The sequence below is a fragment of the Pecten maximus genome, chromosome 9 (assembly GCF_902652985.1).
Source record: "Pecten maximus chromosome 9, xPecMax1.1, whole genome shotgun sequence".
NCBI classification, from domain to species: domain Eukaryota; kingdom Metazoa; phylum Mollusca; class Bivalvia; order Pectinida; family Pectinidae; genus Pecten; species Pecten maximus.
This window is the reverse complement of record NC_047023.1, coordinates 14,131,601-14,253,496: the sequence shown is the minus strand read 5'-3', so window position 1 is coordinate 14,253,496 and position 121,896 is coordinate 14,131,601. Positions and strand designations below refer to the sequence as shown.

Below are 121,896 nucleotides of genomic sequence, written 5' to 3'. Positions count from 1 at the left end.
ATATATAGAATATATATAACATGACTGTATATGGTACGTCACTGTACATCCCAATAGACCTGATCATTGTGTGTCAGAATGTACATAGCCCTTTAAAACCAACGCCATCTTGTCTTTCTATCTGTATATCTCGTTCACTGTCAATGGTAAGATAGAAAACAAACCGTTTCTAAATATTTTTAACTTAATAATAAAATGGTTCAGTGTGTATTTTAATACAATTTTTAAATAGAATTGTATCCCTTTTCCATATTGTTGTTACAGGTCTAAAATTGATCTCCCTAAAAAATGGCCATCACCAAAAAATATATTCTCATATCTAAATGTTATCGCGGTGCTGAATCTTATGAAATAGAAAAAAAATGTCGCAGAACGAAATAAAATTCTGCTTACAGTCGTTCCTTATTTCTGTAGCATTATATTTTTCAAATACAAAACTATTCTATAGGTCACATAAAACGATTGCTAACGGAAAAAATAAAACAGCGTTTCGAAATTTGCAGGTTGATGGAGATCTTGGGAAATGTTCGTGGTCGTCTTCATGATTTCAGAAGTCGGTATTTGTTGATATGCCTACATTGTATATAGTGGCTTCGTTACCAACATCCTAGTTTTCATTTAACCTAGATTTGATTGGCGGGTGTCGTCGATGGGGCATAAGATTATTTCTCCTCTGAAATAGAGTTCAAGAATTTATTTGACTTGTAGTTTTTCGATAGCCTGAATCCAAATATTTCGTTTCCGTGGCGCTATTAGCTTGGTTTTTAAAAGATATATTTTGCATAGTTTTTTTCGTTAACATTTGTTTTTTATTATTATCTATTAAAGTACAAAACGAATTTAATATTTTGAAAATTTTGTTGTTGCTTATCACGTTTTATGTGATAGTGACATATACCTTTAAACAATAGAGAGACGTAGAGAATTAGGGATAGAATACATTAATTATGATTGGAGCATTAAAATGATATTGTCTACAAAGGTTAGATTTAAATCAAATAAGGGATAGAATAATTTTTTTATGATTAGAGCATTAACACAATATTTTCTGCAAAGGTTAGATTTAAATCAAATAAGCAACTGTGAGTTATCAAACTGTACAAACAAACGAAACACTTCGTGTAAAATGTGTATCGTCAGTAAATTAAAATCAAATCCTGTCCTTTATCTGTACTTGGTTTTTTTTTCATGCGAAACAGTAACATATATACAATGTACAAGATTAGTTACCATTGTTTTACTATATTTTGGACCTCACCTAGCGTGGCGTTCGTCCATCAATGTTTTATCATTAAAACGCTACTTCTCTAGTACGCTTGAATATATTTTCCACTCTGCAATACAACACTTTTGGATTAAGGATACTAAACAGATTAAATGTAACCAGAGGGAGCGGACGGCGGGCCATGCTAGGGGTCATACAGATTAATCTTTAACATCCTTGTTGTTAGTTCGGACAAAGGGGTTTTAACCAAACCTCATCATGGTCATAACATTACTAGCTACGCCTCCTATGTATTTGAATATTCTTATGCCTGTGATAATTTCCAATTTTTTCGTTCCTTTAGCATCACTGACGAATCTTAAAAGGACGAATCAGCTGTATGATGTCCCTTACATCAGTGACGGGTCCAACACGGACGAAACAGCTGTGTGATGTTCATATCATCACGGACTAGCCCTAAAAGGACGAAATAGATGTATGATGTCCCTAGCATCACAGATGAGTCATAAAATGACGAAACAGATATATGCTGTCCCTATCATCACTGACAAGTCCTAGAGGGACGAAACAGCTGTATGATGTCCCTAGCATCACTCAAGAATGATAGGATGAACCATATTTATGAAGCATTATTATGTAGTTTATTTTCAGCATACATGCATTATTTAAGAAGTGCTATTCACACGTGTCTCTTTATATAATCCTTTCGCATGTGTTTAGTGGTTCGCACCTAATTTAATCTAGATCATCCTTTCTTGAATGAGACATAGTGTTATGTAAACATGGATTGTGAGTCCCCTGGAAAGAGACGAGCGGAAAGTAATCAATGGGGCACTGGATGTTAACCTTTATGAAATCGAGTAACCAAATGATATATTGAGGACGAGACTTGTGCTCTTGGTATGGTGTGGTAGAATCTGAAATTGAATAATATCTTTGTAAAATAACTTGTAAAGTTTTTCATTATTGCGAAAATGTTAAGTTGAGAGATGAAGGTACAATTGGCCTCTGGCTTTTAAACGCAAAGTTATATTATTAAATATTTAATTAAGAAACCTATTCGTTAAAAATACAGATTTCATTTATGAAGATACCCCTGAAAGGGATGTTGGTTAAATCATCATAACAGCTCGATATAATTTATCAATATAACGGAGTGAATTTCAGTTTGTATAATTATATTAACTTATAACTTAACTTTAAATGTTTATTGTGGTATTTTAAGTTAGTAAGTGTCATTTTCACGGAGCATGTAGTATACCTGTAAGTAATATTACACGACGAATGCCAATTTGAAATGATTGTCCTCTAATGTAGAATAGTCAGAATAAATTCTATAAACTTATAATAAAAATCATACCAATAATTAAAACAAGGTTGTATTAAGTTATGAAATCCGGTTATGTACAGCCCAGAAAAATCACGCTATTTCGATTGGGAAAGTAAGATGACCGCGTCGCGACGTGGCTACTGGACCAGTCTACGCGTGCCTTAAAGGTCGGGCATGCAGTCGCTATTTGGATGTTGTTCCTCTCTCGTATCTTACTATAGCGGACGCCACTTAGGGGTTACCGTACAATAGCGGTCGATACTCTGTGATTGTCACTCGTTTCAGGAGAGTTTTCAGTTTGCTGTGCTGTTTGAGAGCGGAATCTGTTTTGTGACAAGAGTGTTCGTTACTTGTACGTTTCTCAACATCCATCGAACCTATACATCACAACCACACTCTCCGACCGGCAAGGTTATGGAGTGAACGGTCAGACGGTAGCTTCTCTAGCCTAATCGGTGTGTTTATGTACGGTGGGCATTCACGGATCACGCAAAAAAAACCAACACAAGCCATTCTCAAAGAGAAGGGGGACCACAGCAATGGACGCACGGTCACAGCGGAGATAGTGAGTTAGACATACACGTTGTGAGGAAATAGTATTTGGCCAAACCAAGGTCATTCCTCCATTACAACAATGCCAGTGACGCTCTGTGTCTTTAGGATTTCATGAAAGATATCTGACTCTCTCTATGAAGCATGGTGGAAAGGCACAGCAAACGGCCGGATCTCAAAACATGTGGTTATTTTTGATGGTTCTAGTGCAAGGTATTAATACCACCCGTGGTAAGTATCGTGTTAAGTACATATTCTCGTGTGTCTAATTCAGGGATTGGTTTGGTGTTGGTAGTCGAGGGCTTCATCATCACCGCCCTAATGAAGCGCGTTGATCAATTTCCACACTAGAATTTGTATTCATTAGTTGTTTCACGTGGAGCTGTGTTGTGGTTTGCGAGGCCTTGATCGGCCTACCCCAGGGGCGGGCTGAGTACACAACCACTGGGTGTGCAGATTTAGGTTCCGATCGATAAGCCGGCCTCTGTACTCTACCGTCTCTTATGTAACAACCAATACAGTTACAATATAAGACGCCATCAGTACATGTCAGCCCTATTCGAACTGGATTACAATTTATTGGTTGGGCTACAAGTTCATTACCGAGTCTGAACCATTACGATGATAAATGTGTTGGCTAAGGTAGACTGTTTGATGATGATATGTAGACAGAGGTTGAATATACTTTGTGTTGTACATTGTTCTGAGTAAAGTAACACTATTTGTATTGGTGAAGACAAATTAGAGTAGCATTATCTCCCCTGATAGGTGACGTCACGAGGGCGATATTTCAATATCAAATGATGGCCTTACTCTCTCTCTCATAACAAAGACTAATGTTCATTAACACCCGGTAGTGTTGTAACAAATATCCCTATTCTACATTTATAGGAATATTTATTTAAAACGATATTGGGGTACATTATAACCGTTAATATCGGTATGTTGTATACCATAAGAGGTGATTTTTCTAAATCATTACGAGAAGCTTCGAGCAGGCATTGATATTCCGTATAGCAGATGTCGATGTTCTATGTACATTTGTAACAATGTGTTTTACATTGACAGTTGTTGTATTAACAGGTTGGTTTTTGTTACATGACAGGGTGTTGTGTTACATGACAGGTGTGTTTTTGTACATGACCAGGTTGTTGTGTTACATGACCAGGTTGTGTGTTACATTGACCGGTTGTGTTGTGTTACATTGACCAGGGTTTGCTGTGTGTACATTGACCAGTTGTTTGTGTTACATTGACAGGTTGTTTGTGTTACATGACCAGGTTTGTTTGTACATTGACCAGTTTTTGGTTATATGACCAGGTGTGTTTGTGTACATTGACCAGGTTTGTGTGTACATGACCGTTGTTTGTAGACATTGTGTTTAATTGACAGGTTGTGTGTTTTTGTTACATTGACCGTGTGTGTGTTACATTGACCAGGTGTTTGTACATTGACCAGTTGTTGTTTACATTGACCAGGTTTTGTGTTAATTGACCAGGTTTTTGTGTTAATTGACCAGTGTGTGTGTTACATTGACCAGGTTGTTACTGATTTGTTTACATTGACAGTTGTTGTGTTAATTGACAGGTTGTGTTTGTTACATGACAGTTTTTGGTACATTGACAGGTTGTGTTTGTTCATTGACCATGTTGTTTTGCAATTGACCAGGTTGGTTGTGTTACATTGACCAGTGTTTTGTACATTGACCGTTGTTTTGTGTTACATTGACCAGGTTGTTTGTGTACATTGACCAGGTTGTGTGTGTTACATTGACCAGGTTTTTGACTGGTTGTTTTGTTACCATTGACATGGTGTGTTGTGTTACATTGACCAGGTTGTTTTGTTCATTGACCAGGTTGTTTGTGTTACATTGACCAGGTTGTTTACATTGACCAGGTTGTGTTGTGTTACATGACCAGGTTGTGTTGTGTTCATTGACCAGGTGTGTTGTGTTACATTGACCAGTGTTTGTGTTCATTGACAGGTGTTTTGTACATTGACCAGGTTGTTTTGTGTACATTGACCAGGTTGTGTTGTGTTACATTGACCAGGTTGTGTTGTGTTACATGACCAGGTTGGTTGTGTTACTGTTTTGTACATTGACCAGGTTGTGTCTGACAGTTTGTACATTGACCAGGTTGTTTGTGTTCATTGACCAGGTTGTTTGTGTACATTGACGGTTGTGTTGTGTTACATTGACCAGGTTTTTTGTTAATTGACCAGGTTGTGTACATTGACCAGGTTGTGTTGTGTTACATTGACCAGTTGTGTTGTGTTACATGACCAGTTGTGTTGTGTTACATTGACCAGGTTGTGTTGTGTTACATTGACCAGTTGTTGTGTTACATGACCAGTGTGTTGTGTTATTGACCATTTGTTGTGTACATTGACCAGTTGTGTACATTGACCAGGTGTGTTGTGTTACATTGACCAGTTGTGTGTATTACAGTTGTGTTGTTTACATTGACCAGGTTGTGTTGTACATTGACCAGGTTTGTTTGTGTTACATTGACCAGGTTGTGTTGTGTTACATTGACCAGTTGTGTTGTTACATTGACCAGGTTGTGTTGTGTTACATTGACCATGTTTTGTGTAATTGACCTGTTGTGTTGTGTTACATTGACCAGGTTGTGTTACATTGACCAGGTTGTGTTGTGTTACATTGACCAGGTTGTGTTACATTGACCAGGTTGTGTTACATTGACCAGGTTGTGTTGTGTTACATTGACCAGGTTGTGTTGTGTTACATTGACCAGGTTGTGTTGTGTTACATTGACCAGGTTGTTGTGTTACATTGACCAGGTTGTGTTGTGTTACATTGACCAGGTTGTTTTGTGTTACATTGACCAGGTTGTTTGGTGCTACATTGACCAGGTTGTGTTATGTTACATTGACCAGGTTGTGTTGTGTTACATTGACCAGGTTGTTTGTTTCATGACAGGTTGTGTGTGTTACATTGACAGGTTGTGTTGTGTACATTGACCAGGTTTTGTTCATGACCAGTTTTGTGTGTTACATTGACCAGGTTGTTGTGTACATTGACCAGTTGTGTTGTGTTAATTGACCAGGTTGTGTTGTGTTACATTGACCAGGTTGTGTTACATTGACCAGGTGTTTGTGTACATTGACCAGTGTTGTGTTTGTGTTACATTGACCAGGTTGTGTTGTGTTACATTGACCAGGTTGTGTTGTGTTACATTGGCCAGGTTGTGTTGTGTTACATTGACTAGGTTGTGTTACATTGACCAAGGTGTGTTATGTTACATTGACCAGGTTGTGTTACATTGACCAGGTTGTTTTGTGTTACATTGACCAGGTTGTTTTGTGTTACATTGACCAGGTTGTTTTGTGTTACATTGACCAGGATGTTTTGTGTTACATTGACCAGGTTGTGATGTGTTACATTGACCAGGTTATGTTACATTGACCAGGTTGTGGTGTGTTACATTGACCAGGTTGTGGTGTGTTTACATTGACCAGGTTGTTTTGTGTTACATTGACCAGGTTGTGTTGTGTTACATTGACCAGTTTGTTGTGTGTTACATTGACCAAGTTGTTTTGTGCTACATTGACCAGGTTGTGTTGTGTTACATTGACCAGGTTGTTTGTGTTACATTGACCAAGTTGTGTTGAGTTACATTGACCAGGTTGTGATATGTTACATTGACCAGGTTGTGTTGTGTAACATTGACCAGGTTGTGATATGTTACATTGACCAGGTTGTGTTGTGTTACATTGACCAGGTTGTGTTGTGTTACATTGACCAGGTTGTGATATGTTACATTGACCAGGTTGTTTTGTGTTACATTGACCAGGTTGTTGTGGTTACATTGAACAAGGTTGTGTTGTGTTACATTGACCAGGTTGTTGTTGTGTAACATTGACCAGGTTGTGTTGTGTTACATTGACCAGGTTGTTTTGTGTTACATTGACCAGGTTGTGTTGTGTTACATTGACCAGGTTGTGTTGTGTTACATTGACCAGGTTGTTTTGTGTTACATTGACCAGGTTGTGTTGTGTTACATTGACCAGGTTGTTTTGTGTTACATTGACCAGGTTGTGTTGTGTACATTGACCAGGTTGTTTTGTGTTACATTGACCAGGTTGTGTTGTGTTACATTGACCAGGTTGTGTTTGTGTACAGTGACCAGGTTGTGTTGTGTTACATTGACCAGGTTGTGTTGGTTACATTGACCAGGTGTGTTGTGCTATATTGACCAGGTGGTTGTGTGTGTTACATTGACCAGGTTGTTGCTACATTGACCTGGTTGTGTTGGTGTACATTGACCATGTTGTATTGTGTATATTGACCAGGTTGTGTTGTGTTACATTGACCAGGTTGTGCTACATGGACCAGGTTGTGTTGTGTTACATTGACCAGGTTGTGTTGATGTTGTCATTGACCAGGTTTGTTTGTGTTTACATTGACCAGGTGTGTGTTGTGTTACATTGACCAGGTTGTGTTGTGTTACATTGACCAGGTTGTTTGTGTTACATTGACCAGGTTGTTTTGTGTTACATTGACCAGGTTGTGTTGTGTTACATTGACCAGGTTGTGTTGTGTTACATTGACCAGGTTGTGTTGTGTTACATTGACCAGGTTGTTTTGTGTTACATTGACCAGGTTGTGTTTGTGTTACATTGACCAGGTTGTTTGTGTTACATTGACCAGGTTGTGTTGTGTTACATTGACCAGGTTGTGTTGTGTTACATTGACCAGGTTGTGTTGTGTTACATTGACCCGGTTGTGTTATGTTACATTGACCAGGTTGTGTTGTGTTACATTGACCAGGTTGTGTTGTGTTACATTGACCAGGTTGTTTTGTGTTACATTGACCAGGTTGTTGTATGTAACATTGACCAGGTTGTGTTGTGTTACATTGACCAGGTTGTGTTGTGTAACATTGACCAGGTTGTGTTGTGTTACATTGACCAGGTTGTGTTACATTGACCAGGTTGTGTTATGTTACATTGACCAGGTTGTGGTGTGTTACATTGACCAGGTTGTGTTGTGTTACATTGACCAGGTTGTGTTGTTACATTGACCAGGTTGTTTGTGTTACATTGACCAGGTTGTTTTGTGTTACATTGACCCGGTTGTGTTATGTTACATTGACAAGGTTGTGTTACATTGACCAGGTAGTGTTGTGTTACATTGACCAAGTTGTTTTGTGTTACATTGACCCGGTTGTGTTATGTTACATTGACCAGGTTGTGTTGTGTTACATTGACCAGGTTGTGTTGTGTTACATTGACCAGGTAGTGTTGTGTTACATTGACCAGGTTGTGTTGTGTTACATTGACCCGGTTGTGTTATGTTACATTGACCAGGTTGTTTTGTGTTACATTGACCAAGTTGTGTTGTGTTACATTGACCAGGTTGTGTTGAGTTACATTGACCAGGTTGTTTTGTGCTACATTGACCAGGTTGTGTTGTGTTACATTGACCAGGTCGTGTAGTGTTGCATTGACCTGGTTGTGTTGTGTTACATTGACCAGGTTGTGATATGTTACATTGACCAGGTTGTGTTGTGTTACATTGACCATGTTGTGTTGTGCTATATTGACCAGGTTGTGTTGTGTTTCATTGACCAGGTTGTGTTGTGTTACATTGACCAGGTTGTGTTGTGTTACATTGACCAGGTTGTGTTGTGTTACAGTGACCAGGTTGTGTTGTGTTACATTGACCAGGTTGTGTTGTGTTACATTGACCAGAATGTTTTGTGTTTCATTGACCAGGTTGTTTTATGTAACATTGACCAGGTTGTGTTAGGTAACATTGACCAGGTTGTGTTGTGTTACATTGACCAGGTTGTGTTGTGTTACAGTGACCTGGTTGTGTTGTGTTACATTGACCAGGTTGTGTTACATTGACCAGGTTGTGTTACATTGACCAGGTTTTGTTACATTGACCAGGTTGTTTTGTGTTACATTGGCCAGGTTGTTTTGTGTTACATTGACCAGGTTGTTTTGTGTTACATTGACCAGGTTGTTTTGTGTTATATTGAACAGGTTGTGTTGTGTTACATTGACCAGGTTGTTTGTGTTACATTGACCAGGTTGTGTTGTGTTACATTGACCAGGTGGTGTTGTGTTACATTAACCAGGTTGTGTTGTGTTACATTGACCAGGTTGTGTTGAGTTACATTGACCAGGTGGTGTTGTGTTACATTGACCAGGTTGTGTTGTGTTACATTGACCAGGTTGTGTTGAGTTACATTGACAAGGTCGTGTTGTGTTACATTGACCAGGTTGTGTTGTATTGACATGGTTGTGTTGTGTTACATTGACCAGGTTGTGCTACATTGACCAGGTTGTTTTGTGTTACATTGACCAGGTTGTGTTGTGTTACATTGACCAGGATGTGTTATGTAACATTGACCAGGTTGTGTTGAGTTACATTGACCAGGTTGTTTTGTGTTACATTGACCTGGTTGTGTTGTGTTACATTGACCATGTTGTGTTGTGCTATATTGACCAGGTTGTGTTGTGTTACATTGACCAGGTTGTTTTGTGTTACATTGACCAGGTTGTGTTGTGTTACATTGACCAGGTGGTGTTGTGTTACATTGACCAGGTTGTGTTGTGTTACATTGACCAGGTTGTGTTATGTTACATTGACCAAGGTGTGTTGTGTTACATTGACCAGGTTGTGTTGTGTTACATTGACCAGGTTGTGTTGTGTTACATTGACAAGGTTGTGTTGTGTTACATTGACCAGGTTGTGTTGTATTGACCAGGTTGTGTTGTGTTACATTGACCAGGTTGTGCTACATTGACCAGGTTGTTTTGTGTTACATTGACCAGGTTGTGTTGTGTTACATTGACCAGGATGTGTTATGTAACATTGACCAGGTTGTGTTGAGTTACATTGACCAGGTTGTTTTGTGTTACATTGACCTGGTTGTGTTGTGTTACATTGACCATGTTGTGTTGTGCTATATTGACCAGGTTGTGTTGTGTTACATTGACCAGGTTGTGCTACATTGACCAGGTTGTGTTGTGTTACATTGACCAGGTTGTTGTGTTGTGTTACATTGACCAGGTTGTGTTGTGTTACATTGACCAGGTTGTGTTGTGTTACATTGACCAGGTTGTGTTGTGTTACATTGACCAGGTTGTGTTGTGTTACATTGACCAGGTTGTGGTTACATTGACCAGGTTGTGTTACATTGACCAGGTTGTTTTGTGTTACATTGACCAGGTTGTTTGTGTTACATTGACCAGGTTGTTTTGTGTTACATTGACCAGGTTGTGATGTGTTACATTGACCAGGTTATGTTACATTGACCAGGTTGTGGTGTGTTACATTGACCAGGTTGTGGTGTTTTACATTGACCAGGTTGTTTGTGTACATTGACCAGGTTGTTGTGTACTTACCATTTGACCCAGGTTGTTGTGTGTTACATTGACCAGGTTGTTTGTGTACATTGACCAGGTTGTTTGTTACTTGACGAGTAGTGTTGTGTTACATTGACCAAGGTTGTTGTTGTATTACATTGACCAGCTTGTTTTGTGTTCATTGACCAGGTTGTGTTGTGTTACATTGACCAGGTTGTGTTGTGTTACATTGACCAGGTTGTTTTGTGTTACATTGACCAGGTTGTGTTGTGTTACATTGATCAGGTTGTTTTGTGTTACATTGACCAGGTTGTGTTGTGTTACATTGAACAGGTTGTTTTGTGTTACATTGAACAGGTTGTGTTGTGTTACATTGACCAGGTTGTTTGTGTTACATTGACCAGGTTGTGTTGTGTTACATTGACCAGGATGTGTTATGTAACATTGACCAGGTTGTTTTGTGTTACATTGACCTGGTTGTGTTGTGTTACATTGACCATGTTGTGTTGTGTTACATTGACCTGGTTGTGTTGTGTTACATTGACCATGTTGTGTTGTGCTATATTGACCAGGTTGTGTTGTGTTACATTGACAAGGTTGTGCTACATTGACCAGGTTGTTTTGTGTTACATTGACCAGGTTGTGTTGTGTTACATTGACCAGGTTGTTTGAGTTTACATTGACCAGGTTGTGTTGTGTTACATTGACCAGGTTGTGTTGTGTTACATTGACCAGGTTGTGTTGTGTTACATTGACCAGGTTGTGTTACATTGACCAAGGTGTGTTGTGTTACATTGACCAGGTTGTGTTTTGTTACATTGACCAGGTTGTGTTGTGTTACATTGACCAGGTTGTGTTGTGTTGCATTGTCCAAGTTGCTTTGTATTACATTGACCAGGTTGTGTTGTGTTACATTGACCAGGTTGTGTTTTGTTACATTGACCAGGTTGTGTTGTGTTACATTGACCAGGTTGTGTTGTGTTACATTGACCAGGTTGGTGTAGTTACATTGACCAGGTTGTGTTGTGTTACATTGACCAGGTTGTATTGTGTTACATTGACCAGGTTGTGTTGTGTTACATTGACCAGGTTGTGGTGTGTTACATTGACCAGGTTGTGTTGTGTTACATTGACCAGGTTGTGGTGTTTTACATTGACCAGGTTGTTTTGTGTTACATTGACCAGGTTGTGTTGTGTTACATTGACCAGTTTGTTGTGTGTTACATTGACCAAGTTGTTTTGTGCTACATTGACCAAGTTGTTTTTGTTACTCTGACGAAGTAGTGTTGTATTACATTGACCAAGTTGTGTTGTATTACATTGACCAGCTTGTTTTGTGTTTCATTGACCAGGTTGTGTTGTGTTACATTGACCAGGTTGTTTTGTGTTACATTGACCAGGTTGTTTTGTGTTACATTGACCAGGTTGTGTTGTGTTACATTGATCAGGTTGTGTTTGTGTTACATTGACCAGGTTGTGTTTGTGTTACATTGACCAGGTTGTTTTGTGTTACATTGACCAGGTTGTGTTGTGTTACATTGACCAGGTTGTTTTGTGTTACATTGACCAGGTTGTGTTGTGTTACATTGACCAGGATGTGTTATGTAACATTGACAAGGCTGTGTTGTGTTACATTGACCAGGTTGTGTTGTGTTACATTGACCAGGTTGTGTTGTGTTACATTGACCAGGTTGTGTTGTGTTACATTGACCAGGTGTGTTGTGTTACATTGACCAGGTTGTGTTGTGTTACATTGACCAGGTTGTGTTGTGTTACATTGACCAGGTTGTGTTGTGTTACATTGACCAGGTTGTGTTGTGTTACATTGACCAGGTTGTGTTGTGTTACATTGACCAGGTTGTGTTGTGTTACATTGACCAGGTTGTGTTGTGTTACATTGACCAGGTTGTGTTGTGTTACATTGACCAGGTTGTGTTGTGTTACATTGACCAGGTTGTGTTGTGTTACATTGACCAGGTTGTTTGTGTTACATTGACCAGGGTGTGTTGTGTTACATTGACCAGGTTGTGTTGTGTTACATTGACCAGGTTGTGTTTGTGTTACATTGACCAGGTTGTGTTGTGTTACATTGACCAGGTTGTGTTGTGTTACATTGACCAGGTTGTGTTGTGTTACATTGACCAGGTTGTGTTGTGTTACATTGACCAGGTTGTGTTGTGTTACATTGACCAGGTTGTGTTACATTGACCAGGTTGTTTTGTGTTACATTGACCAGGTTGTGTTGTGTTACATTGACCAGGATGTGTTGTGTTACATTGACCAGGTTGTGTTGTGTTACATTGACCAGGTTGTGTTGTGTTACATTGACCAGGTTGTGTTGTGTTACATTGACAGGTTGTGTTGTGTTACATTGACCAGGTTGTGTTGTGTTACATTGACCAGGTTGTGTACATTGACCAGGTTGTGTTGTGTTACATTGACCAGGTTGTGTACATGACCAGGTGTTTGTGTTACATTGACCAGGTTGTGTTGTGTTACATTGACCAGGTTGTGTTGTACATTGACAGTTGTGTTACTGACCAGGTTGTGTTGTGTTACATTGACCAGGTTGTGTTGTGTTACATTGACCAGGTTGTGTTGTACATTGACCAGGTTGTGTTGTGTTACATTGACCAGGTTGTTTTGTGTTACATTGACCAGGTTGTTTTGTGTTACATTGACCAGGTTGTGTTGTGTTACATTGACCAGGTTGTGTTGTGTTACATTGACCAGGTTGTTTTGTGTTACATTGACCAGGTTGTGTTGTGTTACATTGACCAGGTTGTGTTGTGTTACATTGACCAGGTTGTGGTGTGTTACCAGTTGTGTTACATTGACCAGGTTGTTTGTGTTACATTGACCAGTTGTTTGTGTACATTGACCAGTTGTTTTGTGTTACATTGAACAGGTTGTTTTGTGTTTTATTGACCAGGTTATGTAATTGCAGGTTGTGTTACATTGACCAAGTTGTGTGTATTACATTGACCAGGTTGTTTGTGTACATTGACCAGGTTGTGTTGTGTTACATTGACCAGGTTGTGTGTGTGTTACATTGACCAGGTTGTGTTGTGTTGCATTGACCAGGTTGTTTTCTGTTACATTGACCAAGTTGCTTTGTATTACATTGACCAAGCTGTGTTATGTTACATTGACCAGGTTGTTTGGTGCTACATTGACCTGGTTGTGTTGTGTACATTGACCAGGTGTTTGTGTTACATGACAGGTTGTGTTGGTTACATTGACCAGGTGTGTTGTACATTGACCAGGTTGTGTTGTGTTACATTGACCAGTTTGTGTGTGTTACATTGACCAGGTGTGTTGTGTTACATTGACCAGGTTGTGTTGTGTTACATTGACCAGGGTTGTTTGTGTACATTGACCAGGTTTTTTTGTGTTTACATTGACCAGGTTGTTTTTTGTGTTACATTGACCTGGTGTGTGTGTTACATTGACCATGTTGTGTTGTGCTATATTGACCAGGTTGTGTTGTGTTACATTGGACAAGGTTGTGTTTGTGTTACATTGACCAGGTTGTGTTGTGTTACATTGACCAGGTTGTGTTGTGTTACATTGACCAGGTTGTTTTGTGTTATATTGACCAGGTTGTGTTGTGTTACATTGACCCGGATTGTGTTAGAACATTGACCAGGTTTGTAGGTATGGTGACATTGACCAGGTGTGTTGTGTTACAGTGACCAGGTTGTGTTGTGTTAAGTTACATTGACCAGGTGTGTTGTGTATGTACATTGAACCAGGTGTGTTGTGGTTACATTGACCAGGTTGTGTTGATGTTACATTGACCAGGTGGTGTTGTGTTACATTGACGCCAGGTTGTGTTGTGTTACATTGATCAGGTTGTGTTGGAGTTACAATTGACAAGGTTCGTGTTGTGTTAAAATTGACCAGGTTGTTTGTGTTGTCATTGACAGGTTTGGTTGTGGTTACATGGACCAGGTTGTTGTGCTACATTGACCAGGTTGTTGGTGTGTACATTGACCAGGTGGTGTATTGTGTTTACATTGACCAGGATTGTTGGTAGTTAACATTGACCAGGTTGTGGTTGAGTTACATTGACCAGGTTGTTGTATTGTGGTACTTGACCAGGGTGTGGTGTGTTTACATTGACCAGGTTGTGTTGTGCTAACATTGACCAGGTTGTGTTGTGTTTCATTGACCAGAATGTTTTGTGTTTCATTGACCAGGTTGTTTTATGTAACATTGACCAGGTTGTGTTAGGTAACATTGACCAGGTTGTGTTGTGTTACATTGGCTAGGTTGTGGTTTTGTAATGTTGATTAGTTTGTGTTTTGTTATATAAATCTTTTTCTGGTATTGTTATATTTTTCAGTTGTGATGTTATTCAATCTGTGTTGTTGTCGTGGTTTTATTGACCAGGATGTAATGTCCTTATATTAATCAAGTTGTGGTGTTGTTAGCTCACCTGCCATGGTGCGGCGTCCGTCGTCCGTCCGTCTGTCCGTCCGGCCGTCCGTCCGGCGTCAACTTTTTCATTTAAACGACTTCTTCTCAATAACCAAGAGACCCAGGGACTTGATATTTGGCCTTTAGCATGCTAGGGTAAAGGGCTACAAAGTTTGTTCAAATAAATTACCTTGACCTTCATTCAAGGTCACATGGGTCAAATGGGCTATATTCTTCAAACAACTTCTTCTCAATAAGCAAGAGGCCCAGGGACTTGATATTGGGCATGTAGCATGCTGGGGTGAAGGGCTACAAAGTTTGTTCAAATAAATGACCTTGACCTTCATTCAAGGTCACATTTGTCAAATAGGCTATAATCTTCAAACCACTTCTTCTCAATAACCAAGAGGCCCAGGGACTTGGTATTGGGTCTGTAGCATGCTTGGGTGAAGGGCTACCAAGTTTGTTCAAATGAATTGCCTTGACCTTCACTTAAGGTCACATTGGTCAAACAGGCTATATTCTTCAAATGACTTCTTCTTAATAACCAAGAGGCCCAGGGACTTGATATTGGGCCTGTAGCATGCTTGGGTGAAGGGCTACAAAGTTTGTTCAAATGAATGACCCTTGACCTACATTTAAGGTCACAGGGGTGAAATCGGCTTAAATCTGTAAAAAATAATTTTGCGATAGCCAAGAGCCTCCTAGACCAGATATTAGGCCAATAAAATGCTGGAATGAAGGACTAGAAAATGTATTAATATGAATAAACCTAGCTTACTATGATAATCAGCATAGTAGAAATGACCTCAATCAACTTCAAAGTTGCTGTAGAGCCAGGTGAGCGATACAGGCCCATTGGGCCTCTTGTTATATTTTAGAAGAAGCTGTGTTGTGGTATATTGATAAGGTATTTGTGTTGTTATGGAGATTAGATTGTGTTGTTATGTTGTTAAAGTTGTTTTGTTGTTAAATAGAAGAAAAAGATTTAATAATGTAATATTGTTCAAGCTGTGGTGTTGATCAAATCGTGGTGTCATTATATTGATCAAGTTCTCTTGTACATGTATTATATTGACCAGGTATTGGTGTTTTTATATCTATCAAGTTGTGGTCAAGTTATAGTATTGTTATATCGATCAAGTTGTGGTCAAGTTGTAGTGTTGTTAAATTGATCAAGCTGTGATATAATATTGTTCAAGTTGTGGTGTTGTTATATTGAAAAACCAGTGGTGTTGTTATATTGATAAAGTTGTGGTGTTGTTGTTATATTGATAAAGTTGTGTTGTTGTTATATTGATAAAGTTGTGTTGTTGTTATATTGATAAAGTTGTGTTGTTGTTGTTATATTGATAAAGTTGTGTTGTTGTTATATTGATAAAGTTGTGCTTTATATTGATACAATTTTTGTGTTGTTAAATCGATAAAGGTTTTGTGTTGTTATATTGATAAAGTTGTGTTGTTGTTATATTGATAAAGTTGTGTTGTATTGTTATATTGATAAAGTTTTTGTGTTGTTAAATTGATAAAGTTTATGTGTTGTTAAATTGATAAAGTTGTGTTGCTGTTATATTGATAAAGTTTTTGTGTTGTTATATTGATAACGTTTTTGTGCTGTTATATTGATAAAGTTTTTGTGTTGTTATATTGATAAAGTTTTTGTGTTGTTATATTGATAAAGTTGTGGTGTTGTTATATTGATCAAGTTTCAAATATGTTGTATTTATCAACATCAGAATATGATCATCTTGGAACAGCAACTTGTTATAACTTGATCGATGCCGTCACAATGACAGACACGTGATCAAATGGTATCATATAGTCCCACACAACACGGATTGATACTCTAAATTAATAATCCCCGGGAACAAACAATATTATCACATGACAATATGGTGTGTTATATTAAAAATAGTTCTAAATAAAAGAAACTTAAAATATGAATACGATTTATCCGGATAAATTGTTTCTATAACGAATTTTGATATTGTTCTATATACCAATGAATTGTGTTCTGTGTAACATGGCGTGGTAGCTCTCTTTATACCAGTGTAATTGTTGTTAAATCTTATTAACAGCAATATCAAAAATGGTAAATGACATATTTGTTTTAAATTATTGTCGACAATACATACGTCTTTTTTCGTGTACAACAAGAAGATGAATGATATTATCTTAGTCCTTTCAACAAGATACTGTTCTTGGCAAAAATGTGGTTCCGTGTTATAAGTAGGAACTTGTCCGTATGCCTGTCTAGTTACGCCCGTCAATTTTGGACTTTTTGAAAGTTTTACTCTTAAGAGGATAATGCAAATGTTTCGAACCTCATACTATTGACATAGTATTTAAGATGTTTGTCAATGACTGATGTTTGTCAATGGCTGATGTTTGTCAATGACTAAATTTACATGCTTTTTTATTCCCCAGAAAAATGTCAACGTTTCATTAATGACATAAACATTAATGCTTACATTTGTATTACTTACTATGATTTTAACTAACTTTTCAATTGATCACAAGACAATATTAACCCTCTTTAAAATACTGAAAAAAAGGATTTTTTTCGGGGTAAATAAAACTTCTTCTTAATTCATGCTGATAGTGCTCCATTATTGATGAAATTCAACATCACCAACTTAAATGAAGATGCCCCATAATTTTCTCCTTTTGATCGAATACGTCCTTCACAGAAATTTCTTTGAGATCCGTGACATCATCGCATAATACGTGACCCAGTTGGCATCTAATGTAAAAAGCTAATGTGTGAGAAATTTGTCGCGCAATCAGCACGTAGATGGACATATTTGTTCGAACAGTATTCCAATAGACTGTCCAGTTCTCCTGCGGCGAAATGACAGTCGGACTTTCATTCAAGTTTTATCCAATCTTATAACACATAATACAGAATATATATTTGTCTACCGTTCTTCAGCGTCGGTCGACAGGAGAGATGACGTAGCCAGATTTGTACGTATTGACCGATGGCTGCCTACTGGCTAGATTTATTGTCTGCTTTATACACCAAGTGTAGACTGTTCTATAGACATATATGAATGGCATTCGACAGATGGCCAACTGTCTCAACATCACACATAACGATATCCTGATTTCAGATTAAGATGCATTCAGTTTGGTTTGATGATAAGTTGCATATGTGATGAATGTTTAATTCATCAAATATGTTCACTACTAGAAGAATTTGTTTGATATGACACCGATACCGCGTTTAGATTTTAATCTGAACTTCATCGACAGCAAAGAGCATTTTAACAGATTAACAATCTTTGAAGAAGATTTATCTTGATAAGTCATGTCGTCCATATATCGTTATCAGGTAATATTCAACTAGTCGGACAGTTTGTTTAGTATTGTTTAAAGTCCTATCTGCATAATAAGGTCATCTAAGGACAGTGCCGACTTGATGGGGCCAACCCAAAGACTAATTTAGGGTGCAATTGCACTGCTGCCACATACACATTGCCATAATATGTGTTTATCTTCCAGCCTATTACACTTACATAGGAATGGACCAAATTGTTTCCCTGCTCATAAATTAAAGGTTAAACTTGGTTTGTCATAGGTTGGAATAGAAACCCACAGCCTTTTCGAAACGGTGAACCCCCAATTAAAGACCAATGGGAAAATGAAAATTTGGAAAACGGACTTGTTTACCAAAATCAGGAGATTACTTAGGACAGATGCCTTCAGGATAAAGCCTTGGAGAAAACAACGATACAAAAATATGTTGTCAACAAAACCGTTATTCGAACTAAAATAAAGTCACAGAAGTGTACAATATACAATAAATGCAGTATATGACATTGTATATAGAGCTGCATCTTACAAACGATTTACAGCGGCAACTTTGCAAAAGGTAAAAAAAATAGTAACAGTGTCCTTGACCTTGACGGCTTTTATCACTGTGTGAAGTTTGATTAAATTCCCTCAAGGAATGAAGCCGCTACAGCGCTGACAAACTGTGGACGGAGAGGAAACCTACATGTATGTAAAGTCTCCCCGGTTTTACCGGTAGGGACTAATACGACCAGGTATTCCACATGTGAAAGCGTCTTCTGCATTATTGATGATATTTGCATGTAAATACAGAAGAAAGAGGTCCGTGATTGTGCTAACGAAAGCATCAAATATAAATCAGGTAATCGCAAATGAGATCATAATGACAAATATTTAGTATCATATAGTCTTCATCATATACTACATGAGCTCAACCCCGATATTGTTTATCTGAATGTCAACAGCTAAATATTATAACAAAAATCGTTAAAAAGGAACACGTTTTCGCATTTACAGTTAACTAGGGGTTAATACCGAAGGTTAGAGGAGACGAAAACAAAAGTCACAAAGGACAGAAGGGGGGGGGGGGGGGGGGGAGACAAAATAAGGAATTATTTATAGAATGAAAGATATGGTTTCACTTGTGGTTTGTCTCCTCAGTGTCCACATAAACGAAGCCTTAAAGTAAAGTACAGATTCTGGCCCCAGATTAGTCGCCTTAACTTTGATATACATATTGAATCTACACAAATATCTTACGTATATAACAAAAGACTTCTTGGGCCACACCATAATTATGATTTTATTAACAATAGTACATATCCTATCTCAATATACATCATACAAGCGATTGTTGGTTAGATTTTAGTGTGTTGTACCACAATGTATACTAAGTAAGACATGGACGGTGAGGGACTGTTCTCGGTTATACCCTTACCTTCGTTAGCCGATCAGATGTTCGATTCTGTTTCATATTACCAGATATTAGCTACCGCAGTGCTCATTTGTGCCTCATTATTTTACTTTCTCTCGAACTATCGGGTCTACCACCACACCGTGTAACTGTGTTTTGTCTCGACAGTGTTCCCGATGTCATTAATTGAATGCCATTTTATCTGCCACCTTCAGATGTCTTCTTTGTCTCCCAACCAGCCATGTTTCTTCATTCCATTCCAATTTCAGGCAAGGGTCGTATGATTACACTGAGGTCTAACACAGGAGGCGAATTTATCTTAATAAAGTCTATTCTGGGGAGCATGCGTTTATTGTGTTTGTCTTAAAGACTATGGATTAGTCTTAATGTTGCTGGCACGTGATTATGGTATCTGTTTTAAGATTTGTTAACAGTCTTAATGTAAGGGTAGCATGTATTTGTCATGTTTGTTTTGAAGAATAGTGAGCCGTTTTCATGTTAATGGCACGTGTTCGCTGTGGGTTTTATTTCATTACTAGTATTACGTTGATAAGTGTAAACGTCGGGTCCAATAGGAGTAGTTCAGATAGGTTTCCGGACGAGAATATTCCTGTACATTTAACTGTGTGTAAGCTGTCTCGCTGAATACACATATTAGGGTTCCTACGTTCAAGGACTGCATTTCCGATATAACAAAATTACTCATTATGTCAGTTTGTGCTTTACTAATAAATCTGATTCCAGTTTGGTCTTGTCAATAACACGTGAGGTAGAAACACTGTAATATGAATGGTATGCTCTCTAGTATTGGTGCCGTCTACTTCACATATAATGTACAGTTCGTGTCGACAGCAGGTCTTTAGAGGCAAAACGCTTGAGTCGACAATGATGTTTAGAAATGCTTGCGAAGTACTCAAATTCGTATTGTATACTATATATTATAAGTGGTTATGAAGAGAATCGAATTTGCATAAAGTGATATTCTATAATCATTATCTCATCGCGACACAAAGACATGAATATAATAATGAACAGTATAAATTGTTTGGTGATCCAAAATGGAATGTCCTTGTTTGCTTGTTTGATATATTTTTAGTAATCTCACGCTACAATACAATGACAAAAACGTACAATAGAACTATTTTAATTATTAATTATTGCACCTGTAAATTCTATTAATCAATAGTATTTTTAATTATTTGTTAAGTAGATCGTATCGTTTCCGTCATTGAGGTGTCATATCACCATTTCCCTATCGAAGCTTCATTGGACTACTGAGCAGGACTCTTAACGGGAATTGGTAATGCGTCACAGGTAGGAATGGTACTTTTCTGCTATTATATCAGATAAGACTGACGGTATTAAGTGTCGTACTTATTTGAACTGTTGATGTTATAATGATGACTGTTATAAGATAAGGCTTTTGGGACTAAGTTGTGTGTTTGTACAACTTGAGAATTACTGTAGGTACTGATTTTGATTTGTTCTTTTGAGATTGAGTGTGTGAACAAATACAAGTGTCATCGCATAGTCTCCTCTTTAATGATAATTGGGAGTCATACAGAGTAAGAATCCAAAGTTTGTACCCAATCACATCACCCTATTATAATATGAATTTCTAATAAAACTGGTTAATACATAAGTTGCGCCAGATACCTGATATTTGATCATGAGGTGTAATGTCTTGATTAAAATATGAAATATGATTAATATAATCTTACATCATCAATGACTCACGAAATGTGAGGGGGGTGGATGAGTTGGTTGATTATTTGTCTCCTGTCATGCTGTTTTATCAATGCAGAGTTCAGTTGTTAAAATATTAAAAAAGATATATTGTAATGCAACACGATTTTGCCGTGACGTCAATGTATTGTTGTCAGCACATGCTACCTGTCACCCCATGGTGACAGCGAAATCACGCCAAAGGGGATGACAGAGACAAATCTGTAAATGATGGGAGAAATATTTTCCCATTCCTAGCAACCACGGATCACTCCGAGAAGCTTGCGTGAACTGAGGTTGCAATAGGAGCCCCTAATCTAAGATCTTCTGATGTATGCTGTGAACCTGAAGAGTATCCCTGCTTCTTATGCAATTCTGCAATACTGGTGCTTATGACCAACTTTTTTGTGTACGTCATTGACCTGTATATTGTTACCCATTAACGTGATGTTACGTACAAAGCTACTGTTGTATGTTAAGGTAGTTGTTCTTACTGTTCGTTCATTCAAAAATGTTGAGTATCTGTCATACGCTTGATTAGTTGTAGGGAATACTGCACGTGAATAAAGAGTTCATAAGACCCCGACGATATCAGATGACCTAGATGATGAAAAGTCTTTGAAAGCCCCTCATGGGACCGTTACATTAACTTGTGTATTGCTTAATCTGTGTGTTCGCCACTGATTGCTGACAAGAACATTGTTTATTCTGTCCACAGAGATATCGAAACGGTCATCAAATTGTAATCCTTCAGAAAATTGCCTCCGTCTTCCCTCTGTATGTTTTGATATTGAATATATTCGGGGGTGAATCACAGTGGTGATTGTGGTGTTTTGTTTGACCGATATCTTATGGACTGAGGCCATTGTATCAAGCAGTCGGGAGAAGCTCCATAAAACCACTTCCTAATCAGTGATCGGATTGCGAGCGGCGCGTTCGACTGGGAACATCTCAATAGGGAAACTATGGTGTGCATACTACACCAGACGGACCTAGTGATTTCTTCTCTAGCTTCCGATGCCAGACTGGTCTCGACTGAATTTACATATTATCTAGAAAACAAAAAGCTCATCATTCTACAAACCCTTCTTGCACCATGCATTGATCTTTTACGTGTTCACTACTTTGAATACGAGAACAGTAGCTTTGTTCCTGAGTCTGTTTTTTTTCAAAACATACTACATGTATGTTTGTTTGTGAATCATGAATGATTTGCCATATCGTTAAGACATGGGATTTTTCGTGTTTTGACTACGGAAAACGCTTCAGGTAATGATGTACGATGACAGAATTAACACTTCCATCACAAGTTTAGAACATGATGTCTATTTGAATCAACTTACATCGCAGAAAAGTTTAGAGGATGTCAGTTCCTATATCCAAAATTGACTATTGGGAACCAATTAAAATACATTTAGCAACAGTACTGCCGTAAAGGTACGGTGTAGCAATTTTACCTGTTGTTCCCATTACATGATCGTAAGGGGCGACTTACTTAGGGATATTATATTCTCTCTTCTTTCAAAGCAACTTTCTTCTACCTAATGTCTCTCTTTACACTGACTCACTTTTGGCCTTAGTTAAGCGTTCGTCCCCTCGAGGAAGGCTTTGGGTTATGTCCCTTAACCGAGGCATGACAGGATCTATCATTTGGTAGCTGCTACCCCTGCTTAGCGCTCAGCATTTTGGGAGTGGAATGAATATTTCGACAAATATGACTGGGTGAGATGTTCGGTTGGGTGTCTTCAGCAGTATATGCTTCCGTTATGTAACTCAGATTCGGTTTCGCGCTATCACAAAAAGACGAACACGAACATGCCGGTGCCTCCCAACACAAACCCATACACAGGGCCATGCATATCGCACACTGGGGAGGTGGTTCTTAAACAATGCGAAGAAAGCCATCCAAATCTTCAGAAACAATAAATAGAATGAAGATGATAAAGCGGTCCTCAGTTTTTATGTATATGGGAGTATTAGTTTGACATCACGACATACGAGAAATAATTATTGTATGATATATAATAAACCCTTTGACATTATGCGTGGGGCAAATGTGTGTTCCTTGCAGACAACTGTTCTGCACGAAGGGTGTAGGAATTGCACTCGATGCTCCCTTAGTATGAATTGTGTGAAGTGGCTTAGCCCGTGTCCTCATCTTTTATACACGTGTGTTAAGGATCCGGCTAATAACAAATGACACACTGGCAATACTTTCGTTTTTTTGGGGTTTTTTTTCTTTGCAAACTTTAATGGTTCCTTCAGGGGAAAAGACTGTTATCTTATTTTAACTTTTATGGTTCTTTAAGGTCAAAAGGCAATAACAAACTAGTTATAAAGCACCGCTGTTAAGAAGTAACTGATTAATGTAAAATACAAAGATGTAACATACAGACCTTGTTTATTAAACAACTAAATATAACACCAATTTATCGCTGACTCAGATAATGGGAGGAGGGTCCCTATGTTTTTCTGTCTGAGAAACGACATATACCTCACTATTTACAAAATGTTTGGATTGCGATTACGCGATCTTTGAACTTGCGGTCTATTCTGATCAAAGAACCCTGATACGGATAACCTGCTAACAGGTTAACAAAATCAACTTAGATATATACATTGTTATTGTATTTTAGCTTTTATAATGTGTAAATGTAGAAAACGATTGTAGATCTTCAATATGAAAACGCCACAAACTTGGGCAAAAATGATCACCATATCACTTGTTCAAATGCCCGCAGCCGTGGTAATCTTTTCTCTCCTTACTAAACAGCGTTTTCTTGTTTAATGTCCATTGTGACTGTTTCACGTTAGGCGTTTAATTGATAGTTCGTCCATATTAGGAAGGCTGCTGTTTTCTGTCCTCTGGCCGAGACACACGAATATCTATAAACCAGGTATTTGATGACATCTGTTTGACATTCAGCTTTAAAGTTACCGATAAGAACTGGCTCACCAAAGCACAAAATATGACCGTGTGTAATGTGGTATTGGCACTGTGTGATGGCATTAAAGTGCCCTCAGTTGCCCCATATTTCATGGACAACATCCGTAGATTACCCATTGTTTTAAAAGAATGAAGACAAAACTGAAAAAAATCTTTCAGGCTTGGAATTTCCACATAGATATAAAAGGCAAATATTGCTCAGCATTCCTTACTTATTACTGGTGGATTTCCGTCTTCTTTTCGTATGGTTCCATCCCTAAACATCCCTTGTTCTTTATATCAATATGTCCAGTCATTACCCCGTGACAAACCGCTGCTATTAAAGCCGGATGACACTATGAAGTAGACCATGAATGGCCCATTCCTTGTGGATACCGTTATGTATGACATTAGATATGGTAACCAACAAAGTTCTAAACAGAGTCATGAAAAACCGAGTCATGAAAAACCGAGTCATGAAAAATCGGTCAAACGTATAAAATGCCCGAAGCCTTATGTTATAAGTAATGAATTAAAACCTAAAAGTAGATAACGTGATATAGATAATATGATTTACATATGTAATATCGGTTTTTATCCGAGTTTAAACTAGCTCCGCAAAATCAGGCTTTGAGGACAGACCGTTTCTATTTCTTATTTCTCAGCTATTGGCCTTATTTACTACTGAACTCGTGATAAGTTCACTTTTAGATTCTATCACAATAGGTGGTGATCATGTAGTGACCTCTCAGCCCCTGCCCGCCCCTAAGAGGGACCAGAAAGAAAATCGTGTCTCCGGTACAGTGAACGTGTGTAACACGGGTCCAAACATCATGTTTGTTTCCGTTATCAGGAACTGGACATTGGCGGTGAACACGATGGCTCCTTCAGATCAATAATTACAGCACGCGTGTGAGGTCCATCCTGAATGGTGTCTCACCTTAATATAGGTTTTGTTCAGGAGGTGCTATGTTCCCTTGTCCAGTCTGTGTAAAATAACCCGCTGAAGATAGAGTTCCTTAACAACAGATCAGAATCATCTTACTAGTGGCTTAAGTGGTACTTAGAATGTACTAGATTGCCGTACGTCACAACAAAGCGCTGCTATCGTGTAAATCACGTGCGTTTGCCCCGGAAACAAGCGCAATGTTTTCTTCCGAGTATTAACTATGACATTACTTACAACTAAAGCCCAGATTCATTGATCACCAGAAATACGTCTTCATGTCTTGCTGCCGTTACTTTTAATAAATCTCTCATCTTTACTAGTTATAATTTTGGAAGACTGGTATAAAACCGTTCATAGCTTGGTGTCAAATAGCCTTTTTTTTACACCCACGTGAAGATATAATCACGTGACGGGTATGAAGGAAATAGCTTTCCAGCTCGGTGATACCCATATGTAAGCAATGTGTGGTGCGCACGTTCCAGGACCAGTTCTGAATTGCTAGCTAATACCAGTTTATGTCGACGGAAGTCAGAACGGGTGACCTTGACTTAATGACCTGACTAGCTTATTAATAAAATCTTAAATTAAATGATGACGTCAGTATCCTTAAATACTCATTATCCGTAAAAGTGACTAATGAGGTATTAAGTATGCTTAATAAAAGCGTTGATGGTATGTTGTGATACAAGGTTAGTTGACGTCATATATGAAAGGAAAATACCAGCCTATTAGGTCACGTGCTAAAGCTCTTTTACCCCGTTAATTGCCTCCATAGGTGTTCATAATGTATAATTAAATCAAACATATTTCTGGAACATCAGGTACCAACTGTTAAATGGGGAGGCAAAAAGAAACAGTTAGTAGGAAACTCGACAACATCGCAGGTTGTTTTCTTACTTTGAGAAGAGATGTGTTGTCGTTAAGGGAAATATTTATAACGGAGTAATAATAAGTTATGGATCAGTTATTGACCAGATAGCAAGACTGGACTTTCGTTTACTCAAACATGTTAACGGCACAAACCTTAACGACTCCACGAGGCTTAGACGGGATGTGGACAACAGAAACATTTGCCAAAGCGCACGTGTTTTTGTGCTGTCGAGTGCATGCATTCGCGAACACGAGCCCTTCACTGAATGCATGACTGATTTGGGTAATTAGTATAGTAATTTGTTTAGCAGATTGGTGTGTAACACAAAACTTGCAATTGTAATTGTTACGTGAACCGTCAGAGAGGATGAAAAAGAACGTTTACTAATACACGTTATATTCTTGTTTTGAGTTGCGTCCCTCCAGATGTGATGAATGAAAACCCGATTATAAATTTTAATTTCAGTATCCACAATCTAATGTGTGGGTTACGAATTCACCAGGCATGCACCGCATGCTCCTCCGCTTCCTCTAACACGTGGTGTACTCGTCTGATAGTGTTAAACCCTCCATCACACTAAATAGGTGTCGAACTGACAGATTCTAAACTTTAAACTGGCCGTGTAATTCTATTGTGGAATAGAAGTACTCGGTTAATGCATTGTAGAATGTTTTCTTTTAAAACGTGCAATTACCCAATGTGCACTTAACGTATAACTACCCGATAGATGATGTGTTGTGTTTATAACTGGCTTTAAAGAATATTGTTTGTGACAAACACATCCATAATTGTAGCTTAATGCATCGCATAACGACACGTAGAAACACAATATGGTAATGTCATTGAACCAAAACATTGTAAATGGCATCACAAAGATATTACATATACCAGCAATGCGTCCTATTGGACAGATGTATGGCCATGTCCTACATTTACATCACAAATATTTCTGCAAATAAATCGTGGCATGTTTAGTACTTTCCGCCGACAGATAGAAGAGAACACGAGTACAGCGTTGTTCTCATGAATGATTGGCGTGTCAGGCTGAGCATACGGTGGAAATGTTTTATGTTTTCCGTGGCTGATTATAATTGCCTTCATATTCTACTCACTATTCCAGCTGAGGTTTACAAATAAATAATGCTTGTTAAATTATTATTGAGCGCGTGTCTTGGCATTATTTAACGCTCTAGTACAGTGAACAAATAATTGTGGGTGACAATTATAGCTCCGGTATGTCTATGTACTACTATTGCACTCCTGTACAATAGTTACGTTATGGGGTGTGGCAACAGTACATAGTAATTAGGATGGGTCTCTCCCATTCATGTCTTTTTTTATCCGATCAGGTCCGCCAGTTCATTTTCCGAGATAACCCTGCAATAATGATAAAATGGCTCCAATATGTAAAGGGGGGGGGAACGTCCCATGAGACCAAAGACAACGAAGAATACCTGCATTATAACGAAACCGTAATTCTTACTCAAAACCGACAAAACGAGGGCAAGTATGACTAAAATCTAGATTTTTATGTAGACTTTTTGAGTGAGAAAAAGAACAAGCGGTTCCGGAATGACAAGCGTCTTCTGCTTCACCGCTGAGACCCCCAAACTAATCTAGGTCAAATTATAGTAATGTTATATCATTACACTTATTCCAGGAATAGGCGAACCTTTGTACCTGATATATTTAAAACATTACTGTTTGATTTGTCAGTCTGTTTGTTGTAAAGTTGGTACATGTATGTCCTAGAACTACCGCCTAATAGGACTGCTACTACTATTTGTACGGTTGCATGTATATATCTTATACATCAGGACAAAAGATCAGCGATATATATATGAGAAATACTTGTTGAGACTTGCTATTGTGCTTATGCAGTATCTAAACTTCTTTCCTATCAGTATTTAGCCAATTCAAGCTTAAACTTCTTTGTGACCAAAATTAAATTGACAATATGTCATCCTTTCCCAATCCACCAAAGCAAGACTAATCGTTGTCGATCATATAGAAGTTTACTTGCATCAAGACAAGCCAGACCGAGGCTGCTGTCCGTCAATAGCAATCAGACCGAGGCTGATTATTGGTAGTTGTCCTGAAAGATAAGATCCCGGGTCCATCATCGCTCTACTGAAGAACCTTCGACCACAACTTATATCTTAGAAGTCGAAACAAACGTCAATTAACATATTGACTGACTGTTACGATGTGTTCCCCGATTGATTGTTCCCAATATCCGCGACCCTCCTACCATCTTGAGTACCCTTGTCCCCATACTGCCTGTGGCTGATAATGATCTTCCACCACAGTACATCATGTTGTCTGTACGCCATATTAACCTTAGATGATCCTACCCACGTAAATTTCGGACGGGCAGTTCCAATATGTTAGCAGACAACACTGCTGAAATGTTTTCCTTGATAATAACCTAGATTTACGATCAGACGCTATAGGTAATACCACAAGCGCTGACCGTTCACCGGACAGTCCGATAAACAAGTCTGACGTCACAACGGCCAGTCATATGATAATTCCTTGTTATGGCTTCGATATATGGAAAGTGACGACGCTTTGATGTTGTTTCTCTTTTTAGTTCTGTGTATTCGTATTATCAGACTCCAAATAATGAATGATATTTACATTTTACATCCCTAGCTTTAAATTTTCCATTAGAAAGCATTACAGAATCTAAGAAATCTTCCTTAATTAAGATTTTTCTTTAAATCCAATATTGCTTTCCGATGGAAAATTTCTAATGACTTTTCTTATGTTCAGGAAGTTGATTATTTCAGGCCTGGATTGGTAGTGACGCCAAAGAGTACATTGATTTAGTAACACGCCCGTTGGTCAGGTACGAATTGGTTCAATTTGTACACGATTCTAAAGTTCTTTTGCGGTTGTTACCACAAGCTAACATAGCATCAACTGAACAACAAGGTGTGATAATTAAGACGGGGAAATTAGGAAATAGATATATGACCACATTTGCGTGTAAAGCTTGCCATACCAATGCTCCTATGTCTTGTTAAATTGGAAATATTGTCTGGATCCTTGATGTCGATCAAACGCCTAACCACACTGCAATTAAAATTGGTTTTCTCTGCGGATGTCAGTTTTATTCCCATACTGAGTGCAGATTTGAAAATACTTTGATAAATCTCCATTAATCTTCATTAATTTATTATTTGCAATGTCGGTAAACGTGTGTATGATTACATATAGATATTTATACCGATGTTATTGATGAAAATAACATTTTTCTCATGATAAAATGACTTCATTCTGATACATACAATCGTCCTCAGGAAGTTATACACTGACGCAGTGCGACGATGATTGGTAATGTATTAATTCGAAATGTGCTCCTCGTATAACATGGGTCTGTGCTATTTGACTGTTGTTTATCTAATTTGGAATGTTCACGTTTAAAGGTTGCTGGTGATTAACGCCTCCCCCAAATCACCCGCAATAGAAATCCATTGGCTTATTAGAATTTACAAGAGCATCTTGTTCCCAACTTATTTGAATGCGCAATTAGGTTTTACATGGACCTTATTTATTTTGTATTGGAATAAAGGATATCTCGGTTGTTTACTGTACAATACTAAATGTCTGAATACGTATACCGTTTTACTTGCATTGAGCTAAACGTACAATCGCCAAACGTTAAAAAATAGTTTTGCTTTCAGTTGTACAAGTCTTACTTTGTTTTGTGGAAGATTACGAACATTCTCCCTATTCGTCTTGTATATGGCAAAAGAAGCAATATAAAACTGTTTTATAGGAAGCTTACCACGGAAGAAGAAACGGTACATTCAGAGTACCATCCAAACATTGCCTTCTTCACTTATCATCTCACTGCCCTGAATGTAGTGCGAAAGAAGTTTACCTGCTATCCCCATTGCATGATCGTCAAAGGCAACTAAATTTGTGACATTATCTTTTTGTCCGTTTTCTCAACAATTGTTTTCTTCCTCGTGACAATGCCTTAATTTTGGCATTTAAGTGGAGTGTTTGTCCCTAAACGAGACATACAAGAGTCTATAAAAAGGAAGTTGCTACTCTCGCTTAACGCTAAGCATTTTGGGAGTGGGTTGCCCGTTGTTAATATAATGTGACCTGGTGAGAAGCTTTAGTTGGCGCTGAGCCTTGTAGGCCGTCCATAAATGACAATAGCTGTTGGTAGGACGTTAAACAATACAACCCCCCCCCCCCCCCCCCCCCCCCTTAAAAAAATCATGCACTTATCATCTCAAATGACCAAAACAATATCAGTGGTATACTTCGGAGCACTGTCGCCAGTTGCTGTTTTACATGAAGTACAAATATTTCCCACAGTTAACTGTACCCTTTTCATTGTAAACTAACGTTTAAAATTGAATAAGGGCTATAAATATTTCTCCCAGTCTTGGAATCGACAAGTTTCTCTATGAAAGGGAGGACAAACCTCCCGGTGGACACCCGCGTTTAGTAATCCGCACCTTGATCAGTAACGTGTTATTTATACCCAGAGCAGTTTAAGAGTGTTAATGGATTTGTATTATGACGTACCCAGACTAGTCTAAGAGTGCTACTGGATTTGTATTATGACGTACCCAGACTAGACTAAGAGTGCTAATGGATTTGTATTATGACGTACCCAGACTTGTCTAAGAGTGCAACTGGATTTGTATTATGACGTACCCAGACTTGTCTAAGAGTGCATCTGGATTTGTATTATGACGTCCCAAGACTTGTCTAAGAGTGCAACTGGATTTGTATTATGACGTACCCAGACTATTCTAAGATTGCTACTGGATTTGTATTATGACGTACCCAGAGTAGTCCAAGAGTGCTTCTGGATTTGTATTATGACGTAACAAGACTAGTCTAAGAGTGCTAATGGATTTATATTATGACGTACCCAGAGTAGTCCAAGAGTGCTACTGGATTTGTATTATGACGTAACAAGACTAGTCTAAGAGTGTTAATGGATTTATATTATGACGTACCCAGACTTGTCTAAGATTGCTACTGGATTTGTATTATGACGTAACAAGACTAGACTAAGAGTGCTTCTGGATTTGTATTATGACGTTCCCAGACTTGTTTAAGAGTGCTAATGGATTTGTATTATGACGTACCCAGACTATTCTAAGATTGCTACTGGATTTGTATTATGACGTACCCAGACTTGTCTAAGAGTGCAACTTGATTTGTATTATGATGTACCCAGACTAGTCTAAGAGTGCAACTGGATTTGTATTATGACGTAACAAGACTAGTCTAAGAGTGCTACTGGATTAATCAACCACTAAATATCCCGCAATTATTCTTTTAACTTATAATTGGTATTAAAGTTATCGTTATGGGAGGATTTAGTTTACAGAATTTTAATCCTTGAAAAACAAATCGCAAATATGTTTTAAACGTGAGATCACTACCATCGTGGCCACGCTCTTGGAGATTTCATCCCATGATAGAATAAATTTATGTAAAAATTGTTTTCACTTTTTCTGATTAGTTTTTCTGATGGCCTTTTTTTTTTTACAAAAATTGCCAATATTTACGATACGTTACCAGCAACTATGTTTATGAATGATTCTGATATGAAGGAAGTAGACGCTGTTAAGAAATGTTAGGCAAACAAGTTTTTCAGTCAAGATTATGGCATTTGTTGCCTCAGATTTGTGAGATAATTATGATTTTATCTCGAGCGTTAAACGTCAAGCTGTATCTTATCGAAGTAACATATAATCAAGTTACTTTTATGTCGAACAACCATCATGTTAATTTCAAAATTCGACAAGGCCGCATTCAAATTGGCATGATGCATGTACTTCTGAAGAAATATTTATCACCTGCTGTGAAAACCAAACGTCATTGGATAATGTTTGTAATACTTACACAATGTATTTGGCCTAAGTGCAGATCACTCTGGCATTTCTGCATTTTCATGTTACAACATGGTTAGTAAAGATATACAGTATATATATATATCCGAATACTAAATATTTCGTTTAATTCATGATATAGTTCGCATCACCAAATCTGTTGATTTGGAAATGATCAAATGATGTTCATCGTCGATACTAAATCAATTAAATTCATTCAAATACACAGTGCACTTAAATTTCGTCTTTCGAAGCGTTCATATTCTGTAATTGCATGTGATACCGATCGTGTAACCATAAATAGATGTTTCTACATTCTCAACATTTTCGTTTAATTACAGAAATAAGGATACAGAGTCGTTTATATTGGATATCTAAACTTATCGTGAATCCTCTTAAAACGTAATTGCTGTTTTTACTAGAAGTACAACCTTAAATATCTCCTGTTCAGTCTGTACATTTAAAACCAAAGGGATGGCTTAAAGAAAGGTGTTTTATACGTTTATGTTAGGAGAGTTTCAGACGAACGGCAATAAAATAAACTTTTGTGAACTATGCTAGAATAAGATCATTAGAATAATTGAAATTTGGTTGACAATCAATAAGCCAACTCGATTTGCACTCTTCTTCTTCTAGAACATAGCTTCCGGTCACTCGATTTGTAGCTCTGCTTCTGGAAGATCTACCTCTTCCGTCTCAAAGCTGGAATATTTATCTTCCAAGATGTTTGCGACCATATGTTAAAGTGTGCAACATGCGGAGTGAGGATTTTTACTAGAGAAGGATAAATGGCACATACATGCACAGGTTTGTGTAATAGTGTTAGAGAAAACTTTAAAAACTTGTTTGTTTTGGGTTATGTTCTTCCGGTTAACTCGATTTACATATAACGGATCTTTTGAGAAGGCTTCTCTTCCGAGAAGATTGCAAATCGAGTTGGCCTCCTGAGAAATTAACAACACAAGGTATCGATAGATGCAGTTTGATGAAGACCAAGAAAAAGTTCGATGGTAGATACCATGATCTCATTGGTAAATAATATAGTTCGACATGTGCTATATTTGTTGATATAAATGGTTGCTCAGTTGTTACCACCTTATTTCTCATTTTGAGATTGTGGCTAATACAGGATTTGACCTAGATTTGTATGACGGGTGTCGTCGATGACGAAGAAGACGCTTGCTCTTCTGTAGCATCTGGTCATATGGTATTAGAACTATGTCAGGGGACTCCATGCAATTCTTTATATTTTTCATATTCCATCTTGTTATGTTCATATCAAGCTGAATTTGCCAAAGAACTTAACATATAACAAAGACCTTGCCAAGATATACAACCGACATATAATTTGAAATCAAGGACATCAGCCACATATCTTATATTTTTACAACCTCCAGAACAGTCGTATGTCACATTCCAGATAATGCTGAATGTTGAATACTCTAGAGGAATGACATCGCCGCTATTCTGATCTCAGTATGATACACTCTCTTTACTTGTACGATATGAATTAAAAATTTCGATGCTTGATGATATGCCTCGCGGTTCCTTCTCAACTCTACCCCTGTTCAGCTATTGAAGAACGTGACATTAACTTGAATTAATGTTGATAAGCATGACTGGCGTCGGCAGAAGACGCTTATCTATCACATCATTGTCCCTACATAGCTCTATGGGGAATCTATCTTTTGTTAAAGTATGCCCCCGTTTGGTAGATTTTAGAATAGAACTACGGGTTTGATATCATGTCTGAAGTGTCCCTGTTTTTATTCGGCAACAATGTGAACACTAAAATTGTAGCTTTAAACTGAAGTAATGGTTTCATCAAAAGCCATTCGCAAACAGTTTTTATTATTTTCAGATAATTTTGCACTGATGACGCAAACTTTTGTCTCTGTATGTTTTTTTTTTATTGTTGTGGTCACGTTTGAGCTACTGCAAATAAAAATACTGTTTATGTTCTAGTATTCCCGGCGGCTCTGTGACACAAATGCGCCCACAACTCGCTAACACAGTGACATAGATACTTGTCGCACTCTGGGGTCCATCTCTGATCGATCTAGCCTCTAAAACCACACCATTATAATTAAGACCTCCTAACAGATTTATAAACACTGCGCTGTATTGATTGAAAGGATAGTCAATCTGTGATCTAATATAAAAGATATGTGACACACATGCGGAGTGGCGGGGAGGCGAAGTATGGAGAGGCAGCTGGAACGTTTGTATTTAACAGAATTCTTTACAGTGTCAAATTTCATTGACATTGCTTTTGCATATGATAGAAGTTATATGACACAACCAAATGATATTTTGGAGTTTGACGTTTCGATGACCACACTGTCACCTTCAGCAGACTATGATCATTGTGAAAAGTACGAAAATAAAACATCTCGAACACTATGTATGATGGTTCCTGTACGCTTTTTGTTGGTCATTAGTCTAATGAAGGTGACAGTGTAGTCATCGAAACGTCACACTCTTAAATATCATATTGAATGTGTCATATAACTTCTATCATATTTACTTTACCAAACGGGAGAAAAATGCTCCAAAATATTGTTTTTGCTTATGAAACAGAAATATATCGAATCGTATTTATAGACGATTTGAAATAATTATGTATAAGATCGTTATTTGCCCTCATTTCGAGATGTATTTTCATTGTACAAGATGTTTTTATAACGTAGGCCTACATTTTTTCTCTTGTTCCGGATTCTTGTGACCGATATTGGTTAATTCAATCTTTTTTATAACGTTTGGGCTTACAACCAATCAGTCAACAAAATCATGATACATACAATTTACAGAATGGCGAGAACGAGAAGTACACTATATAGTTTTCAATTGCTTTAGTTATGTCAGATATTTTATTAAAATTATAGCAACTGAGGTCGTCAGTGCGGAATCGTTACACAGAACAGGACGGCGGTTCGGCACATCTGTGTCTCTGTTTGTGGGTCCCAATGTGACCATACATACGGATATTGAGCTGTTTGCTTTACTGACATCTCAAAGGATTTTGTATGATCGGGAAAGGGAAACAAGTACAGCTGTTGGGGGTCCGTTGATAGGAGCTATCCCAGACAGGCGCAAACTATCGATAAAGCTGTACATCACGTGACAGATTGGCGCTACATCAACATATGTTCTACCTCCTTTCTTATTGCAGTAGGATTAGCTTCAGTGTTAAAATATACAATGATGGGGTTTAGATTTACATAGAAACACGAGTTAGATAAAAGAGGGGTTGTGATATGTGGCTGATTCAACAGCTGTCAAGCACATCCGGTTTGAGGAATGAAAGGGTGAATGATAAAAAATGGGAGTCAAAGCGATACACGGGAGTATGTAGGTGTGCACATCATAGCGTTTTAAGCTTTAAGGAATTACACAGCATGCTAGAAAAGAGTGTTCAATAGGTCTATCAGTTGTATATCAGTTCAATTGAGAGTATTATGAGAGAAATTACTGTCATTTTTATAACATCTTAGTGCGTAGAAAAGGAACGAAATTAAATGATAAAACTAATGTAGAACACATTCTGTGTATGAAACATATAGTCAGTCTGTAGAGTGTGGAGGAGCGATGACGACAGGGTTTGCTTGTTTATTAAGTATCGACCATGGGGGAAATATAAAGACTTCCTACATGTAGATGATACTTTGAGATCTCCAACAAATTCATGCATTTTGAGACTTTCATCTTGTGGGTACGGGGAGACAATCGCATACTGTATAACAATACATAGAGAATATTGACTACTGTGTCAAGTAATATCAGATATATTTCACGAATATGGTAGATCTTTTTTTATATATTACAGGAGTGTATTTTTTTGTTTTTGTTTTTGTTTGCTTTTTTAAAATTGCTATCCGAGAGAAATATATATGATATTAAACGGCACACCAGTGGAATTTCTTTTTATTATATTTCGAAGGAATTCATTTGTAAATTTTCTTCAGGTTTCAAAATTTAACCAAAGTCTAAATCATTTGGTCTGGAAAAGTACACATTTCAAAATTATTAATAATCTGAGAAATATAGCCCAACTTGTGAAAAAAAGCTTAAAAACAAACAAAACAAAAAAAATACAAAAATGTATTTATATTCAATTTCGTATTATAAATTTCTACCACTCGATATAATAATATTGATGCAAATGCTATGAATTGATACTTACATAATTATAATAAAAATCATACTGTAGTCCCGCGAATTACTGTGTGTGAACTGGGGCGACTGATGAAGTGAGAGGGTGGGATGGTAACGTTCGGCCTTGTTTCCAAAATCATAGTTTCTTCGGTGTTTCGTATGGAAAAGATGATAAAGAATATCAAGCTAAAGAAATTATAATAAATGAGGACGTTGTTTAGATAGTACATGTATATGATGGCATTTCTAAGTAGTGAGACTAGAATCGTACAGGTCCTCTTTCATCACGCCGACATTCCACTGTGAATTTGACCTGGTCCGTATTAGTTCACGTTGAGTATTCCCACTGAACAATGACATTACTTGCAGAGGAGAAGGCCAATATGACCCTTCAGTTTTATGTTTCTTTTTTTCAGATTGATTTTACGTTCTGAAGATGATATTTCTCTTGACTAATTTCAAAAATAAAGTAATTGCTTTATTTGAAATTCAAGCTTTTTGCATAACATGTTTCGCAGCCTTGTTGATGTTTTCGAAGAAAAAGCAGCCGTTATCATCAGTCAATTCAGATGGTCTTTTTGTACTGCTCATACAAATAAACAGGATTTTTGGATGTTTCCGAAATTGCGTATGTCCTGGGCTTTTTTTTTTATTGTATCCTGTGTGTTTTCACTTGTTCTTGTTTTAACCTATCGCTCTTGGGAACATTGTCATTGTTAATTCAGTGTCTCCCCACTTTAAGTCGTGGACTTCTTTTCCAGGTCGCATTGTCCTAACGCAATTTGTAATGACGACGAAGTTTGTAAAAAAAAAAATCAAAAAAATCAAGTTTTTTTTTTACAGACACCGCCACCAGATGGAACGATTATCTTTCCTTTGTACATGTTTAACCTATTTCTGTAAACAAAATACTTATTAATACCTGTAATGACATCTGAATAGTTATTACAAATTGCATAGAGCTGCATGATCAAATCAACGCAATTTGTAATATAGAAAATTCAAAGTCTGTGTTACAAATTGAGTGGTGACACCGAATACCAAAGTGATTGGTGCATATCCTAAGTATGGAATTCAACAAGACTGGAGGATTGGCACATCTTAGAACACCTTTTTCATACATTTGATTGATTTCAATGTCAGTGATATCATCAGCAACACATGCTCTATTCCCCTCCCCCAAACCCTTCTGCTGCTTGTGTTTCAATATTAGCATTGGCAGACACTGTTGTATGTCTGTGAAAACAGAAACTGGATTTTTTTTTGTTCAAGTTTCTTTCAATACTTGAACGACAATCTCTCAAAGATACTGTAAGATTAGTACATATTAATTAAAAGAGGTACTCCGTACAGAAATTTACCTAGTTCTAGCTCGTCTTTGTAATAACAAATTTCAGTTACCCGTAGTGAATGCATTGCTAAGAGTTTGTAAAATTATTTGCAAAAGTTCCAAGCTGATTACCGTGGTTCATAGTCGCATTACCTTGTTACGTATTATAGACGTACATTAGTTTGTATTTGTGTCGAAAATGCATAAGATTGTTAATCTTTTGAAGATATTTTCGCACCACCGATTTTTAGGCTGTTGCAAGTTTGTAGCTATAATTACTATAAAGTCGTCCATAATGATATGTTGTAAATAGTAACATAGACATACCTGAACGGAGCACGTTACTCATTATCTGAAAATTTTGATAATTGCATTATCTTGAGTGAATTGGTCATGTAATCACGAAGATACTTTAAAAACAGAAAAAGAGAAATAAGAATCAGTAACATTGTTTAAGTTAGCATGTCAAAGATGCCTTAAGATATGTATATATGTATATATATATTTATAAGTAATAGTAGAAGTAAATACCATATCATTTTCATGTTTTTTCTCTCTTTTTATTAACTAATATATTATTTAAGCAAATTTAAACTGATGTTTTGACATTAGACTCTATTGTCATTATGATACGATGTTGTGTTTTATCATGTCTAGGCTGTTATGTAACGTCAACCAATATTATATAGGTATCAGATTTATATAAGTGTCTTGACACTTGTTTCTGCTTCCTTTTTTGGCATAATTCACATGTTGTAAAATTAACACAGTTCAAACTAAATATCATATCAGTTAATCATCTTGATGTGATTTATTACGTATCATATTGTATACGAACACAATAGAAGAATTAAGTAAGGTAAAAATTGTAGGAGTTATCGTTCTTGTGCCACGGAGGTCTGGTACGTTACATCTCACAAGTTGCTAATGTTTCGATACTGGTAAATTTCCACGTGCATGTATGATTCGTAAGTGAATGACACGGGGTCACTTAGGTGTGGCACGTGTGTCCAGGTGTGGCCATCTGTAGCCAGGAACATTTATCTTTGACATGGAATCAATTGACCCGAACTGAATCACCGTTAGAGCATTTTATTTGAGCGGCTCAGTATATATATATACTTATCTAATGAGCCATGACACATTCCTGGAATAACATTCCAACATGCAAATGATGACCTGATGATTCAACACAAGTATAGGTGTTTGGCAGATACATAAGAAAAGCACACAAAAGAAATATCACGTTTTCAACGTCAGGTACTTAAATTAGTTTATGACGGATGTTTATTGACCGAGGTGATTAACTTAACGATTCGTCATGTTGAATTTAATTCTACAGAGCATCAGAAACAAAATCGGGACTTTATGTACCAGAGTAAAGAGAAAGTAAACAAAACAGAGTTCAAGAAAAACCCACTATGATAGAAAGCTGGCGGCCTGCTATATATCAGACCAGTCAGATGTGCTTCTCTACATTGTCAAATAAAATTTCTCCTTTTCTTAATGGAGATGGATTTAATATGGCTCTGATAAACTATCTGTGGTTTGTATTCGTACACACTAGACAAACAAGCTAAGTTTTGATCATGTTTAGGCGGCGATAGCTGAGAGAACACCGAGTCCGATTTTATTGTCTTTCCAATCCGGGATAGTCCCTCCAATTTGTTTCTCGGCCAATCTGCCATCATGCCTGTCAAACAAGATGGAGATGTCAATCTGAGCCCTATCAAAAAAACTCTCCCCAGAAGGATGGGATGAGGCGATAGTAGCAACGAAATTAAGCAGACGAACTGATGAAACGTTGATATTTGTTGAGTGGGATTGGGGGTATACGTTTTATCTTTAAAGCCTATAAGCAATCCAATTAAAACAAAAAACCTGAAGTTGAACATATGCTCTAATCAGGTGTATAAACAGACTTCATTCTCCGCGCCCCCTCACGGTCGGTCCTGGTGCCAATTGAATGCACAGTGATATCTTTACAAGGTTTTCAAATGCAGGAAAAATAATCTACAAGTAGGTTTTATTGTGTTTCGTGCAGATTATCGGTTATTTTCTTTAGCGTTTGTTATCCGCGGAATTATTATTCGTATTTTATCAGAACTTTGATCTGTATGATTAAGAGATTGGAGGTAATACAGAAATTACAAAAAAAGCCTATCTATTTCTATGTTATTTAACAGCTATTAGATCGGATAGTAATCTATCGCCCTCCGTACTGGAAAGGCGTTTACCTACAATAGCGGTTGTTCATCTTTCGTCGATACAAATATATGGTACAGTACGTCTATATAGCGTTCTGTACGCCCACCACGAGAAACTGAAGGTAGACACACGCATATATATAATATATATATATCAGAAAGAAACAATAAGACATGTTTTACACGCGAATTAATATAAATGGAAAATTGATGAAAATAAATTATTCTACTAAGTAAACAATCAATGTATGATCTACCTTAAATGAGGATATGTCCTCCCTCCTATTATCCTCCACAGCGTTTCAATTTCTGGACTAGTTAACTCGTCATAGCATAACAGTTCGTCTCTGTGGGTCGTACCGCCGAATTGGAAAATTAATGCGTTTTCATAATTTAGTATAAGTTTTATACGTAGCATCAAGCATTTCCTAATAAACATATATATTATACAACGTCCTGAGAGGCACTGATGAAACTTCCCATGTCTGTGCTGATTTTTTTTTTTTCTGTTCCGATTCTTTGAAGACAGAACATATTGACTGTTTGAATTATTTGCCGGTAAGTTTTTCGACATTTAATCTGTGTCCTCGCCGGACCGTTGATTGCTAGTGCGTTTTCCCGCCAGCAGCTCCGCGACTGTTCCGGTAATGGAATAAAGTGACATTATTGAAGTTATGCGGGGCCCCGCGGGCAAGTGCATACTCAAGGTCACCCAGAAGGTCAGACGCACTGGTGTGGCGGGGAAATGTTAGATACTTATTATAGTTTATAAAGAAGTTTTTCATATGTGGTGGAATGTCAGAGCAATGCTCCAGTGAGCCAGTTGCTATCGACGGCGTAGACAACAGCAGACACTTTGATGTATGGTCGCTTCCGGTCGGCACTCTACCTGGATTCAAACATTATATAACATTATCGTTCGGATTTATCCACCAGGGAAAGATAAATGTCATATTTCACTTCCGGTTTCTTTTATTAACAAAATCTCTTATATTTCTGGTTGTAAAAATTATATAGCATATTATGGTTCGGAATTATTCACCAGGGGGAGATACATGTCATATTTCACTTCCGGTTTCTTTTATTTACATAATCTCGTTTATTTTTGGAGGGCTGTGTGGGGATTAACTTCATTTTAATGGTACAGGCACAAAAAGCATCTTCGCACCAACTCGAGAAGGTTAAGCGAACAGTGATGAATATATAGGTCAACCGGAAGTAAATGTCCACGGGGTGCAGTGCAAATGGTAATTTGTGGAGTGTGGAATATGAGGCCAAGGGAGGTTTTCGGTAGGGCCGCTCAGGTTGTTTGAGGATTTCCAGAACATAGTTAGGATACTCTCTCATCATCTTCTGATGGAAGGCTGGACTGATTACTGGTGCAGTTTGTATACAAAGTGAACTACGTGTATGTCTTCAATATTGAAAAAGGGCGTGTGCTCTGGTGTATTAATTAACGACAGAGTTGTTTAAATTCCCTAAATATCTAAGATTGTGGTAGCCAAATACCTACATGTTGTCCAATTTCATGTTTGTCTAATGTGCAAATGGGGCAGATGTTTATTTATAAATGTATGCATATTTATCAATATTCACCTAAGATACACTTCGCTGCCCGGTACTTTGACTGTTGGTTATACTTGAAACACTTATCATTAGATCTGTTCTTTACGAAAATATGTTATTTTATAAAATATATGAAACAGTAACCATTTGAGTTATTACCAACAAGTATTCGGGGGTTTTTTTATATAGAAAATTGCGTAAAGGTAGGGACAGTTTTTGCTGGGTTTTTTTTCAGCAAGGCCGTACCGGATACAAACCAATGGGTGTACGTAATGTACCTAAGTCGTCCGGCTATAGTTAGGAGGTCCCTGTTCAAATCAATCAGTATTTGATATATCAATACATCTTCATCATCTTTTTGTTTCTTGTCTACGCTATAGTTTTGATAGTTGAAAATTCGTGATTACAAGAAAATGTTGGAACAGTGTGTAAAATACTCTTTGCAGCATGATTATTTCGATACCTGAATACAGATTGTGTGGCGAAGTAAAAATTAATTCAATTTTATCCGGCCTATAAATATGTAGCATGACAACTCACCTGGTTAAATATCTAGGTTTTGGTTTGTTTTTTGTTTAACGTCCTATTAACAGCCAGGGTCATTAAAGGACGTGCCTGGTTTTGGAGGTGGAGGAAAGCCGGAGTACCCGGAGAAAAACCACCGGCCTACGGTCAGTACCTGGCAACTGCCCCACGTAGATTTCGAACTCGCAACCCAGTGGTGGAGGGCTAGTGTTAAAGTGTCGGTACACCTTAACCACTTGGCCACCGCGGCCCCCTTTATATCTAGGTTAACAAAACATTTTACGGACGGATTAACATATCTCGTTATACCAGAACACACCCATGATTCAGGTCTGGTCATCAGTAGACCTTTACTTCCGGTCCAGTGGTTCCGGAAATAATAATCACGAAACATACGCGCACGTATACAAATGATCAGGACAGCTGGTTTACTCATTTGACCGTAGCTGATATCCTTCCGACGAAATCATCAGAAAGGTGTTACCACCGGTTACGTAAGTGTCGGATTAAGACCTAAGTCTCTGTTCGCCATGTTTACAATAATAGCCTAGCTTACTGAGTACACTTTTGTCAGAAACTAAGATCTCGCCATTCTGTCAAATCTCGTGAACCATAATACGATTAGAGGAGTACGGTTACCTAGTGTCCGAGTAGTTCACCGGATGTTGGTTCCGAACAGCTGGTAAAGTACTACCCGAAATGGCCCTGAAAACCTAGCAAATATTTCGTTTAACCCCTATTCTCTGGTATTTGTAATGAGGGTATAAAAAGTGACCAAGCTCCTGTAGTTCCAAGGGACTGTTTTGCTTGCTCTTTAAATGTGCAAAACTATAATAAATATAACTTTACGATATAAGTTTGACTTTTTAATATTGTTCACAAATGTAGAATGAAAAGAAACAATTAGACAGTCCGAAATTTTTCCCAGTTTTGAGTGAGATGGTATTATACATTTTTTTATCGTAAATAATTACCTGATAGTACGTCTGAGGAGGTATATTCGTCATATCCGTGTAAACGTTAATATACGTTTAGGTCAGTTGATGTGATTCTGATCGTTAGAATAAAATGTAACAATGCATAAAATTCTAGGACTAATAAATTAAAAAATCTTTTTATTTGAATTATAGTGTGCTACAGTGATAAACCCTCACCAAGTAGAATTCCGGTTCTGGTTATGGTTGTATGAACTGAAACTAGCATGAAGACGGTCGTGAGGTCATTGTAATGTGAACGCAATTCAGTTCATTTTTTTCTGTAATATAACAGACTTTCACGCTGCTTATATATCGAATCTTAAAACGTAATACTTATAAGTATATAGGTTGTACAATCTGGTTTAAAATGCATTGAACTTAGAGGCTACATTGTATTATGGACTTACTTTTAGAACATAACTTGAATAGCGACCTTTAAGACATTTAAAATTTGGTTTTATTTAATTAAAACAGCATGCAGACACAAAATATAATGATATCAAGCCCTTTGTTGAACATGAATTTTATTCTTTAATGCAAACGACCTTTCCTGATAAACCTTTGCTCCGTTTTTCCCGTCTTAATATTTGATTTTCACTACACCATCCCTTAAAAAGGATAAGTAATTATTGTAGATGTTTTGGATAGCCAGTAAATAAACTGCTATTGTCTTCAGACGATAAGAGAATGTTTGCCATCTCTACAGAATTTCTCTCTCAGTTCATTACGGACACTTTGCATCATTAGAGGCCGTAAAATTCCGAACATTTTTATATAGTGTTATAGATAGGCGGGGCTCCTTTTGCCGTGGCTCAAACTGTAATCGAGTGCAAAATTAATTAAAACTCATTATACAAGGAATGTCTTTATACACGATACATAATGAAATTATTGAAATTCCATTCTGCCAATACATTTGATTTCGCATTTTTTTTCAAAATATTTTACCAGCACAGCATATTCCTTTTCGGCGTATCAACGTACATGTATTTCAAAATATAATAATGATAAAAAGAATAAATAAATGAATAAACAGATGAAAAAAAACGAAAATAGATATATATGTATATAAGCATTTTGAATTCAAATTGTTCTATTCTGAGTGTCAGAAAAACAGCGAACAAGGGAGGTGAAACGGTTAATAGTTTTGTGGGTACAAAGCTATAAAGACGACACCTTATCCTGAGCGATGGTACGATTGAGTCACTAAGACAGATTTCTGGGCATTTTCCAGTGCTAACAACATCACGAAATATTTTTATATCAACTTCAATAAGTCGTACAAAAAAATGTTATGTACAGAACAAAATGTATTTTCCAAAGTTAATTCGTCGCTAATTTTGGAGTGTCAGTTAACTTGCCATAAGCCATGAGTGTTAATCTTAAAAACTGTTCCGTATTTCCAGACATGACCTTAATGTGTGTTTCTGAAACTATGAATACAACCTTTGAAGAGTTACCATCGTGTTGGGATCTGACACTAAGCCTGTGGTGCTGGAATGTTAATTGAAGCATAATCAGAGATGCTTAGTAAGATAAACACATCGAGAGAAATGAAATATACCCGTAATTATTGTTGGCGGGCTTGTGAAACAGACCACCTGTTTTATGTGTAAAGTGTCACACCTTTGGACCATTCCGTCTTCTCCAGCCTGCACGTGCTGTAACAATAAGTAGGTACCTGTATCGCCTTGTCCTCGTTTGTTGGTCGTTATATAACTAAATACTGTATTTAACGAGGAGGAGATAATTGAAAAATAACTACACTTATTAAATATTTACCACGTCCATTGTTTTTGCCAACAAGGCAAAACACAGACACGAGAGAGAATTAACCAATGGTATATAAATCAGACGAATATTTACAATGGTAGTCTCACTTTTGGCGACGACTTGTCTATGTGGATGAAGAATTGACATTACTTTTTCTGTAATCCAAACACAGAAGCCGAATGAATAATTTTATCCCAACCGGTAACGTTTATGTGATTTATTACACCACAAGTGAAATCATCTGAATTTGATTGCCTAAGATGCATTTTTCGCAAAGCGACGAATGGTCGAATGGCGGAGTGGTGTATCACAATCGCATTTTCCTGTGCGACCGAAGTTCGAACGTTAAAACTCCAGTTTCCACCAAGAGGCGTTCCGCGCGTTAATATAACTTGTTTATCAATTGTTGTAAGATAATATATATTATCGTTTTATTAGTAAATAACAAAATATAATAAAAACGTTAATGATCCATCATTTGGTATATTGTTAACAGTTTAAACATACATACTCTTCATCATTAACATACATGTAATACTTTCAGGAGACCTATAAGGGAGCTTGATGATTATTTTAAGGGAGTTTTGCCTAAAATAAGGGAGATTTGTGCGCGACATGAATATCGACATTTTTACTCAATTTTAAAGCAATAAACTAATTTTGAAAGTGATAAAGAATATTTATATTTATTTTGGATATCAATCATATTGTATATGCAAACGACAAAAAGTTGTATAAGGTAAAAAATGCAATAAGTATACATTCAGATTCTGATGATATGATAATGATTACGCGAATGAAACCACCCAAATAACATGAAATTGATACTTTTTTGTTTTTAAACGTGGATATCACTTATTCCGTGTATCAACTATCTTCTTCTCCTAAAAGATGTCCTATCGCACGTCATGAACTATGTACATGTAATATGTACAATGTCCATACAGTCATGAATTAAAATTGATGAATTTCAATCCATGGGTGTACAGTACAATTGGTGTGCCCACTGCACGCACGCGTGTGATGGTGTGCTACACGTGTGCAAAGCCTGTATCAGAAAAAAACTCGTCTAAAATAACGTACACACCAGACTAACACACATATTTTCTCATTAAAAACAGACTACGGTAAAACCAGAACCTGCAATGCACGCGTACACACGCAAAGCTCGTGCATGAGGAAAAGAGATTGTGTCAGATTATGATTGGCAAAACAAATGTGTTTAACAGAAAGAAAATGGCCGACCGTTATATTCGCTTGTAGATGTACCTGTACAATGGTACAAAGATTCTTAGAGCCTTGTCACGGCGATATAGTATCTTCAGCGCCAAGAAAGTGTTTGGTATGCCGAGGATAGTTTATATAATGTTATCCAATACTATGAATGTGTTACAAATCTGGAGTATAGAGATGATGTATAATGTCATTAATGATTTTTTAAGTATACATTCACATATTTTCTTGTTAATGTTTGGAGAAGTCTTTAGTGTGTCCCTAACATTATCTTATGTTACACCTATTACACTTATGTATGGAAATAATTCCAATCGACACTTGTGATTATCATTAACGAAGAATCGTTATCGTTAAACCTTTATAAAGCCACTTGAAATAGAAACTTTTTGTAAAACGTGCTCACTAGAGAAAAGTAGATATGATGGGCCTGTCTGAGACTGTTTTGTCCATGTAGTGCAATATTTATATCAATGTATATTTTTTTGTTTTGTTTGTTTAAAAAAAAAAAAAAATCTGTTGGATTCGATTCTCATCAATAATGGATGTTTTTTTGTACAATTTTACAAATTGAGGTGTTCGGAGGTGAAATGTACACTTTGAAATGATACATATATACATGTACGTATATCCGATTCCGTGAGATTGAAACGTAATTATCTAGAAGTATCGCTTTAACTTTTGTACGATTCTCTATATTGTATGTATGTAACGCGATAAAATATGAAGGAAGATTCATCAAATAAAAACTAGAGAATCTCAACTTCTCATAACTTATACAGCTTCACTTCCGAAATGTAAACCACACAACTGTTTGTTAACATTCTACGTAAGTATCTGGTGTCGGAAGACTATGGTCCTGATACTACAATAGTCCTCACCCGACTACGGTGGTCCTCGTCTGATACTACAGTAGTCCTCGTCTGATACTACAGTAGTCCTCACCTGATACTACAGTAGTCCTCGTCTGATACTACAGTAGTCCTCGTCTGATACTACAGTAGTCCTCACCTGATACTACAGTAGTCCTCGTCTGATACTACAGTAGTCCTTGCCCAATACTACAGTAGTCCTCGCCTGATACTACAGTAGTCCTCGCCTGATACTACAGTAGTCCTCGCCCGATACTACAGTAGTCCTTGTCTGATACTACAGTAGTCCTCGTCTGATACTACAGTAGTCCTCACCCGTTACTACAGTGGTCCTCACCTGATACTACAGTAGTCCTCACCCGATACTACAGTAGTCCTCGCCCGATACTACAGTAGTCCTCGCCCGATACTACAGTAGTCCTCACCTGATACTACAGTAGTCCTTGTCTGATACTACAGTAGTCCTCGTCTGATACTACAGTAGTCCTCACCCGATACTACAGTGGTCCTCACCTGATACTACAGTAGTCCTCACCCGATACTAAAGTAGTCCTCGCCCGATACTACAGTAGTCCTCACCTGATACTACAGTAGTCCTCACCTGATACTACAGTAGTCCTCGCCTGATACTACAGTAGTCCTCGCCCGATACTACAGTAGTCCTCGCCTGATACTACAGTAGTCCTCGCCCGATACTACAGTAGTCCTTGTCTGATACTACAGTAGTCCTCGTCTGATACTACAGTAGTCCTCACCCGATACTACAGTAGTCCTCGCCCGATACTACAGTAGTCCTCGCCCGATACTACAGTAGTCCTCACCTGATACTACAGTAGTCCTTGTCTGATACTAAAGTAGTCCTCGTCTGATACTACAGTAGTCCTCACCCGATACTACAGTGGTCCTCACCTGATACTACAGTAGTCCTCACCCGATACTACAGTAGTCCTCGCCCGATACTACAGTAGTCCTCGCCCGATACTACAGTAGTCCTCGCCCGATACTACAGTAGTCCTCGCCTGATACTACAGTAGTCCTCGCCCGATACTACAGTAGTCCTCGTCTGATACTACAGTAGTCCTCGCCTGATACTACAGTAGTCCTCACCTGATACTACAGTAGTCCTCACCTGATACTACAGTAGTCCTCGCCCGATACTACAGCAGTCCTCGCCCGATACTACAGTAGTCCTCACCTGATACTACAGTAGTCCTCACCTGATACTACAGTAGTCCTCGCCTGATACTACAGTAGTCCTCGCCCGATACTACAGTAGTCCTCGTCTGATACTACAGTAGTCCTCGCCTGATACTACAGTAGTCCTCACCTGATACTACAGTAGTCCTCACCTGATACTACAGTAGTCCTCGCCCGATACTACAGTAGTCCTCACCCGATACTACAGTAGTCCTCGCCTGATACTACAGTAGTCCTCGCCTGATACTACAGTAGTCCTCACCTGATACTACAGTAGTCCTCACCTGATACTACAGTAGTCCTCGCCTGATACTACAGTAGTCCTCACCTGATACTACAGTAGTCCTCACCCGATACTACATTAGTCCTCGCCTGATACTACAGTAGTCCTCGCCTGATACTACAGTAGTCCTCGCCCGATACTACAGTAGTCCTCGCCTGATACTACATTAGTCCTCGCCTGATACTACAGTAGTCCTCGCCCGATACTAAAGTAGTCCTCGCCCGATACTACAGTAGTCCTCACCTGATACTACAGTAGTCCTCACCTGATACTACAGTAGTCCTCGCCTGATACTACAGTAGTCCTCGCCCGATACTACAGTAGTCCTCGCCTGATACTACAGTAGTCCTCGCCCGATACTACAGTAGTCCTCGCCTGATACTACAGTAGTCCTCGTCTGATACTACAGTAGTCCTCACCCGATACTACAGTAGTCCTCGCCCGATACTACAGTAGTCCTCGCCCGATACTACAGTAGTCCTCACCTGATACTACAGTAGTCCTTGTCTGATACTAAAGTAGTCCTCGTCTGATACTACAGTAGTCCTCACCCGATACTACAGTGGTCCTCACCTGATACTACAGTAGTCCTCACCCGATACTACAGTAGTCCTCGCCCGATACTACAGTAGTCCTCGCCCGATACTACAGTAGTCCTCGCCCGATACTACAGTAGTCCTCGCCTGATACTACAGTAGTCCTCGCCCGATACTACAGTAGTCCTCGTCTGATACTACAGTAGTCCTCGCCTGATACTACAGTAGTCCTCACCTGATACTACAGTAGTCCTCACCTGATACTAAAGTAGTCCTCGCCCGATACTACAGCAGTCCTCGCCCGATACTACAGTAGTCCTCACCTGATACTACAGTAGTCCTCACCTGATACTACAGTAGTCCTCGCCTGATACTACAGTAGTCCTCGCCCGATACTACAGTAGTCCTCGTCTGATACTACAGTAGTCCTCGCCTGATACTACAGTAGTCCTCACCTGATACTACAGTAGTCCTCACCTGATACTACAGTAGTCCTCGCCCGATACTACAGTAGTCCTCACCCGATACTACAGTAGTCCTCGCCTGATACTACAGTAGTCCTCGCCTGATACTACAGTAGTCCTCACCTGATACTACAGTAGTCCTCACCTGATACTACAGTAGTCCTCCCCTGATACTACAGTAGTCCTCACCTGATACTACAGTAGTCCTCACCCGATACTACATTAGTCCTCGCCTGATACTACAGTAGTCCTCGCCTGATACTACAGTAGTCCTCGCCCGATACTACAGTAGTCCTCGCCTGATACTACATTAGTCCTCGCCTGATACTACAGTAGTCCTCGCCCGATACTACAGTAGTCCTCTCCTGATACTACAGTAGTCCTCGCCTGATACTACAGTAGTCCTCACCTGATACTACAGTAGTCCTCGCCCGATACTACAGTAGTCCTCGCCTGATACTACAGTAGTCCTCACCCGATACTACAGTAGTCCTCGTCTGATACTACAGTAGTCCTCGCCCGATACTACAGTAGTCCTCGCCCGATACAACAGTAGTCCTCGCCCGATACTACAGTAGTCCTCACCTGATACTACAGTAGTCCTCGTCTGATACTACAGTAGTCCTCGCCTGATACTACAGTAGTCCTCACCTGATACTACAGTAGTCCTCGCCCGATACTACAGTAGTCCTCGCCCGATACTACAGTAGTCCTCGCCTGATACTACAGTAGTCCTCGCCCGATACTACAGTAGTCCTCGCCCGATACTACAGTAGTCCTCACCTGATACTACAGTAGTCCTCACCTGATATTACAGTAGTCATCGCCTGATACTACAGTAGTCCTCGCCCGATACTACAGTAGTCATCACCTGATTCTACAGTAGTCCTCGCCAGATACTACAGTAGTCCTCGCCTGATACTACAGTAGTCCTCGCCTGATAGTACAGTAGTCCTCGTCTGATACTACAGTAGTCCTCGTCTGATACTACAGTAGTCCTCGCCCGATAATACAGCAGTCCTCGCCCGATACTACAGTAGTCCTCTCCTGATACTACAGTAGTCCTCGCCCGATACTACAGTAGTCCTCGCCTGATACTACAGTAGTCCTCGCCCGATACTACAGTATTCCTCGCCTGATACTACAGTAGTCCTCTCCTGATACTACAGTAGTCCTCACCTGATACTACAGTAGTCCTCGCCTGATACTACAGTAGTCCTCGCCTGAAACTACAGTAGTCCTCGCCCGAACCTACAGTAGTCCTCGCCCGATACTACAGCAGTCCTCGCCCGATACTACAGTAGTCCTCGCCTGATACTACAGTAGTCCTCGCCCGATACTACAGTAGTCCTCGCCCGATACTACAGTAGTCCTCGCCCGATACTACAGTAGTCCTCACCTGATACTACAGCAGTCCTCGCCCGATACTACAGTAGTCCTCGCCTGATACTACAGTAGTCCTCGCCTGATACTACAGTAGTCCTCGCCCGATACTACAGTAGTCCTCGCCTGATACTACAATAGTCCTCGCCCGATACTACAGAAGTCCTCGCCCGATACTACAGCAGTCCTCGCCCGATACTACAGTAGTCCTCACCTGATACTACAGCAGTCCTCGCCCGATACTACAGTAGTCCTCGCCTGATACTACAGTAGTCCTCTCCTGATACTACAGTAGTCCTCACCTGATACTACAGTAGTCCTCGTCTGATACTACAGTAGTCCTCGCCCGATACTACAGTAGTCCTCGTCTGATACTACATTAGTCCTCGCCTGATACTACAGTAGTCCTCGCCCGATACTACAGTGGTCCTCGTCTGATACTACAGTAGTCCTCGTCTGATACTACAGTAGTCCTCACCCGATACTACAGTAGTCCTCGCCTGATACTACAGTAGTCCTCGCCCGATACTACAGTAGTCCTCGCCCGATACTACAGTAGTCCTCGTCTGATACTACACTAGTCCTCGCCTGATACTACAGTAGTCCTCACCTGATACTACAGTAGTCCTCACCCGATACTACAGTAGTCCTCACCTGATACTACAGTAGTCCTCACCTGATACTACAGTAGTCCACGCCTGATACTACAGTAGTCCTCACCTGATACTACAGTAGTCCTCACCTGATACTACAGTAGTCCTCACCCGATACTACAGTAGTCCTCACCTGATACTACAGTAGTCCTCACCTGATACTACAGTAGTCCACGCCTGATACTACAGTAGTCCTCACCTGATACTACAGTAGTCCTCACCTGATACTACAGTAGTCCTCGCCCGATACTACAGTAGTCCTCGCCCGATACTACAGTAGTCCTCTCCTGATACTACAGTAGTCCTCGCCTTATACTACAGTAGTCCTCGCCCGATACTACAGTAGTCCTCACCTGATACTACAGTAGTCCTCACCCGATACTACAGTAGTCCTCACCCGATACTACAGTAGTCCTCGCCCGATACTACAGTAGTCCTCGTCTGATACTACAGTAGTCCTCGTCTGATACTACAGTAGTCCTCGCCTGATACTACAGTAGTCCTCGTCTGATACTACAGTAGTCCTCGTCTGATACTACAGTAGTCCTCGCCCGATACTACAGTAGTCCACGCCTGATACTACAGTAGTCCACGCCTGATACTACAGTAGTCCTCGTCTGATACTACAGTAGTCCTCGTCTGATACTACAGTAGTCCTCGCCCGATACTACAGTAGTCCTCGCCTGATACTACAGTAGTCCTCGTCTGATACTACAGTAGTCCTCGCCTGATACTACAGTAGTCCTCGCCTGATACTACAGTAGTCCTCACCTGATACTACAGTAGTCCTCGCCTGATACTACAGTAGTCCTCGCCCGATACTACAGTAGTCCTCGCCTGATACTACAGTAGTCCTCGCCCGATACTACAGTAGTCCTCGTCTGATACTACAGTAGTCCTCGTCTGATACTACAGTAGTCCTCGCCTGATACTACAGTAGTCCTCACCCGATACTACAGTAGTCCTCGCCCGATACTACAGTAGTCCTCGTCTGATACTACAGTAGTCCTCACCTGATACTACAGTAGTCCTCGCCTGATACTACAGTAGTCCTCACCCGATACTACAGTAGTCCTCGTCTGATACTACATTAGTCCTCACCCGATACTACAGTAGTCCTCGTCTGATACTACAGTAGTCCTCACCCGATACTACAGTAGTCCTCGTCTGATACTACAGTAGTCCTCACCTGATACTACAGTAGTCCTCGCCTGATACTACAGTAGTCCTCACCCGATACTACAGTAGTCCTCGCCTGATACTACAGTAGTCCTCACCCGATACTACAGTAGTCCTCGTCTGATACTACAGTAGTCCTCGCCTGATACTACAGTAGTCCTCGCCCGATACTACAGTAGTCCTCTCCTGATACTACAGTAGTCCTCACCTGATACTACAGTAGTCCTCACCTGATACTACAGTAATCCTTGTCTGAATAAATATCATCAAGTTTCTTGTTTTCAAGAAGAACCAGTTTTTTCCACGATCGAAAAGACAAAACATATGCTGATCACGACTTTTTATTAGTACCTTCCAGAAAAGCAGTTAATAAGGAAACTCCTGATTAGTTGTGTTGGACGTCTAAACTTAATATATAGAAGCCTTGACAATTTGGCGGTAGCTTGGCGAGTATACCACGATTTTACCGCCATAGCCTTTCACCACGCTTATTTGCATAACATTTTCAAATTGTCATTTGATACCGAAAAAGCAAGGTGAATGAGCTAACAATTGTCTACAAGAGAATGGAATTTCAAGAAAATGCATTGAAAAACGAAGTCATAAAAATTCATTGAAAATGCATGAAATATAAAGTAGAAATATTACGTGACCGAAGGCTTTTGGCACACCACTGTATATTCCAAAGCTACATATACATATATTCGAACGGGCCTTTGGTACAATATATATCACCGTCTCTTTGTCTTATTGAAAGCTGTGAGCGCTCAGTTAAGCATCAAAGTGAGTAATTCTAAAGCTACATATACATGTACATGAACATAAAGCATGTATCACCGTCTCATTGTCTTATTCAAAGCGGTGAATGCTCAGTTAAGCGCCAACGTGAGTATGTTTTAAAGCTACATATACATATACTCGAATAGGTCTTTCGTATATCACGGACTCCTTGTCTTTTTTAAAGTGATGAATGCCAGCAGAGAGTCAGTGTTAGTAGATTCATTAGGTAGAAAGTGCGTTAACGAAATGATAAGAAATACACAAATCTTTCATATGATGACAGAAGGTAAAATTCGTACGCCCTACTTTCAGGGACGTTTTCTATGTTGTTCTCTAAATTATCAGAGCATTTACCAATATCTGAAAACATCGTAGCTAGTTTATGTTTACTATATTTTTTGTAAAGTCATCTCAGTTCCGCGTCCAAGGTCGTTTAAAGTGTATCAGATCCCTTCCTTCATGGTCGCTGGCTGAAGTATGATGGATGAATATTTCAATCCATTATGACAAGTGATGTGTCTCGTTTTACACGTTCCTACACACTTCCTAACAAGAAATCGTCAATGTTGTTATGCAACATTTCAATATAATCTCATTATTTATATCTTCGAACATATCATACTCTGTTACTTGACAAATATCATTGAAAGGATGTTTTATATTATGTCAAATGTCAAGTAAATCTATATGCATCGCATTCATAGTTCTGTGTTTAGAAATATTTTGTTCAAATTAAATCAATAAATACCAATACGATTGTCACTGCCGCCGCGTTATCAATTTTTTTTAAGATATATATTATCATTATGATGTTATTTAACTTTTGATACACATTCCCATGACGTTTCCTCATTGCTCAAAATACTTGGTAATTTCTAGTATTTAATTTCGAATTCGCACGTTCATTACCTGCCACGAAGAAGTCACTTTAGTCATTAATTAACCGCATCATCAAGACTCTGCGGATGTGCTTGTTTCGTTGTTGCCACTTCCCGCTAGTCGACACACGTGTTTGTGATCGACACGTGTCAGCGCGTGCTTTGCTTGTCTATGTCATTATAAATCTATTTGTTCCCATACCTTGTTTTCCTTTCACAAAATGTTTATAGATTTTAAAACATATTTACAGTCTCCTGTCGCTGGCATGGCGAATCTGTAAAAACCTTTAACTCGTGCGGTAGACATACTTTGTTTTGCAATCTGTTGGATGCATGAACGAGTCGGTAGCTATTAGTGTGTTTAAGAAAGGAAATATGTAATCAAAAATAAAAAAGAGAAATTTTAAGCCAGGTTCGTTATTGAGTTACCTGGCATTAGGTTTGGACGTGATGCGCGAAGATAAAGTACGTACCACACGTGCCCGAACCGCATCTGGTGCTAGCAATAAAATAAGTTCATCTAATATATACCGAATTAAGGTCATGAATAGGTAATTCAAAGCTACCTCCACGAAGGAGAGGGGCAGAGACGGATGTTGAAATTTGGCAGAGAGCTTGTGTAACATGCTTTTACAATTAATTACGCCAGGAGTTGGTTTTCTTTCCTTAGAAATGTAGCCACATAGTGTATGATTAAATGATTATTTTATCGCTTGAATCCACCTTTCCTCGTAAAGTGTTTAGGAGTAACGCTTTGGTGCCATTTGTTCGGCCATATACTAAATTGCTATATAAACTCCAGTTATTGTTTCTAAGTAGAAGTTTATACAGGTAATGATTGGTTAACACCCTCTAGCTGTCTTGTTAACGTGTACAGACTTCATATAATACCCCGTACCCACCACAACTGGGACTACATGCGGACATTCCCGCGTCACAGTGACGTAGGGTCGGCAGATTAGTTTAGTTCCAGTTGTACGGGTGTCCATACCGATGTAAACGCAGACATGATCAGGAAGATCAGGAAGTTGGGCTAATCGTGAAGGAAGCTTTGCTCGGAGTTCATGGCTGATTCCACGACTTAAAGCAAAGTCATCGGTTGTGTTTTAGACCAAAGAAATCAAGACCCGTGACTTTTAGACGTCTTGTGAAGTCTAACTTGCACGTGAAACCAGATGGTTGTAGACTTAGACATGAAATCAAAATAACGGCTTGAAATTACCTGAAAAGATATCACGAAAATTGTCATTCGTCCCCGAGAATGATATTGCGACCTCACGACATACTTTGGTACAAGTCTTCGAATACTATTTAAATTTTAAATGATTCACTTTTCCTACTACAGACAAGCACCACACGGTAATATCATGACACTGGAATACATGTTCTGAGCGATCAGGACATAATTGCACCGCAAACCCCCTCTTTCATCTTGCAAAAAGCAGTTGCATGGCATCCATATTCCTCCTGACAGGCGTGCGCTATTCTGAAAGTCATCCGATGACTCGCAACACACAAACGTCGATGACTAGTCTAGGAAAAATTTGCGTAGGTTGTAAATTGCAATTAGATTACTCATCGTGGGGGTTTTTGACCACAGTAGCAACATATTTTGAGACGCAAATGAACACATTTGGTGTGATATTTTTGAAATTGTTCCAGAACACAAACAACACAAAGATACATATATTTAAGTACTTTTGACTGGAGTTATTGTGGCCGCTGTTACTTTGTTACCAATGATAGCCTTATAACGTTTAATTTTAAAGGTCTGCGCGGTCTTCGTAAATAGAGAATTTTGAGGACCCTAGAAGAAGAATCAATTTCAAGACCGGAAATTAACTTTGCATATCACTTCTTTGAATTAAATTGTTCATTATGTACTGTATTTTGTGTTCTTACCCCAATATACAAGTAGAAGATATAACTAAAAATTGCCATGATAGAACATCTTTTTTTACACCAACATACACAATGTTCCTTTGTTCATGAAACGCGACAATAAAACCTAAACGCAAATCTAGCCGATATGACATACGTACAGCAACCTTTACATTCATTTTATTACGGTCTATTAATAGAAACACTATTACTACGGGAATGAAACTTTTAAGTGGATAGTACTTTGTGTGAGTTTTTACAGACCTCCCAGTGAACCACGTGTGGAACACACAATGGCTGTTGTAGAGGTGGAGTGGTTCCCCTTGAGTAAAAAGACTTCCGCTGCTTAACACGATAGCATATTACAATATACAGAGGGACGGTGGGTGGTGTATTCACAAAACCTAACCTAACAAGTGCACGCTCGGCAAACATCCATACTCTTAAACTCGGCTAATTGGTTTCGAAAACCTTTGCAATAGATATTTACTCAATATTGTGTCAGAAACCTTAGAATTACATTGACGACCGCCCTTCCTTAATTACAGCGTAAACTTAGCCGGTAGTCGTGCATGCCTTGTTTGAATTGTCTGATTTGATGGCTCAGCCTTAACTTGTATTTCATCGAACAGAGAGGTTAAATGACCCAGCCACTTATCAGGTTTATACATACGAACATGGAGTTTGGAGACTGTTGGTGACATGAATATCTCTCATTCAAAGCGATAACCTTGGACTGGGAGCGTTTTGAACGACTTGCCAAATAAGCAATAATGTTTAAAGAATATTTCTAGTAGTTCGTTGGTCATGTTAGAGAGGAGGTGAACATGATATTTATCAAAAGGTTGCATGATTCTTGTCCAATATGTAGGTCAATGATGAAAAATAATGTTGAATGAAATGCGGACAGGTCGACTTGTAAGAATTTGTTTTTCATTCATAATTAAAAATGGGTATGTTGAAAAAAAAAAATGTTGTTCATAAATTGGCAAGTGGGATTAGTTGTTAGATGTGAAAAAGTTAACATGTAGGATATTAGATGTGGACAAGATATCCTGTAGGACATTAGTTGTTGACAAAATATCTTGTAGGATATTAGATGTTGACAAAATATCTTGTAGGCTATTAGTTGTCGACAAAATATCTCGTAGGATATTAGATATTGATAAAATATCTTGTAGGACATTAGCTGTTGACAAAATATCTTGTAGGCTATTAGTTGTTGACAAAATATCTTGTAGGATATTAGATATTGACAAAATATCTTTGTAGGATATTAGTTGATTGACAAAATATCTTGTAGGATATTAGTTGATGACAAAATATCTTGTAGGATATTAGTTGATGACAAAATATCTTGTAGGATATTAGATGTTGACAAAATATCTTGTAGGATATCAATGTCCATACTAGTTCCCTTCTCCATATACCAATGTATTGTTTTGAAGTCCAAACTTCCGAACACCACCAAAGTTATCTCGCATGTTTTACAGGAGGAACAAGTAAACTAAGCCGATTTGACACGAAAATATCGAGTTTTATTTTAATCAATATCAAATCTTTTATTTCATTCTTCTGAAGATCATTTCCATTTATGTCACTGTATTGTATATGGATAATATGACTGCGGATGAGAGCTTCAAAATTCATAATAGTCTTTTGTAAATATTGAGTATCTCATTTACTTTAAAAAGTGATATGTATAATGACCTCTTTAACAATCACACGAAAGTATAAGCTGAGAGTTTTATTGAAATCAAAATCCCTTGACTATCAATGAGGCAAATCATGGGTGTATATACATCGTGGGGTGTTAAATAAGCCTTTTTATTCATTCTTTTTGAAGCATTTTCTTCACCCTATCTAATGAAACGTTAGTGACAGAACACTATACTATATAGGTAAAAACATACATGTATATGTTAGTACACCCCGAAATTGTAATGCACACGAGTTCAAATTAAAAGAATAAAAAAATATTCATTGAAGACTAAGCTGATTTTTCTGAATGAATAGATATCAGGTCTCTACTGGACACCTAGCGATTGTAGGTGGCTAAATCAGAACATCAGGATGATAAATTGAGAAATCGGGTCGATATGCCAAAAACTAGAGCCTTAAAATCAGCTACCGTACAGCAATGTATACCCTGGTGTATCCAACTGTGACTGCTTTGTCTCTTGAGTACCTGGTACCAGAGATAATAGTCGATGCCACCATTGAATGAAAAGACTAGCTGGTTGAAAAAAAATGTTTGACTACCACCGATTCGACAAACAGCACGCTCAAATGCGAGAAATAAATAAATGACAGTCCTGGAAACGTTGATATTTCCGTGGAGGTTAATTTCGCGATTTGGAAAGGTACACTCTACGCGCGCGGTTTATTTCCGCTATCGATGTACTTTTTTTTACAATTGCAAATGTTCCATGACATAATATCGCATCCGAAACAAAACCCACGAGTAAATCATTCCATTGCATAATCCGTTGGTCAACTAGAAAGCGCACACAATAAGTATATTACCAATAATTTAACTTCATATGTTGTCATATCTTACCTCAGGTAAAGTGTCGAACGCCGTGGCACAATTGTCCCAGAACAACAGGACTATATTCAAAAATAAACTCGGACTTGACACTCGTTGTGCCTTTCAAAAAGTCTAAAGTAAAGAAACAATAATCGACCCATCAAATAAAAGAATAAAATGAGATGTCGAATTGTCATTTTTTAACGATGAGCTGAACCGATGATAAATTACGACCGAATCGCTTGGTGGTTTTGAAACGTCAAACGAAGGTCAAATGACGTCAAATGTTTACGATTCCTAGCGTCCAATTTTGGGTACGCTTCTTGTCAAATAAAACAAGTTTGGCAGGTGTTGAATAATATCTTAACAGATGAGGCAATATAGGTCTTACATATACTTACAGGTATCACGGACCAGTCGGAGGTCGAGCCCTTGCACGATCTATATAATCGTCGAGGTGATGGGGTTATCCGATACATTTTTGAGATAACTTACTCCTACATCTACCTAATATCCAAGATATCCATGATACCAACCGAGCATTCTTAAAATTTGGCGGCACCTTTTTACCTCATGTGGACGTACTTCTGTCCCTGGCAATATAATTACGTACTGAAACAGTGGGTAGATACTGGTTACTTGTACACGTGCTAAATAGGCCCGACAAAGTACGCCACATGACGTAAAGAACACATTTCCAGAGCACCGCCCGGCTTCTGTCTTACGTCTATATATATAATAACATTAATTCTCCCCCATCATCATAAAACATACTAACATGTTAAAAATACGTTATATATCGATGTGGTCTGAAGTACCTCCGGTGGAACAGATAGTAAATCAAATACCGGCTCTTACATCTACATTTGATTTTGGTTTTGAAATGATAGTTAAAGCCAATTGTAGTTGACGCGCCCGTACACCCGCCAGATAGACTCGCACACTTGTCGGGGGTATCTAAGTGTTATGCCGAGGCGCTATGCTGATCCGTGCCAGGCAGAGTAGCAAGCAATTTATGAATGAGTTTCTGAGAAAAACCAAAATGGTGAAATCAAATTCTGTTCCTGTTAAGATAAGGTATCGACTCAATCGGAGACAATGATTGAGCATCATGGTCCACCGATAATTTGTAAGGCTTCCTCGGATCAGCTTGAGGTCGAAGCAATTCACGATATGCAGTGTCCTTGACCTCGTTTTGTTTTTGTTTTTCGCACTGACTGTGAATAAAGATTCACATAAGGAGAGAGGAGTCACTATTTCGTCACTACTTCCGATTACTATAAACTTTCCATTTTCAGTCTTATAATTCAAAGGATCATAACATGAATTACGCATGCGTATAGACTGATAATTTTGCAATCCCGGTATAGTGCAGGCAGCATGGGGCCAGATTGAGAAAGACTTTACACGAAGGTCATGTTCGTTTTCTGAGCAAACCGGTTGGAACTTCTAAAGGGAAAACAGGACGAGTTTTTATAATGTTAAAAAGATTCAGAAAAATCCATTATTTAACGAAAAAAAATTCACGTATTCTAGGTATCCCAGACTTCCGGTTTGTGTTGTTTTGCTCGAAAAGTCACTACCTTTAACACAGAAACGATGTACTCGTTTTGTAGGAAATGGCGCCATTGATAGCATTTGTTTAGGCCACATTTTATCCCCGGAATTAATTTCCGTCACGAAAGAATATTTTGAATATTAGAGGAATTTGACATACATGCTTTCATAATATCCCCTGCTGTCAGTATAGCTGTATACTATCAGTATGGCGATAGAAGGGTGATAATCGACATTGCAGCCGTTAGATTATATCAAGCTTTCACTCGTTAATCGGACAATGATCCACGACTTTCAGCAGGCGCTGTGTTTGGCACCCTACTGGCCGTTTGTAATAGACGCGTCACTTTGAAAACCCAGGATAGTAAATTGTTTGGTTTGATTTTCTCTTTAACCCCAAAAAGTAAAGAGTACCGTATATTTCATAAAAAAATGCCTAATGATAATTTAGTGTCCATTAAATCGCACCTCAATCGGCTTGGTTGCACATAACTTACTAATATCATCAAAGATACAGGGTCTTTCAGGTATGTTGGAAATGATCGAGCAGTTTAGTACTTCATACTTTGTTCTTAAGGGTTAACCACATTAAAGATGTAATTTTTGATGGTCAATAGGGGGATGTGAAGCTGAAGCTATGGAAGATAGACAAAACAGGACAAAAATTATAAATTCTGCAAACAGAGATGCACCAATGCCGTTAAAATCCAATATTATAATATTGATTATTATTAAACATAATAAGTTCTTGGAGCCTCAAAATATTGAGATACATTATAGAGCTAGTTTTGATAAATTGGTGACATGACACTTTCTACCTTATGGTACCCATTGTCTGTAACATTACACATGACATGCCTAACACTCAAAGCGGTCAAAAGGAAAATGGCATTTCTTCAACTTTGGTAAATTTTTCGGAATCATCACACTTATTGTATGGGGTATGCCATTGTGTCACAGGAGAACGACAAATGTAAACTTGGGTTACAGGCGAGAGTAATTCTTCTGATTTGCGGCTTCCATGTTTTCCGAAAGATGAATATATATATATATATTATCAATTCATTTATAGTGAGCACGGCCTGTTAATATTCCCTATACATCATCGTTGACTTATGAAGACAAGATTTACTTCTATATAACATGCTCATATCCATCCTGTTTATATAATAGCTGCATTGTACTCGTTGTGATAATTGATGGCCAACATTTGGTACGGTATGAAAGAAGTTTTATTAATGAGGATGAAAATTTTATGACTGGAGTGAATTTCAGTTGCGTGTGGTGATAGACCATGCATTCTTTCTTTGGCTCCAGTGACCTGAGCACATACAGTGCGGTATCTTACTCCGCCTAGTGCTCGCGGATTGATACACTCGACGATCTGATGACAGACATGCACACCTTTATCTAAAACCTTCACATCCGCACCGCACTCTAATCTTATTGATGTTCGGATGTAACGAGCTACGTGATTGGTCGACAGGTTATGAAATATAAAGAAAATTATATTCGCCGTGAAGATACGTCGGTCCATATCACAGTGAACAGCTGTGTCCCCGGAGTGACAAACAACAAAAGAAACTGATTTAAGGTTACATGCTGTACATCCGCGCTTACCAATAACGACATATTATCTTTGTTTCCTCTTCATCTACAACATTAACACGTTAACACATCATCTTAATACTCAAGATAAGAAAATAATTAAGACAATTACATAATACAAAGCACTCTGTCAAGTATACATTCAGCCTTGTGCACACAGTACTGATCCAACTTCCAACCTTTTTGGTAGCGCTTAGAAACTTAGAAATGTACCTGTTGCCCGCAGCGACTAAATTTGGAAATTTATATTTAAAATGACCTTATTTTGTTAATAAGATGTTAAAGACATTCCAAGGATCGTTTCTTTGCCTGGTAGGGTAGTTGAGTACACAATAACTCGTGGTCAAATTTTGAAATAAAAATGTTATCGACTTGTATTTTTACAACTTTTGTAGTGGACAAAATTGTATAAAGAGAATTAAACGATATGAATATGTTGGACCTTACTGTGGAGCCACTTTTAGCGATATCAACCAACGAACCATCTCACTATATATTTAGATGTAATTCCAACAGTATTCATTTTCAAGATTATGATTCATTAAAAAATATTTCCGATAGAAGGGGAGAAATAGCCACTCGGGGTTTATAAGGCTGTTCCTATCCTTCATTAAACATGCTGTGTTATTCGCTCTATACCGGTCGTGGTATACTGAAGTAATTAATGAACCTAACACAAGAAGGTTTATAATGTTTGTCTGGTTCTGTACAGGTAAAATCTGTAGGATACATGTATATATACATTAAAACAGACTTCATTTTTGAATACATATTAGAATTAAGGTTGCACAGCCGGTGGTTGTATGCAATGTATGAATTTAATCACAGATGCAGTTAATGCTGAAAAATAACTAAAAAAACTGCATCCAATAGCTGTTACGTCATTTTAGAATTGGTGAATGACATATGAGGTCAGACGAGTGGAATCTACAGAGAACTTAAGAAAAGAAAATTTTGTGAAAATAAAATTTCACATAGGTGATTCATACAAAAATGCAATAGTATTGTGTTGCTGTCACGCCATTGTCAAAATAGGGCACGTGTTGTTCCGATCATACATATCGTAAAATCAGGATGTGTTGTTTCCTGGTCAAAAGTGGACGTGAAGCGTTTCGCATATTCCGATAATGTGGGGATCAATTTATTACGCCTAGGTCCACCAAAATGGTGTATAGCCATGTAGAATCAGGGTGTCACGTCTTCTTAGTGTTGTACACTTTCCAACTAACACGCGCAAATATTTAAGTTCGTCATTGCATTTTGATTTCTTTGACATGCGCGCTACATGTTTTAGAATATCCTTCCGGTGTGATTTCTAGACGAAATCTGAAGTGGAAATATTTAAACCAGTTGTTCTAGTCTTGTTTTACATCTGTCATGTAGCTGACATTCACAATGTGATGTTTTAGTCCAAACGTACACACAAGAGTACTAACTGATTCTTCTATCATCAGCGATTGATGTCTACGTATTTAAACCCGATGTAATTTTTTTCATGAAGTTTTCCTTGGAAATCTAAGAAATCATTACACGGTGGTCAAAACATGAATTTTCAAATCAGTCACTGTTCAGTATTACAAGGTATTAGTGTCGTCCAAGATAGTAAACATGGTCTTGTATTTACTTTGTCAGAAGAATCTTCTCGTCTTGACCACTGCATGGCTAGTGATTTTAAGTTGGTTTCTTCTCCGATGGCCTTTATGACGATACTAGTAGATACATGATGGTATGTTCAGATGGTCTTCACATACTTTCTGTACATACACTAATTAACAAATAGCATTTTAAGGATCAAAGCAAACGCATTATTTATCCTGTATTTACCCAGACACATTTTCGTACTTTCCACCCACACCGGTATTTGTAGCAGCGCGTGTTAGGCCTAGTGCTCCCCTCACGCTACACTGGCATCTCCTGTTCACCAGTGAACACACAACTCTCCGGGGATCGATCCCGGGGTGTCTCGTCCCGGGGCTACAGATCGGTGAGATCGAGTGACACTCGTGTAACAGCGTGTTGGCTGTACATATACCATGTGTCGATAGCATTTATTGATTTGGACAAGTTTTATTGTAAGAAACTTGGATTTAACTCAACACGTGAGACGTATACAACTAGTATTTAAAAGTTGTATTATTAGTTTAATTCTGTAGATCGATACTTTACCGGGCCAGGTGTGATTGTTACCTCGGCCTCAGGTTCAGACCCGTGCCGGTGTAGTCTGCTGTTAGCATTTTGGTGAACAAAATCATCCTTTAAATCAATATGTACACGCGCTATCTCGCGCCAAACATGTCGGTGATGTAAAGTGGCCAATATGTAACGGTTGGATAGAGGACGGATCTGTGAGAGCGCTCCTCTTGTATGTAAACACACCAGCGTTCCTCCTCCTCTTCTCACCACGTGGATACGTCGGGACCGGCCCTGACCCCCCTAACACATGTTCTCCTCGCGAGAGAACTTAGAAATGTTTGTGTATTGGATGTACGCATGCGCTGAGCGATGATGGCGACACACTGCAATGTTACGGAAGAAAAACACTAGCAACTGTGTACTTAACTGTAATTGAACAGTGGTGCTGGATTTAATGTCTAGTGACATCTCCTCCCCATGGACTATGCACTATGATGTTGAGATCTGGTGCTGGGTATCTATGGCTGAGCGCTTTTCTGTCGACGGTGAGCTTCTCGGAGCAGACATTGACTAGAGGTATAGTATATACACCCTTGTATCAGTGGGTCGAGGTCGCTTCTCCTCTCCTACCAGCTTATGGTGTCAATATATATCAAACCTTACACACCGCCATACCTACTCCATTGCATGACGTTTCCATTCAGACAGATTTATTAGATAAAGATTTTATTTCAGACATTGTTTGATGTATTTAAGATGGTCGTTTGACCTGACGGGTGCGGTGGGGTGGTTTTTTTGGTACGACAACTTGTGTTGCCTTTGTAACGCTTGGAATGCTGATTATTTCTCCTTTAACATGTATTAGCTACCCACGTGTATCAATAATGCCTCCCTGAGAATCAGACAGCATCTTCCTCATTTTAGGCGATCGTGGATGAAATTCCACAGAATTAGACTCCAGCTGTATCTAAAATATAAAAAAAATATCAGCGTTTCGTTTGCAGCATTTGAAGCACCTTGACATGGTGACATAAGACTTCGATCCAGTGTTACATATAAATCCGACGTGTTGCCTGCATGCTGTTGTAACACGTGTGTGAGTTTTGTGTCTGGTCTGTCGTGTGTGTGTACAGCAGACACTGACGGATTAAACATGACAAGAGGCTGGTACCCTCAATCATCCCTGTAATACACAATAACCGTGTGCCCACCTCTAACCGGAAGTGTCGTCAAAATCACAACGTGTCGGGGTATGGGTCCTGTGCTACTCTTTCATTTAGAGTGTTTGGCTGACCCCATAATCCGTCCAAAAAAATTAAGTGTCCAAAAATTACACTAATTTTTTGATTTCCTTCTTATATATATATCAAGTTTTTTGGCAAGTGCAATGTGTCAAAACATTACAACAGAACAAAAATGTATGCAGGATAGTACACAGACAGGTTAACATACATGTAGGTAATTGTTCTACTTAGTTATCGTTATTTGTCTTTGTGTAACAATAGCTTAGTACACGTGTACTTGAGGTTCGCCATTACGAGGTACTCTGGGGGTATATAACAATATTTACTGATTACTAATTAATCATAATCAGTATGTATTGTCAAGTTTCGATTTATTTATGCAATAGATCTCGAGTGTAATATATACATGGTTTCTGCCATTTTCCACAATAATTAAGAACTGGCCTATATTTAAGAAAATGTGGTTCGTTAAGAATATATTTTTTATGAGGAATAAGGGCGGGGGACGTCCCACACCAAGTACATTTCATTGTTTCCTTTAGAAAAGATTTATAAGACCCAAAGTGTTTGTGTTAAGAATTACACGTGTACCAGGCCAAATTCTAATACTAGATTATCTCCCCCTAGTTTGAAACCAAAATCATGAAGGTCAATTTTATTTATGATTTCAATATTCTAGAGACAAGGGTCCTGTCTAGAGATTTATATATACAAAACAGGGGGTTGTAAATTTGTGGCAAGTCATTGTGCTCTGTGCCAGCTACCATGGATTAAGTACCTATCCATTGGACTTCTATTTCTAAAGATATGTTTTTTAATATGTGGATATTTCTTTATTTTGTACCGACAATATTCCTTATTGTATGGGGGACGTGTCCACACTAAATACGACTCGTGTACAGTGTATATTGTATGGGGGACGTGTCCAAATTAAATACGACTCGTGTACAGTGTATATTGTATGGGGGACGTGTCCAAATTAAATACGACTCGTGTACAGTGTATATTGTATGGGGGACGTGTCCAAATTAAATACGACTCGTGTACAGTGTATATTGTATGGGGGACGTGTCCAAATTAAATACGACTTGTGTACAGTGTATATTGTATGGGGGACGTGTCCACACTAAATACGACTTGTGTACAGTGTATATTGTATGGGGGACGTGTCCACAATAAATACGACTTGTGTACAGTGTATATTGTATGGGGGACGTGTCCACACTAAATACGACTTGTATACAGTGTATATTGTATGGGGGACGTGTCCACACTAAATACGACTCGTGTACAGTGTATATTGTATGGGGGACGTGTCCCCACTAAATACGACTTTACTACAGTGTATATTGTATGGGGAACGTGTCCACACTAAATACGACTTGTGTACAGTGCATATTGTATGGGGGACGTGTCCACACTAAATACGACATGTGTACAGTGTATATTGTATCGGGGACGTGTCCACACTAAATACGACTTGTGTACAGTGTATATTGTATCGGGGACGTGTCCACACTGAATACGACTTGTGTACAGTGTATATTGTATGGGGGACGTGTCCACACTAAATACGACTCGTGTACAGTGTATATTGTATGGGGGACGTGTCCACACTAAATACGACTTGTGTACAGTGTATATTGTATGGGGGACGTGTCCACACTAAATACGACTCGTATACAGTGTATAGTGTCCACACTAAATACGACTCGTGTACAGTGTATATTGTATGGGGGACGTGTCCACACTAAATACGTCTTGTATACAGTGTATATTGTATGGGGGACGTGTCCACACTAAATACGACTTGTGTACAGTGTATATTGTATGGGGAACGTGTCGACACTAAATACGACCCGTGTACAGTGTATATTGTATGGGGGCGTGTCCACACTAAATACGACCCTTGTACATTGTATATTGTATGGGGGACGTGTCCACACTAAATACGACTCGTATACAGTGTATATTGTATGGGGGACGTGTCCACACTAAATACGACTCGTGTACAGTGTATATTGTATGGGGGACGTGTCCACACTAAATACGACTTGTATACAGTGTACATTGTATGGGGGACGTGTCCACACTAAATACGACTGGTGTACACTGTATATTGTATGCGGGACGTGTCCATACTAAATACGACTTGTGTACAGTGTATATTGTATGGGGGACGTGTCCACACTAAATACGACTTGTATACAGTGTATATTGTATGGGGGACGTGTCCACACTAAATACGACTTGTGTACAGTGTATATTGTATGGGGGACGTGTCGACACTAAATACGACCCGTGTACAGTGTATATTGTATGGGGGGCGTGTCCACACTAAATACGACCCTTGTACATTGTATATTGTATGGGGGACGTGTCCACACTAAATACGACTCGTATACAGTGTATATTGTATGGGGGACGTGTCCACACTAAATACGACTCGTGTACAGTGTATATTGTATGGGGGACGTGTCCACACTAAAAATACGACTTGTGTACAGTGTATATTGTATGGGAGACGTGTCCACACTAAATACGACTTGTATACAGTGTATATTGTATGGGGGACGTGTCCACACTAAATACGACTCGTGTACAGTGTATATTGTATGGGGGACGTGTCCACACTAAATACGACTTGTGTACAGTGTATATTGTATGGGGGACGTGTCCACACTAAATACGACTCGTATACAGTGTATATTGTATGGGGGACGTGTCCACACTAAATACGACTCGTGTACAGTGTATATTGTATGGGGGACGTGTCCACACTAAATACGACTTGTGTACAGTGTACATTGTATGGGGGACGTGTCCACACAAAATACGACTCGTGTACAGTGTATATTGTATGGGGGACGTGTCCACACTAAATACGACTCGTATACCGTGTATATTGTATTGGGGACGTGTCCACACTAAATACGACTTGTGTACAGTGTATATTGTATGGGGGACGTGTCCACACTAAATACGACCCGTGTACAGTATATATTGTATGGGGGACGTGTCTACACTAAATACGACTTGTGTACAGTGTATGTTGTATGGGGGACGTGTCCACAGTAAATACGACCCGTGTACAGTGTATATTGTATGGGGGACGTGTCCATACTAAATACGACCCGTGTACAGTGTATATTGTATGGGGGACGTGTCCACACTAAATACGACTCGTGTACAGTGTATATTGTAAGGGGGGCGTGTCCACCTTACATACGACTCGTGTTCAGTGTATATTGTTTGGGGGACGTGTCCACACTAAATATTAAAGCTGTACAGAGTACGGGGAAAGCTATCATGCGAAGTCTGAAAATCGTAGAATGTATATTTAAATGGAAGATGTGGTGTCCATGCTAAATATTGTAGTTGTACAGTATAGGTGATGTCTCCGTTTGATATTACATTTGTAAAATGTATTTATATGGGGACGTGTCTTCACTGAATATGACAGTGAGTTGAGTGTATATGTATAGGGGTCAAATCAACAATAAATGTGATAATTTAATGTATATACGAACTTGTAAGTATGGACGTAATCGTGCTTAATATAACCGTGATATAGTGTATATTTGTATGAGGGGACAAGATAAGTAAAACAGTTGTGTATACTTTAATTTGGGACAAGTTCATACAAAACAAATGACCATGTATATCAGTATTGAGACGCTTTTGCTACGACTTATTTCTATTGATATTTCGTGTTCAATGACGCATCCATTTTAAATAAAAGTATCAGATTGGAGAGATTATATTTCTGATATAAATGATGAAATTAAATAAAGTGTTTCTTTATTTTCACAATTCAAATAAATAAGCTTTATATCTCTATGTACGGCATGCCATGTTTTCCAAATCCATCGTGTAGCAGTCACAACTCCACATACAACTGTTCCATACAGAAGAAGTATGTCACAACAAAAAATATATATGAAGCAGTAAGAATTGATCATACATGTCACGATGTTGGCAAGCTCCACAGCATTTCTGTATACCTTACAGCATGGTTCTGAAGACAGTACGCTGGCGGCTTACTTAGGTATATTCTGTACACCTTACCGTGGTTCAGTAACTCTCTTCTGTACACCTTACCATGGTCTGTAACTCTCTTCTGTACACCTTACCATGGTCTGTAACTCTCGTCTGTACACCTTACCATGGTTTAGTAACTCCCTTCTGTACACCTTACCATGGTTCACTAACTCCCTTCTGTACACCTTACCATGGTTCTGTAACTTCCTTCTGTACACCTTAACATGGTTCAGTAACTCCCTTCTGTACACCTTACCATGGTCACTAACCCTCTTCTTCACACCTTACCATGGTTCAGTAACTCTCCTCTGTACAACCTACCATGGTTCTGTAACTCTCTTCTGTATACCTTACCATGGTTCACTAACTCTCTTCTTTACACTTTACCATGGTTCATTAACTCCCTTCTGTACACCTTACCATGGTTCAGTAACTCTCTTCTGTACACCTTACCATGGTCTGTAACTCTCGTCTGTACACCTTACCACGGTTCAGTAACTCTCTTCTGTACACCTTACCATGGTCTGTAACTCTCGTCTGTACACCTTACCATGGTTCAGTAACTCTCTTCTGTACACCTTACCATGGTCTGTAACTCTCGTCTGTACACCTTACCATGGTCTGTAACTCTCGTCTGTACACCTTACCACGGTTCAGTAACTCTCTTCTGTACACCTTACCATGGCCTGTAACTCTCGTCTGTACACCTTACCATGGTTCAGTAACTCTCTTCTGTACACCTTACCATGGTCTGTAACTCTCGTCTGTACACCTTACCATGGTCTGTAACTCTCTTCTGTACACCTTACCACGGTTCACTAACTCCCTTCTGTACACCTTACCATGGTTCACTAACTCCCTTCTGTACACCTTACCATGGTTCACTAACTCCCTTCTGTACACCTTACCATGGTTCACTAACTCCCTTCTGTACACATTACGATGGTTCTGTATCTCTCTTCTGTACACCTTACCATGGTTCACTAACTCTCTTCTTTACACCTTACCATGGTTCAGTAACTCTCCTCTGTACATTTTACCATGGTTCAGTAACTCCCTTCTGTAAACCTTACCATGGTTCAGTAACTCTCTTCTGTATACCTTACCATGGTTCTGTAACTCCCTTCTGTACACCTTACCATTGTTCAGTAACTATTCTGTACACCTTACCATGGTTCACTAACTCCGTTCTGTACACCTTACCATGGTTCACTAACTCCCTTCTGTACACCTTACCATGGTCTGTAACTCCCTTCTGTACACCTTACCATGGTTCAGTAACTCTATTCTGTACACCTTACCATGGTTCAATAACTCTTATGTACACCTTACCATGGTTCAGGAACTCCCTTCTGTACACCTTACCATGGTTCAGTAACTCTCGTCTGTACACCTTACCATGGTTCTGTATCTCTCTTCTGTACACCATACCATGTCTTCTGTACACCTTACCGTGGTTCTGTATCTCTCCTCTGTACACCTTACCATGGTTCTGTAAATCCCTTCTGTACACCTTACCATGTCTTCTGTACACCTTACCGTGGTTCTGTATCTCTCCTCTGTACACCTTACCATGGTTCTGTATCTCTCTTCTGTACACCTTATCATGGTTCTGTATCTCTCTTCTGTACACCTTACCATGGTTCAGTAACTCTATTCTGTACACCTTACCATGGTTCAATAACTCTTATGTACACCTTACCATGGTTCAGGAACTCCGTTCTGTACACCTTACCATGGTTCACTAACTCCCTTCTGTACACCTTACCATGGTCTGTAACTCCCTTCTGTACACCTTACCATGGTTCTGTAACTCCCTTCTGTACACCTTACCATGGTTCAGTAACTCTCCTCTGTACATTTACCATGGTTCAGTAACTCTCCTCTGTACACCTTACCATGGTTCAGTAACTCCCTTCTGTACACCTTACCATGGTTCTGTAACTCCCTTCTGTACACCTTACCATGGTTCAGTAACTCTCCTCTGTACATTTACCATGGTTCAGTAACTCCCTTCTGTACACCTTACCATGGTTCAGTAACTCTCTTCTGTACACCTTACCATGGTTCAGTAACTCCCTTCTGTACACCTTACTATGGTTCAGTAACTCTCCTCTGTATAATTTACCATGGCTCTGTTGACAGTACGCTGGCGTTCTCACCACTGGTATCTTGTGTATACCTTTGTAGGCTTCCGCAACGATTTTATGAACATCTTACTATGGTTCTTCACACAATTTTGTTGACTTGCTTCGCTCGAAAGTCGATGGCAGAAATATCCAAACGAAGGTTTAAAATCAAACGAGATTGTCCTTCTATCTACTGACGTTACATCCTTCTATAAAATAAAACCGAGAGAATTGATTTTTGAAATCTGTAGGAACGATAGGAATATAGATATCCAACATAACTTTGTATACGCATGATGTAGGAAGGCACATCAGTATATTACACTATATAAAACTAGCGAAATTAATAATGAAAAAAATTGGAACAGCAAGTTAATTAGACAATAGGATACTCCAGAATATGTTATAAATATCTATATGTTAGTAATACATATTGATTCTACTTACTTTCACAGCTGTATTATCAGTGCTTATGACATTTAAGCAACATATTCATCATAAAAATCTTTGCTTCGTACGGCGTTCTTGTGTTATGCCTGGTGAAAAGAGAAGCTTTAAAATGTCACTTATACATTTGAGTTCACGTTTCTATGAATGTCTTTTCTAATAATACATATATAAACAGATTTTCCTTTGAGAGTGTGGATAGTGTTTTTATCGGCAACATTTAGACGTTAATAAGGAATTTTTTGTGTTATTTTGAATTTGTGTGGTTTGAATTCATGTTTTGTGTTTTTTGCCGGGTGAAAGCCTACCAATTCATGGTTATATATCTGTATGAAGGTCGTTTTTCGTTAGCTTAGAAGAACGTTTGTATGGAAAACTACCATTGTCATGAAAGGGAAACATGTCAAACTTGACTACCTCGTACAGAGATATGTAAATAGGGGCACGTGGTCTCTATAAAGACTTTTGTCAGGAACATTTGTATGGGTTCTGTTTTTCGCACGCTGTGGGTATTGTAGACTTTGTATTCGTTTGCCAAACTAAATGTGACTTTCACAAATATCATCGGAAGTTTTTGTTTTTATTTTATTATTTTTTTTGTAATATGCATCTTTTTGATAAATGTTAATACATTCTACGTGATTTGTACATTGAAAATATGCTTAGTGTACACCTAAATTGACGTTAAAGTGTTTTTTTTTTTCAAATTTAAAACATTTCTGTCTGATGTTTCAGATACCAAGAATGTATTTCTTAACCAGTTTATAGAGCATTCCACACGCTATTTATAAATATCAAAGAAAACCGTTAAAGCGAAAGGAATGTATGTACAGGTAAATATAGGAACAATACCACAGGTAACACAATACCATGTCTATATACAAAGTACACACTCACAACTTTATCAAATAGGTGTGCTCCTTTATCATATTCTCGCTAGTTCTGTTAATGTTTGGACATTTCCTAATACCAGTAAATTATTTTGGGTGGCCGTCAATACTCATGCTATACCTGTGCGTGTCGGCTTGAGATAATTTTGCTTATAAACAACATCACAGACTAGTGTTAATTGAGACATAATTTATCGCCATGTATAGGACTAGGAATTAACAAACGTTTACAAAACTTTAATCTAGACTCTATATTAACTATAACGTTTACAAAAGGTGTGACCAATTAGTTCTATTCAATTATAAGAGATTAGAGATGTGAGAGAGCAATAAAGGGAACGATGCCTATGTTAAACGATTTGATTCCTTTACTTACCGTAGAACATATGCTAATATCAATATGCTGTTTGAAGAACACAAAATGAACCCATTTTGACCTTAGGGACTCGCTATTTTCAACCAATCATATAGTTACGTTATATAACAATGGAGACACTCTGTGAGGTCGTTATGTTGCATTCCTTACTTGGTATGTTCCCGGGTCAAGTTATTGGCGTGTTTTGTTATTCGCTCGCGTATTTAATGAAGTGAAGAGTCGTCAAGGGAGATAATTTGGGGGGGGGGGGGGGGGGGGGGGTACGAGAATTACAAGCAGGCTTGGTCTGTACGGAAAAGATGTATCCGGACGGACAAGGTGTACAGCATTTGATAAGTTGTGTTAACTGTTAAAGATGGCCAAGGTACACGAGAACGTCGTATGCACTCATATATTATCAAGTTAGAGAAATGCATCTCGATAAAATGAAATTATCAACATGTATGTCAAAAGATGAAAATCTTATTACCATTTTGTCAGCAAATGACTCTGAGATTATACGAAGAACTTTTCTATTCACAAAACTCATTAGAACTAAGGAGAGTCGGCTTGCATGCAGCATAATCCAATACTCTACTGATATTGTTGAACCATTATGTGTGTTTGTGTTTGTATTGTCATCAAATTACTTTTTTGATTAAGATTGTACAAATAAACATTTGACAGATGTATAAAAACCTCTTAAGTCGGGATGACTGGACGTCTATGGACAGACGATGCGTAATTGTCGTGCCTATCCCATTTTCTTCAGATCGATTACAATACGTAACGTTGAGAAGTGTAACACGTGTTCCACTACACGAACCTGTTCTCACGTGTCTACATACGGCTTCAAAGTCAATTTTCTTTAAATACTATTCCGGCTATCGGATCTGTTTGATTTATATATATAATACATCCACTTACTTACTTACTTACTTAGCTCTTGCAAACACTTGTATCGCTGATAATATTTCGTAGAACAGCTGGGAATACTATATCATAACTTTTTTAGCACGTGCGTTCTTTTATTGGGTAATGTAAATAATAAACAAAGTCTTAAGCAATGTCACTCGTGAAGTATCAGTTACATCCATGACGGTCTGTCAACATCACTACTGACCGTTTTACTAAAATAATACGACGACGTATCATTAACACCCATGGCGGTCTGTGGCCGTTTTACTATTTATGTCACATGTACAGTTTAGGTACGGTTACATAGATACCTACATACTTTATGACTCGTTTGTGTAAATCTATGGAAACTGAGTATTTACATTGACTTGTCAATAACATGTCACAACAGCAATACTCCATATAACGTTGTAAATGACATCTTCGTATCTTTGATAATACACACGCTGTGTTATAATCTGCTACTACCACATTTCTCATTTAAAGAACGTGGCATTATCTAGATTTTGACTTGGATTTAAAGGACGCTTACTATTCTGAAATATTTCGTCTTATCCTTGGTATATGATTTCAAAGGTCTCTCTGAAAGTGTGATTTTGTCCCCATTGTATCGATTTTGATTTAGGATTACGTTGCCATTTACGTTTCTGTGCTCTTCTTTTAGAGAAAACCAATGTGTAAAAAGAAAATATTATGTCAAAACCAATAAAACAATGATTTACTCAGAACCACTTGGTAAATGCCTAAGATGAAAAGATCAGGTGTTTCTGAAAGCCTAACTATTTTGCGTTATTGACAATATCCGCTATGCCAATCTACATCATACAATAATAAAAGATAATTTTAATTTTATATACCGCTTTGTCACATTAAATTATCTGCTTCAAAACAACTCATAAATTATTATCCGTAGTTATAGGACCTTTAGCAACCAGCCAATGTCTTTCTCAACTCCCTTGGGAGCATACAGCCGGAGCTGCCATTTCGGCGCTAACAGTATATACACGACATTTCTTGCACTGCCCTACCATGTACTCATTTACAGCAAAGTCGAATGGAACACGACAGAGTTAAGTATCTTGTTCAAGGATACAACAAAGCGCCCGTGTTGGGACTTGAACTAGTGACCCTTCAGTCACATAGCCCTGTGTTTTACCACTAGACCACAGTGCTTCCATGTCCCTGTAATGTCGTGTTAGAAAAATATGACCCATTGTTGTGTCAACCGATACTTTAGTCATGTAACGGCTTAAATATACTATTTCCCACTAAGGCTAGGAGGGTGACGATAAAACTCCATCAAGCTGAATCTTTCGAAATCGTGTGTCCTAAGTTTTTGCGTCGTCTCTGAGATTTTATACACCGACTTTTTAACTGCGAGTCGGCTGAAAAAAATGTCCATTATAGATTTGTTAAGCAATGATGTTTCTTTCAAAAAATAAAGTTACGCTTATCATAAAGATTTATGGTAAACCTATCCTGCCATTTACGTTTTAAGGTAAAATATAGACAAGTGAGTGATGTCGATGATCCTGTAGTTGATATTAAGCTCATGAGAATATATCCAGTCGACAAGATCAATAAAGTACTTATTTTGAGACAACACAGTATCGACAAATCTAAATTTGAACTTGAAGTACCGAAAATAGGTTCGTTACCTATTCAGATGAGCTCTTTGATTAAATCAGCCTCGCATGTAAATACAAACAAGTCGGCCAAGGCACAGATTGTTCCCATGGGTATGGCAGTAGTCTGTTGGAAGATCTTGCTATCAGACATATTATCAACCAGGAACCATTCAATTTCACGATATCAGTGTAAATATATTCCTCTTGGACTAGTTTCCGCCGTTGGCTTTTCCCGGAAAATATTTTTTATAACAGAAGTGAACGTTCTCCCCGTTTAAAATTGGACGTGGTTGTGTACAGTATAGAAATGTAAGATTTTCTTATAAATTTTGTCTACGGAGCTGATGCTTAAACTACGTTTTAGATTTCTTCAAAAAAAAATTCCATCCCTGGAATTTAAAAAGTCACATTCACCCTGATTAAAAAACAGTATAGATAAAGCATAGTTGCACATGTAGCCGCGCCAGTAATTAAACGTTGTTTACAAGGAATTCATGGTGTTTAGAAATCCAACATAAATTAGGCAGGTCCGTACCCTAATCAGCAGCTGGTGATAGGGTAGTTTATAACACGGGAGTATGATGCCACAGTATTTTGTCCTTGGAAAACAGGTTACAGTGTTGAAAGAGTTTCCTTGTAAATAATTTTGCATGTTGGAAATAAAATGTATATATTGTGTTTGCAGACTTGGACAAGTAACTACATGTAATACCTTTTCTGCAAATACAATAACATGCTTATCATGTATATTAGCGAATGTAGTTTTAACATCGAGATGAAGAGATAGAGACTGTATTTGTGTTTGTAGGTTTGGATTCAAGCTGATTTAGGATGATAGATCTAATGGATTTGACCCACTTTTAAAGTGAATCCAATTTTTTGTGTTCAATATTTTTGCTCAGCTGGCATTGCGTTCGCGCCATGTCTATATTAAGGTTGGGTACTTGGCAACGCATGCGTAATATCGTCTCGTTTAATAATTTATTTAGGTTCTCCACTTGTAGGTATAAATTGTTCTGTAATATTGATGATACAGGGACTGTTATAGGTTACATCCCCAAAACAGTCTGTTATTGTTATGCATAACAAGTATGTTAAATATTTTCTAGCGACATACTGGCGTTTTCTTTCAAATCGTTACGACATATTAGCGGAGTAGACTCATGAAGATATGTACAGTTACTTAAACTCGGAACTAGTTCACGGGTGTTAAATTTCCCACAACACCGACTTGTAAACAGTTGTGTTTGTTTTCGCGCTATATCTATTACATGGCCGGAAATATAGCGAGATTAAGTCCCTCGCGAATATTACGAACTATGCAGTACTGACACAATATCGATAAATAAGGCAAGCCCACGTATTTAATTATATATGTAATGATTGGATATATGTAATGATTGGATAATATTGTTCTATGTATTGGCTAACAGTAAGGATATACATTCTGGTGATTAGCTAATTACTTCATTCATACGTTCAGAAATACAAAGAATATGCATTGTAAAAGTTCTATTGTGCTTGCCAAGTCTTTTGTTCTAAGTTCTTTTGTATTATCTGTGCCTGTCTTTTGTGTTACTTAGTTACACTGTCAAAAGGGACTAGCGTTAACATCTGAAACAAAAATGCATTGTTGTATCACAATAGTATTTCAAAATAATTGCAATGTGATGATTAATAAAACAAACTTTTGTTAAATTATTATGACCATTTTATATAGTATTGCTCAAAATCATGATATTGCTAAATCACGTGGAGTCAGAGAAATGCTATTATACATACCCAATCACGTTAAAAACCCATACTACAATATTTCTGGTTAAATACACCATACATTGTAAGGAACGAAATGGTTACTGTGGTTATTAAAAATTTTAATGTTCCAAATATTGAAAGTATTACTGGCACGCGCAGGCAAGCCAAATTAAATATTTAATGGGTTGTTTTGTTTATAAAAAAAAATGGTAATAATAAAAAAATGTTTCACATAATAAAAAAAAAAATTTCAACTCCGACACCAATACGAAACTGATACAAGGCAATTGATTACAACACGTTAACTGGGTCAGCAGTAGGGATATAATTCCATAAAAAAAACTAGATTCTTCTCTATCTAATCGTAAGCATGTCTTCCGCACATGTGGCACTAGTGATATGTCGTCATATTCTGAAAACAAAATATGAAGGTCTTGTTTTTTATTAGGTCACCAGAGTGAATTTCATGACCCTGGCGTCTCACGTTTGCCCCTGGGGAGGGGTTAAACTTTACTATAGTTTTAGGGAAATCACATTTTTGACTTTCATTTGTTTGATTTCTTTTGGAATTAATTATAACTGGCTGCTTAAGAGTACACACATGTTTTCCCTGTCTAACCCCTTGGACTGATAGGTGGGGCCAAAAAGGGTTAATTAGATTAACTAAAATATTCACATCTCAGTTGACCGTTAAGCTCAATGGGCCTCTTGTTAGATCTGCAGTGATGAGGACTGTCGTACTGACGGTTACACCTTTGTTCATGTATATCGTAGACTCTCTGACAGAAATGATTAGATAAACGGTCAGCATAACGAATCCATATAGATACTATTGTACTTATGTTCAGCTGTGGAAACGAACCATTGACATATAGACCCCGTGGAAGGCGAGACTGGTGGTAAATTTGGATAGAACAACAAAAGTTTGACTTTTCATGACTCATGATAAGGTTTACTGTGAATTATACAATTGATTCCTGTAAATGAATTATTATCATATAATTGGATAATTTTTATCTGGGTAACTATTATGCGATCTACTCTTTGGTGCCATGTGACCTAGTGTCCTACGGTTATTTAGAGATATTGTGAGGTCAGGTGTAGTCTGTATTTGATCTTTGACTTTAAATAAATAATCCGTGACATCGGGTAAGTAAGTTTCCCTTGTGTATTGATGAACTCGTCCACGAGTTCGTCACCTATCTCAGATCCCTCTCATACCTTCACGGACCTCCCATTCTAAGCCATGTCCATGTGATCCTGTGTCTGGTGGGTGACGCTTCCTGCTGGCGCATTCATATTGGCGCAGCCTGACTCTTGGCGCACCGTTCGGTCGGGATGAAGCCTCATTTCCTGATAATGTTGCTGATGGCCTCGTGCGCTGCTGAGGAGCTGCCAGTCAGGGGTAATATGATCCAGTACTTCATTCTTATACTGTCTTTATTCTTGAGCACATTTCTCTTCGTACTTCAAAAATGTGCGAGTGGTGCCAAAGTAGACCTCTAAATTTTCTGTCAGATGTACAGTACCAAGCCCAGATCCATTTACTGACGTAATGATCGTTTATAGCTGTCATTACGACAGTAGGTAATATATGTACTTTTGAATGATTTCAGTTTTACGTCTATATTACTACTAATTCTTTACCTACACTATTTTATATAATCCAAAACATAATCCTTTACCTTCATCCTACTAAATACCCATTATCTACACTCTTTTAGGTTATCAATTACTGTTCCTGCTTTCTACTTACTATAATACACTACCTGCATCCCACTAGATATAATCTAAAACATAAACCTTAACACTTTATCACTAGCCCTCCACCTCTGGGTTGCGAGTTCGAAACCTACGTGGGGCAGTTGTCAGGTACTGACCGTAGGCCATTGGTTTTTCTCCGGGTACTCCAGCTTCCCTCCACCTCCAAAACCTTGCACGTCTTTAAATGACCCTGGCTGTTAATAGGACGTTAAATCTGCACGTCTTTAAATGACCCTGGCTGTTAATAGGACGTTAAACAAAAACAAACCAAACCAAACCTACAATATGTTAAATAATCCATAACCTACTCTCTTGCGGATAATCCATTTCACATTTCACGTCTGTACGAATATAAACTGTTAATCCATCACGTGTTCTATTTTAGGATAATCTATAACTTCCTTAATCTATCCCATACGAGGGGATACAATTTGTCAGACATCAAACATCTGGGTATATGATGTCACCAATCACGTTAAAGGAGTCAATCGCTCAAGGCTTTGCGATATTTGGCCCGAGACTAAGATAAATCAGCGACAACCAGCAACAGGCATTGGATGTCTTCTCTTGTACCTAGTGTTTCCTCTTATCTTATAAACCACGCCATTATGTGGCGTCCATCTTTTTACATATTCCATTGTCTTGGTGTCGAAATCTTTTTCCTTGCCTCGAATTGCGCATTCAATACTACTGACATGCCATTCAAACCAGAAATTGGAATTGTATGTATATTAACTTTGCATGTACATTGTAGAAAAGATTTATGATAGATTGTGGTAATGGCATAGTCTAAGCCCGACTCTGCTTTTGATTATTTTTGGTAATTGTCTTTAGAATTTATCGTTCATTGGTTCTTTTTATAGAAAGAACGGAAATTACAAAAAAAGTGTTTAATTCTTAGGAATGGTCTTGGACAGAATGGTTTATACATATGTGCATTCGTCTCACAATATATTTCATGTGTAAAATAGTGTTTTCATTATCATTACAGTATCACCGGTTACTTAGCAACATCCGTCTCGCTACAGTATCACCGGTTACTTAGCAACGTCTGTCTCGCTACACTTTCACTCGTTACTTAGTAACGTCTGTCTCGCTACAGTATCACCCGTTATTTAGCAACGTCTGTCTCGCTACAATATCACCTGTTACTTAGCAACGTCTGTCTCGCTACAGTATCACCTGTTACTTAGCAACGTCTGTCTCGCTACAGTATCACCCGTTACTTAGTAACGTCTGTCTCGATATAGTAGCACACGTTACTTAGCAACGTCTATCTCGCTACAGTATCGCCCGTTACTTAGCAACGTCTGTCTCGCTACAGTATCACCCGTTACTTAGCAACGTCTGTCTCGCTACAGTATCACCCGTTACTTAGCAACGTCTGTCTCCTTAAAATTTCACCTGTTGCCTGTGACTGACACAAATTATGTCGCTTAATGCATTAGCAAAGATATGTTATGAATAGGAGATAGGAGATTGAATTTGGGGCATCAGTAAGGAAGGTGAGTATCGAAGACTATGTATCGGGAAGGCAGTAGGTCAAGTTTTACGGTTACTCAGCACATCAAACACGTGCATCACCATACCGACAGTAGGAGGTTGGTCACACATTATGTACCTGGACGTCTATATTGAACGTGTAATTAACCTAGTTCGAACGTGGTATAGTCATGGCGAATGCCCATAATTTGTTTCGATGACTAGCATGACTTCTTTCTTAGTGAGTATATAAAAACCCGAATTCGTTAACCTTACAACCGAAGGGCTAAGTATGACATTTAAAAAACATGGGTGTGCGTTTCGCTTGATTGCTTGCACAGAGATATCTCAAAACATAATTTGTGTTTCGCTTAATTGCTTGCAAAAAATATTTGAAAGTATAGGTGAGTGTTCCGCGTAATTGCTTGCACAAAGACATTTGAAAGTGTAGGTGTGTGTTTCGCTTAATTGCTTGCACAAAGAAAATTGAAAGCATAGGTGGGTGTTTCGCTTAATTGCTTGCACAAAGACAATTGAAAGCATAGGTTTGTGTTTCGCTTAATTGCATGCACAGATATAATTGAAAATATAGGTTTGTCTTTTGCTTAAATGCATGCACAGATATATTTAAAAACAACATAGGTTTGTGTTTCGCTTAATTTCTTGCACAGAGACAATTGAAAGCCTAAGCTTGGGTTTCGCTTAATTGCTTGCACAGAAAGATCCAGTTTTCCCATGTTGCATGTTCAGAAAGCATTGTTCATTTGAGCCACATTCACAACATACTGTAAATAATGTTACTGATTACTAATGGCTGTATAGGGACGCTCTCGACCTGGTACGTTGCCGGCCATTGTTTATGTATTCACCAGGTGAGATTTGTCCAGTATTTGGTTTACGTTCCATCATATATTATAAGACTGTGATTCAGTCTACTTAGCCATTAGAAACGTACCTGTTTCCTCCGTCAGTTAGTGCACTTTCGTGGCGGTTTAACGTGAGGAGTGTTATTAGCAAATGCCTAACTGTTTGATTACTCTTCCCTTTTTAATCGACAATTTCTGTTTTAAGGAACATAATCATTACATGTACTTCTGAATGCTATTTTAGCCGTAATACGTTTACTTAGCTAATTCATCACGTTTAAATTGAGGATCTGTCAATTTCGTTTGGATATCAAGACCGATGGCACCGTAACGCCCCAAAGATACGATACTATACAAATATATACCCCTTTATGAAACAGAAATATCACAAGTTTGTGTAATTATTTGATTAAATGATAGACGAAAACGCCGAATTCGTGCTACCAGTTGTACCCCAATAACCATGTGTTAAATCAGGCTCTTTATATTGACAGGAGCGTTAATCATCGTTATAATCTTCACAGGTGGAATACCAATCAGCATATATGTAAGTCTGGGGGAGAGGATCTGTCACGGAATATTTATGCAAGGACAAAGTATCAAATGTTTGAAATCTATCAACATCTTTGATTAATATTTGTCCATAGAATATGCCTATCTACAAACATTTTTCCATATACTAACCTTTTTATAATCATGTACAGTATCTATAGGTTACGAATACCAGCCTATCAACTACATATATCTACACCTTGAAATAATCAAACTTGTACAACCGATTTCTGAAGTTTTCTACACTGCTTCTAATTCCGTATGCATTATTAAAATATCTTATCATTCCTGAAATCATTATATTATTGATGTTATATTGCTCACATTAAAATCATAGGTCATTATCAATGCCATATTTCCCATCCCTGAAAGCATAGATTGATATACCTAACCCTACGTTCCATATATACATCAATGTATGTGTGATACCTATAATGTTACCTATCTATGTATATAAGCCGAAGAGTTGAGGTTGGGAAGATATTCCAATCCAAATTGTATAGCAAAGCCCCGAGCATCCGTCTATCCCTATGCTTTACTTAAGTTGTCGCGAGGATGTCCAAGCCACAAACAAACATTGATTTAATCGAGGCATTGAGAATCATGACCATTAGATAGCGAATCAGTAATGAAGTCGAAAACCAATAGACTTCATTTCATGGGATTAGGTTGTACGAAGACGAAAAACACCATGTTGCCCTGAACAATGATTTTATTGCTCAAATACAAGACACGACACCGGTTAGTTATACCTGTAACTGTATGGTGTTGAGTTTGTCTGTGAAGCAGCGATTTTCTAGTTGTATAGACATTGATATTCAATAGTCCTAATAGAGGGTAAGGTTGTACATGTGTCTGGGTAATAACTCGGTTTATTAGTATTTCGTGAGATATCGCAAAAAAAAAAAAAAGTCGCAGTGCTTTGACTTATAGTTTTGACTGCATAGCTATCGAGTTGAATCAGGCCTCTAGTAACATATACAAGAATACCAGCCCTCGAGTTGAGTCACGCCTCTAGTAAAACATACAAGGTTATCAGCCCCAGGTTGAGTCACGCCTCTAGTAAAACATACAAGGTTATCAGCCCCAGGTTGAGTCACGCCTCTAGTAAAACATACAAGGTTATCAGCCCCAGGTTGAGTCACGCCTCTAGTAAAACATACAAGGTTATCAGCCCCAGGTTGAGTCACGCCTCTAGTAAAACATACAAGGTTATCAGCCCCAGGTTGAGTCACGCCTCTAGTAAAACATACAAGGTTATCAGCCTCAGGTTGAGTCACGCCTCTAGAAGGACGTACAAGAGCATACAAGTATATCAGCCTCGGGTTGTGTCAAGACTCTAGTAACACATACAAGAATATCGAACCTCTAGTGGTGTCACGCCTCTAGTAACACATACAAGAATGTCAGCCTTGGGCTATGTCACGCTTAAGTACGACATACAAGAATATTAGCCTCAGGCTGAGTCAAGCATCTAGCTGAATTACAAGAACATCAGCCTCAAGTTGAGTCACGCCTCTAGTAGAACGTACAAGAATATACAAGAACATAAAAGAAAACCACCCTCAAGTTAAGATTTTTCTGTCATACCTTCATGTTAGGAGAAGGGTCTATTACACGCAGTAAAGCCATGTCGGTGACGTTAATGTGTGTTGTGCTTTGATATACTGTCATTGGTATCTGATACGCTTGCCATCCTATCGATAACCGACAATGTTGTCGGTCCCGATGTACTTTTCATATATTACACAACAAGATTACTTCGAAAAATCTGGATATTAAAAACAATGTTGTAATACCGCCATGGAATATTTTTTAGTCATTTAAGCCGACAGATAAAGACATTCATAACGATCCGTCAATCTGACATGCTTTTGTAACATTTCCAGATCTTGGGTAACCAAAAGGTTTTCATTCACATTAGCAGCAATATTGTGAATGAAATCGAGCGTTATTTATATAATGTTAAAGTTTGTGAAATGTATTCAGCGGAAACAAACATCACTGCATGGAATTTTGTTTCAATAATATAAATATGTTTCCCCAGGTTATCACAAGCATTGTTGAAACAGTTCAATGATGTCCAAAAGCAATTATTTCATTGAGAGTAATTTAAACTTGAATCTTCCCTCCACGTTTGATCCATTAATTCATCGATAAAGCTCTTTAATACACTTGAAAGTTTCGCAAAGATTTTGCACTAAATTTATATTAAGGATGTATTAAAGTTGCAAATGAAAATAGCACGGTCGATTCTTTTCCTTTAGAAACAATGAATTTTCATTGCGATAGTGACATTTAAATATCATACCTGTATTTATGGAACGCTTAAAAAACACAAAAGGCTATTGTAGGAAGATTATCTATTACAAAGGTGGCAGATTGGCTACAGAATTGCTTAAAAAGAGGACCATGACCATTGCTTGATAAAATAACCTCGTCAATTACCATAGCTACTTTATTGTTTTTACAATTGTTTGAAAACTGAATTACATAACTACTTGTATCGTGAAAAAATGGCCAGAGATATATATAGAACAAAGGCCATGTACACTAATGCGGATTTGATTGCACGACGTGATATTATTCCGTCTGAAGAAATCAACATCAATTTCTCAAAAAACATCATAGAATACCGACATAATAACGAAACCGTAATTCAAACTCATAATTGATTATATGAGAGTAAGAAATGATTAAAAAATAGATTTGCATGGATACCCATGAACAAGTGTAAAATAAGAATAAGACCAGGTATTTTGGAAGAGTAGGCGGGGAAAGTCACAATGTCAAGAGTTGGAATGGTGAAAACGGAACCACTTGGCATGTCAAAAAGCATCAAACATGTCTGACTTCATATCGTGAAAGGACATAGAATAAAATCATTTACAAAGGAGATTATAAAGTCATCCATGAAACTGTCCCATAGCTTTCATCAACATGCATCCCTAGTAACCTTGTGCTGTCAATTTCAACGTCAGTAGCCGATATCTGTCACGGAAATCGTGAAATAGATTTTGGTATTCACTTGCGGAGGGTAAAGTAAGCTGGAAGGGTCGACTTTGGACACCCTATGGATTGCTTTATAAAGAATCAAAATATATTAAAAATGATAAATCTCAAGCAGTATCATGCTACTCGTAGATGATATGCATATACATGTACCTATTTTCGTGGCGTTATCATGCCTAGCGACTTTTTCGCTGTGATTCAATTTCACAATCAACAGGCATGAAAGGCATGCTGTACCTGTGATTGAAACAATTTCACGGCAATTAGTTTCCGCAAATTTTAATCGCCCGCGCGAAAATTAATTGCACGCGAAAATAAGTTGGTTTAAAATATACGATATTGAACCACGTTGGTTGTAATAATTGAACAAAAATCAAGATAAACAGTTTTTGTACCAATTACTTTCGAAATTAAATGCTCTTTCTAACATGCCTTAATTTAACAACAGTCGGATGGATAAGCTTATAAATTAAAAGAAGGAAATCACTTAAGAAAGAGAAAGGAATCATATTTGTTGTAGAATAAGTTGACATGTTCTAGATATTGCAATTAGCAAATTAAAAATGATTTCAGGGTAAATTCATGTGCATGCGCTTACAGTGAAGCCATAACACATTAATATCGACATTTTAATGTAAGTAATATTTGTTGAAGGTTTAAACAGATAATTCAACGAACTTGCGAAACATTCAAATGATAATAATTATCACGCTATGAAACATTTTCGAGATAATTCAAAATGAAATTCTGGATATATTAAGATGTTTTACCATCTACTTTTTGTATTGCATAAGTTTTCAGTATATGGTATTGTTTGGACGAAGTATACAATAAATATGAATGGGATAAATACTAGTTATTCGATTTAATCTATGGCTAGTGATTTACAAGGGAATTTGTATTTTCTATATCAAAATATGATGAACTCTTTTGTCATAAGTTGGGCGATATACACTTTTTATGCTGATAACGGCGACATTACTACATATAGACTTATTGGTGTCAGAAATATCGATCATAAAACTGTTACATTATCAAAAAGGACACCACATACCTATCGATCGTAAACATCGCCAATCAGAAAACCTGCTTGAATAAAAAAAGACATAGTAACACGTGGCGAAACAGCGGTGGTTGTGATATGTGTCCTATGTGGTGTGTGGTTGGGTGGTGTGTGGTTTGTGTCCTATGTGATGTGTGGTTGGGTGGTGTGTGGTTTGTGTCCTATGTGTTTGGGAGTGGTTTATCAAATTTACAGAGCAAATAAAACATTTTGATGTACTTTACATATTTCTATCAACACTGTACCAGTCTTACATCGATATCAATGATATGATTTATTCTTATTCTTATATGTTCCTAACAGAAATTGTTCTTGTGGGTTGATCCACGAGATATAGTGTTTAACGTACGTTTGATTATGACAAAGAGAATGCTTAATCTTGGTCAAATATTAATGACTCTACAACATTACCACACCGTCATATAAAATTGTTATGAAAATTTGAATCCTCGCCCTCACACAACCAATGCATACAGGAGTAATGTTAAACAAGTGTGTTAAACGACGAATGGGTCGACAATAGATTTCAGTTTCTGGAAATAGGAAACAACTACTCAATGATTCGGTACTTTACAATCAGCATTACACATCACTCTAACATTGGCCGTCACACCGATCGCAAACACTTTCCCCGCCGTTTATATTTGACACACTGCCCCTCTTCCAACGCCAACATTCTCTACCTCCCTCCGTCTGCATTTTGACACACTTCCCTCCGACAGTTATTTATATATAGATACGTGTGCTGTCGCTTCTCCCTCCATTGATATTTTGACAAACTGACCATTAGTAGCGGATGTTATAATAAACATACTGTTGGAGTGTATTTCGAAACTCCACGTGACTAGCTTTATGTGTACGATGTGGTTTTTCAAAGGCTAAGAGGCCAAAGTGTCTTAAAGGAACCATTAGAGTTGTGTTACCGTGATCTTATTCACAGATTCACAGCGTTTGTTAAAAGTGTTTTCGGAAACACTGTTAATTGATGTGTCAAGCATTCGGAGAACTGTGGGTGTCAGGAAATATTTCTGGAATCCCAGTGTAGGGAACGTTGTCAAGTTTTCGAAACACAGAGTGTCGGGCAATATTGCTCGAATTTCAGTGATACTGAGAATACAAGAAAATATATCTAGAACTACTGTGTATTGGACGTTGTCGAGTTTTCGAAATACTGAAAGTGTCAGAAAATATTACCAGAATTCCGGTGTATTTGACTCTGTCAAGTATTCGAAACACTGAATGTGTCAGAAAATATTGCTAGAATTCCGGTGAATGGGACGTGCTCCAGTATTCGAAATACAATGTACTGAGATATTCAGAAAATATGCTAGAATTCCGGTGCATTGGTCATTATCAATCATTCGAAATACTGAGGTTGTCAAGAAATATTGTTGGAATCCATGTGTATGAAAAATTTGGAACTTAAAGTAGGGAAATATTCAAATCACCGAATGTCGAGAAATATCGCTAGAATTTTGGTGTATATTACATTGTCAAGCGTTCGGGAAAATGCTTGCGTCAAGAAATGTCGTCAATATTTTCCGTACCGGATGTAAATTTGTAAAACAGTATCTGTCCATGAATCCCCATCGATTTTTGTTGTCAATAATAACTTTAAAATTGGTCTGTGTTACGTATAATGTGACACTTATTCGATAAGTACATCCAATACGACTTGGTGCGCATGCCCTGTTGATTCCCAATTGGCCTGTTCTACGAACTAATGTAATGTGTATATCGTTAATGAGTAGTGTATTCCTCCCCCACCTCGGCACCAATTAAACACGTGTCATAACAATCACTTCTGTCAACAACCATTGTTAGGCCCCGTCAACAAGCATTGTTGGGCACGTGTGAGCACGTGCGTATATAATTAGTGTTCCCGCTGGGACCGACAAATTCACCTGTGATACACTTGTATGACACGATCATTAACATCAAACACATCGAACTATTGACATTAAACGGATGTTTAAGTACTGTCGTGATATCACTAATTGATATCCGTTTTTGTCAGATATTTACTCATGATAGATTATTGTATTTATAATTAAAACTACTTTGTGACATGATTGGTCGTGCCATGAACAAAGGTATATGAACTATGGAATCAGTTGAACAATACTTTATTATACTTTAAGTCCCCTGACTAAGCCGTATTTGTATTATTTCAAACTGGTACATATTCTTATTTGCTTGAGATCAACCTTTAAAAAAAGTTGTAACGACAAGCAAGTCCGTTCTCGTGACAGATTGGAATGTCATACTGCCCTGTCAAAGTTATATATTACGTTTTAGTGGGATGGACTTTAAAAACGGCCTTTGAGCTGTCTATCATGAGCTTACAAAACTGCACTTGTTAAACTGAAGCAATTCATATCTCAAAGTATATTATATTCTATTTACGATTAAAAAGCCGGTATCCATGTTCTGTCCTCACTACCACAGGTACTCTCACTGATATTACAAGACCCTAGGACAATCATCCGTGCTTTTCCGCTTTCTTTAAATCATATATATTTTTCCATTTACCGGGAATTGATTTGAGATTTTAGATAAACGTAACACAGGGAAATGTTTCTGGTCTTAACCGGCAGTCGATAAAACGCGTGATATCATTCTGAAGCAAAATGGTTCAGATTTTACAAAGAAACCATTATGCTAAGGTCATCAGATCAATTTTCAAGGTCAAAGAAGTCAAGGTCAAATTTTGGTTCAAAATATACACAATGAACTTATGGTTCTTTTGAAATCTAATATTGAAAACTATTTATTGAGTTATATATCTATTGCACATCCCAACCACATTTTGGCATTTCTTTTGGCATGTAAATTTTGCTGCCTCCTGTGATGAACACTTTAGGCCCTTAGCATTATTGACCAGTTTTTGAACGACGTAAGAGCTCCATGGTGCAGATTAATTAATTTTGGCTCTACTGTAACTTTTACTATATTGTGTGTTGTTTTTTTTTTGTTTTTTTTTTTATACATTCCTTTCGTTATTTACATTTGTACCTTGACATTTATTCAGACTACCGATAAAGTTGCAAACAGTAAGATATTTGTAATGAAAATCAATGTCGTGTACACTAGATATTTGTTCTGTTCCCATGACTATTGACATGAACACATGTTGGTGACAGTAAATAGTGACCTAATATCATCGACGGGCAATGTCACTACGAAATTTGTAATGACGCATTTTGTAATAAAAATGTTGTGTGTCATTTTTCTTTCCTTAGGGGGGATAAGATAACTTTAAAAATCTCAACTCCATTATGAAATTAAAATATCGGTCCATGTAAAAAATAGAAAATCGGAACTGATATATACATGTACCTACATAAATAACATTTATATCTAAATTAAAAGAAGAGTGAACACCATGGTTCAATAGGTATCGACAAAGTGCGTCTATCGATACTGATTTATATACACCTGAGTATGGACAAGATTAACGTGTGGTCTCATTATAGTCTCTCTCTATATATATATATAATGATGAATTTCTCGGCTCTTCGTCACGCAAAGTATCAATACATTCTGAATAGTATTTCTATTGAATAATACAATAAAGGAAATGATTGTTTTAGATAATGTATTGCTTTCATCAAAGGGGTTCTTCACAACCTCTCTGCTAGCATGCACATGTCCGAATGGTTTCCACACAGTCAATTTCTCTTAGATTCATATTGGTTTGTTAAATCGTTAGACTTGATATTCTTGTCCTATTCTAACCTTTAGGTAAATCATTAAACAAATTATTGCTTTATGTGATCGTCTAAAGCCTCTTAAGACAGAGGGACAGCATGTTGCGAACTAGATAATCTTCTATGTTTTTTGTTTCCATATTTTCCTGTAAATTTTAATAGAGAATATACAAAATGTATATGTTACCACCTCTTACCAAAATAAAATAACACTTTATCTTTATTCTGGTTTCGAATCAAGAAAATCAAGAAAAAATGTGTTCATCCTATATTTTGGTCATAAAAGAAAAACACCCAACGTCGTTTATATATTCGCCAAGAAAAGGTATGACCTATTTTTCTTCAGAACAGAGTATTCATGAAGTGGCTGCTTTGATTTTTGCTTTGTTTGGTGAGAGCATGCTTAAGTAACAACATCATAATTATCGACAGAAGTCGTTTGAAATATTTTATACCATATATTTTATATTTGTTGTGACTGTATTAATATGACAGTTTATGTATAATCCACTAAATTATTGTTTCTATTTTCCAGGACTAGGCAGTGAGGACGAGGTATCATTGGTGGAGACGTTATTTGAAAAAAGTAACTACAATCCGCTGATTCGGCCCGTGGAGAACGTATCTCAGTCACTCATCGTCAAGTTCAGCCTCGCTCTTAGTCAGATAATCACTGTGGTAAGATATTGTTTTTTTTTAAATACTTGTCTTATCCTATTCATGATTTATCTGTTTATTTACAAGTTACCAATCCTGTATTCATAAGAAATATCCTTTTTGTACACCCATCATTGATGTGTTGCTGTTTTGTTATCATACCTGTCCATTTTACGGAATACCTACACTCCAATATTTAAGTTAAGGAGAAATAAGATTCATACTAATTAAGTGGTTTAGCTAATCATCCTTTGAACAACTGGGCCCTGGTTTTAACCCAGGTAATAACATATTTTTGAATACAACAGTCATTATCAATCATACCATATTTCAGAAGGTCAAAATTTACTCTGCGACACTTTAAACAGTGATGTAAATAGTTAGGCTTTTCTATATCATCGACGCTCGTCAGTTAAATATAGGTCAAATCCCTGTAATAGTCTTAGTGATAAATTGTTAATTAGTAATTGTGAATGTATTTGATATTCATTAGCCGTTGCCTTCAATCCTGTGATGAATTGCAATTTTTACGACATGTAATGTATAAACATCTCCAACAACAAAAATGGCGGTTGTATATGAGTATTATAAATAGTCGCCTCCAGGTGGGGTTTATTGGATTAAGTGTCGAATCCGCCTTCTATGACTGGTCGTCACTGAATCAAACTCTCTTAGAAACCATGACTACCAGCTGAAATCACTCGACATAAAATACTTCCAATTACACCTTTTCATGTGCGTTCCCTTACCTTTCATGTAATGGTGACGCCCGTAATTGACTTAATTGGTGGGCACTCTTCGATACGCGCCTGTTTCAGATATCCGCACGTGAATCTGAATCTAAGTACACCTAGGTCACGTGCAGTAGTTCGGAACATGACGTCGTATCTTTGTTTACATCTCGCACAGTATGCCGGGGCTTAAAGTGCAATTGAAATCGGTCCTTAAGTAGTTAATTAAGTGAAAAGAAGCTATTGAAGATAATCCAACTTTCTATTACACTTTAAGGAGAAATGAATTTGTTTTAGTTAGGCTTAGTTTATAACCGGAAAGAGAGACATCGCCATCAATAACGATGATATATCCTCTTCTGATAAAAGTAGCTTTTAATTAAATACAGAATTGTGTCATCTTGGGAAGTGTTTTTCTTTAGTAGGTCTACAAGTCTGGATTATGGTCTTCGTCCATATTTTTTGTTATCTTGCAAAAACGGTATTCTTTTGAATAACAGTTTTCCCTTTTTTGCTAAACTATCAATATAAAATACCGATTCTTACGATATTGCTCAGTACAATCTGTGTATAACATCGTTTGTCATGATATTGAATTAGTCCCTTCATTCGAGGAACGTAAAGTCAGAAACATTAACGAACATATTCTTTTTCACATTATGGCTATTTGACACAATTACCTTACGTTATATGGTGTATGTATATTCCTTCCTACAGCTACATATTGTACGCGAGAGGAACTGTATTGTCGGGTTTACTAGGAGCCCTACTTTGACCAAGAGAACGCTCGATCGTGTAAAAATCCCATTTCGTTAGAATTCAAAAGCTCTATTGATTTGCACGGTTGAAATGCAGTTGTGTTTATGACTGGGGTTTGAGATAAAAGCTGTAGAGTAGGTGCGGCTAGTCTCGGGGAAGGTTTCGGTCCGGCCCAGACACTACAGGGGATTTAATTAATAGAATTACATCACATGTACCAAACTTGTTGATTGTAGTGTATCAGGAAATTCGGCGGCGGACAAACAAATAAAGCTACATCCGGTCACAGCGTTACAATTGCAGCGCATCACCGGAAGTAATTGTTTTGTACAATTTACTATTTAGATTAATACTTTTTGTTACTGTAATAAAGTATAACCCCTTCACTACACAATGAGTCGCTGCAGACCTTCAAATTATATAGATATGTATTACGTCAACTAAACAGTAGTACAAAGTGTAACAAGGGAGATAATTAGTTTATCTCTGATCTGATGAATGGCTGGTCGCCATCATAATAGGATTAATACATATACATGTATCTATACAAATGGTTTGTGATGGTCTCTCTACAGACACTTTATATCAATACGCCGCGCCCAGACAATTGTATTTATAAACAAATACATAGATGAAGCTGGTATGGCAAACTCTATTAATCTAAAACTTCTTTGCATAGCAGTGTGTGTCTGTTTATGTACATAGTTGATAGGATACGATGAAGACTGTCGGGCCGGTCTTGACCAGTGCTACTGTTTGGTATATCCTCTGCCGTACCGTTTGACCGTATCGATAGCACTACTCCATCGAGTGGTCAGCGATAAACATACAATGTCATGTGTTTATATTTTCAAGCTTCCGTAGATATCTCATGTTAAGATGTATTTAATTAAGAAATATTGTAACACAGATCTAACCTTTTAACTATGAATGAATATATGAAGTGAGAGTAAGCGGAATTTATAAAAACAAGGGAGAGCTGAAGTGTTAACAATCCTATTCTGATTCAACGGAGGTGAAAGATTTACACTTTGACAATTTTAAAATACAAGTGTTGTTAAAGGTTAAGCGTCTTTTCTTCATCGACGAAACTCGTCATTTAATCCTAGGCCAAATCCGAGTGAAGCAAGCTAGCACTATCTAGGACTTTTTAGTTATAAAGCTACATCTACAATTGTGGAAATCCAATGTTCTCTTGAGCGTTGTTTGTTAATTTGCTTCTTTAGCATCTATCACATTATGTACAAATATGTACCATCTTCTTGAGACATACAAATATTTCATTTGTCATGCGTACAAATACGACCCCTGTCGTGCAGAGTATAGGAAGGATCAAAGGCATGAACATTGTTCTCATTGTTCTTGAATATTTGCATGGAAGCGATTTTGATTTTATTGTCAAATACATTGATTACTTTGGAAAATACAACAAAGCTCATGTAACGATATATGAAAACATGATTATTGGCGAATGAGGTTTAAATTAATACTTAAGTGTACTTTCATCACTGATTCTGATAGTTATTCAGGATTTTTTCTTATTACAGGATGAGAAAAACCAGATCATGAAGACCAACGTCTGGCTACAGCTGGTAAGTTATCGCAGCAAGGAAAGCGAAAACGTCACTTCATGTAACGTCACTTCCTGTATCGAAGATTCCCTCTCCTCTTCCTGGTTCATATAAATTTCTCCATGCATCAAACATCACACCGATGATACAAATATGGAATATATAGATCATCTGATGAAATATCTGACAAATGTCTTATCGTCAATGAATGATGATGCTATTGTCTGTAATGTTATGATATCATATTATTAAGCTTTACATTCGAATATATGGCCTAAATGACAAGGCGTTATTCTTATGATTCAGTGGTTTCGATATATCATTTTTATATTTTTGTTCTCGTGTTGTTTCAGTACTGGTACGACTATCAGCTGAAGTGGAATCCTGCAATCTACGGAGACATTACCAGTATACGCATCCATCCGGAGAAAGCATGGCGACCGGACATCGTGCTGTTTAACAAGTGTGTAAATTGAATACCACACATAAGAACGAAAAATGCTAAATGTACTAGATATAAATATGATATCATACAGCTGTTTGGTCCTTCTAGGACTTTCAGTGATGCTAGGGACATTATACAGCTGTTAAGTCCTTCTAAAGAATTCGTCAATGATGCTAAGGGTCTAAAAAGTGTTGATGACGATAGGAGTCTGCCAGAAACCAACTCGAAATATATATAAAATACATACCAAAATCAGAATCTGGAGGTAAAAAAGAAACATAAATCAAAACTTTCAGATTAAATTCTAAATCATTCACATTAATGTATGTACACTTTTTACAATTTAATATGTTTTATATAAACCCATGAACCCTTCGTGCACGAGAACATCTAGGACAGTACTTCTACAAGTTACTCACATTTTACATCATACATGTAATGGTTCTTTCTCTAAACATGAACAATTTAATTTATCACCACTGGCGAAGCTATATTCTGACGACCAATTGTGTTAATTTGACAATAGGAATTGGCGTTCAAACCTATTATCAACTCCAACAATGCAAGCTTGAGCATGTCATTGTTTTAACATTGGAGCTGTTCTGATTCATCTATCGTTTGAAACTTCCTTAGCGGTACCTATACGCAATATACACAATTCCACATGCAATCGATGGCAGTAAGACTGACATTATCTTGTGTAACCAGTAAATATAATTAGGATCGATCCTGGTTACAGCAGCAACCTTTCTCAAACTCCCCAACATGAGTCTTTATATGCTTCGTTGACATCTGTAAGGTCAATTTTCTCCTCAGCCGTAATCTTATATCTCTCGACTGCTATAGCTGAAGCTCTTCTGTGTTGACACGCTCTAAAGTATCATGAGTAAGTATACATATGACGTGTTCGCTCTTTTCCTATCAAGTCAGTGTAGGAAATTAAATAAAGAGTATAACAATGAATGGTCTATCACCAAATCTGGAATTGTTGCGATTTTGGAATAACATGCCGAAGCGACGCGACGATAAGCATGGCAGCACGAGACGTTCGGGATCAGCACCATAGTCATACGTGTGATCGTGGGTAAACGTTATCGAAACATTAAGAAAATGGATCTATATGGTAGGGAACATTTATAAAATGCATTATGCTTCCGAAAACACCAGATATTTCAATGTGATCTGATTCGACCTCGCGTTTTCAGTGGAAATTTCGCGTTCGTGTACATAGGTGTTATTTTCGGGTTTGACATTTGTCCTGTATAATAAATCACAACTATTAATTTGATATAAAATATTACTGACGCCTCAGAACCTGTAAGCATCTGCCATATGTAATCCGGACCACACTGCCACTTCCGCCAGGTGCATGTGACCGTATGGTTGGGCGATCTGTTAATATAATTCGGTATTATCGTGTAACTGTTTTTGTGAGATAACTTTATATTTTTAGGCGTCGATGCTTATTATTTCCTGTTAAATGTAATGGAACATTCATCAACAAATTATTAACTAAACTGTTTAGTGCCGATAAAATTAAGTGCGAGATCTTTACAGACATTATGCACCGACTTACCCAGACGACCGCTGGTAGAATATGCCTAAGGCAACGGTATTGCTGCGCTCAATAAGGGTATCAAAAGAAATTTATGTGTTCTGTGATTCTAATGTCTGCTATTAGAGTGCCACACTGACCTGACACTCATCAAATTCAGAGCCATCCCCCACAAATTCACCATGTTTCTCCTGGTATTATATCGCAAGAAATCTATATTGCTTTATAACTATACTTCATAGAACTGGAGGATTTCATAGATCACGCCAATTACTTCTCTGAAGTAAACCTCGCGGGCTTTGTAGCGTCGCTACAGTCATATTCGAGGTTCCATTGAATACATAGAAAATTAATGCTTTGATATATTGTACTGATGGACTCCAATAGTATATATCACTCCGTAGGTCGTGAGATTTAAAGGTAGGCGTGCTGCTACCCGATAGTCGAAACAGTGTTTTTACGTCCTTCTATCTAGTTCTGTTTCCATACTATGGCTCCTTCCTAGTTTGGTAGGCAGAATCAATCTTATCAAACAGCATAGCAACTTTATGTTCCAACTTACGTCTGTAGCCATTTCTGTACTAACAAGCAATATTTACTTACTTGTTTATTTATTTACTTAAACAGCACGAACATGGAATCAAAACTTTGGACTTCAATTTTAACATTTAACAAATAGACAGCGTAACGGTGACGATCACGATATAAGCCAAAATCATTGTTTAAAAAAAGACCACTGTTGGTTATAATGACCATATATGCCAATCTTTATAATTCACACCTTTTTACTTAGAGTCAACAGAGCTCGACTTCTTTAACTTATATAACTATGTTGGACTCGTTTTTCGGAGAGCGAATCACCGATCTTGCGTTTAATGATCAACATCTTAATCCCAGTGAGATATTTATTGTATTTCCTTTTGCGATATAGACATAAATAGTCGTTCCGTGAACACCACTTTACCCTGAGTTTACCGATATTTGTTAGACGGGTATTGCCTATGAAGCAGAAGACGCTTACGCTTCCGGATCACATAGACTAATTTCCCTTGTACCTTTTCAAGGTTCCTCATACACATCTGTATTTTTGTTCGGGATTGGCGATTTTTTTTATTTTAATTTTTTTTTTAGACATAATTACTGTTTTCGGTATTTTGGTTACGTGGTGATGGTGAAATCCGGAAAATTGCGTGTCGAAATTATATTGAGCGTCCTTTAACCTCATTGACTCACCTTTTTCCATTATGACTCAAAACCCTAGTGTGATGATGACTAGATAGCATTGACGTGTAAATAAAAATGTACGCGAGCATGTTACTGAGCAGCACACCTTCGCATGTTATGACTACACAATACACGCGCAGTCATTTCAAAAATCTCGTTTGGCCTGGCGATGATTTCACGCACATCAAAGCCAGCTGTATATCGCTATCCCACGTCCATCCCGCCTTTCAATTACAAGAACATTACTTGGGTGTATAGGTCCGCATGATAATCACCTGACCGACCCCTTCACGCCCCTCACCTCCCCAATCACACTCCGCCATTCACGCCAATTATTACTCCGCGTGCTACTGAAATGAGTGCCACATGGTACTCTCTACTGTTACACATATTGTTCCCGATGGCGGTTAGTCAGTGTGTTCAGTCGGCGGCGATGTATCAAAGCCTTATAGATAAAACTGGATAATGGTTATGTTATTGGGGACCCTGTGTTATAGGTGTAAATGGATAATGGTTATGTTATTTGGGACTCTGTGTTTTAGGTGTGACTGGATAATGGTTAATGGTTATGTTACTGGGAGACCCTGTGTTATAGATGTGACTGGATAATGGTTATGTTACCGGGGGACCCTGTGTTATAGATGTGACTGGATAATAGTTTTGTTATCGATGGACCCTGTGTTATAAGTGTGACTGGATAATGGTTATGTTACTGGGGGACCCTGTGTTATAGATGTGACTAGATAATAGTTTTGTTATCGATGGACCCTGTGTTATAAGTGTGACTGGATAATAGTTATGTTACCGGGGACCCTGTGTTATAGATGTGACTGGATAATAGTTATGTTACTGGGGACCCTGTGTTATAGATGTGACTGGATAATGGTTATGTTACTTGGGGACCCTGTGTTATAGATGTGACTAGATAATAGTTATGTTACTGGGGGACCCTGTGTTATAGATGTGACTGGATAATGGTTATGTTACTTGGGGACCCTGTGTTATAGATGTGACTGGATAATGGTTATGTTACTGGGGACCCTGTGTTATAGATGTGACTGGATAATAGTTATGTTACTGGGGACCCTGTGTTATAGATGTGACTGGATAATGGTTATGTTACTGGGGACCATGTGTTATAGATGTGACTGGATAATGGTTATGTTACTTGGGGACCCTGTGTTATATATGTGACTGGATAATGGTTATGTTACTGGGGACCATGTGTTATAGATGTGACTGGATAATGGTTATGTTACTGGGGACCATGTGTTATATATGTGACTGGATAATGGTTATGTTACTGGGGACCCTGTATTATATATGTGACTGGATAATGGTTATGTTACTTGGGGACCCTGTGTTATAGATGTGACTGGATAATGGTTATGTTACTGGGGACCCTGTGTTATAGATGTGACTGGATAATGGTTATGTTACTGGGGACCATGTGTTATATATGTGACTGAATAATGGTTATGTTACTCGGGACCTGTGTTATAGATGTTACTGGATAATGGTTATGTTACTGGGGACCCTGTGTTATAGATGTGACTGGATAATGGTTATGTTACCGGGGTCCCTGTGTTATAGATGTGACTGGATAATGGTTATGTTACCGGGGGACCCTGTGTTATAGATGTGACTGGATAATGGTTATGTTACTGTGGGACCCTGTGTTATAGATGTGACTAGATAACGGTTATGTTACCGGGGTCCCTGTGTCATAGATGTGACTGGATAATGGTTATGTTACCGGGGTCCCTGTGTTATATATGTGACTGGATAATGGTTATGTTACTGGGGGACCCTGTATTATAGATGTGACTGGATAATGTTTATGTTACTCGGGACCTGTGTTATAGATGTTACTGGATAATGGTTATGTTACTGGGGGACCCTGTGTTATAGATGTGACTAGATAACGGTTATGTTACCGGGGTCCCTGTGTTATAAGTGTGACTGAAGGGTAGGGACGGGTAGGTTGTTGGGCGGCGATGATCGAGTTTTATAACCTCTTTAGCTTTTGTGATACTGCCCTACATCTAACTAGGACTTGACGATAATTTGACTTGTCATTTAACGCCAAACAGAAATATGTGGGTCTACCTTTCCATCAACATATCACTATCCCGTTAATACTGAGACTAATAGCTCAGCCAACTACTTAATTATCCCAACACGGAGGCTCGTCTGGGATGTCAGCTCGCTAATGGCTCCTCGGAGATAGCTTACTTGGTATATAAGTATAAGTATATAGTATATTAGTAAACTAAGGGACAACAATACGATTGAATAATATGTGTCTTTTGTACAATCAATAGCAATCCTTTATTTAAGGAATAAGCAAAATTACCTGATTCCTGGCCAGCTCTCCTCTGTACTAAAATCTACATCATAAAAGAATCATGCTACAAATATATAATAATTATGTACAATAAGTATATGAGAAGAGTACAAATGTAATAGCAAATGTTGTGTTAAATGGAGAATTATTTCCTTCCTAATTTGAAAATCATAATTGTATATATGATACATTTCGTTACAACGTCTGACTGACGCTCGAGAAATTGGAGAATACATTTCAATAATTATATGTAACGTAGGTGAAGTTGTTACGATATGACACCTGGTATTGGTCCAAAGTTTCTGGTATTTTTTCCTCTTTCATCTTTCATTCATTGTAGATTGGCTTGCACTCTTGATGAGCGGTCGATTATTGACGATTAACTATGAGTTATAAATATGCTGATTTAAATAAAGCTCTATTTGTTCTCCTTAGTGCTGACGGGAACTACGAGGTGTCATATGAATCTAATGTGGTGTTAAACTACACTGGGAACCATTACTGGATTCCACCCGCCATTTACAAGAGCTCGTGCACCATCGATGTCCAGTACTTCCCGTTTGACCAGCAGGAATGCGAGATGAAGTTCGGTTCCTGGACATTTAAAGGCGATCAGATGAAGTTTTACTTTTATAGAAATATGAGCACGCTAGACTTCACCGACTACCTCAAGAGTGGTGTGTGGGACGTCATCGATTGTCCCGGCAGGATCGAAGCAGGGGACAACGACACCAAGTCTATGGTCGTGTTTAAATTCATTTTACGGAGGAAAACATTATTCTACACAGTGAATCTGATTATACCGTGTGTTCTCATCTCGTTTGTGAGTGTATGTGTGTTCGCGCTGCCAGCAGACGCGGGAGAAAAAATCACCCTTTGTATATCAATTTTACTGGCATTAGTTGTGTTCCTTCTTCTGATTTCCAAGATTTTACCTCCCTCCTTGACCATCCCCCTGATTGCCAAATATCTGTTGTTTACCTTCATCATGAATATTTTCGCCATTGTTTGTACAGTTGTTGTTATAAATAGAAATTACAGGACTCCGCGAACACATAGAATGCCTTACTGGATCAGGTACGTCTTTCTGAACATTTTACCCAAATTGCTTTTGATGGAACGACCTGATCATGACAAACGGTGGAGGAAACCAGAGGAAGAAAAAAAAGAAACAAAAGCAAAAATGGAAGGAAGTTCAACGGAAATGCACAACACACTTCCGGTGAATAAACCGTCCGGGGTACTGGAGTTGACAGAAATTCATCATCCGAACTGCCGTCTTAACCCCAAACCGGCGACAGTGGACTACAATGCCGACAGGGACGGCAGCCAAGTTCGATACCGAATGTCAGCGGAAGTGATGAAAGCGACGGAAGCTTTAAGATTCATCACACAACATTTGGAGGTCGAAGATGAATATGCAACAGTAAGTACATGCGCACTTTTATCTGAATGGCGTGTGTTCCACGTGCATTTTAACACGTTATGATACACAGAGGTATTAGCCAAAGTAGCGATAATTAGGCAGAAAGGAAGAATTATAAAAGTACATCATGTGAAGGCGGATCGGTAACTAATGAAAGGACTCAAAATTAATTTCCTTGTTTTTAATTGTAGAAAAACTAATTGCGTTGTGACTTGCTAATTACAAATGTAATCACAGAATAGCTAGTAACGTCCTGTCAGGCCAGCAATGTTAGGTATTACCGATATGCACAAAGGAAATGATATCTAAAGTATATTGAGTATTAAGTATTTATATAGGCAATCATTGCAGTGACGGTATAAAGGAATCTGTTTTCATATTAACCCATCATCATCACATGGTTGGAATATTCAAATCTACATACATCTGTGGTACGTCTTGGATTTTGACAGCTGAAGTTTGTTATCGCTATTTCATGAGAAGGGATATTTCTCACACTTCGCATGTAGGATTTCCTTGTTCCCTAGATATGTATCCATTCAAGTTTGAGTCTGAACGTGAAAAAATGGCCTCCTTAGATTTTGACAGTTGAAGTATGTTATCGCTATTTTTGAAAAGTACATGAAGAATATTTCTCAATTTCGATATGTTGGTTCCTCTTGATCATCGCGTGTAGGTTGTGTCCATTTAATGATGAAACTAATCGGGAAACCAATGGCTGACAGGCAGCCATTTTGAAGTATCGCTATTTCGCAGAAAGTTCTTTGATCTTTCATAGATTTCATATAATTTTTTTCCTTATTCTCAAAGTACTAAGGGAAAAGAATGAAAAATAAAGAAGAGATAAATGTTACCTGAACATGGAACCAATGAAGACCAATTAATGGTTGGTGCCTGGATTCCCCTGTCCTGGGATCTCTTATTAATTAATATTTTTCTTCATATACTTAAGATTTTTTTTTATTTTATTTTTCATCTGGAGAGAAATTGCTGTATTTCGCCTGATGAAATGCAAGATGCTTTATTACGTGTATTTACAATCATTCTATGTATTGTTTCCTACTTTCATTTCAGATTTTAGATGACTGGCGATACGTTGCCCGAGTGATGGACCGGTTGTTGTTGTACATATTTCTGATGGTGACTTTCGGGGGGACAGTGGGCATCCTTCTACAGGCCCCACATATCCTCGAGTATGTGGACCAGGACGAAATCATAGACCAGTTCAAGAAAAAGTGGGGCTGACGTCACTTCCGGTTAGAAATGGCAAGAATACCCACAGCCGTCTGATTCGATAGGCGACAACAAATTTCCACTAGACATGAGCATACATTGTCAGTATGTGACGACGTCTGGTGCGGGGTCAGAGGTCAGACTCAGTACACACAAAATTTGGAAAGTGTTGCTCGGAAACAACGCATCACCCCGGTGATATGTACGTACCATTAGGCACGTGCCGGGGACTTTAGTACGACCCCCAAAGTCGTGCATTGTGTGCTTCAGATATCCAGCATCCGTAGCCAAGTGTACAATTACCAGCTGACATCCTCCTGTACCGGTCGGTACGATGTAACACCAGTATTTCGTGGGAATCAAAACGAGCGAGTGTATGATGATAGTGATATTATTTTGAGAGTTGTCGCGTCATCAAGTGTGATTTCTTTGTTATACGACACGTGTAGGCGTTATTTTTGTTGAGATTTTGTAGACGATAATGTAGATGTGTGAGAGATATAGAGTAACAGCATTAACAATGAGTATCACATCGTCATCACCCCCATATCCTGATGGTGCCCTGTACCATGTTCGAGCACAATAGATATTTATTATGCGTGTAGGAACAATCATTTTTTTCACGAGTTTATCTTTATTTACTGGTAAAATAAAGCAAGATGGCGTACACTATTTATGTATTGGCTAATTTTATTGTGTAATATAGTTCTTTGGGTACGTTTAAACTATTGTGTATTTTGGGGAAATCAATTGTTGACAAAAAATACTGTGTGTTTGTATATTAAATAGAAATCCATCACTGAGAATAAGAAACATCGAATCAATTTCAAAGTAACAGGTGGATTGCTGTAGTCTTAAACATATATCTCATATCAGTGATTTGCAGAGCAGTTTGTTGGCAGAAGACTACCGACATGAAATACCGGAAGAATACTCTAAACTAAACTCTATGCAATGTTTACAGTCTGTCTGATGACGTATTTACCTGGTTATGATAAACAAAGCTAGTGCGGGCCTTGATGCAGGAATATAGTAGTATCTAGCAACGATATCTCTCGGCTTCGTTATTGATTGGAATCATAACTTTATAGTACCAACTGACTCTTTGAGATCCAAGCGACTTTATGGAAACTGATTAGTGAGTAATCTCATTTTTTCTAGTTAAGATATTTTTAAGTTACATGTACTTCATTCTGTAAATTGACGTGATGCTAGAGCTTATTTTAACATCAATGATAATCACTCGAAAATGAATTATTTCACCAGAGATTATTGTTCAATATTTGAAAATTTCCAATATTACCAAAGGATTACTTTGAATTCTTTCACGTTGTATACACAAACTCAATTGAGAAGTAGTTTATGAAGAGATTACAATCCATTTTAATTTTTTCATTATGGGGTAATTCGTTTCAGAAATTAATCCTAGTCTTTAATAGCAAAGTAAAACAACGGCAAAATATAGAATTTTTTATTCGAATAATATTACACAACAAAAAATACACTGATATATGATTTTCATTAATGTTCCTCAATCGGGGACATATTTTTTTACGAAGTACAACAAAATAATTATGTGCAGGTACACATCATTAAACTGCTGTAATGTACCAGGTTAAGACGTTTATCAAACGGAACACTTGAATTTTGATGTCGGGATCTGACACATTTGTTGGAATCAGTACAGCGATGACGCGAAAAGACATTTCAAACTCCATCTGTTAAAATTATTCATATATTAGATTTCTTGTGTGAAAATTGTTACAATCTGTTATCAGCCGATATATGAATTATTGTCTTCGGCCTCAAACTAGAAACAAGCATTTGAACCGATAGTAATAAGTAGATATTTCACTGGTAGTTAGTAGAATTTCACTGTTAGAAATATTTGTGAGGTGATTTCTTGTCATAGTTCTGATTATTTACTGTAACGTATACTATCTATGTATTGTCAAAACATATAAGAGAATTACAAATTTACATAAAAAAAAAGAATTTGGTATCTATGTAAGAAAAAAAAACATTTGTAAAATATTATTTTTATCTTTATCAGAATCTTTTTTACAGTATAATTTGAAATTATTATTAAATAATATGATTTAATAATTGATTTTGGTCAATAATATATCGGTAAAAAATAATTCAATGCTGGTAGACATGGCAACTACGAAAACAAAAATCCATTGAGATAATATATACACATTACTCATGATTTGTTACAATACCTGTAAACAGTGTGTGTACATATAACAATTGATCCTCACCACCGTATTGTGTGTCTCCACAAGTGTAGATTTGGCAATAATCCTGACGTCATGGTCATATAGCACCGACCATGACGTAATTTCCGGTAGACTGAGAAAAAAACAACAACTTCCGGTTGTCTGTGTTATGACAGTCCATTGTGTATAATTCATATCACTATGTTCGTTATAATGTCACACAACACACTAAAATAAATAATGTTTGTATGAATTGTTTTTCGTCTTTTTTATCATAATCAGAAAATGGCTCTTATTTTTGCCTCAGCTGGTTACTCTTATTTCACTCTAACACTCTAAATGTCCAAGTCTTTTGAAACTCGAGGTCATTAAGCAATATGAACGACACCCTTATATTGGTAGAGTTATATCATTTATTTTCTCACCTGTTTACTTTGGAGTAGGTCAAACATATTTATTTGGTAAAACCGTGACAAGAAGATTGGACAAACAGCATTATGAACACCCTTCATTACAATATATGCATCAAATTTACAAAGTTGGCCATAACTTAGTAGCATGGTAACATTATAACATTACGACAACGAGGGAAAATATCAAAATTTGAACATAATTAAGGAAAAAAAATATGTGAAACCTACCGCTTGTCTTTATGAAAAATTGGATATTTCGAAAGATGCACCATTACTTCTTTGCGTGGACAGATACAACACTGGCTATCTGCTATCGTTGAAGTAGAGTTTCATGTCAAGAAACTTTTGCCTGATCTGCTGTCAATATGTTAATATGTCTAACCAAGCATATTTTAAATAATATTTTGATATGTTTCCAATTGTTTATTGTTGGAACAGTTTCTGAATTGCCCCTTTTTATTATTAGTGTTTTAGCCTTGACTTTAACCTAAAGGGACCGCTTGGCGAGAAACGGTCAGACATACTTGACCAACAACTCCAGGATACGACTCTAACACTAAATCAGATATGCCAGAGAGACACTTCGGGAAATCGCCCAATGTTAAGTCTCATATCGAATGAGGTCTACATGCATCGTACGATTATATATAGTTGGCGGGGCGAACATGCATATGGCTAGGCCAGAGATTTCATTAGTGTTTCTAGAGGGCCACTAATGAAATGTCTTTTCAATAACCATCCCCTCCTTTCTGTAGCGTAATAGGACTTTTATCCGTTTTTTTGTTTGGCCGTACCTATTCAGACTTGCCAATGGCGGGCGGCAACCCATGTTTCCACCGCACGACATTGGCTGGGGTATTGTTGTATGTGTACGAAACATGATATCGATTTCAGCGATCACGTGATCCTAGTCTACACCATAAACGACATCATGTTTTGTATCATTTGAAGAATTCTAAAGCGCGTAAAACTTTCTGCTAAGATGACATTTTTAATCGGCTAAAACATGCCGTATTCATTCTGATTAGAGTAATGTGCGCACTTGTCTATCAAATGATTTAAAACGTTGTTAATATATCGATTTAAGGCTCGATTCCGCACCGCAACGAAAAAGCACTGTAATTACAACAAACTCATTATATGATACAAGTTAATTATTTTATTTCACGATAACATTTTCAGAACAATAACATGCTTTACAAGCAATTAAACGTAGTAGAAGGCATTGATCACATGAACAGTCATTACCAGACACGGGATAAATATATTGTTGGGTTGAGCATATTAAATAATCATAATGGTAAAAATATTAGTGGAATTATAAACGCAAATTCTATTCAGATGCACAAACCAATATACATAAAATTACATTCTTTCATTCATTTCTGCCTATAATGTTGTTTTACAAATTTAAGTTGTCAAAGTATGCAAAGAAAAGAATTTGAAGCAAAAGCAAAACAGTTTTCTGTTCTATACAAGTACCAACCCATCATATCCATATAAACTAGACTGATAAAAGAGAAGTTATATTTGAATATGAAGACATCCGTATGCATGTTGTGTATAATCTTCATGAAAATAAATCATGTGGTGGGATCGTAAAAATCACAATTGTCATAGGAGTGAAACATCGAGTCGCATTCGACGAAATCACAAGATACATTTAAAATCATACTTGGTACATTCAAAAATAATGATTCGAAAACAAATGTGTCTGTAATCGGTATTGTAAAATGTGATGTCTTCTACTGACATTGGACGAATGGGCTGCTCTTACGAAGTCTACAGTTTTCTGTTGTTATCTGTGAATTGAAATAAACAGAATAATTCCAGTAAATGCAAACAAAAACAAACGCTTGAGCCAAAAAGTTGCATCTTTGATATAAAAGCGATTTAACGGGTTTCCGTTTGTATTAGTTTTATGATACGCGTTTATAAATTGATTATTTTTTCATTGAATAAGTAAATGAATACATTGTAACTAAATAGATAGATAAAGTTATCATAAATCTTATACAAATTAAACAAATGAATGAACAAATGGCAGGAAAATGTTAGTTTTTAGCTTCCTCTGTATACGGTTTTTATCTCACCTGCCCGAAGGGCAAGTGAGCTTATGCCGTGGCGCGGCGTCCGTCGTCCGTCCGGCCGTCTGTCCGGCGTCAACTTTTCCATTTAATCAACTTCTTCTCAATAACCAAAAGGCCCAGAGACCTAATATTGGGCCTGTAGCATGCTGGGGTGAAGGGCTACCAAATTTGTTCAAATGAATAAAGTTGACCTTCATTCAAGGTCACTGGGGTCAAAAAGGCTAAAATCTTTAAACGACTTCTTCTCAATAACCAAGAGACCCAGAGACCTAATATTTGGCCTGTAGCATGCTAGGGTGAATGGCTCCCAAGTTTGTTCAAATGAATGACCTTGACCTTCATTCAAGGTCACAGGAGTCAAAAAGGCTATAATCTGTAAACGACTTCTTCTCAAAACCCAAGAGTCCCAGGGAGTTAATATTGGGTCTGTAGCATGCTATGGTAAAGGGCTACCAAATTTGTTCAAATGAATGACCTTGACCTTCATTCAAGGTCACAGGAGTAAAAAAGGCTAAAATCTTTAAACGACTTCTTCTCAATAACCAAGAGTCCCAGAGACCTAATATTTGGCCTGTAGCATGCTGGGGTGAAGGGCTCTCAAGTTTGTTCAAATGAATGACCTTGACCTTCATTCAAGGTCACAGGAGTCAAAAAGGCTAAAATCTGTAAACGACTTCTTCTCAAAACCCAAGAGTCCCAGGGAGTTAATATTGGGTCTGTAGCATGCTATGGTAAAGGGCTACTAAATTTGTTCAAATGAATGACCTTGACCTTCATTCAAGGTCACAGGAGTCAAAAAGGCTAAAATCTTTAAACGACTTCTTCTCAATAACCAAGAGTCCCAGAGACCTAATGTTTGGCCTGTAGCATGCTGGGGTGAAGGGCTCCCAAGTTTGTTCAAATGAATGACCTTGACCTTCATTCAAGGTCAGATAATTAAAAAATGCTAAAAACTTTAAACAACTTTTTTCTAAATAACCAAAAGACCCAGGGACTTGAAATTCGGTCTGTTGCATGCTGGGGTGAAGTGCTAGCATGTTTGTTCAAATGGATGACATTGACCTACATTCAAGGTCACAGGAGTCAAAAAGGCTAAAATCTTTAAACGACTTTTCTCAATAACCAAGAGTCCCAGGGAGTTGATATTGGGTCTGTAGCATGCTGGGGTGAAGTGCTACCAACTTTGTTCAAATGAATTACCATGACCTTCATTCACGGTCAAAGGTGTCAAAAAGGCTGAAATATTTAAACGACTTCTTCTCAATAACCAAGAGTCCCAGGGAGTTAATATTGGGTCTGTAGTATGCTGGGGTGAAGCGCTACCAAGTTTGTTCAAATGAATGACCCTGACTCACATTCAAGGTCACGTCGATCAAGTATGCTTAAATCTTTAAATAACTTCTGAATAGCCAAAGTGCCGAGAGACATTATATTGGTCTTGTAGCATGCTTTCAAATAACTGCAGGATCTATATATGAACAGATCACTGCATTGCAGGTGAGCGATTCGGGCCCATTGGGCCCTTGTTTATGTCCCGGTTGATTCAATATTCACAGGCTTGTTCCTATTATCACGATTTTTTGTTTGTTTTTGTTTTTGTTTTCGCTTGTTTGTTTGCGCTTGCTAGGTTTATCGCCCCGTGAACATCCATGGTCATTTTAAGGTAGGGTCTCCTTTCACTAGTTCGTAACATACGAGTTGCCCGTCGCATGGTATCCAGAGCAATTTGGGTAAATTGTGTATTGCCCAAGGACACAACTACGACAGCACAGACAGGTCCTATCTCAGCTTCCCGAGAAACACACGATTTAAGTGATGCCGTCTATTGTCGAAAAAACCCACCTCACAACACGGGGTTACACGAGATGCGGGATAGGTAAGACAACAGGGAAGTGTGATGGTAGATATCAAGGTCTCGCTTATAAATGTTCTATTTAAATCTGTGTTATGACGTCAGACAGTATGATGCTTGTTGATATATTTAGTGGTTCCGTTGTCGCCTCCTTAGTTTTCATAGTGTGACATAACAAGGATTGTACCTAGATTGGTACGGTAATTATCTTAAATAAAGCAGAATGAAGACGTTTGACCCTTTGGAACATATGGTCTTATTTCCCTTGTACTTTATCAAGGTTTCCCTTTCTAATATGTTTTTTCTTACTTCATCTTCGTTATAACTGTTGTTTTTCACATAAAAGTACATGAAATCGAGTTGACGTTTACACATTATGTCAATACTATTAGCTCATTAATAATTCGTAAACTATAGTAAATATGCATGTGTTGCGTATTATTTTCTCAATTTAAAAGATCTGGGTATTTTCTGATTTTTTCTTACATTTTCTGATATTTTTTTTAAGAAACCTACGAAAAGCCTTTTTCTATTGCCAGATTCGACCTTAAATCTAGATAAGTCTGGGATCTGCTCTGATATATTCATACCTAATATCAGTTGACAAGACATATCCACGACGCCAGGGAACCATGAACAAAACAAAGACATTATGCCTTTCAATTTTAGTCCATTTATAAATGGTCAAGAGCATAAAACGAATTTTTTTCCGAACCCTATATATGAATTCATCAAATAAAACCTTTTTCACATTATCATAACATTTTCTAGGAGGTATAAGCTCAAAACACAGAAACACAGACATCAAATAACAAGAGGAGTATATATAGGATTTACATTTTCTCTCATTGCGTTAATCTGGTTTACATCTGTGAGACAATATATGCAGTCTAGATCACATGACGTTATTCTAACACAATTTTGATCAGTGTTACGGGAATTTCGCCGTGCAAAACTACGGATGAATCCAATGTGACGATGGTTGTGATTGAGATCAATAATTTCGTTATTATGAAGTGAATTCGGCGGTAAGTTGATCTACGTCATAGAAAGGCTTTGGGCTTTGTGCCAGATAAGTTGCGAATCAATCTCAACATTGAATATGATTTAAAGATGCTACTCTTTCGAATCATCATACCTGGAAATAGCTGAAAATAAAACACGTATTTATTTAGGTAAGACAGGGTTTAACATTTGCTTCAATAAAACAATTCTAAACACTTGTAAGATTGTATATATTGTCAATTTAACTGCACTCTGGTGACATATGAATAGAATTGTGCGCGGAATTTTGATTATTAAAAAAATAGTGAAAAGTATCAGGTAATTAAATTGAAATTGATTTTACTACTGTATTCTACGCTTATCTAGAAGTTAGTCTCATACACATGCACATTGGAAAGAGTTCGTCGGAAACATCACATCGCAGAATAATGCGTTAAGAAGTCAGATTTCCTAGGCATGCTACAATCATAATTATTTTGTGATTCGCTGCAATACAAACATTTTCTTCCCTTTCAGCTTAACTCCATCGTGATTGATTAACTTTTCTCTTTAACTCTGTAATTAACTGATGTAATTATGTGTTTTTGATTATCAATTAATAATATTTGATTTGAATTTGTTATTTCAGTGTATATTCTTGTAATTCTTCATTTTGGAGAAATAAAGAAATAATAATACAGATCTCCGAAACATCACATTAATGCATTAAACATTGCACATTAAGTAGAGTACAAACGAGTTTCATATTTTGAACGTTGTATTACACAATAATTACAATGTTATGAGCCCATAATGTAGAAGACGATGTCTTTACACAACGGCGTAATGATTTGTAACACAAAATGTTCCACCAATGAAAGCGGTTTTTTTTTTTACAGTGAATTGAATTATAAGGATTAACTTGATAATATGTTCACGGTTTGTTTAGAGTACAATTGTTTTTTTGTTTTTTTGTTTTTTTTTTTTTTTTTGGTTTTTTGTTTTGTTTTTGTTTTTGTTATTATACAATGCTGTACGTGAGAGTAAAATATATCAAACAATGTAAAACGATTTTACATTGTACATGATATGTAACGGTACAGTACTTTAAAATATGTAAACTACTTATATACCTGAACAAGAAACAGGTATATATATTATACCTGTACGGTTCATGCACATGAAAGAGTAGACAGAATGGAGGTTTTATGTAAAGATTATTAGTTAGGACCAAAGTTGCAATTAACATAACTGCGGTAGTATTGACTAGTATATTGGAAAATAGATGGAATATGTTGTTTCTCAGCATTCTAAGCACTATAAAATATCGATCACTCGAACATGGAGAAATATACAAGTTAAATTTCAGGAATACTTACCAAGAACAAACAGGTTGTTCCAAAAGTTGAAAAGTACATAAAAACGTATTCAGAAACATTGTCGTATTTCAGTTATCTGTAGGCGCAGTTTGGGAGCGTTACAAAATGGGACGAACAATACCTAATGTGTTTTGTTTTATCTTAAGATTGCAGGTGGTATACATTGCTAGCTGGTGGACTTTATCCGCGAGGTTTGCCGTAACCTAATATCCCGATTTAATTCATTTGAATGCTGAAACGTTTTTTTCGAAAAGAAATGTTAGAAATTAAGATTTTTTTTAAATTCTGAGCGATTGTACCTATCTTGTCTGTGACCTCCTAGGAACTAATATTTTGGACTCTTAGCATCTCTGACGTCCTAGAAGGATGAAACAGCAGTATGATGGCCCTAATATCACTGACGAGTCCTAGAAGAACGAAACAGCTGTATGATGTCCCTAACATCACTAACAAGTCCTAGAAGAACGACACAGCTGTATGATGTCCCTAGCATCTCTGACGAGTTCTAGAAGGACGAAACAGTAGTATGATGCTCCTAACATCATTGACGAGTCCTAGAAGGACGAAACAGCTGTATGATGTCCCTAACATCTCTGACGAGTCCTAGGAGGACGGAACAGCTGTATGATGTCTCTAGCATCTCTGACGAGTCCTAGAAGGACGAAACAGCAGTATGATGTCCCTACCATCTCTGACGAGTTCTAGAAGGACGAAACAGATGTATTATACGGTTAAATTTATGTTTCGCTCTATTGTGTCTAACTTTGAATTTGCTAATATTCTTTGTGTCTTTTGTGAAAATCATGAGTGAAGATCGCGCGCTGGATCCTATACTGGGGCATATTGATAGAATTAGTTAGTGATGCAATTTTTTGTAGTCTATTACAGAACCATACATGTTTAACATGTATATAACATATATTTTCTCGTTAAAATCTGTCCTTTTTTCAAGAGTTACGAGATATATCTCAAAAAACACCCGCCAATTATTGCCAGTACGCTATGATCTTTGTAGGGTAATGGAACTTAGGATAATATAGCAAACCTCATAATGAAATCCAAACATTTTAGGGTTATCAAAAGTTCAATGACATTTCTTCGTCACAAACATATTTCTTAAGCCGATATAAGTTTGAAAAATAATCCATCATCATTATCGAATACATTCTCCTATCAGCGTTCTTCGTTTGTTCATTTTTTTTTTCTCATGAGAATAGTGAATTATTTTTTGGCAATGAATGAGTATTTCTTTCCTTGCCGCCTCTATGTAATCTTGGAAAGACATCAACCAGAAAATAAGCATAACATGTGTTTGTATTCGTCGTGCAATCATTTCTTTTTGTCATTATTATACAGATATTTTGCAAATCTCTCGACAAAGAACCCTACTCGAAAACGAAAAATACATTTTACCAACGAGAGCGCTATTTCTGGTTATGAATGCGTTTGCTATAACAATTTACTCGATTATTGAAAAGTTTCCCCATTACTGGAAAAGCATCGTCGTCGAATTCCATTAAAAATTGTTCTGGAAGTATTTTTTTTATAAGGAACAACTTTTGTTGGGGTCAAAATTCTTCCCCAAATATTTTCGGTGCTGTAGAATGATATACGTATCCTATACTTCTAAACGTTGTCTCGTTATCCTTATGCGAAGATTTGGGATATCTCTTCGAATGTCGGGAGATATTTTAGGAATGCTTTGTATTTCGGAAGTGATGGAAGTTAGAACAAACTTCTAAACAGACTGTACACCTGTCTGTCCAGATTTTTGTGAAATAACATAATAAATACGTAGATCCAAAATGTTCTGATACTTTGTATGCGCAGTGCTATCGTATTTGCATACACATTGTAATTTGTTCTGAGATCAAAGAACGCTGCACGTGCATTGAAGAGCTAATTAATTGTAACCTTCTATCACAAGTAGTGCTCAGACCAAACTTCCGCCAATTTACGACAGCAAAAACACAACTATGTTTTAAAAAGTCAACAGTTGTCTCCGGCACGTGATTTGGCTAAGCATTGCTCCGTTTGTCTATAGTCAGCGAGTAGTTCTACAGAGGCATTACGTATTGGACCTTTCGAAATACATTGTAGTTATTCTATGACACACGTGACCCCCTTACCATCTGATACATCACTAATGTGCTCCAGAGATATTAAACCAATGAATTGGTAATTGGAACCTCCAACTTGTCATAAGAATTTACAATGCAAGAAAATCAGTATTCATTCCTAGAATCAGCCTTGTTGATTAATATATATCGCTACAGTTTGATCTCATGCCCTGAAGTGGCTGCTTCCCTCTGTAATGATACAAAGTCATCGACCGGGCTTGGCGATCATATCATGATGGTCGGGCATTCTATTTTGGCTACCCAAACATTCGATTGCATGGCAAGTCTTCTGGGAATATTCAATAGGAGAAATGTTACGTGTGTTCAACATTGGCATCACAGCTAACACTTATTTCTCATCAGCACCTGTCAGTTATATTGTTTTATCAACAAATAGACGCAATCAGATATAAAGGTCGAAGGTCAACGCTTGTTGTATCACAAAATGTCATCTGCTGTAACATGGTGGTTACGTCACATGATCAGGGCGAAATCTACAGTAAAACATCAATTAAGTATCCCAAAAAGGCCACCGGTCAACGCGTTATCATATATGCACTGCAGGTTTTTTGTTGTTGTTTTTTTTCGAAAAATAAATGAACCGATCCTTTATAGTTATTGTGTAAACAGTACGTTTATTTTATGCCTTTATGTCAGATTTATAGCTGCACAATTACGTTGATACAACATATGATATATTGAACCGTTATGTACCATTATTTTTTCATTGCAGTCTACTTCCTGAAATAAGTAAGTAACTGCTGTAAGAAATATAGTATAGATATTAATATAAGATGTATACATTTTTCAGCTTGTTACTTTTTAGCGGTACTATGACGTATCCCGGAAAAAGTAGATTTTGTTTTGTATATTAAATTGTATGATGTTAAAGTTAAGTAAGGGTAAATCTGAGTAACAACCATATAATGAAACACATTTTGGAGGCCGCCACTGACTCGCTTGTTTATACTGACATATCACATGTGTCTAAATGGAAGGAAGGCAGGCAGGACCGCGATTTTCCACTAATTGTCAAATAAAAAGTATGTTGGCGTCAAATTCAATCTAAATACACAGTAAGTAGTCCGCCCTCGGTGTACATATATATCGATTGCTTCTCGAAACAGACGGTCGGCACCAGGACCGAATTCAGTGTTATCTCCCCTGTAAACAGAGCTCTCCGTCAAATAAAACATGGCGTCTCAAACTACCAAAATTCAGCCAATCAACTGCTGGGAACCGAAGGCCCTAACGAAAATGTGTTTCTGAATTTCGTAGGAACGTATAAATGGGTACTTTCTAGAACAGGATAAAAACAAAAGAATAGCTTCCGAGTGAAACTAGAATGACATAGAAATACAGGCGAGAACTTGTTCCCCCGTCCAAGGTAAATACCAGGGTTACTGACTTTCGAGAACCGTGTGGTTTAACATTTAACCTATCCAATAATGTTATTTCTCTACTAGACTATAAACTTTTTAAAACTTTAATTTGATATTTATTTCGTATCAGTTGAACTTCAAAAGATCGATTAATAAGTTGAGATTTTAGTAACAACATACAGTAAAATAATTAGTTGTGAGACCTATACCGACCACAAACAAATGTATTAATGTACGCAACTTGAAGTTGTGTGTGTCGATCATTTAATCACTCTTTGTGACATTTCATTTTGTTAGATTTTGTTATATAAAGCAATCAACTTTATATTTTTCGTTCGATACAGAGATCTTGCATTTTACCAATGACTATAATCCGAGGATGACAGAAAACCGATAAACCATGGCAGGACGTTCGGAACCACCGGCATTTAACAAAATGCTCACGACATCAAATTAGCGTTAATCATTATTACGTCGAAACTAATTCAAACTTATCAAATTTAGCTGAATTGATATTAATGGGACTATGTCCCTATAGCTGTATTGTTCAATAACAGCCCAGAGTAAAAAAAAAAACAATTGTTTCCGTGCATGCTTGCTATCAAATAAATTTCATTGTAAGCTCCACTTCCTTTAACAAATAGTTCATGTTTATCATGTAAATAGATCGATCTAACCATTTTAATCCAATCCTTTAATTAAAGGTAAACTAGGCTCATTGCCTGAAGTCAATACCGAGTAAATTCTATTTACCTGGATGGGCGTGGCCATGGCGTCCGTCAGTGTGGCACCTAACCAACAAGGTATACTGTGTAAGTTATCGGCATACTTAGGACATTCGCTGACAAATATCGGGAAACAAGTACTATGTAACACTTCATAATAGGCTTTATTCAATACCGTTATAACATAGACAAGCACAGCATGATTAGAATGTCGATCTCCTCCAATACACCAGCGCAATGTTACCAAAGACGATCCGCCGCCAAATGGCACAAAAACAAAATATGAGATATATAGTGTTTCACAGAATCGTCGATTTAGAGATATTGTCGTTTATTTCAATTGTGCCATACACTGAGTATTTAGAACTACGAACTAATCAATATTTAACCATAAAGAAAAGGACATGTTAACATAATTGAAAGATATTTAAGATGTCGTTTAGTGGTTGGCGTCTCTCTCGCTACTCCCTTTTTGTATTGTTTAGACTTGTATCAGGTAACAAATATCACCATGATTTCTATAAATAGTGACGCCTCTGATGGAAGGTTAAGCTGTACATGTACACTGGTATAATACAGATGTACACTTAATATTTCACATGTTGGCTTTTGGTTTAATATTAGGCCTTTATTTAGGTCAACTTTAATTTTGTTGACTTTCTTTGCAAGAGTTCAACTCTTTTGGACCTGGCTTTATAGACACGGACGGAGCATTTGGACGATAGCGTTTGGTATCATTAAACTCGCATGCATATATATATATTATAAGTTTACAAGTTCAGAAGTGTATTCTGTTAAATCATTTAATGTTTCAGTTTTAGTTTGTTGGATTTATACTTTAATTCACTTCATAATGTTAAAATAAACAGTTTTAGCATATTTTTCACATTTATATATAGTTTGTATTGGCTTAATATTCTCTTCATTCTGTATTGTAAACGTGCACACTTTAGTGGTAATCTTATTTTAGCCATTTGTGCGCTGGGAGAATTTCGCTAAATTTTATTGTGCTAATTAATGGTAATTTATCGTCATTTGTATATGGTACGCTGGTTTAATTAGTTTTGCGCTAAAATTTGAACCCGCCAATATGATTAAGTTTACAGTATCTAAAGGTACAATGCATTGTGAATTGCCTGTTGACATTTCTTTCTTTTATATTTTCATTCGGAAAAAAGAAAGGACTTTCAACAAAGATGAAATCGATTCGAGTTCTTTTCGATTCGATTCCATCTTTGAGAGGTTCGTCAGCACTGAAAATCGATTCCATCTTTTAGAGGTTCGTCAGATCTGAAATTTGATTCCATCTTTTAGAGGTTCTTCACCTCGGAAATGAGACTGCTTGCTTGTCATGTGTCAATCAACATACCAGTTTCAATCCATTGCTTCATTCTGAGATTTGTCTTCACGTCCGGCGGATATACGCTAGAGCATGTATCTAACAATACTTATCAACTGATCACAGACTCAGTTTACAGGGATATCTGGAGGGTGTGTCAACCAAACAACGATATTGTTATTGTGATTGTGTATTGTGCAATTGAATATTTCAAATAACACTCCAAACTACACAAGACGATATCTGTTAAACTAACGGAACAGCATGCAGCGTTTCTTTGATGATCATGAAAAACATAAAACCATATTTTGCAGAATACGAACACAACATAAATTGAATCCTTTACAAGCTTGAACGAAACCTAGATATTGTTGCACAATCTAAGTTACTACGACGCTTGTTAGTAAAGAAGTATTGGTTATAAGATATTGAAATCGGTTCTGTTGTGATGTGACGAATTGACAGACAATTTTATCAATAGACATTTACTTCCCACTGTAGTAGTTCGTTTTTATGGTCCGTCTAGTCATTTTAAAACATTATATATGTAAATATGTACGTCTAAGCATGCTGTGTGATCGGAACTAAATACTACAGCATGGCGTAGGATTATATCATGGGTCTGAGGGTATCTGTGCAATAGTCCAGAATATTTGACCCTCGGTACTGGTAATCGACCAATGTCATATTGCACTCGGCCTTCAATAGAACATCGGTCGATTACCAGTACCGAGGGTCAAATATTCTGGACTATTGCAAAGACACCCATGATATACTTGTTTTATTACATAATCACTAAAGCACTCTTAGAATAACTAAAATATCGACTTTGATGTAGGCCTAGAAGCCGTCATGACTGTCGTCTTGCAGTGTTGACATCTGAGTGACTTTGACATTTGAAAGGGAAGGACTAAATTCCGAAACGGCATAGGTGTTCAATAGTTCGCACGTGACCAAATTCCAAAGCGTCACATGTATTCAATAGCTCGCACGTGATCGTGCAGTATCCGTTTTAGCCGTGCAATAGTTCAAAATATAGCTTATGCGTATAGTTAAAGAAAATAATACGCATTATGTAATAATTCAAAATATAGCGAATGCGAATAGTTAAGGAAAAGCAAACGCATAATGTAATAAATATGTATATACGTGTAAGGGTCGGGCCTCGCGATGAATGTGTATATCTGTATACGTATGTACATGGATACGTAGGTACTTAAGTACGTAGGTATGTATGCATTGTACATAGTAACAAAGTTAATTTGACAAAGACAAATTGTTAGTTGCTGATTCACCAAATCTCACAATTTTATATTATGCCTCTAATAAGGTGTCTAAGTGTTGTTAGATTCCGTGAATGAAATCATTTAGTTTCCACTGTACATGTGACGTCTTGGTGTCAACGAAGGACCTGAACTCCTCCTGCTTGTTGTCGAGTATTTTGTTCAATTACACATTAACTGTAAAATGAGGATTTATTTCTGTTTTTTTTTTTTTTTTTTTGTAATGCGTATTTCTTTAAATCAGAGAAATTATCACACAATTAGGTGTAAAGCCCTGTCGTAGTAGCGTCGCCAGCTAGACTTACAGGCCTACTGTTCGTGCTGGGGATCAATCGATATCCAATTCCTATCATTTTAAAAACAGTGGAACATAACGAGGTAAAGACAAAGATTCTGTACAGATATGGAAACAAATACAGTTTAATAGTATTTAGGAATGTTTAGTTTTGTAGGGAACAGCACGGTATCGGTGACCAAGAGAGCCAATCTGTCGACGGCCGCGTGAACCCGTACATGTAGAATACGTTTTAGCCTACATACTCGTTTGCGTAGCGATTCATTTATTTTCTCCGTGTGCAAACATGCATGATAACATGCATATGCACTTTTAGCTATCCGAGGAAAACACTCCTGTACATCAAAGATGGACAGAGTATAGAAATATTCCTGTGTGCTGTGATGACTGACAAGCTATTAGCAACAGATAAAACATTTTACTACCATTTTGTTCATAAATTATATCCCCCCTCCCGAACATGTAAGACTGTTTTACATCACATAACCATGTTTCATAATGGATCAACTGCAAATAACGACTTTCATTGTCCACCTCTGACCCAGCATGCATTTTATGCGCGAACTGCGAACACGATTATATATCGCTGCCCGGAAATACAGAATATCTCTTTGTCTTAGTATGAACTTAAATAAAACCAGACAACCTTTTCAGCTAAAGACATTTTGTTTAGTTATATATACCAAATTGAAGAGATTTATTCTGAAATAGAACATGTGTCATTATCAGTACAACATTTAAGTACACATGTAATTGTATATTATTTCAGCATTTGGTGGTTAGAATGATCATGGTAGGCAGTTCCCTGATAAACAAATTCTGTAAAGGAATACATGTAAGAAAGGTCCCCGACCCGCTACCAGGGTAACGTTCTACCATACTCCTATGGTATGCTTCAGCATCATTTGTAGGACTTCAGGGAGAAAACAAAACCCAGCTCTCCGTAACATTGATCCTATTAATAAGAGTTCTATTTAAATTGGTTTTGATGTGTAAATTGTGTATACTTACTAGCATTTCTTTGCCTTCCGCATTTCTTCCGGCCATTTTAGCAATTTGTAAAGTTTTGTTACTTATTTGCTTCTTGATTTCTTCCACGTATAGATCGCATTTATTGTCTCGATATCTGCAACATATGCAGATTCGTTTTGTATTGCTTTTCACAATGATTATGATACATTAAAATACCTAGATTGCGCTCTAATCGAAAGTCCTTTATAATGACCATAATATTTCCTTGACGTCTTATTCCGGAAATAAGGATGTTTCTTCGATGGAAACAAAAATACTTCATCTTTCACCTATTATAGTTCATTGAAGAGTTCCACTTCCGGTCGTTGCTAAGTAATTTTCTTTCAGAATATTCGGAGACGAAGCAATAGTAGTGTTAGTGTTACCTGCCAAGATGCAATATCTGTAGCCTTCGCGTCCCACTTCTGATCACGTGATCACGGCCCATGTTACTTTGGGATACACAAGTCATGTGATGAAGGACTGGGCAGTACTATCTTAAGACATGTTTTCACAGTCTACAATTCTCTACAAATTAATTCCGGATTACTCTCCAAAATTCCGAGTATGCTTTAACTTTTGTAACTGACCAAGAATTCTGAGATGGTTCCAAATTTCAAGAAAATGTCAAGGAATTTTTTAAAGCCTCGAAATGGGAACAAAAGGAAATGCGAATAGTTTATTAGAAAAAAAACCCACGATTAAGCCTTAAAAAGAGGAATTGGTGGGGAAAAAACTACATCAGACAGTGAAATTTCAAGATGAGAAGGGAAAAAACATAAGCTTCCAGCTTATTGTACGACCCCTCAATACAATATATATAATGTAAAATAATCTTTTTATTTGTGTTCTATTTAGACATCACAACTTGACGAAAGGTTATATGGCTCTTTATTTTAGAGTCCTACCGACATGCACTGTCCATACACCGAATCACATTTCCCATCACCACGGAGAGTAGCGTTGTAATAAAATAAGTCAATGAAAACTGGGTTACTTTGTAAACCTGATAACGCGATCCGGGTCATCCCATCAAATAAATTAGTGTTTGATACCGTATAAACAACAGAATTATCCGCGGTATAAAAAAGTACAAACACACAATAAAGTATATTACAACTGAACTTAGCAAGGGTAAAGTATTACATGTACATGTACCAAGCCTTAACGTACCCAAGCTGAAAGGAAATATCACTGTGAAATCCTTCCCTTTGGCACCAGTGCCTTACAAGCGATGGTCCTTTGGGGGTAGGGGTTGAACATACATTGATACTGTTTCTGAATAGAATGTGTTGGTTCTGTCGTCTGTAATAGCTGGGGCCGCGGTGGCCCGAGTGGTTAAGGTGTCCCGACACTTTAACACTAGCCCTCCACCTCTGGGTTGCGAGTTCGAAACCTACGTGGGGCAGTTGCCAGGTACTGACTGTAGGCCGGTGGTTTTTCTCCGGGTACTCCGGCTTTCCTCCACCTCCAAAACCTGGCACGTCCTTAAATGACCCTGGCTGTTAATAGGACGTTAAACAAAAACAAACCAAACAAACCAAACTGTAATAGTCAAACATTGCTCAATATAAGGTTCATTAAATAAACTCATCGGTTTGTGTATTTATTTGTTTGTTTTTTTGTTTAACAAGTTCGATTTATCTCCCTGTCAACACCCAGGGTCATTTTCTAGTAGCTGGTAACTACCTTACCAAACAGCATACAGGAGGCTCGTTGTATGCAATCCAGAGCAATTGCTACAGTAGGTTCGTGGGAGTCATTTTATAGTGTTATCATACTGAACGATGTATGCTTGATCAAATGCAGGACACGTTACCTTTCTCGCTTGGTTGGATGCTCAATACACAGCCTGAAAAATGTATTACCAAATCAAACAAAACTCAAATTATTAAACGAGAGGTTGGTAAGAATAGACGAAAAACATTAATCCAAATTGCTACAAAGGATATAACATACTTATGATGGTAGCTTTGTCTAGGGAAAAGGCCTGAAAGCAAATGCCCAATTCTAGGAGGACACCTTAACGTTAGTCGCCTCTTTATGCAGAATCGGTGGGTATCCTCGGATATATTTAGATTTTTCTCCACGCCCGAACAGTAACATAAAAGGTAATTATGACACTGTAGCATTATATTCTTCGAGGCATCCGTCGATGAACATTTTGGTCGCATCCTGCCCTAAGTAGCGGGTGCAGAGGTAAAGCCTTAATTCAACAGGAGTTTACCACATAAGTCACCTCCAGCGAGCACATTTGAAAATTGCGGGTATATTGAAGGTATAGTATAACTTTCAATAATGTGCCAAGTAAGGGACTTGGAACTCAATGTAAAAAAACACTATGACTACCAGTAACTTGTTAAGTGTAAGGTAAAACACAGAAAGTACAGACAGGAAGTCAGTGTACAGTAAAACGCACAGGAAGTACACACAGGAAGTCAGTGTACATTAAAACGCACAGGAAGTACAGACAGGAAGTCAGTATTCAGTAAAACATTGGATATACACAGGAAGTCAGTGTAAGTAAACATTGGATATACACGTACACAGGAAGTCAATGTACAGTAAAACATTGGATATACACAGGAAGTCAGTGTACAGTAAAACATTGGATATACACAGGAAGTCAGTGTACGGTAAAACATTGGATATACACAGGAAGTCAGTGTACGGTAAAACATTGGATATACACAGGAAGTCAATGTACAGTAAAACATTGGATATACACAGGAAGTCTGTGTACAGTAAAACATTGGATATACACAGGAAGTCAGTGTACAGTAAAACATTGGATATACACAGGAAGTCAGTGTACAGTAAAACATTGGATATACACAGGAGGTCAGTGTACTGTAAAACATTGGATATACACAGGAAGTCAGTGTACAGTAAAACATTGGATATACACAGGAAGTCAGTGTACAGTAAACCATTGGATATACACCGAAAGTCAGTGTACAGTAAAACATTGGATATACACAGGAAGTCATTGTACAGTAAAACATTGGATATACACAGGAAGGCAGTGTACAGTAAAACATTGGATATACAGAGCAAGTCAGTGTACTGTAAAACATTGGATATACACAGGAAGTCAGTGTACTGTAAAACATTGGATATACACAGGAGGTCAGTGTACAGTAAAACATTGGATATACATGTACACAGGAAGTCAGTGTACAGTAAAACATTGGATATACACAGGAAGTCAGTGTACAGTAAAACATTGAATATACACAGGAAGTCATTGTACAGTAAAACATTGGATATACACAGGAGGTCAGTGTACTGTAAAACATTGGATATACACAGGAAGTCAGTGTACAGTAAAACATTGGATATACACAGGAAGTCAGTGTACAGTAAAACACTGGA

At 37.7% G+C, this 121,896-nt stretch overlaps 1 protein-coding gene across 3 annotated transcripts; it reads left to right on the top strand.

The window, feature by feature from the left end:
* The first annotated feature begins 2,879 nt into the window (after positions 1-2,879).
* Positions 2,880-103,901, top strand: LOC117334434 (acetylcholine receptor subunit beta-like 1). 3 transcript variants are annotated; one of them, XM_033894061.1, is made up of 6 exons: positions 2,880-3,338; positions 90,014-90,156; positions 93,173-93,217; positions 93,550-93,659; positions 99,203-100,193; positions 101,268-103,901. In XM_033894061.1, exons 1-6 carry the CDS (start codon positions 3,245-3,247, stop codon positions 101,436-101,438), a joined length of 1,554 nt encoding a protein of 517 aa, XP_033749952.1. In that variant the 5' UTR covers positions 2,880-3,244; the 3' UTR covers positions 101,439-103,901. The 3 variants fall into 3 exon arrangements, with proteins under 3 accessions (XP_033749952.1, XP_033749953.1, XP_033749954.1); XM_033894062.1 differs by lacking the exon at positions 2,880-3,338 and adding an exon at positions 63,413-64,198; XM_033894063.1 differs by lacking the exon at positions 2,880-3,338 and adding an exon at positions 78,266-78,434.
* Positions 103,902-121,896: the final 17,995 nt, after the last annotated feature.

Excerpts from the sequence above, each read along its gene's own strand:
- LOC117334434 (XM_033894061.1), top strand. The coding sequence starts at position 3,245 with ATGAAGCATGGTGGAAAGGCACAGCAAACGGCCGGATCTCAAAACATG. Across the intron at positions 93,218-93,549 it reads CCAACGTCTGGCTACAGCTG|TACTGGTACGACTATCAGCT; the intron begins GTAAGTTATCGC and ends GTGTTGTTTCAG. Across the intron at positions 100,194-101,267 it reads TCGAAGATGAATATGCAACA|ATTTTAGATGACTGGCGATA; the intron begins GTAAGTACATGC and ends CTTTCATTTCAG.